The sequence below is a fragment of the Polypterus senegalus genome, chromosome 3 (genome assembly GCF_016835505.1).
Source record: "Polypterus senegalus isolate Bchr_013 chromosome 3, ASM1683550v1, whole genome shotgun sequence".
In the NCBI taxonomy this organism is placed as follows: Eukaryota; Metazoa; Chordata; class Cladistia; order Polypteriformes; family Polypteridae; genus Polypterus; species Polypterus senegalus.
The window spans coordinates 235,558,005-235,702,183 of NC_053156.1; the positions used below are offsets into that span (position 1 = coordinate 235,558,005).

General features: G+C 37.6%; 1 protein-coding gene and 2 long non-coding RNA genes across 3 annotated transcripts; 2 read left to right on the top strand and 1 right to left on the bottom strand.

Moving 5' to 3' along the window:
• The first annotated feature begins 897 nt into the window (after positions 1-897).
• On the top strand, positions 898-101,688 carry LOC120525999. The gene is made up of 3 exons (XR_005633057.1): positions 898-1,155; positions 1,336-1,428; positions 100,916-101,688. It is a non-coding gene; the product is annotated as an uncharacterized LOC120525999 (long non-coding RNA).
• Positions 20,791-32,773, bottom strand: hnrnpua (heterogeneous nuclear ribonucleoprotein Ua). Its single transcript, XM_039748796.1, has 14 exons — positions 31,995-32,773; positions 30,701-30,815; positions 30,167-30,240; positions 29,325-29,464; positions 29,111-29,210; positions 28,823-28,935; positions 26,459-26,722; positions 26,038-26,157; positions 25,745-25,873; positions 25,479-25,647; positions 24,604-24,879; positions 24,085-24,311; positions 22,734-22,826; positions 20,791-21,460 (listed from the first exon to the last, which is right to left on the bottom strand). The coding sequence occupies exons 1-14, from the start codon at positions 32,602-32,604 to the stop codon at positions 21,410-21,412; spliced, it is 2,481 nt and encodes an 826-aa protein (XP_039604730.1). The 5' UTR covers positions 32,605-32,773; the 3' UTR covers positions 20,791-21,409.
• Positions 101,689-124,814: 23,126 nt separating the features above from the next.
• On the top strand, positions 124,815-135,571 carry LOC120526882. Its single transcript, XR_005633212.1, has 3 exons — positions 124,815-124,930; positions 132,664-132,801; positions 135,349-135,571. It is a non-coding gene; the product is annotated as an uncharacterized LOC120526882 (long non-coding RNA).
• Positions 135,572-144,179: the final 8,608 nt, after the last annotated feature.

Below are 144,179 nucleotides of genomic sequence, written 5' to 3' on the forward strand. Positions count from 1 at the left end.
CCTGGGTCTATAAAGCTTCCTTAACAGATGGCTTAATTTCCCGTATTAATTCAATCAACTTGAAAATGTATGATTTTTCCTTTAACATCCCTACATATAGACCAATGGTTTTAAAAATATAAGCAATCTCTGTCATGAGTTGCAGTTAAATTACATACATTAGAATATTATTAAATATGATTAAAAAAATAAAAACGAAATTTGTAATTTTCTTACATTTCATCTGACTTTGGATTATACAATATCTTTTAGCTAACTACCAATTGGTAAATACTCTTATGAATATTTTAATGATATATACCTTTTTATCAAGAAATGAGTGAAATACAACACAGCTGTGGCACAATTCTTTTGTTTACAATCCAGAAGATATCCCCATTCAATTTTCTGATCATTGCTTCTCACCCTCGTTATGGTCGTGCTCAGAAATGTCACAAGGGTACTGGCACTCCAATTTATTAATAAAATGAACAGTGTTGCTTTTCATATGTGGTCCTGTTGTATGTTCTTAATGAAGACAGGCCTTGCTAACACTAGTCCGGCATACTGCCTATTGCAGGCTGGTGTATAGGCGTATTCTAGTTGTTTTCCCCTACGCATTACCCCCCTGCAAACACAACCACGGGAAGACACCACAATAACAAAAGTTACATAGGACATATGCTACCTGCTCTCAATCGCTTTTCACCTTAATTATTTGACATGCTCTCTCTGTCTCTTCTCTGTGTGTAAATCGCACACCTGCCAATCTTTTTAATTGCAACCACCATATCGGTGTCCAAATCCGAAACTACAGTGCGCTCTCAAAAGCCGGCTTTGTTTGTCCGCTTGCGTCCTTGGTAGAGACCCGGCTATAGCGCCTGCGCAGTTGTACATCTCCCCTGCGCTTAGTTAGTTGGCTCGCCTGGAAACGTCTACTCTTCAGAATTGAACCAAATATGCTGGGAGCCTTAAACGAGAGAAGCGCATCTTCTAGTATCTACTAGTATTATCGCTGTTAATATTATATGAAATGACGCATTTGGACATTTCCTTATCAGTGTTGCATTGCAACACTTACCTGCCCTGTAATTCTTGAATTTGAGGCTGGTGTACGTTCTGTGTGAAAATATACTGTACTTCCTTCCTACAGTACAGAAGCGTTAAACTGTACAGGTGGGTTACTTATGCGTGTGTGTACAAAACATGCATTTCATATTTTCCTCCAAGCTGCCATTTATACGTTACATCATTTTTGTTATGTAGATTACAAATATCCATTAAAAGAGGTTTTTGTTTTATCATTTGTATTATAGTTCTTAAGATTTTTCTAATGTGTATCATCCCCCTTTACAGTTTAGAGTTTCTCCTACTCTGCTTTCTGAAGACTCTGCCACATCAGCTGTTTTTGAAAGTGCAAGCAGCAGGAAGAATAGTATACCTTGAAAGGTTAGTAAAAGAAAGGGTGCTTGGCAGAAACATTGTTACTTATCCAAAATGTGGATTCAGTCATTTATACAATTCTTACAATAGTTTTTTTTTATGTCTCTTATCTGTCTGCTGTGATATAAATATTTGGCTGAGAATATGTCAAAACTTAAGCACTATAGTATAGTGTATGTTATACAGGGAAGAAAATCTTTGTTGGTTGTCCAATTTAAAATGCACACTGGATATAAACAGCTGTTAGAGACAGGCATTTAATAGCCCTGAGTTACAAAAATGTAGAAACACAATTGAATGCAAGGTTTAGCCCAACAACAATAATACATTTACATTTATGTAACACATTTCCCAAGCTCAGAGTGCTTCTAATTAAAACTGACAAATAAGAATACAATCAGACTCAATTAAATGATCAGTTTTGAAATAATCAAACAAACAGTTTACATATAAAAAAAACAGTTCTATTCAGAAAGCTATTTTTCGAGTACATTGTACAAATGAGCTTGAAGAGAAATTGAGAAGCATACATGGTTATGGGTTAATTTGCAGAATTACTCTCATATTGAACCCCTATCCAAGGCACTTTACAAGAACTGGTTAGTAGTAAAGTCTTGTATTTGTTTTGTTTTTTTTGTTTTTTTTTACAATACTTGTATATACAAAGTCTGGAAAAGTGACTTTCTACAGGACTCTGAACTGTGTATGGCTCAGATCTGCTCCTAGTAGTTTATTTATATGCAGTCAACTTGTTACTAATGTTGTTTTTATTATTAATTGTTATTATTGTGTTTTTATTACTATCTACTATCTATGTATGTATTACTATCTATTTCAGTTTATTATTAGATATTCATTTACCTATTAATTATCTGTTTATAGTATAGTATTGTTCTTTACTTGTCCTGTGATTATGTATATGTTGCACTGTGGTCCTGGGAAACATTATTTTGTGCCATTGTATGCTACAATACTGTGTAAGGATGGTATGACACCAAAACCACTTGATTTGGCATGAGGTCAGTGGTAATAAGTTGCATCCATGAGCTTTGAAGCCCAAGGCTTCACAGCCTCTGTACAGTTCAATTAAATTCTAGTAGTAGTTGTAGTGGTGGTGGTAGTAGTAGTAGTAGTATAGAAATTCTTACTTACATGTCCAAATAACATGCAATGCATCAGCTTTCTCCAGCACCATAATAAACAATGTCATACAGATAGACATTATATACTGGTCACAATTTATGTAACACCATTCACGACAGACATACTCATATCACTTTATAATTTTAGAAATATACTACGGTTAAAATACAAAATGGCAAGTAATATATACAAGAACAACATTTATTTACATAGCACATTTTTATAGAAAGAGTATTGTTCAAAGCCCTCCTACAGATTAATCTGTATCGAAGAATGGTAAACAACAATGCGTTTTAAAACTTCTAGTAGTCTTTCCAGTTTGTTTGCCAGTTTGTAAGGCTAAACAAACAAAACCTTAGGTTTTACAAAATATATTTGTATGTACTATCTCATAAACTGAACTAATTTAGCCCTTTTGCTCACTTCAGCAATAAAATAACATTTCCCCTCCTTCCAAACACTTTCTTATTGCCTTTAAAAACTATTACACTAGGAAGCACGGTGGCTACACTGCCTGAGAGGTTAGTGGTACAGTTTCATGCCCCAGTCAAATTACAATCTGTGTAGGGTTTGTAGATTCTTCATTTTTCTCCTAGATTTTCTCTAGGTACTTTGGTCTCCTTCGACATTGAAAAATAGGGTTGATACTAAACTGGTCTGGTATGATAACATAAATCCTATGATTAACTAGCATGATTTTCACAAAATAAAATGAAACATTGACTTGGCAAATAACAGTCACAATCAAATATGTTTTAATCTACAAAAACAGGCCACATTTTTAAATATGGTTTAACCATAACTTATTCGGTTAATTTGTTTTATATCAAGATTTTTTCTTAAGCAGTTAGCACTCTTTAGCTTTTTAGTTTTTTAGTCTACTTTGGTTTTCTCTACCATCCTAAATAAAGTATGTGTATGTAATTAGTATGGAAATGGACATGTGTTTGGCCTTGTATGTGTGTCCCATGATAAACTGCTGTTCTCTTTGGGACTAGTTCCTGCCTTGTTCCCGATTTTACTGGTATATACTATAGCCTCTTTTTTTACAGAGATTTAACAGGGATTGTGTAGTAATATTTAAGGATCAGACATGTCCTAAGAGGTGCTGAGCAAAACACCTAATTCTGTTAAAATAAACAGGTGCTCCCAAAAAGAAGAGTGCAGGATGGGTTAGTGCTGCTTACAGCTCCAGGAAGCCATATTAAAGTGCTGACCTAGTCACTGATGCGGTCTAGAATACACATATTGGGAAGTTTCTCCTTGTACTTTGCATGTTCATATAATCTGTGACTTGAAAGCAGTCTGGTTTGGATGATTGGGTATGTGTGTATGTATGTGCCAGTGGCTTGTTTTTACACTGCCTGGATAGGCACTAGCTCATGACTTCTGGAAACAAAGACAAAAAAAAAAAAAGAAAATATAAAAGAGTTGGTGGTCCCAGTTAAAAAAAATCCTATAAATTGTAGAAGAGTTGTTGAAGTTTGCAAGGATGCTGCCAGCAGTGACTGCTTCATAAGTTATAGACTGGAGTAGAGTTACTTCCCTGTGGTGAACAAACAAATTCTTGGCCCTACTTAAAGAAATAGCAGGTGGGCAGAGTCTGGTCAGTAACTTCTTGAGTATGGAGGAAAAAGACAAAGTTGTCATATCCCTGATGCCAGCAGCAATCGTTTCCTGTGAAACACTTGAATAGTCACATTCCTGAAGCTGTGTTTTGAAATAGTAAGGCGCAGAAAATAGATAAATAAAAGAATTATTAAATTGTTACATAAAATAAATTTACTTTGAATAAGTTCAATAAGTTGACATTGATAAACGCTAGGTTCATAGATCCTTAGAAAAGTGTTTTTTTTTTCATGAAATTAAAAGAATATCCTTATGGGCAAGATAAAGATCAGAAGGAATACTGCAAGAGCGTAGAAAAATATCTGTAAACATGGAAATTAATACATATGATGGTGTTTTACATATATGGTAATCAATCACATGTGCTTACAGGATAAAAAAAATATAGACAATGTAAAGTGGCACCATCATTATCACCATATTTAGTTCAATGATGATTTTCTATATTTACGCATTTCTGTACGTATTTCTGTTTTTACTGTATTTTGACAGATGGCCCAAAATATCTTTCCTTCACTCTCTGTGGTCTATTTTTTCATATCATCTAACACCACCTCCAACTACATCTTCAGTTTCACTCTGACTCTCATCTCCTCCGCCTCCATCTTGGTGCACCACTTCACCAAGTCATCCTCTGCCTTACATGCCGTATACCCAAACCACTTTCATCAGTTTCTCCTCAGCTTAATAAGTAGAACCTCTACTCCAGTGGCATCATCTAAATGAGATATTATAGAATCCAACTCATTGCTTTCATTAAACATATATTTTTTTCTTTTAAAAAATACCTTCCACAAATGTGATAGTGGATGGAGTAGATTCCCCAGAGGCATTAAACTGAGTCTGAACAGCACAATTAGTTTTAAATCTTCTGCTTTAAATTCTCCAAGAGGAATCTTTTATGTGTATGACAACACCTAATCCATGGGCTTAGATGAGGCATCTACCAAAAAAAAACAAAAGATTGATGGTGCACCAGAGTGATTTAGCTGAAGAGCAGACTAATCTCTCTTGTTTGTGTATCTTACTGCAGAGCTCTGGCTGTAGCCACTGTATCTGATAAGAGGACCATAAAGCAGATCAGAAACATTGAAAAAAGAAACATTAGACATCCATACATGTTCACAAATTGTAAATTTAGGTTCACATAAAACATATTGCAAGGTATCTATAGGGTGGTCCAGACCTAATTATGCAATTTTCATTATGCTATAACTTATTACGTTTATTACATAGAAAATCACCCAAAAAATCCTGGACCATTGAGAAGTGTGCGAACTGACGACATGAAGAATCGTCTTCGCACTGAACTGGAATCGTCCCCGCATAAATCAAAGTCATCCAGACGATCTGGATCTGGACCACCCTGTACTATGAAAGGTGCTATATTAAAGATTGATTTATTATTTGTAAAGTTGTAAAGTAAACTACAAATTTATCTTTGCCACTTCACAGGATTTGATCACAGGGTACTTTGTGAAGTCAACACATTTTTACCCTGTTGTTGGCTCAGTTGTGATCTCTGACTTTTTTTTATCTAAATCCAAAGATATTTTGCCAGATCAGTTCTTATTCCAAATTTCTTGTTATGGGGTGATACCACGGTCAGTCTCCCATCTACAAAATGGCTTATGATTTATGTCAAGCTTTATTTCTGATACTGTAGGAAACTGCATTGGTGTCCTTTAACCCCTAATTTTAAATGAGGAAAACTAGCTGATTGAAAAGACAACATAGTAAGTGGGGAGGTGTGAATGACATACACATTCAAAAAGACTACTGATATTGAAAGAGGTACAGGCTGCACTTCGAATATGGCACTGTAGCACCTCCTGTAGACAAGCTGTTGCTGTTAGCTGGCATTTTATTGAATAAAGCAGAAGGGCTTCATTACCCACTCTTTATGAAGAACGCAGATAAATAAAATTTGTTATATTAGGATTTGCAAATGAAATTGCAAGAAATGAAAACATACTAGAATCAAACAGCTAGCCCAGCTTTGACTGCTGACACCCATATTTTGGACTGAATTAGCTGGCAGAAGCAGAACACAGTTCTCTGTTGTGCCCACTTGAAAAATGAGTAGGTAAGATAGAATGTCAGTCCTGTGGTTATTGTATACATAGAAAGTGGTGTACCAAAGAAACTTGAGCTGCAACAAATGAGTATAGTGTAGCCAGAGCTAAACACATGATCCTGCTTCTTTATGGTATATTCTGTTTGAATTCTGTGGCAGCCACCATAAATATGATCATCAACAGCACAGTTTTGTCTAGATAATTTATAAGCGTTTCAGATATTTAATATTTTTATTAATAAAATAACTTGAGTTCATCTCAAGACATAATGCTTTATTTTTGACCTTCTGTGTATAGTCCACCTGCTATAACACCCCAAATCATGCTGCCTTACCTCAGAAAGGAAAAAGTTAACCTACTAGTTTAAGTGATTATCTGTATATTTGCAGAGTTTCGCCTTTCTCTCTTTTAAATACAAGGTCAGTAGAGATCACTACATCTTTTATGGCAAGCTCTTGCTTACAATGAGTTTAAGAAAGGCATTTCAAGATTCACTCCCTGCTTATTCTAATACATTCCAAACTGAAACAGTGGCCAACACTACAGAATCAGAGGCTTATAATTGTCTTTCCCTTCAGTTACTTACTTGTCCCACACATTGAGGTATAGCGTCCAGTTTGCTCTGCAACATCTGCAACAGGTAATCTTCCCTCACACGTACAAATGATCTAACTTTCATGAAAATGTGATGACTGTTGGATGTTCTATTCCATCTGTTTGACATGTTCTGTTTAGGAAAATGGGGTACCACATTCATTCCTTCCTTCCTTTCTTCTTTACTTACTTAAATCAGCCAATTTCACAGTCTCCAGTGAGTAATAGTCAGTCCCTTTGTCAGCAATGGAGGCCAAAGATTGTGGAGTGTAGTATTTTGTCTGCCATATCTATCCATGTTTTTATTTGTCCTCCCTATCTGCCCCTCCGCTACTTACAAGGATCTGCCACCATTACATACTTTGTGAACTCATTGTTGCCTTCTGTATGGTATGCCGTTGTCCAGCACGCCTTTCTTTATTTGATCACTTCTCAGATTAAATGAGGTATATCAAGGCAATGTCCTATCTTGAAGTTCTACACTGTTAAAGTAACAAACCTGGAGAATAACTTTCTGACATCAACTGTTAAACTCCACTATCTCAGCGAAACTGAAATCTTTTTGCATCACCCATGTTTTAAATTCGTAAAGGAGGATGGATCTTATTGAAGCTTCAAAGATTTACATTATTAGATGGTTCACCTGCCAGAAAGAGTGGAGGGACTGGATTTCCATTTTAGATTGTACTATTGGTATAATATGATTCCAAGGTTTTTGAAGTAGTCTGAGACTGATCTTCCTCCAGGAATCCTGCTGACATTATTTTTGTTTTTGATACAATGATTGCCTATCCCACTGTTTGGGATTTTTTTCTTAAAGCAGATTCTTACTTTTTTTGTTTTTATTGCCATTTATGATTTCCACTAGTAATGGATGATGCAAGTCAGCTTCAGTAGTGAAGTTAGGTTGTTTTGTGGATTTTCGACACAACAAGAGAGTGATTGCATTATGCTTTTAGAGAACAACAGAGTACTCTAGCCATGTCTTTTATTTTTTATTTTTTGCATTAGTATCATATGTAGGATTGTTGTTTTTATCCAAGACTAGCTGTCCCCCTGGCTTCGCCCAAGTAGTAGTGAAACAGGACAAACTTAAAAAATCAATGAAAAAAAAATGTAAGAATTTGTATTTAGAAGAATTTATATTGATAGCTTTCATATCAGCGGGCCTCTTCATATACAGTATTTTTGGTTTTGCTATCAGGGGCGAGAATGTAGCTATGATTTCTTTGCCAAAAATGTAAAAATTTGGCAAGTTATCTTTGGCCAAGCGGAAGGCTGGTACGCTCCAACATCAAACGTTGCCACTATATCTGATCGTGGTCAGCTCTGATGGGAGAGCGAAGCCCCCCGTGTGGGGAGAAGAGCATGTGGCCGTGATATCTTTGCCAATGAGCAGGTACCCTCTAAACACACGTAGCTGTGATCTCTCTCTCAAAAATGTCAGATGTTACTCTTTAACAATCTCTAGATGATAATGTCTGCTGAACAAACAGGTATGGTTAGCTAAGTGGAGGCAAGGTACGCTCCAACACATGGCGAGAGGTAGACTGACTCGAACGAAGGTTGGCGCGTCAGGGAGAACGGCTCCGCCCTCCTCCCCCTCCCTCAGCCACTCTCTTGGATTTGCACAAATAAATTGTGCTGCAACTGAACTATGGCACTTAGCGTGATGAGTTGCAAAATCAACCGGAATGTTCAAGCAAATTATAGAAAAAAACCCGATCTCTCATGAAAAGTGGACAGACATACAGACAGACAGACCGACAGATTTTATACATATAGAGATGATGTTATCATTTACAGTGGATTCAGAATGTATTCAGACCTTTTCATTTCTTTCACATTTTGCTACATTGCAGCATTTTGCTAAAATCATTTAAATTAACTTTTTTCTCACATCAAGCAACACTCAATACCCCAGAATGACAATTATTTATAAATACATTTTTCAAATTTATTATAGATAAAAACGTGAATATCACATTGACAAAAGTTTTCTGGCCCTTTACTTAGAAACTTGGTTGAAGCCCCTTTGGCAGCGTTTACAGCCTGGAGTTTTCTTGGTTATGACACGACAAACATCACACACTTGATTTTGGGAATTTTCTGCCGTTCTTCTCTGCAGATTCTCTTGAGCCTCTTCAGGTTGAATGGAGACCATTGGTGGATAGCGATGTTCAGGTCTCACCAGAGATGTTTGATTGGGTTTAATTCCAGAATCAGGCTGCATTACTCAATGACAGTCACAGAGTTGTCACCAGAGATGTTTGATTGGGGTTAATTCCAGAATCTGGCTGCGTCACTCAATGACAGTCACAGAGTTGTCCCTAAGCCACTCCTATGTTGTCTTTGCTTTGTGTTTAGGGTCACCGTCCTGTTGGAAGGTGAACTTTTGACCCAGTGTGACACCCAGAGCACTCTGGAACAGGCTTTCATTTAGGTTATCTCTGTACTTTGCTCCATTCAGTTTTTCTTCTACACTGTCTAGTCTCCCAATACCTGCTGCTGAAAAACAACCAGATAGCCTGATGCTGCCACCATTATGCTTCAACACTGGAATAGTATTCTTCCAGTCATGATGCTAATCTTGGTTTCCTCAGTCCAAAGAATCTTGTTTCTCACAGACTGAATGTCGTTTAGGTGCCTTTTTGCAAGCTCCAAGCAGGCCTCCATGTGTCTTTTAGTGTCTGGTAACTCTGTCATAAAGGGGGGAATGCACCAGTGCTAGTTATCCTTCTGGATGTTTCGCCTATCTGTACACGGGTTTTCGGGGGCTCAGCCTGAGTGACCATTACGTGAATGAACAAATATGAGGACGGAGTAAATGCTGCAGTGTAGTCGTTGCCTAGTTTTTGCTGCTGGAATGAGCAGTACTGGTGATGCAGCAACATTTATAGATAGAGCACTTCAATTGCTGTGGCTCTGGAGTGAAGACTGAGAACTCTGGACATATGGCTTTATTGGATTGTTTTTAAGTATTTAACAATGACCTCACAACATTGATGCTGGTTTTTAATTTATGTATGTATTCAAGATGGCACTCAGAAATTATGGTTGGTCTCCTCAGTTTCCGCTCGTCCATCTCGGTTATGAACTACTGTCTGTTCTAGGTTACATCCGAGTGTCAGTTACAACCCAACACAGTGATTCCTAACGTTAAAATCCTGTTTTCACTTTTTCATTCTGGGGTACTGAGTGTTGTTTTTAATTCTGCAAAGTTGCACTGCAGCAATCTGGAATTCGTTCAGAGATCCTGGAGAAAACACCTTAATATTTCACAATTCAAGTGTCTAGCTTGAGTGAGTGAACTTAAATGTGATATAATCTGAAGCAGTGAAGCCAGTTGCACAAGTTTAAAAACCAAAGTACAAATGATTTTACGTGAAAGAAAATATCACAGCCTCATGCAGTTACCATCTTGGATTTGTTTCTACAAAAGGGAAAGACTTGTCAGTACAAAACAATGTTCAATAACCTAAGATTAAAATTTAGAAGAAGGAATACTTCACCCAAAACGATATTTGTTTACGTTACTTATCCCATTATAAGCATACAACTAGATGACTTGATGTATGAATTATGCAACATGGCATGGGATACTTGTTAAATATATTATTATACAGGTATATATTATAGAAGTTATATATTTTTTTCTGCGGTCCACCATTAGTCCCCATAGATCTCCATTGCATCAGAATGATTGTTATCTCTGTTCTTCATAGAAACATTAAAAAATGTTCTCAACCAACTCTACAAACCACAATAAAATAGCATATAAAAAATTATTTTTTTAGTGGAGTATTCTTTCAATGATTTCTTTCTCACATGAACCAAGGAAGCATAATTATTCTTTTTGAAATGACTTGACCAGGGCTTCTTTACAAATATTTTGCCAATTAAACTGTACCTATAAGTATAATAGCTTGCAACATATCATTTTTCCTGATGTTGCTGTTTCCATTTTTCCCCAACATATATTACACTACTAAAAGTGGTTCAGTAGTGAGGCCAATTCAAAAATTAACCCGGCCACATTATTTTCCAGTGTGTACAGAATTCCATGTTAAATACATTGTCTGAAAGAAATGAGCCAATGTTTAATTTGACGAGATCCCATTCATTTAATCTAGAATGACCCAAATGGAAATGAAACCTGAAGCACACCATGCTCAATCACTACACACTGCAAACTGAAACTTTCTGAATTCTGTTGCAGTTTTATAAATGCTAAATATATACTATTTCTTATGGGAAAAGTAATTTTACTAAAATGTATTATATCATTAACAACAATAAGGATTTCTTTATTTTTTTCTTTAGCTATACTGAATACTATGCATATACAAGTTAGAGTCATAACATGTTCAGACCTGTTCATTTATCTGCACACTTTATTGTGTTGTAGATTTAATAGTAAAATTGATAAATGTTCCTTCTCAAGCTCCATCAGATTGGATGGGAAGTGTATGTAAACTGCCATTATCAAGTTTCTCCACATGTTTGATGGGGTTTAAGTCTGGGCTTAGTCAGAGAACCGCCCCCAATCCACTCCAGCATTGTATCAGCTGTACTGTATGCTTTGTCCCACTGTTCTGGTGAAAGACGAACCATCACAGCAGTCTAAGATTGCATTCATTCTGGAGCAGGTTTTCTTCAGGGATCTCTCTGTACTTTGCTGCATTCATCCATTTTCTCAATTCTGACCAGTCTAACTGTCCATGCATACCACTTAGAAGCAACCCCACAGCATGATGCTGCCTCCACCATGCCTCACTAGGCCTAAATATGGCTTAGAGTTCTGCCCAAACAGTTAACATTTTTTTCTCACCAAACCAGACCCATCTTTTACATCATGCTCTGTTAAACTGTTAATGCCTATTATTCAACAGTGGCTTCCGTCTACCCACTTTACCAAAAAAAGATTGTCCTTCTGAATTGTTCTTCCATATCAGCAGCAGACTTCTGAACTTCTGTTAAGAGTGACCATTGGGTTCATGGTCATCTTCCTGACCAAGGCTGTTTTTACTCTGTTACATCTTACAGACTAACTCTAAGAAAAGTCCTGGGGCCTCATGCCGATCGAGTGACATAGCGTGTCAGAGAAACTCGAAAGCTCCAGTTCACAAAGTCGCACAGTGACCGAAATAAAAAAGAAGTTGTCAGATATCAAAATCGCCGTGAAAAGGCGAGTCGTAGCCCACTGTCTGAGTGTCATATGAAAGCTTATTAGGGTACAGAGTAAAAAAAAAGGCACACAGTGGGGAAAAAGCACGAAATGTCAACTTCAGTCTGGAAATTTCTACTTTAATCACGTAGTTTATTTTGTCATTAAAGTAGAACATCATAAACTTCATCTTAAAATCGTTTAATTAACTAGTTTCTCAAATCACATCGTAAGTAGCACGTTAAATGCTTTGTTTTGTATGTGTTCTTCTATGTGTGTGAATCACTAGTGCTTCTTAAACCATATTTTTCTACCTCCGACAGGACACATAATCCATTACATTCGTGATATTACAGCTCTCTGAATAACTAACATACTGAGATGTATACGTGATATCATCTTCATGATGATGGGAGTTAAAGCACGTTATTAAACATGGAAACACGGTGGCCCAGTGATTGTACGCGACCTTCGATGAAATAATTTATTGCAGCAGTACTCAGGGGCGGCTCTAGGCTCGTGGCGGCCCTGGACAGAGGAAGAATCGGTGGCTCCTTCGCCCGCCAATATCAATATGGTATCTTATATACGGCAGATGGCCACATCCGTTGCAGACACTGCATAGCCGCCTTGTGCTCATGATACAAGCGTTTAACTTTTGCCAAAATTTGCCGCTGCGTTTTAGCTGTGTCGTTATTTTCTCTTTCTGTTTTATATTCAATATATATTGGTGTGGCGGCCTCTGGGATTTGGCGGCCCTGTGCAGGTGCACAGTTTGCACATGCCTAAGGCCGCCCCTGCAGTACTGTCTGTTTCAAACATACTAACCTCCAATTCCTGTCCTTCCTTTTCTTTCTCCAAGTAACCGATTGCCACACAATCAGCTCTGTAATGGACGTTAAGCCATCTGTAAGCTTGTAACACCGATTCTTCAAAACTTTTAAGGAACATTGAAATATCTTCGTAGTACATGTTTAATTATTCTATCCTTCACGCCAGTCCCAGTGAAGCATACAGTGTGAGCGGAGATTATTAACAATACAGACTATTTAAATGAAGTTAAAAGTTTTATCTGTATAATAAACATATTTTGCTGCATTTCATCTTAAAAATGATATTGTCATCATATGTAAATACACTCTTTATAAAGGGGCTTAGGTTGTGCAATATTATAACTGTATTGCAAGTTTACAGTGAGGTAACTGTACTAATAAGTACTAACAGTTCTACAAGGAGCAGTTGATTGAGTGCGTTTAGAGTTCTTGGGATGAAACTGTTTCTGAGCCGTGAGGTCCGTACAGGAAAGGTTTGAACCGTTTGTCATATGAGAAGCAGTTCAAACAGGAAGCATGGCTGAGGCAGTGTGTGCTTGATGCTGTATACCGATAATTCTCTTTCCGATCAGCAGCTCCGAGTGGTGCAGTGAGAGTAATATGGAAAAAGATGATCTGCTGTGGCAAACCCTAATAAGAGCAGATGAAAGAAGAAAAAGAAAGTGCAGTGAGAGTAACAACGCTAAAGCAGTTATGGTATTTAAAATAGTTTGACTATTCCGTGGACCATTATATTGTTACTGGTTAATTACAATCAGATGCATTAAACTAATAAACAATATGTGGTTAATTTCAGTGTATTTATAAAGCCGCATCAGGAAAAGAAAGGATAACCACACAGCAACAGTAGCACTGCTTTGACGCTGGGTGCCGCCAGTCTGAAAAACCGAGTGAAGAACTTGCATATGACAGGGTATGAGGTACCATGGAAATGTGTGTGGCTTTACGCCAAGTTTAGGTTTTATACATCGCGATTTGAACATGGAAACATTCTTATGCAAACATTTCTGTGCGTACGCGCCCTTTATACACGAGGCTCCGGGTGGTTCCAGACTTCTTCTATTTCAAAAATTATTGCGGCGAATTAATGCTTTAGAAGTGTTTTTAAACCCTTGTTCTGATTAATGCCTCACCAGAATTTGATTGTGAAGGTCTTCAGTGAGCTCCTTGGATAGCATAGATTGGGTTTTCTCCCGACATGAAATGTGAATTATGTGACCTTCTATACAAAGGCGTGTGCTTTTCTAAACTACAGTATGTCCAATCAATTCAGTTTTCCATAAATTAACTCCAATCTTGTTCACAACACATCTCAAGGATAATTAAAGCAAACAGGATGCACCCGACCACAATTTGGAGGGCCACAGCAATGGGTCTGAAAACATTTATTTATAAACGAAAGATTTTGTTTTTGATTTTTAATAAATTTGCAAACCTTTCTGAAAAAACATTTGCATTTTGTAATTATGGGTTACTGATAGTAAGATGGCACAAATGTATGCATTTAAAATGAAATCTGTAACACAAAACCTGTGCAGAAAGTAAATGGTTTCTTATACTCCCCAACACTACTGTATATAATATACCATTGTGGTTTTAATTATGCAGTATATCTACATGAATAAGTGTTCCAGAACTAGAGTTATATGCATCACTACACCACTCCAATTGAAAAATTTTGCCCATTTCCCACACATTCCAGAGACGTGCATCTTTGGCTCGCTGGTAAGCTTAAAGTGACCCTGCTATGAGTTACTATTAACAAATACAGCTGGAATGGGCACCAGACCTGTGCAACACTAAATGGAAATAAGCAAGTCCAGAACATGGATATCCAATTCGATATGGAAAATACATTTGAAAATTTTCATAGGCATGTACATGCAACATACAGTATTCTTTACATGAACACAATTCAGAGGCATTAAAGGATACCTAAAATGGTTACAAAAGGAAATGTGGAACTATGGTGTTTTTGAGTTCTGTTCTCCCAATCCTATACCTCACTTATTCTTCTTTCAGCTGTTCCCGTTAGGGGTTGCCACAGTAGATCATTATCTTCCATATCTTGCTGTCCTCTGCATGTTGTTCTGTTACACCCATCACCTGCATGTCCTCTCTCACGCCATCCATAAACCTCCTCTTAGGCCTTCCTCTTTTCTGGCAGCTCTATCTTTAACATCCTTCTCCCAATATACTCCGCCTCTCTCCTCTGCACATGTCCAAACCAATGCAATCTCACCTCTCCGTCTCCCAACCGTCCAACTTGAGCTGACCCTCTACTATACTCATTTCTAATCCTATCCATCCTCGTCACACCCAATGCACATCTTAGCATATTTAACTCTGGTACCTCCAGCTCTGTCTCCTGCTTTCTGCTCAGAGCCACCTTCTCCAACCCATATAACATAGCTGGTCCTACACCTCACTGCAATCATAAAATACTTTTCAGTAGGCCAAGGAAGGAAATAAACAAATACTATACAGGAAAAAAAAAATTGACAGGGTGCATTTGTTGCTATGGTAACCGATCTGAAGCGTGGAAATTACAAGCTTGAAAAAGTATTCAAGAATTCAACACTGCCCGTCCCACCAATGTTTAACAAAAAGAGCAAAGGAAACACATATGAGGGGACTTGCTGCAGTTGGCTCTTAGGAGACTACAATATCTACTGCTGGGAAGGTCATCCAAATTTATTTTGACAGGACATTATACACATTCAAATGTATGTATTTGGCTAAACACTTTTATCCAAGATGACTTTTAACATTTGAGATGCAACTGGTTACTTCCTTTGTTTTTCCAGTTGGATCACAGGCAGATGAAAGAATTTACTCATTGTCACACAGTGTCAGTAGCAGGATTGGAACCAGCAACCCCTGGGTTTGAAGACCAAAGCCTTAACCACTACACTGTCTGCTAAATGTTGAGGAAGAGGCTATAAGTATTGAACAAACTATACCTGATATGTGAAATTATGAGTGTGAAAAAATCAGTGAGTGTAGTGCAGGATTTGTAACTAAACCTATTCAAAGTAATGCTAGAATACATTACTACAAAATTTTAGAACTATATTACAGTTAACTATCACAATTAAATTGAATGGTGTCCTGCCATAAGCCCATGATTATGCATTAGATCAGTGTTTCCCAAACTCGGTCCTGGAGACCCACTGTGGCTGCAGGTTTTTGTTCCAACCAGCTTCATCATCGCTGACAATACCCGATAACACAGATCATATTTCATTAGCTGCCGTTTTTTTTCTCTTTTACTCTACATTCAGAAAAGCACAGCAGGCTGATTTTTACATTTAAGACATTTAGAAATATTTCTGCTTTTGCTATATATTTAAATGCTTAACTCTTCTTAATTTCATTATATGTTGCCTTTTCTCTGTGCAATTTTCCTCCTTTGTTGCATCTTAATGACAATTGAAAACACGCAAAACGGACACCCTGCCAAACACTGAATAATCAAAGACTGCAACTTACTTTAATCCTTTATTTACTAAGTAGTGGGTCACCTGGAAAAGTAGAATGAAAATCAAGATGAAAATATTGTTCTTCCAGCTGCTCCTGTTAGGGGTTGCCGCAGTGAATCACCTGTCTCCATATCTTTGTCCTCGGCATCTTGTTCTGCTACACCCACCAACTGCATGTCCTCTCTCACCACATCCATAAACCTCCTCTTAGGCCTTCCTCTTTCCTGGCAGCTCTACCTTTAACACCCTTTTCCCAATATACTCCGTATCTCTCCTCTGCACATATCCAAACCAATGCAATCTCGCCTGTCTCCCAACCATCCAACTTGAGCTTACCCTCTAATGTACTCGTTTCTAATCCATCCATCCTCATCACACCCAATGCAAATCTTAGCATCTTAAAAGGAAAAAAAAAAAATGTATCCCCATAACACTGCTTGGTACATTTTTATATACATATACACACACACATCACACTTTGTTCTCATTTTATATTGTTCCCAAAACAGAGTTTGGGAAATAAACAGTTCATTTAATTAGCCTAGGAGTCCAATTAAAAACAAATGCTGGTTGGAACAAAAACCTGCAGTCACAGAGGATCCCCAGGACTGTTGGACTGATGTACAAGTTGGTCATCAACTGGGGATGAGTCAGTGTAGGTCAGAAATACAAACCAAAATCATGGACACTTGGACTGTCACTGGATGACCAGAGGACCTGAATTCAGATGCATGATTTAGAATGCTAACCATTGTCACACTGCAGCCCCCCTTTAATTCAGATATTATTTAGCTAAAATGCACAAGCACATTAGCATGTCTGTTCTCATATATGCACATTTCTTGTCTAACACTGAGCTTCTAGGCTACATTGAGAAGGAAATTACCATAATACACTGCATAATATAAACTACTACTCTTCTATAATATTTAGAAAACCATCTCCCCTTTCAAAGTGTATATATGGTATTAACAATTCTACTTAACAGTTTAGACAACACAGATGTGTACTGTAAAAAGACAACACTTGACAATGACAAGAAAAACAAATAAACCACAACAAAGCAGATAAAATACACCATTCAAACACATATTCTCTAATAAAATGGGAGGACGGGGAAGCATGATTTACACACAAGTAAAAGGATGCCTTGTGGTGCTAATTAAGCTTTCAGATTGGTGAAGCCATATACATTTTTTTTATATAAAATACCAGAAACATAGTAACTCAGTAAGGCCCTTCCTTGCTCACTTTTGCATCGTCTTTCTTTACTATCACATAAAATAGTTTACGAAGCACAGAGAACATAATTTGCTTGATGCCACAGTTAAGAGAACTCTGCGTAGGCATATAAAGCAATAGTGATATTAGAATGCACTTGCTAAAAAATGATTGTCACCCCCAACCATCCACTTCAGGCTGGATCAATCTTGTGCTCTCAAAATGTGTTTAACCAAACCCCAGAAGACATTGTTGGGCACCAACAATAGCAATACAATGCAGGTTTTATTGACTTGTATGTCATAATCTGGAGTCTAGCTGCTTGGGATGGCTCATTTGTTAACTAATCATGAATGCATAAAGTTTTACACTTCAGCTCTAATCCTTAATCATAGGAACTGAGCTGACATTGAGTATGTTCCTTTTCACATTTTTTTTTTTTTTTTTAAATGCAACTTTTACTTAGGTGTGGAGCTTTTGTCCCCTTATAGCAATTGAATGCTCCAATAATGCAATGAACAGCAAAAGAAATACATTTACCAAGAAACACTTGAAATGTGTTAAAATATTTTTTCATACAAAATGGCATTTCCTTAGATTTGGTACGGTGTAATTTCTTTTGAATTCAATGTTCACTTGAAACTACACACCACTGCAGGTCTCAAGAGTGTTGTATGAATCTTTCAAGCTTATTGGAAGTGGTTGTTAACAAGCAAAAAAGGACAACGGAACAAAACCATACTTCAGAAACAGGCTTTATATTTAGAAATTGTGGTGTAGTTATCAAATTAGAAATTAAAATTTCCGAAAATGAATTGTGGTCAGGAAAGCACAAAATGTAAATCTATAAAATGTCAATTCCAAAATAAATATGCTGAATTGACAATAATTATAAAACCACAACTTTAACTAAGGTATAAGTCAGAATAATGGAGAAAAGGCAAGTTTACAGGTGATTCACTTGGGCAGTGTAGACAGAATAAAAAAAAAAAATCTGAAATAGGTTTCCCACTTATTCATACAATGTCTGTCTACCGAGCAGATATACTATAAAATATCTTAATCTCTGTGGAAAACATGGAATTCCACAGAATAATCTTGCATATCTTTAAAACTTCACTATACACATTAACAGTATGAAAAGGTTAGAACATCTAAATGAAAACACACAAAAAAGCCAAGCATCATTTCTGATCATACTCTATCAAAATATCTGTTTTTCAGTGGAAATACAGCATAAATAGGGCAGTCAACCAAGTCATTTTGCCCATCACTGTTAGTAGCCATTACAACTACCCAAGAAACTAGAATGACCACCATTCTTTACATGCATTAGTCACCTAGATCTTTATTACACTAGTATTTAAAACCCATAGGCACAACACACTCTGAAACACTGGAAGAAATTTTAGTGATTAAAGCCTGAGACACCCAGAAAGTTAATTCTGAAATCCTATAAACATTTATTTTAGGTCAACATCAAAAAGTTACTTCAATTCACATTAATTTTCAGCACCATTTCTTTTTTTTTTCTTTAAAACTTGGCCTATTTAGTTTTTAGGCAATGTGGGGAATTTGATCAATTAACACTGCCTATACCACTGCACCAAACAGAATGCAAAACCATTGTATCTAAAAGGGCCTTTTCATTGGTTGTAAAAAGGTGGGAAGCAAACAGTAAAATACAATAACAGTCATAAAATGCATAATATACAACCATGATTGGACAAAGACAAAGAAAAAACATTGAACAAATTGGTGCTTCTCCGCAAAACATATATACAAAGAATTTGCACATATAAATATTGTGCTCAACAGTTTCAGCATATGCTTTATCATCAAGGTTGAAACTGACTTAATAAACTAAACTACTCTCAACGCTCCAAACTTGTATTAACATAAAAAAGTTTATATATGTTCCCTACATTCTCGTAATTATGGCATTATTTACATTTAAACCAATCACGTACCAACCTTGTGGTACTACTCAGATGAAGATTATGCAATGACACACATGCTAAAAAAAAAATTGAAAATGATGCTCAATGCTGAAGTGCATAAATCATAAAAAAAATCCATATTCCCAACCTCCCTATGACCTGGGGAATAATATTAGCCAAAGCTCCTCAACTGATAGAAATTTTTAGTGTCGAGAACACAGAATACCCATGAAAGACATTTAATACATAGCACCTTTCTCATTAAAAAAAAGCAATAACCTTTAAATGATATTGGTTATGTGGGCCAGTGGTTATAATAAATAGATGCAGGTGGCTCTTTAAGGTGCAGGAAAGTTAGAGGTCATTGAAAGCCTGGCAAGCTGCTGTATGCGTACAACATGAAATTTTAACAAAGATGAAACATTACCCAAGGACTCAAAAAGCACCTAATTGTGGTGCAGTACAGTGTAAAAAGGAACACGAGGCATTTAAAAAAAAAAAAAAGGGTATTACGATAACCTCTTAATTATGCCAACCAGTGTAGCAATTACTTAATCAATACCTACCTACCAATCCATTCCTTATAACATAGTAGATAATCACACTAACGGATTTGCATATAAAATTTAAAAATTTCCCAGAAGACAAAGTGTGTCCCATTACTTTCAAAGGAAATGTAAAAAGTTCCTAAATCAGCAACATTTAAAATTCTGCAAAACAGTATAGAATTTATAAATATTCCACTATTAGGCAATGAATTTAAATATGCAGGTATGGTTTATATAAATTACTTAATAATCTATGCCCCACTGAAAAAGATTAGATTAGCCTAAGTCTCCACTGCTTAATGAATGCTCTATATGAAAAGTACAAATTAGTCCAGTAATATTGTCAACAAATAGAACATTATTTTACCTTTTGCTAAATCACATTACTGTTGCCTCTTTGCTTTAAGGAGGCAGTATCCCTAAATAGCTGTAAAAGATTCAACTGTTTGTAGTCAGAATATTATGATCTAAAGGCATATTTAGTAGAGGCCAAAATGGATAAATCAAATGCCAACAAGCTGCTCATACAGTTAGTCTAATTTATTATACAACTATTGGGAGAGGTAAAGGCAAGGATCAAAACTCAATGTAAAATATAATGTATAGCGTAGTAGTATTACACTTGCCTTGAAACAAACATCAGGAGTATCACAAAATTGGAGGTTCTTTCCAAAAACATTCAAAATAGTAGACTTTTGAATGCATTTCTGAAAAACACACATAAGCAAATAAGTAAAAAGGAAAAGAACCCTTTTATTGTAAACCTAGGTTTAAAAGTTTACAAGTGGAAGTGTCACCTTTCGTCATAATAATGAAGCTTTAGATATTCTACAAACATTTTCAGCTTCAGTTGTCTCTAGAAACTTAATGCTGCTGCGGGACAATTATGCAATAAAACACAAAAAAAAACAAAAAAAAAACATTTCTACATGCTTCTAAAAAGGACTTCTTTAAATCTGGATTGTCTACGTGTGGATTAAAACTAGAATAAAGACACAACTGATACTACACAAAATCTTTTGTCATTTTACTTTAGTAAAAATCACATTTTACAGATAAAATGCATAACCCTGAAAATACTAAAACATCCCATCCTGCACAATGCTGAGGTTCCTCACATTACACATTAAAGCATTGTAATAAAAAAAAAAAAAAACAATGTACAAAAATAAAAGTCAAATTAACCCATAAAGCTTCTAAGAGAACCCGCAGGCACTTCCTCCATCATGGAATGTTTTCCTCTTTTCCGTTTTTTTTTTTCCTTTAAAAGTGAGACTAAAAATAAAAAAACGTCGATCTGTGAAGATTTGAGGAGCAAGACCATCTGCACCATCAGTTCATTATTACAGCTCTCAGTAATATCCTGGGTGATACTGCTGGCTCCAAGGTTTCTGATTCCAGAACTAAAAATTAAATGGAGGGAAAAAAAAAAATTTGAATGCATACTATCTATATACACACACACACACACACACATTCCACTAAGCATACATAGCTAGTGTGGCTACATTTTTACGAAAAAAAAAAGAATGAAGTTTAATACAATATTTTGAGAATAATGGCCAGTACAAGTTTCAGGAATTTTTTATACCTCTCATCCATTCATAGTGATGATGCCTATTTATGTATTTGATTTTGGGGCAATTTAGGTGAACTGGACCAGAATAGCAACAAAATATCACTGTGTCCCTTAAATAGGGTCTGAATGCATAAGCCCACAACAATGCAATAAAGTCCACCCCCACATGTGCCAATACCTTCAGTAATAATCCTAAACCCATGTCGTGACACACACACAAAAAAAAAAAAAGTGTACCTAAAACTAAAGCCTGTCCAAAACTCATTAAAAATCAAAATCAACTCATTTTTCAAGCACCAGAAAACAACTTTTCCTAAGGAAAATGCCCGATGCATATAAAAATTATACTTTGTAAATTATGGATATCCAAACTTCATTAAAAAGTTACGCAGTTGTAATTGGTAAGGGTAGTTTAACAAGCTGCTACTGAATGTAACCCTAACAATTTGCTCAAAACAAAGAAGCTACGCCAGAAACATTATACGGAGGTTACATTAATGGATGTTTGACAATCCCTCTCAACTGTAAATGGAACAGGTAAATAGACATAACCCTGAAACAACTGCCAAGTCAAGAACAATCTAAAAAGGTACAGTATGCAATGTATAACTACCAACTAGTCTAGCCCCCATATCTTTGGAATCTGGGAAGAAACCAGACTTCGCCTTCCACAAAAATGGTGACTGCGAATGTTACATAGCAATTAAACAGAATTTGTCCAAATAGAAAAAAAACAACAATATCGAAGCAATAAAATATAACCATAGTCCTTAAGAAATGAAAGACTAGTGTACCTACCATTTAATGCCTGCTGCCACACTTGTTTCTTAATATTGTTTAATTTTAAATTAGTTTACCACAATTTTAAACTGAGGAATATTTAATAGTATAAATGCCAACTCTACTTTGCCTTCATTATGGACAGATTCTCCCCCCCCCAAAACCTGGGACAGGTAGTGTTGGTGAAACCTTCAATTATGTTGTGATACATGTTCTACATTCCTGTATTAGGCCTAATTCAGAAAATTACGAGTAGAAATACAAAATTCCAATAAATTGTGAAGAACAAGAAAAACATCCATAACTTTAATACATACCCCTTGTTGCCAGCTCTGGTTAAAGGCTTGAGCCTTGTTCATGCTGTAGTTTCCATTTTTGAAGCCACGGTTGTTTCCACCTCTTCCTCGGAACTAAAACAAACATTGAACAGCAATTATAATCTTTTAAGGTGGGGAATGATTATTTTTATATATAACATTGATCATATGTTTAGGCTGCAAAATATTACATTTTCAGTGCTGCTTCAGTTGAAGTAATTTTCTGAAGTTGACATATTGGATCAAAAGCAAGAATAAAAAAATTCTGCTAAGACCTGGTAAGTGAAATTCTCATTTGTGCTGCCAGAATATATTAGTTGTTATATTATATAATTAATACAAAACCAGGCTTGAATAGGCTACAACAGTTACTAGAACCAGAGTGTGTGCTTGATCAAGTCATTAATACAAGCTTTTAACATTTTTTGCAAGTTGCATAAATGGGAAGGTATCAAACATTGTCCATATAATATAATATAATGTGATTGGACCAATCATTAACTAGACATCAGATTGTCAAATGTGCGTGGCAGAAAAATTTACTGGAATCAGTTATGGCAGAACAAACAATACACATAAACAAGTGCATTAGCAAACAGTCATGGGACAGATGGTCCATCAGCATTTGTTAATTCTGGGAGACAGCAACAAAAAGATTTTGCTCACACTGGAGCACTTACTATTCATCTTACATTGTTAACAAAATAGAAGCTACTACCTGAAGGACCAATGAGTAAAAACTAAGTAATCGGAGTTTAAAGCAAACTGGCCAGATGGGTGTAAAACCTGTTGGAACACAGCCACCAATCATGTTTGTTTCTGAATGATATGAATTATCAAGTGTATAACAATATGCATTAATCTTTAGATGGATCAATCAAGTGGACTGGAGGATTTTCAGGAATTAGCTAAATTAGTCACTTGAACAAAAACACATGGACTGATGCGTGGTAGAAGTTTTATTGAAAACAAAGGTTCTGGTATTACATGCAAGCACAAAACTATATTTGTATGTATCAAATGAAAAATTTTTCCTTCAACAAAATGGTTAATGATAAACTGCACCTTTAACATACACCAGGTAGAATCAAACTAGAAATGCATCAAGATAACTACTGCCATAAGAGTAAACTGGAAAACCAAATGTGAAAGATTACATTTTATCATAATTTTAACAGCTACAACCTACAAATCTCCATATTGTTAACTGCTGCGCTCTATCATGTATACCTTCACTACACACCATAGTAAACTTTAAGTGAGTCTGATGTAACAACTACATTCATCTAAGTTTCTATTGGCAAATGAAGGAAAAGGGGGGAGAGAAAAAAAAAAAAAAGTGATCTCATACCTGGTTGAAGTTGCCTCTATTTGCACCTCCTCGGTTAGCACTTCCACGGTTCATGGCACCCCCTCTTGGCATGTTGCCCCTTCCTGGAGCACCCCGAGGAGCACTTCCCCTGTTTGGCATGCCTCCACCTCTGCTGAAGTTACCACGATTAGAGAAGCCACCCCTGAAACCAGGAGGTGGGAGATACCCTCTTGGGGGTCTGTTAAATGCTGCTCTATTCCCAGGTACTACAAAGAATAAAAGTATATGAACAATTGTAATAAAGTACACAGCATTGTAAAAGGTAATTTAAGTAAACTTTACACAACCTGTCCTCTTTTTATATCAATCATTATGTGCTAACCAGCCATTGCTTGTTCACTTATAACACATTTTGATCAGGTACCAGCAATATCTTGATTGTAAAGAACATGTACAGTACATTAAATATGCTCAATTACAAGTGCTTTAAAAATTAAAAAATGAGATATGATCCAAATGTCAACAGAAAAAGAAAATGCCTCAGGCAATGGATATTACCTCCTCTGAAGTTGCCACGATTCTGAAATCCTCCACGACCTCCCCTCTGTCCTTGGCCACCACTGCCACCACCTCTGTTGTACTGGTTCTTGTTTCCTCTTGCTCGATTACCTCCTTTCTTGGTTGCCCCTCCCTGGTTCTGTTTCTTTTCAGCAGGCAGTGCAGACTTGCTCTCTTCTTTATACTGTTCTACAAGCTTCTGTGCCTCCTCCTTTTGCAGTTCTACATAGGTGACTTCATCAAAACATTCACCATCCTCTGGCAGTGTAAAAATACCTTGGGGGCAAAAAAAAAAAAAAAAAGTAAATTAAACAAATTGCCATAGGACACACTCCCATAACATAATTCAGGTCTCATTGAATGGTGCTGTGTCAAAAAAATTCTTTAGAATTGATACAAATTCAATTAATTCCAACTACAGCTTTTCATTCTACCAAATTCATTAAAAATATCTTGGCAATCAAGACTTTTTTCCCCCAGCATAAAACACCACACACTTAACTTCAGAGGCTTTCACACAAAGTGTATGCTTTTAATTTTAAAAAGGTATAACGACCCTTTGATTAACCTGCATTATATAAGGAGCTGGTAGAACAAAAATTAAACTGGCACCAGAGGATTGTATCACAGTGATGGAATTATATTTTTTCACTTTGTGATCAACAGGACTGTTAAACTAGGTAGGTATAGCACACATTCATCTCCACAAAAATTTCCCTGGGACCACCAAAGCTGACATTAGTCTATTTTGAAAAAGATGGGGAAAAATTATAAAATTGTCAATTGCTGCCCCCATCAAGTTATCAAGCACACAGATATGGCAATAACGTAACCAGATCCATGGTACTGCAAAATGAATAATGTTCATCTAGTACCTTTCATTTTAAGAACAGCCTGCTCAGGAAGATCTTTGCCATCTGCTTCTGCCTTCTTTTGAGTTCGTTGCTTATAGTCTTCATCAGTTGGGCATACTACCACTGCTTTTCGCTGAAAACCGGCGAACAAACACATCTTCCGCCGCTGAGCTGGTGCTGACACATTAGTCTACATATAAAAATAAATCATGCTTAGGGATAACCCTCAAGGGCAACCACAATGCCCATAATATGAAACAAGCCAATAAGGGATGTTTCTGCCCTACCTGGTCCAGAATATAATTGCGCTTTTTACGAGCAGCAATTTCAATAAACTTCCCCAAGAACAGTGGAGCACGCTGAGAAATGGCAGTCAGCTTTGCCGTATCTATCATCTGACGTTTAAAACTTGAAATCTGAGGAAGAGATTAAAGAAAATACAAACACAATAAAAGAAAGAAATAAGCCTTAATGTATTTTCATATAAGAGTATAATTTAACTTTACATGAAACTATCACAAAAACTACTCAGGGCACAGCCTTTATCCATTTACCAAATTTGTACTGAAAACAAAATTACCATCATCTTTTCCAGGATTGTGTTTGTTCCAAGAACATTGTATTTACCAGGGTTTGCTTCAACATGCTTCATAACCCAAGTAGTCTTGCCTGCTCCAGGCAATCCCACCATGACAATAACCTAAACACAGAGGATAGAAGAAAAATTATTATTATTTTTTATATATATATATATATTATATTATTTTATTTATATATACATATATATATATATATATATATATATACACACACATATATATATATATATATATATATATATATATATATATACATATATATATATATATACATATACATATATATATATATATATATATATATATATATATACATATATATACATATACACAACACACACACATACATATTATATACACAAACTGTTTAATTAATAAGATATTACTGTTAAGAAATTGTACCTCACACTCTTTTTTGGTCTCAGGACCCTTTGGGCCCCTGACCCTGTTATCCACTGGAACCTGCTGAAGAAATGTGTAGCCCTCAGGCACGGGGAAGTAAGGCTCTTCCTTCTGTCCAAAGTTGAACTCTACTGCACAGTTATGGCATAGAACATGCGGAAAGAGAGGCCTCTCAGCAAGAGATTCTTTGCTGACTTTAAAAGCAATGCCAAGATCCTTGCCGTTTTTACAAAAGGAAAGTTCCACTTCTTCACCATCAAAATTCTAAAAGATAAAAATTTGAAAAATAATTAAATCTTTTAAACTTGATAATGTGATGTATAGAGGAGCTTTACTTGTATAAGGAGTTTTAACAAAGACATTTGACCATAAACAAATTCATTACATTAGCCAGATTTATACAAAAAACACCCTACACACAAGCATTACATCATACAAAATAAAAGTTACACAAACAAGGTAGATACTGAAATCGATGTTATTGATGAATACACCAAACTTTTATGCACTGCTTGGCTCCTAGTACTATCCTATCAGTCATGAGCATTTCTACCAGGCTCAAATCTTTTACTGAAAATGCTGCCCCACTTCAGTTTAGTCTTTCATAAGGTTTCTCCATTAGTAGCCAAGGTATCATTCATGTGATGCTGATAAGAGGTGTTCACCAAAGCAGACTACTGCATTTAGTCAACAAATGCAATATTTGTATTTTCACTATGCAGCCATTTCTGTCAATGCGATTTTTTGCTAGCAGCATTGACGAAACCCATTTTTTAGATCATTCTTAGCAAGTTTTTTCCACATCACTCACTACCACATACTGAGCAGATCAGAAACATTAAACTGCAGTACTAGCCTAATGCCACCTTGCCAGTTATGCATTTTACAATTGTTGCAGTGGCTAGCTCACAAGGGTTTCTTTTACTGTGGAAGACTCGGCCTTGGCAATAATTTTAGCAGATGTGTTAGTCATACTTGTCAAATTCTAAGTAATCAAAAGGCTTTACATAATATACTATCCAGAAATTTTAATGAATACAACAGTGCATCCAGACATTTTCAAGAATTTGAAACTAAGCATGGAAAGCGTGATTTTTCACATATAAAATCCTTTCATAAGAGGTAGGTCGACTTAAAGTGTGGTACACTTTCATTGTGTAAATTAATCTGAGATTTAGTACTTGGCATACAAGATTACTGTATGTAGTTAACCAACCTTAAATGCCAATATGCTTTATGTAGGCATTCTGGACTGATTAATGAAAAAGGCTGTATTCAGGTTTAAAAACAAGTTATAAACTGTGTCCAGCCAACAATTTTACATTAGTTTATACAAGATAAACATTTCTTCTATAAATCTTAAATCTCCATTGTACAGAGTACTAAGCTCACAGATCAAGTCTTGGATTTAAATGGACAAGAGGGTTAAAAAATGGGCAAAATAAATTGAGTAAAGCTAGATTCTAGGTGTGGGGATTTTCATAATTTAAAAACACTAGTGAAGCAGTCTGAATTTCATACACATCTAGATGTGATCTTAATATTCTAATAGCCGAAATAGGAATTAAACAGTTAAATACAATACTACACATTAACATCACTCTACCACCTACCAATAAAGCACCCTATTCATAATCAGAACACTCGGCGTATTTTCTGGTACTTCGATGCAAATTCATATAACTAGACCACACTGCATTCAAAATTCATGCTCCGTGTTAAAATAAGGCTCGGATATAATTTGTAGAATTTAAAAATTCTTGAATATAGGTCCAAAAATGAGACATGCTAACCATACACAAAGAAAACAGATTTTTTACAACACATACGACTTTGCTTCCTAAATAAATCTCTGGTACTACGTAGTGTAATTCTGAACAAACACCTTTCTATTCAAGTCTTGTGTCTGCCCTTCCTGGCAATTGTTTAAATCTGGAAAGTAATCATGTGGCCAAGATAAAGGTATACATCTCCTTTAATTAAAATAAAAAGAGAATTCCACTTGTATACAAAAAAAATGCACATTATCTAGTGTAATATTCATATAGATCTTTGATCACTATAAAAAACCTTGTAGATGCTTTGTAAATAACAGAAAGGAAATTTGGTCATTATGCAACACTATCACGTAACAGAAAAATGTAGCAAAAAACAAATTAGCTACTCTGGAATCTCAGACTCTCATCACATTAGGACCTGCCATCCAGTCTTTCATTAACAAACAAGAAGCAAAGGTACTCAAAACCATATGAGCCCTCCATCCCATGACAACCCGATATCTTTATTAACTGGTATGTCACAGATCTAAGAAACATTTCTTCTAAGCCAAAAGGGGTCTAAACAACGCTGTGCAAGTTAACTTACAATCAAGCAACCTATCACATCATTTTCATCATATCCCTCTCCAAAATCTTCAGTCACACAATTAGTGGTCTTCTTTCCCTTCATTGAGTAGGCATAAGAGAATTCTTCTTCCCCTAATGAGAGAAAAAAATGTAAACTTCAAAAAATTAAACCTCAAAATATTTTCCCACAACTAAAATACTTTAAGCATTGCCTATTTGATGTTAACAGTATCATGCATGCACATAATTCACTGGACTCTGGTATATACGACACATTTACAGTAGCAGAAAATACACAACAACTCACCAAGAAGCAAGCCGCCTTCTTCCAATGACCAGCCAATCTGTACATCATGTACTTCAATACCTTTACTTGAGATATGCTTTACTGGAATTTTCTCAATTACCTAAATGAAAAGATAAAAAAAAAAAAAAACAGCTTAAAAAGAAAGTTTAACTTAAAACATGTGTCTACCTTAAACAATTAACCTGGTAAAGTAACACAAATTCACACATTTTACCTTCATCTCAAAGCAGGCCTTTCCACTTGCAATGCCATAGGTAGCTCTACCTCCAGCCCAGAGATAAGCAAAACTTTCCATAGTCAAAGATGAAGCGCTGTAACGGTCTCTTGAAATTTTGAAGTGTAGGTCACTGTTGTCTGTATCAGTGTGACAGTCAAAATAAATGTACAGAACAAAAAAAGATAGCTCTATTAACATTTTCATAAAAGGGAATAACAAATCCAGAAAGTTTTACCCCTTCAGTACACTACACCAATTACCAGAAAGTAACAAAAAATTGAGTTGTGTAAAGCAACGAGTGTGAAAAGGTGAATGGTAGATATTTATAAAAAATAAAATAAAAGATACACTGGAAAATTAGACATATTCTAAAAGGTTTAAACAAACATTTACAATAAATGCTAACTGTGTTCAATAACATTACAATAAATATTTTACAGGTGTAAAACATCCTTGTTGTCTATGTGCAAGTGTGACTCCCACAGCTTGAAAACTAAATTCACCCCAACCTAACAGTGCACGCAAGTGTACTACTACTAGAGCTTATAGGCCTAATTTATCCCCTATTGTTTCAATCATATTGCAGAAAAGCCAAGATATGTTGTGTTGACAATTACAGTTCACATTCACTACACTATTTGCCAACAGTGTTTAACTAGGTATATACAGACTTTGCTTGCAAATATGCAGTATGTCTTTGTATTAGCACGTGCAAAAATGATTTTTTTTTAGGCATCAAATGTCAAGTTTTCACCACATAACAATGAAAGCATGAAGGAAAATGACCATTAAACTATAACCTGACTAGCTTTTCTAAATACTTAGTACACAACACTTACATGTGTCCAAACAAACAGTTGTATCATCAAACTCTTCATCTTCTTCTTCAAGAGGTGGTTGGGGAGATTTTGCCCTGAAAAAAAAGTATTCACCCACATTACTTGAAATATGTGCAAATAATCCCTTGACATCTAATTCTAAATGAATGCATTTAAAATGCAAGTCATTATCCCTGTAGTAGTAGCAGTCAACACATATTAACAATGTCTGCAAAATATTGAAAGAGAAATTATACACCTAACAGTAAGAAGAGAAATCATTCAATGGTTTAAAACACAACTATGTAAGTACAAATTACGATCCACTACATAACGTAAGAATTCGTATTTGCCAAAACTAAAAGAAACACTGCTTAAGCTATATATATAAGACAGTGTTTTGTGTGTGTGTTTTTTTTTTTTTTTTAACACTAATGAAAATCAAAAACAAATGTATGTGAAACAAAGATCATTCAAGGCTACCATCTCTTCTACTTTGCTGTTACGATGTAAAGCTATATATCTCGTCAGACTCAACCATACATAGTCTCTTACCGGCTGTATTTGTTTTCTTCAATAAACTCAAAGTAGCCTCTTCCGTGTTCTTCTCGGCGCCTTTTAACGCCTTTCTTGTTTTTCTGGTCTGCCTTTTTATCTTTTGCAGCATCGCCTATAAATCGAAAAATGAAAAACTCCACAATATTACTATTTCCAAGTCGTAAATCAAGTGGCGAGAGTGCGTATGATTGAATACGACGTCAGTAAACACACACACAATAGACCGATTAACTCAAGGTGGCTATCACGACAAAGATTTCACATCATTCAAATCGTAGCTACCACCATCATGGCAATCTGGCAACACAAGTACATTAGCATGCTATCGAGACAATGTAGCTAACAAAGCACGCCCGCCGATTATAAGAAAAATTATCATCCAACCTATTTTCTCACCACTTCTCGATACAAAAGCCCAGAACTACAGGCATACACAAGCAAGCTTGCGAACACAAGAAATAGCGATATATGCTCACATATATATATATATAAAAATTACAACTGAATTTCTATTTCTTTTTCTATCACACAACGCACACACCCCCTCCTCCTCCTCTCCTTCCCACCCGCCATCCCCTCCAGCAGGAAGTGACGTGTGGGAAGCTCGCTCGCTTTTTTCTTTTTTTTTTTTTTAAGATTCAGGGCCAAAATTAAAAAAACACATTTAAGATACAAGTGTGCGGTACAAACACGGTGCAGTAAAAATCAATAGTTCCCGTAACTAAAAAAAAAAAATCACAAATATAAACTGACTGCTTCATAATGAGTAAGCGGTGATAAGGAACAATCAAACATTAAAACGACACACATTTTGGCCGGCAACAATGGCTTTTTTCTTCCGCTGCTGGTAAACGATAGCTTGAACAAAAGCTTTTCGCGCATCTGGTACTCTCTTTCATACAGATTCTCTCCCATCCACTGTAACCCATCTCGTTCCCTCCATTACAAGACCATTTCTGCACACAGGGGAAACACAGCCGCTACGCGCCATTCAGCGCCACCATTTCATTATTTTCACTAAGCAGCAGCAACCATGTGCATCTTTGTCTTGGGTGCAGCCGGAGCCACAAATAGCAGATCACGTCATACGGGGCAGCCTGACCTCCAGTGCAGCCCCCACGATATTACACAGTCGAAAACTAAATGACCAGAACGAGCAGTCTCCATCGGCTCCGTCAATCCGTGCAGCTTACTACACGTTACAAACGACCGGAGGCCATCGTACGTCTTACTCCATTGCTACCATTAATGTGAGTGGAACACGTGATTCGCTAGCGGTCCGATTGCTCACCTTCGGCGGACTGGGAACCAGGAGCCCCGTCCTCCTCATCAAACTTGTCCATTTCAATTCCTGCGTCTTCATCCTCGTCAAATTTATCCATTTCGACCCCGGCGTCTTCCTCTTCGTCTTCGCCCATTGCATCGTCTTGATACTCCTGGCTCTCGCCATCGGCTGCTTCAGCTCCCTCTTCCCCGGTCACTTCGCCGCTTGCACTCGCTTGATCGCCCTTTCCGGACGTCCCTTGCAGATTTACAGCTGCTTGACGAGCACCAGTCCCACCACTCGAATCTCCCGTCGTCGCAGTGGCACCCGCTTTACCCCCACCGGTTCTCCCTTCCTCCTCCTCCTCTTCGTCCGCCTCCATGTTCTCCCCGGCCATTTCTTCTTCGAGATCCTCGGCCATCTCGTCGTAACCACCTGCACCTTCTGAGCCTCCCTCTGCTCCATTTTCCTCTCCGCCCGGACCGGTAAAACCGCCGCCAGCTTTGGCCTCTTCATCAAGCGCGGCCTGCAGCCGGTCCATCAGCTCGGCCTTCAGACCCTTGTCTGAAAGCCTACGCTTCTTCAGCTCGTCCTTCAACTCGTTCACTTTCAATTTCTTCACGTTAATTGAACTCATTTTCCGACTTGCTTCTCGCTGCCCGGAATATAGAGAATCTTCGACTTATATTATAAACAATTTTCGCAAACGAGAAAGTATTTAGTAAGCAGAGCTGCCAATAATTTCTACTGCGCCAAACACTTCTCTCGCTCTAAGTCTCTCCCACTGGCAACAGCACGGCCGACAACCGCCACTCGTACGTAATATAGCTTTACCGTATTAAAGGGAGTGGAGAATGAGAGGCGGGTTCTACCGTAATACTCAGAGTGCGGCGCACACCCATTTCAGACTTGACTTTTTCAGCGGTAACCAGTGAACAATGAGCTTCACCTAATGTTTTAGAAAGTAAGCATTGCCAGATTGTATATGACAAGAATTGTGTCACAAAAATTTTTGGTTCCATAACTGTGAGACAAAACCATATCATATAAAAAAATGAAAGACATGGAATTAATTAATTCTTTTGCACAAATTTAGCAAAGTAACCAAAGACTGAAATTCTTAGGCAAAAATATAAACTATTTTTTAGAAAATAGATTATAATTTTTTACATATTTTTTGGGTTTTGGTTGAATTTTGTTTTTCTTTTTTCTCCTTATTATTCGTTTCAAAGTAAATGGTTCTCTGTTTGTATTATTTGTTTGAGTACCATGCTATTGTAATATTCTGTTTTTGAAAGTAAAAAAGGAGATACATTATATCTAACACTTCATTTATTTTTACATTATTTATTTTTCATGTTTTTCTCACCATCACATATTTTTTATTTTTGTGACAGTTATTTGTGCATTTAATTATGAGATCTTGAAGTTAAATTAATAATTATTGTTACCTTAGTATTAAAAGTAAAATTTTGTTCACATTTTACTTAAGCTGAAAAGAAGATGCAGTGGTTAGCAATGATACTACACGGAATGTTTAAACCCCAGGTCTGGTCGGTATAGTTTGCACATTAACCTTGTGGAGCTAGGTGTAGGTCTGTGTCAGCGTGCGTTTACACATTGATCTTGTTTCCAAGTGTCTATTTGCCACATATTGTCATTTGTCTTCCCACATGCCAAAGGCATTATTTTGCATGATCATTCTTAACTACCAACCGAATTGTGAATGAGTTTGTCCTATGGTAGACTGGCATCCTATTCAGTATGGACTCCTGTTCTGCTCTTTTTCTTTCCTCGGTGGACTCTCATTCCATTCTACTCTGAATTTAAGCAGTGTCAGAAAATGGATCAATGAATGAAATAAATTTGTATTTTAAGGATGGTTGAGCAGTGCAGTGTCGTGATAAAGTGCTTTATGGATCCAGTCTCCCAAGTTCAAATCCTGCACCTGGCTGTGAACTGCGTGTAGTATTCATGTTCTTCCTGTGATTGTGTGGGGCTTAACTGGGTTTCATGGCTTTTATCCCACATCCCAAAGTATGTGTAGGGTAGGTTAACTGGTGACTCTTAAACTGGCCCTGGGAGTATGCATGGTTTGAACGTGTTATTTTCTTTGAACTTGTTTCAGTCATCAGTTTTGGTTATTTTAGACATACCTTTATGTTCCTAGAGGGAAAGTTGTTTGCAGCAGGAAAGTACAGGACATAAGGCATTGTTGATCAGATACAAGAAAGTAAGCAAAGATACATTAGTACAAAAAAGAATAATTACCTTAAACAGTACACAAAATAATATATCAGAATTTGGTAGCACCCCCACAAGTAACAGAACTCAAAATGCTTATAGCACTACGAACAAAACAGTTCTTGAATCTTTCGCTCTTAACACTCAGGAACCTACAACTGCGGCCATTATGGCAACAGCTGAAATGTAGGAAAAAAAGGATGGCTACTATCTGACAGAACTGAGATGGCCTTTGTTTTAATCTGTTTATAATGCAAATTAGTGCAAAAGGTCTGCTGCAAACCAATAACTTTATTGCTAACTTTTACAATGTTGTTAATGCTGTGTTTGCAAACCAACAAACAAAAACAAATGTAACAAGATTCAATAAAAGACATAAAAAATTATCATTATGGTTTTGTCAACTTTAAAACAACTGAGTTTCAACTTGTTTTATTTATAATTTGTTTCATTTTTTATCAGAAATACTTTATACTGCATCCAAAAAAATATGAATTGACACCTAACAGAATTAAAATCTTTCAATTCACATTGTTAAATGTTATCTGTCTTTCTATCTATAGTAAGCAACACAAAATGTTCATACTTTGCCATATCTGGAAAATCAAAAGTTAGTATAAAAGTGCATTGATGAACTAGTGAGTCTTTAGCTTAGATTCGGCAACCGGAATGCAAAAAACACTATTGGATACCATTGGATTAAGAAAGTTTAGGAAATGACTAGATGGATGGCTATAAATGTTTAAATGCCATCCACCCTACTCCTGCAATCCAAAGACATGCTTAATGAAAGTGAAATATTGCAGTTTATTGTAAGTGGAGGATGAATGCAAATAAGCAGCATTATGTTCAGGACTGATTCAGTACATACCTTCATTGCTACCAGCAGAGCTGCTAGCTCCAAGTGACACCAATTGAAAAAAGTTGATAATGAAAATAGATGGTTTGAGGTCTGGATAGGTATGGAAGGAGTCCCAGTTTTGTTGTTTATATATTTATAACAATGAATTGTTGAGGATTTACCGCTGGAGACACAAGAAGTTCTACAATATCCTTATTTGCTTCTGATCTATAGTGAATAAATGTGTTTCTCAGACTAGGGGTTGGTACTGTGCTCTGACTCTTTCTCCTCTTTCCCTCTGTAGACCATCAGAAGAACCCACCTCTTAAAAACATCACTTTTTTTCTGGTTCCTCAGAACCTGCCTCCTAAAAGACATCATTTCCACATTCGGTCCCTCCTGTTCCTGTCAGTCAGCTATATAATGGCCATGTTTGTCATTCTACGTCAGTTCTGTTTTAGACTCATGTATAATACTGTTTGTTTTGCCTTGACCTGCCAAAATTCTTCAAGCATATGGGGTAGCTGCCCCAAACCTTTTCTTGTATCCTCTGTTTATTTTACAGTTATTTCCAGTGTTTTGTGGTTTTCTTTTCATATTTATACAGAGAACAATGACTTTCACTGTTCATTTCTAGTACAGTGCTAAACGATACTTGATTTTATGTACAGTACATAAGCACAATAATAATATATTTTATTTATACAGCTCATTTCCCATGCTCAAGTTAAACACACAGGAAAACAAATCCAAATACAAAGAAACTTAATTTAAAAGAATGGATTAATAGCGGCCTGAGAGGTGGGATAACCCTACATAAACAAGACGAGTTGCTTGCCACTGTGGACCTCCACATTTAGTGAAGTGGATGATGTTACAAGATAAAAGCAGACAAAACCTGTCTCTCAGACATGCTAAGGTCATCTCAGCTCATTGTATGAATGAAATTTCCTTGCTAATAGTCACTTATTTTCCAGATTGTTAACAAGCAACAAGGAGCATTAAAACCAAGCCAGGCATTTTCATCAATGGGCAAAATTTTAAAGGATTTAGCAGCACAAAGACTACCTAGAATTTTAACCTGCCCTATACTGTATCTTGATGATTCACATTCCCATCAGACTGTAAGAAACTTAAATACTTTTAATACTGGAAATTTTATTTTCTTGAAAGACTTTCTTTCTCAGTCCTTTGTTGCTAATAGGACCAAGTTTCTATTATCCTAGTCCTTTATTAGTATGATTCATACTACATGTTACCTAAAGCTTATGGATCTCTTCGTTTAGACTGACATCATTTATTGGGTTAATGTATATATTGTCTCTTGTAGGGTTTGTTCACATTAAGACATTAGGAAAGGTTATTATTTTGTTTATTTTTCTATAAAGCAAAATGTGATGTTCCTTAGTATAAAAAAAGCTGTATAAAATAAAAACTTTTCAACAGACAAAACAATTAATTACTTAATTTAATTTAATGCCTTATGTAATAAGATATAAACTATTTTGGTATAGTGCTGTTCAGACACCATAAAGAACAGAGCCTCCTCACTACTTTATAAACACCAACAGCAGCAGACAGGCTAAGAAGGCAGTTTGATGCCCTTGAACCAGACTTTCCATTTCTGATAGCTAAAAGTTTTAATATAAACCATACTCCACCAAGCTATTATTGCAGGATTTAACAATGAAAAAATGGCACTTTATTGGTTAAGTCCCAGATGAAGATCTCTCATCACACTACTTGTTTAAAGAAGTCCAAAAAGGTCTCTTTGTTGGGGGATAGGCAGGGATAAGCTATCTTGAGAATTAGGTGTAAATGGAGTGATAATATGTTTCACAGAAGCAGAGGAAGACTCGGTAACACTCTACTTTCAGGCAGTTCATACTGTTTTCTTCTTTCTTTCTTCGTCTTTATAGTCAATCTGAAACAAATTAGCAAGGCCTTTAACATAGACTTGGAAATGTGATCACATTTCTTCAGTTCTAAAATCTTGCATTCTCTTCTGACTAAGTTTAGAACCAATTTTTCGCCCATCTCTTTTACCTGTAAAACTCTAAAAGTGGTGGCTCCACAAGTTATCTCAATAAGTATTCTATTTTATAATTCCTAGCATGAACAAAGAAAATGTAATAAACAATTTCTTAATACAGAGCACATTAACTATGAAACAGTCTTCCAAATAGTTTCAGAGGTGGCCCATTTCTTCTTGCATTTAAAGTTACATGAATGATCACTTATTTTGATTTTAGCCCACCTTTGTTAGCAAGGTGGAAAGATCTACTCATGTTGCATTATTATCTGTCAGCATGTTTGCTGCATCTGCAGACTCTTACCTGGCAACCATTTAATTTTACTTTTGGTATTGTGAACACATTGGTGTCACTCTAACCCTGGACCAAGTGACCCCCAAAACCTATTGGAAACAGCTTCACAGTGTAATGGAGAAAACACCATGAACTACTCCAAGACCATTTTCTTTGCAGATCTTTGAACCCCAGAGTTTTAATTTCACCAAATGATGTTAAGTATTAAATAAAAACTAAAAATATAAAACAACAGTCCAACTAACAAAGACAGGGAGCTAAACTCCACAAGGATAGTGTAAATAAAATCTCAAGAAAGATGTAATCAGAGCTGACTCTTTGACTATCGATACACCACGGGAGGACTACCCCTACGTAGCCCTAGCAGCACTACAGGCTGGTGGCCTCAGTAAACTTAAAATTGCTGTTTTACAAGGCAACTCTCTTGTTTGCTGTTCTCTTAAATGAGTAACATAGTTGCATCTGTTTCACTATGAAAATAAATCCTGCAATTTTTTGGACAGACAAGTTTTTGCCATGACTCCTTGTCTTCCTATTCCCTTTGATGTCCTACCAGAGCTACATGGCTTACTGGAAGCTGGAAGTGCCCTTCTTCCAACAAAATCATGTACATTTACATTCTCATCAAAAAATGAGTGGAAGGCTTTTCTCTTCCTATTTGTGGTATGAAGTGTCTTTTCAATTTTCTGTGCTACACTGATGCCATATACAACATGCCAACACTTTGTGAATCTAAAATTAATTGTTTATTTGAATCATCCTTCCATCCATTTCCTAATCTGCTTATACAGTTTAAGGTAGAGGGAAGCTGGTTGCCTGTCCTGGCAATAATAGGCACAAGATGGGAATCAAACTTAAACAGAATGCCAGTCCACAATTTAGACCAATGTTTTAAGAAAATTTTTTATATCAGTATATATAATTTTTAGTAAATTATGTTGTTGTGTACAGGATGCACAGCCAGGTATTTCTGTCTCTAAAGTGTGAGCACAAATCTGCTTTGTACTTCAGGAATTCATGTATAGGCTGGCATTGATCTGGAATTATTAAACAGGTAGGGAACAAAAACCATCAGTTACAGGGCTGACAGAATCTGAAGAGGTGTGAGACAAAAATAATTTAAATGTGGAAAAATCTGGATATGAGGGAGTATTGAATAGATGTGTTTATTTACTCAAAAATGTATATGTCTTAGGATATTTTACATTACATTTGAATTAATAGTTTTAAAAATAGTTGGAAAAGCAAACCACAGTGCCATCTATAAGAACTGAAAAACATGGTAATTTTGCTGTGTATGAAATGAGTAAAAGCTGAATATAAGGCAAAAATAAGGAATATCAAGTTTTATGTCTTTGCATAACGAGTATGGATTAACACTTAAGAATAATACATGCAGTAAAAGTTCAGTGAATGCAAGTCATTATAAAACAAAATAAATAATAAATATATACCCCATATTTTTTAACCTGATTAATTCAGTATAAATTCATGGCTCCAGACACTATATCTGTAGCACTAGCCATAGGGCATGAACCAACCTACGACAGTCAGGCAGTCATGACAAGGCCCAGTCCATTATCAGTCTGCCCAAAACACACATCTCTGGGGAGCAAAGCTCATGCAAGTATTGAGAGACCGGGCATGGGAGCTGAACCAAGAATGCTGGATCTGTGAGGTGGCATGGCTACCCACTATGCAACTCAGAAATATATATTTATATATTTAAAAATATTCAAAACATTTTTTCTATTATGTAATATGCAATTTGTATTTGTGGTATCTAATATATAAAATTTGAAGCCAGTCATACAGAAAAAACATGCTATTAAGAATATTGTGCTTGAACTATCACCACTACCACTAGAGTGCAGCTTTAACAAATCTATGTTCAACTTGGTGATGATGTGAGCTTTCCCGATTTTGAAAGGTACTTGTTGATGCTTAATTTTGTAATGTTTTAAAGTACTGCCAAAAGTTTATCAGAGATAACTGTGTTTTACATATGCAAGAATTATGTTTGAGTTGATTTAAAAAGTTTGGGATATGCTTTTAATTGTTATGATTGTTTGATTTTCATTACCATAAGCACAAACAGAGCCATAACAGATACAATAAGTGCAGTCTTCACAAAGACAAATGTTTTGGTCTATCTATTCCACTGCATTTTGGCGATCAGACGAGGACTGGAGTGGAGGATGCAAGTATCAAGGCTTATTCTCACCTGGGAGACTCTGGAAACACTGTGAGGATTGTGTTTTTTGATTTCTCCAGCGCCTTCAATACCATCCAGCCATCCCTGTTAAGGAGTAAGTTCAGAGATATGCAGGTGGATGAGTGTATGGTGTCCTGGATAATGGCAGAACATGGTTTGTGAGACTCAAGAACTGATGTAAGCAACACTGGAACATCACAAAGAACAGTCCTGTCTCTTTTTCCTTTCACTCTGTATGTCTCAGACTATAAATTAATACCAGGTCATGTCACATGTAGAAATTGTTGGGTGATTCTTCACTTATGGGCTGTATCGATAAGGGGGATGAGTATAGGAGTGAGTAGGAGAACTTTGTTTCTTGGTGCAGAAAGAGTTGTCTGCAACTTAACATCAGCAAAACCAAGGAACTGGTTATTGACTTTTGCCTCACCAAAGAGCCTCCATGTTCAGTCACTTTTTAGGGAGTCAAAGCAGATGAGGTGCACTCCAAGAAGTACTTGGGCGTTCACATTATTGGCAGGATGGACTGGTCTCATAACACAGAGGAACTATATAAGAAAGGGAAGAACAGGCTCTTTTACATTAGGAGACTGTGTTCCTTTAATGTGCGTAGTGACATATTTAGCATCTTTTACAAATCTGTGATGGCCAAGAAAATTTTATAGTCTGTGGTGTGCTGGGCTGGTAACATCACTTCAAGAGAGGCCCACCGAATTAACAAGCATATTAAAAGGGCAGGCTCAGTTATGAGACACAATCTATATACCCTTGATGGTATCAAGAGGAGGAGAGAATTAAAACAAAATTGAGTGCCATTATGAACAATACTGCACATTCTCTCTCTAACACACTAATACGGAGGACTTTCATCCAAAAAATCATTTAAAAGAAGAGAGTCAAGAAATGTTACTTGAGCTCTTTTATATGAATAGCAATACGTCTGCATAATGCCTTACTGCGACTGGGAATGGGACTGCCAAGTCAGAATTTTTTTTCTTTTTAATCTTTTTCCTTTTTAGTCATTCTAGTGTGCTCAGACCATTGTGTGTGTATATATATTTACCACTGTGTGTATATATTTACCATTTGTGTGTGTGTATACTGTATTTATTTATTTAATTACAGCATCTACTGTATTTATTTATTTAAAATATTTCTGTAAAAGCCAAATGTCTCTCTTGGGACAAACATAATGTTCTATCTATCTATCTATCTATCTATCTATCTATCTATCTATCTATCTATCTATCTATCTATCTATCTATCTATCTATCTATCTATCTATCTATCTGAAAAGTATGTACCCCTTGGAGGTTTTCACATTTTATTCTCATGCAATATTGAATCACAGATGTTTTAAAAAGACTCTTCAATGTCAAAATGAAAACTGATGAAGCACATGGGATATAGTTGTTGTTATCACAGTCTCTCAGGTCTCAGCTACTGTAGCCTTTAACTCCTTCATTGCTTTCATAGGTGTCTTGGAAGCCTCCCTCACTAGTCTTCTTCTTGTATGACCAATCAGTTTTTCTGGAAGACCTGTTTTAGGCAGATGTACAGCTGTGCCCAACTTTTTCCATCTTTTAATATTAGTATAACAGTACACCAAGTGATATTCTATGACATGGATATATTTTCTTGTATCCATCTCCTCACTTATTCTTTTCAATCCCCTTTTCATGAAGTCTCCTGGAGTGTTCCTTTTCTTTCATTGTGTTGGTTAGGTTCCTGTATTAACTGACCACAGCCTGGGTCTTCCAGAGAAGGTGTATTTATACTACAATCAACTGAAACCTTTTGACTTCAGATGGGAGATCTCTATTGAATTAATTATGTTACTTTTAAAACCAAATGGCTGCACCAATGGTGATTTTGATGCATCATATTAAGGGGTAAATACTTATGCAATCAATTATTTCATGGTTTATATTTGTAATTAGACTACTTTGCAGAGATCTGTTTTCACTTAAACACTGAAGAGCCTTTTTCTGTTGATTAGTATCTAAAAAAACAAATTAAATCCACTGTGATTCAATGTTGTATAACAGTAAAATGTGAAAGGGGGTGAATACTTTTTATAGGCACTGTATATATACAATATATAAAAAGGTACTTGTCTCTGATTGGCCCACTGACTGATGAGATATATACAACGTAATGAAAAAGTTTTTTCATTAATGGATCAATCTCATGGCCTTGAGGCCCATAAACATCTTTCCTCCCTAAAAAAGTTCATAATAAAATTTCAGAGAAAACTGTAATGATGTTTCACATGTAATTTTTTGAAAGTGTGATCTTAGTTCTGAAAATATATGCAAAATGATTATTATCAACATTAGGTACATGAATCCAAAACTGAAAAATTAATTGTAAATTACTATAAAATTGTCTAAAAAAATTTTGTTCCACATTGGTAAAAAGTAAGATTTTTACATTGTTCTGTGTTTACATCTTGTTCTCACATATCAGGACGTGCATTTATTTTAAATTATTTTATTGTCTACAAGCATGATTTTTTGGTTTCCTGTGAAATTTTTTCTGCTCTATTTCATATACATATTACATTATCAAAATCCTTTAAAAATCATAACAGTTGCCATCTCAGTCTCTACTACGTAATTCATTTAATGTCTGACTGGCTTATACAAAATTATTTAGCTTGAAATTTAAAAACCACTCCAATTAATAAGCATGTCATTAATATACTACAAATACCATTGTTCCTATCATACTGTAATATGTTATACATTCCATGAAAAAATTAATTAATTCTTAATTACTACTAGCATATACAGTATAGGTAACATTTATTACAAGATGAGGATACAGTACAAACATTGTACAGATGACACACACACAGTTAAATGACTTGGTCAGGGTCATACATTAAATCACACACGGCAACTGAATCACCAGCGACTTAACCAATATACTAAAATATCAGCATAGTTACAGCTATGCCTAGTGTGTGAAATTGACTATATACTTTTAATATGATGTGATTTCAAACAGTTTAGTAGTTTGGCATAGTCATTTCCGCTAAAGAATTAGTGTAAGTAAATCTGTTTATCTACATTTACTGTCCTCTAGAGTTGTTTAAAATTTTAAACTACAAAACTGAACAATTCTCAGCATAAATATTGTTTGTAATATTATTCTGTCATTCAAGCTCAACACACACAATGGAGTACTTTTCTAAGGGTTCTGCATCACATAGTTCATTTGGAAAATGTAAAAATGTGTAATACAGATTAAACATGAAATTATATAGTATAGTTTAAGGCATAAATGGTTTAAATTGGTGTCATGTTTATATTTGGGAAAAAATGTACACTTAGCTAATTTGTTTAGATCTTTTAGTAAAATACTATATAATGATATGAAGAGGGTCAGTATTGTCATATGTACAGAGTACAGTGAAATTCGTTTTTGAATGCACTAATCAATAATGCAGCATGTCACCAGTCCAGTCACCAGTGCCACGATCAGTGAGTATTATTACCTTACATTCAAACTTGTCTTATATACCCCAAGACACAATGGTAATCAGGAATTGTTTTCATGCTTCACAATTATTTCCATTACTTCAGATACTCTCTGATCTTGTACAAGCAAATTAATGCAGTGAATTCCTATTGTGAAATTCCTAATCTATATTATTTCTTTACGGATATGTGTCATCTACCAATGACTTTTAAGCAATGTAAAAAACGGTATCTGTTAAGGAGCAGTATCCTTGGTCTGGCTGTTGACATTCTACCACAATAACAGAGGATTTCTTTTGTAACTCACTCATTAAGTACATGATTAGTGATATACTGTACTATATACTGTAAGCTTTCAAAAAACAGTTAAAGATATCCATTCGATATCCATAGCAGTACAAGATGGCAAATGCCACACAGAATGTTTTAATTAATTGCTAAATATTATACTTTTTTAGAACATGGTGGCGTGATGGTACACTGGTTAAGGATTCTGCCTAACAGCTCACAAACAATGGTGGTATGAATCTCAGCCATGTCCCTGTCTAGGAAAGTGTTGTTTACATATTCGTCTTGTGTTCACGTGGTGTTCTTCTGGGTACTCTGGTTTTCTATCTATATTCCAAAGAAGTGAAGGTCACGTTATTTGGTGAAAGGGAAGAGGGGCTAGAGATTATACTGTATATTCTTAATGCCTATGAGGAGATAGCTTAGAATATCCATTAACTTTAGCAAGACAGTTCGTAAATCCCAAAGAGAACAGGTTGTGCTGCTCCATTACTTTCTTTTCATACATTTTTCATTTCAATATCCAGGCAACAGTTGAGTAAAGTTTTTGAATCCTAAGGCCTAAGAGTTGACTATTTTTGTCTAAGCAGATAAACAATGTAAATATTCCTCACATATAACTTATAATCTTTTGTATTTTTAGATACAACAGCAATTCTGATTTAAAAATTCTTGAAATTGTACTAGAAAAATATAAAAATACTTTTTATTTTTTGTAATTTTATTATGTTTTTTATATACTTTTTTGAGATTTTTTATTGTTGGATATCTGTACTCATCTGCTTTTTGCAAAGGACTGAATTATGATTATTGAATATTTTGATTATTATTTGATTGAATTGAGCTGAGCTGATGTGTCTGCTCAAGGATTTAATCTGTGGTGTCACTGGTTAAGTGCTATCCATAGGACATGAACCTAGGGATTTTGGATTCCTAAACAACCATCTCAACTAGCTCAGAAAAAGCGCAATGCCCATTCAATCAGTGGTGGGATAACACCTAACTTACGAGGCTGGGCTTCTATATGTACAATGGCACGCTTTCTCTCTCAAGACTCTTTCCATGTGTGTTCCTCAGCTTTTACAGCTGACTTAGTGTTTCAACTAAGCATTGTTTATGCATGTTTACCACATAAATTGTCCCTCACGATAGTAGGTGCTTTTTAAATTTTGTATAATCTTCAAAATTAACCAAACTGTGATCAGCTTGCTATCTTGAGTTGTCTTAGGTTCAGAAACAGCAGTAGCTCTTAACACGCCATGCTACAAACTGCATCTGTCGATGTTGCATGTCTATGGTAGAGATGTCGTGCATTTTTAGAGGCAGCAAGTCCTCTAGTGAATACTACAGTTATAACAGAGTCACACTTACCTCAGTTGTACAATATTTTTCATGATTCTTGAAACAGGGACCATATCGTTGTTTGACCAGAAGAGCTGCCTAGCTTTTACCATGGCTTGTAATTCAACTTACCCTTCAGCACCCTTCAGCACCTCTGCTGCCATGAAGATTTGACATTTTGTTGTCATATCAATGTTTTGAGCATCTATTACAGTATGTGGGATGCATTCTTTATTAAAGCGAAAGTAAGTCCTGTTCTTGCCATTCTTCCTAGGGCTTGTGCTTGTTGTGTGTTCTGCCTGTCCTGCAAATGTTACAGGCAGCTTTACATGCAGGGAGAGTTTTAAATTAGAGACAATGGAAAAGCTACGCAAAATGCAGGGCCAGATTAAAACATGGATAGTTTTAATACAAACAAAAATTGGGCTGGCTCAGTTTTTTAGATCATTCAGCCCCTTCTGCTTAAACTTTAGACATACCAGTTATCCCGTTAATCAGTGACTGAGCAAATACAGCAGTAAGAACAATTAACCACAAAGTAACTGGGTTATTTTCAGATCCAGTCCCAAGTCTCAACTAATTAAACATTGTGATTCCATGTGTCCAGTTCCGAAAATTAGGTGCTTATAGTTGATTTTAAATATTAATTCCTGACCATGAAAATCCAAGGATGCAACTTGCAGTGCCCTGAAAAAGAGTTTCCTCTATTCTGGAGTCCCTTTATGATTGTAAATTGTTGTGCCAATTAACTTAAATCTATACTAATAAAAGGCAAAGCCCTCACTGACTCACTCATTCACTCACTCATTACTAATTCTCCAACTTCCCGTGTAGATAGAAGGCTGAAATTTGGCAGGCTTATTCCTTACAGCTTACTTACAAAAGTTAAGCAGGTTCCATTTCGAAATTCTACATGTAACAGTCATAACGGTCGATAACGGTCGACAACATCTGCCATGTTGAACTTTCTTATTTACGGCCCCATCTTCACAAAATTTGGTAGGCGGCTTTCCTGCGCTAACCGAGACCGATGTACGTACTTATTTCGATGGTATGACGCCACTGTCGGCCACCATATTGAAATTTCCAACGTCACTAATTCTCCAACTTCCCGTGTAGGTAGAAGGCTGAAATTTGGCATGCTCATTCCTTACAGCTTACTTACAAATGTTAAGCAGGTTTCATTTCGAAATTCTACGCCTAACGGTCAACAATGTCCGTCATGTTGAACTTTCTTATTTATGGCCCCATCTTCACGAAATTTGGTAGGCGGCTTCCCTGCACTAACCAAAACCAATGTACATACTTATTTCGGTGGTATGATGCCACTAAAAGCCGCCATATTGAACTTTCCAACGTAACTAATTCTCCAACTTCCCGTGTAGGTAGAAGGCTGAAATTTGGCAGGCTCATTCCTTACAGCTTACTTACAAAAGTTAAGCAGGTTTCATTTCGAAATTCTACGCGTAACGGTCATAACGGTCGACATGTCCGCCATGTTGAACTTTCTTATTTATGGTCCCATCTTCACGAAATTTGGTAGGCAGCTTCCCTGCGCTAACCGAAACAAATGTATGTACTTATTTCGGTGGTATGATGCCACTTTAGGCCGCCATATTGAACTTTTCAACGGTCTTTGTTACTTATGGGCCCATCTTCAAGAAATTTGGTACGCGGGTTCCCAGCACTAACTGAATCCTACTTATGTACATATATACGTCCATAGCCTGCAGCTCGGTCACCGTGTGAGGCGGCGTTGGGTCCCCCATCCCAACGCCTCCCACGTTGTTGGCTGCCTGCCTATATAAGGCTCTGGTCTCTACATTCCCTTCCTTGCTTCGCCATGGGATTCACGTTTCCCTGCTGATAACTACAGCATTTTTATTTAATCCACGGCTTCTCCGCTGTTTTATTGTTCATTTATTATGATTATAGTTATTGTTTAGTATTTTAGACTTACTTTACATTGTTCAGGTACCCATTTCCATTATCATTCCAACCGTACCCCCATTAACCTGTCTATCGAGGTGATTACCATCGATCAAAGAACTGTCACTTACTGAGTGGTTTCCATGCCCGGAGATGGCACCTACCTTTTCCATTCTCTGTGTTACATATTGCACGGCCATATCAGGCTCACTCTTGATATCTGGAGGAACATTGTGTCTTATGTATTGAATGACTGGGACTGGTTCAAGGTGTGGACTGATGACGGTACAGGAGATAATTATACTACACAGGAGCACTATAAGAGTGAAATGCTTAAGCCCTTCACCTATGCATCTGCATGTGAATTGATGGCTGCCGCTGAATTGTTTGGTTGTCTCTTTCAAGTGTACCGAAATGGACAAATATTTTACACCTTTCGACAACTGCCAGTGCCTCTTAAACATCTTAGACTCACAGGTGACGATTTCAGTAGTGGGCACTTTCATGTTTATGAATGTTTAAACTGTCAAAAGCTGGATGTGAAGTTATCGATGAAGCTGGTTGTATGCTTACAACACTTGACAGATGCCGAATGTCACTTCAACACCAGTCCTGCAAATACTGTCGTAATTGAAACAAACCATGAAACTCAAATCTATTATGACAGCAGCAATCCAAGCTGTGAGATTTGAAACAAGATTACTGTTCACATGGCCAACTGTACGTTGCATGCTCAAGAGTAAGCTCAGCGCACAGCTTGGTCATATTACAACCGGAGGGCCGGACTCACAATGTGGTATACAAAGAGATCCTTAACAAATAATTATTGGTATATTTTCCCTCAGTTTAAAAAGGTTTAATTTTCTTCTTAATAAAAATTTTAAGGCAGTACTTCGCCGCTGCGAAGCGCGGGTATTTTGCTAGTAAATCATATAAGTAAAATAATGTGTTATTTGTTCGCAACTTACCTTTCACCTAATATAAAATTTCTGTGTGAACTTTAAATACTAAAAGTGCCAGAAAACTCACTAAAAACTGGCTACCCAAAGAAAGTGCCATTAACAGACATTTGGACATAAACCCAGCACACGCAGGCTTGAAAAGAACATGCAAATAATAAATAAGAATTTATGGCCAACAACTTCCGAACCCCACCTCATCAATTTTACACCACACCACCACATCCACCTATCCACCCCTACTTTTTTGCTATATATTATCTTGGGTTCCTTTAAGTCTAATCATCTTCCTCTGATGATAATTCCAGTTAGAAATCGAAAGCTGAGGGACAAAAAACTACTTTAAGATACATAATTCATTTGCTCCCTTTGTGGATATATATACAGGTATATATATATATATATATATATATATAGTAACAAAGGCGCTATATAGGCACCTGACCCGACACAGAGGCACATGTTAAATCAACAACTATTTATTTTTCTTCACCTGTGGGTGCGCATCTTCCCCTTGTCCTATAGGCAGTACAGAGTCCCAAATGCACAAATAAAACACCAACACAAAATAAAGCCCACTCTTCTTCTTCATCCACTCCTCCCAGGCAACCTCGTCCTCTTCCTCCCGACTCTGGCTCTCGGGGTGGTGGCTGATGGCACTTTTTATAGTTCACCTGGAAGTGCTCCAGGTGCTTGATTGCCAAGTTCTGGTTGCACTTCCGGGTATGGCGAATACACTGCCCATAAGGGCTCAGGAGTCCCAGCTGCAGCACGCCCTGGTGGCACTTGCGGGACCCAACAGGACTGCACCCAACTCCAGTTCCCATGGATGCTCCAACCCAGGGGGGCACCATCTAGCATCCAGAGGAAGGTATTGCACAGTCCATGGCTGCTCCCCCGAGCATATAACGAAGGGGTGTCCCAGCCGGTCATGGACCCTGGCCATCCGCCACAATATATACATATACACAGCGCCCTCCATTTTTATTGGAACCACTTGTAAAAATTGTTTTTCTTTGAATGAACTTGTTTCAATTAAAAGTTACATGTCTCTTTTTCAGTGCAAAATGATGGTTCATCAGCAAACAGTGATTCCACCAGTTTGCCGTGCGAAATATCATCACTTTGAAAAAACGTTTGGCTTCGCTGTGTTGTGAATTACCTGAAATACCTACTAAATTCCGTGAAATACCCATTAAATTCCAAGGAAACCTTGCTGCAATATCCCTGAAAAGGATGTTTAATGATTAAATCCATCAATCCAGGGATGCGCCCATTCCTGCAAGCATCAGGCGCGAGACAGAAACGAACCATCCCTGCAAGCATCAGGCGCGAGACAGAAACGAACCCCAGACGGGGCATCAGCTCATCGCAAGGTGAACACTAGCACACACATACAATTGGCATCATTTTAGCGTCACCAAATCCCTAAACATTCATGTCTTTGGAAGGAAACCAGAGCACACTGTGGAAACCCACCAGGAAAACATGCAAATTCCAAGAAGGGAACACAAGAAACGTGACTCTCGGGAAGGCATACCGTGCCGCCACAACATGTGTGTTTATTATCAGTATTCAATATTTAAATGAAGTTAACTTACTTTAATGCATTTCATCATGAAAGTGATATCAAGTATAAATCTAAGGATTCTAAATCTGCAGAGAGCTGGAATATTATAAATGTAATGTGTTCTGTGTGTGGCGAATGCTGCTTCAGTTCAGGAGGAAGCCCCAGAAGCACGTAGCGATTAACAACTGGTTTGGCTTTAAGAAGACGTTAATGATGGTCTGCTTTAATGCCAAAATAAACTACAGGATTAAAGTGGACATTTTGAGATTAAGGCTGAGGTTTCCACTTTAATCACAAAATACACCTTTTCACCATGTCCTTATTTTTTTTTTCTATGGCTCAAATAAACTTCTGTACTTTCTGATGCTGTTTTGCAGGTGCAAAAAAAAAAAAAGATGGTATGTGAGACTTTTAAAATGTATCATGTCATTATGTTGGGGAATATGTGGCGCTTGAATATAAAAGCACCACAAATGCACTTGTATGTAAACATTTTCCTTCAACACGTCGAACCATACATCAGACATCGAAGCACACACATCAATCCCAGAGGATCCTCAAAGCAGCTTTCTGTCACATGTACATAGTAAACAGAGACTCTGACATCACATTCCAACTTTTATCATACTGTGCCCCCCAACTTTTTGCTGGTACTGCAACTCACGCGTCGTGTTAATTTCTGAGGATCTGCTCAGAAGACGCATCAAATGAACGCAGGGAACATGTGGCAACCATGATGCATGCACGTGCATGTTCTGAGCGTGAAGTATAAATGATCCCTAATGGAGGAGCGCCCCGACGCCCTTCGAGTGGCTCAGCTACAAGATAACGGTGGTTCAGTGCCCGTCCCCGGGGGTTGGTGAGCGAAGATAGCAGGAGGAAGAGCCCCCTTGTAATTAGTAAAAATGCAATGCTAAAATGGTGCAAAAGGCATACAGTAAACTTCTAGAGGTTTAAATTTAAAGTTTAGGTTAGCAAAAATGTAAAGAAAAGAAAAATTCAGAATATTACAAATGGACCATTCTTCAGGGAACAACTTATAGGTTACAAACTACAGATGTCCAGCAGCAATTAAGGTAAATTAAGCCTTGCAAGTTGAAGCAAACAATTTGTACAGGTGTCTTCTGTTGATTACTTTAAACCCTCTGTTTGTCTTAAAGAATTATAAAATTGTCTTAAAAAATTGAATGTTAATTTATTAAAAATGTCTTTAAAATGTCCCAAATCTGAATTAAAAAAGTCCTAAAAATGTTCCAACTCTGGTTTAACACAGACAGAGGGGTTTTGACCAGTACTGTACTGTATATATAGATGTCGTAAAGTGGGGTCCGTAGGTGAGAAAGGTGGCCATTTTAAATAAATGGTTCTAATTGCTGCATTGACATCTTGGTATCAGGGGCGTGGTATTGTGGTGAGAGCGGTTCCTGTGCATAATAAGGCCCTGCAGTTAGTGCACAGGTGCAGGATCACCAGCAAACCTAATTGATGCCGGGTGCAGTTGATTGCTGCAGCCGTTCCATGTCCCTGTTTTAAAAGACAAGCACAAGTGGAAGAGAGGGGGGGAAAAACTCACCCAGTTACGTTATCAACAGTGTTGGGTTCAAGAGGCTCCCAGACAAGAGTGGGAGCACGGAGCCAACCTATACCATCACAACAAATGATTAAACTTTTAACTTAAGTCATAAATTCTGGTTGAGGTGCCTGTGTAACTAATCTGTCACATGTTAAATACTCAAAAAAAAACCTAGGCCTTCAAATCAAAGCCTTGCAATGTATGTTCTTTAAACTTTTCTTCATTAGAAAATAGTTTTACTTCATGACTGTTGTGGGTACATAAGAATGCTGAAGGCTTTTTTTATGAGCAATTACAAACACCAAGAAATGAAAAAGCAAAGAGGCTAAACAAGAGAATGGCATGCTTACAAAGCTGTGGGTAACCTAAAATAACTTTAGGATCTGAAGATGTCAGTTGTGGACTATGGCCGAGAAGTCATCCCGGCCATTACCCCCAGGCTGCCATGTGGAGCTCTCCCTGCAGCATGGAGGTGCCCCGAATGCCAGCAGGGAATTATGGACAATGGAGTTTTTATCCACAGACCTGCTGGATACCACAGGGGGCCCTACAGGACGCTGCAGGGAGGCCCCAGGACTGTTACATGCCCTATAACCCGGACGTACGTCTTAGTCACAGTGACAGGAGGGATGACGTACTTCCGGGATGAAAAGAAGACTTTTGATCTGACCCGGGAAGTGCTAGGAAGTCACATGGACTGTGGGTTCACAAGCACTTCCGGGTCATGGACTATAAAAGGACTGTGGGAGATCCCAGACGTCGAGCTGAGCTGGGTGGTAGGGTGGCAACGCGTCTGGGAAAGTGGAGGTTATTGTATTGTTAGTATTATTGGTGATTTATATGAGTATTGTGGAGAGGAGGGTGCTTTGTGCACTTTATTATTATAATAAATTCAACTTTTGGACTTTTATTTGATGTCTGACGTATTGTCTGAGGGTTCAAGGGGATGACAGCACCCCCTATCTGTCACACAGTATATAAAAGGTAATTGCTTTATAATGCAAACAATCCATCTTTAAACTAACAGGTTGCATTACAAATTTGAATAAGCCCTTTCCGATCAGAGTAACCGCCATCAATAAAGTGCATCCGGAAAGTATTCACAGCGCATCACTTTTTCCACATTTTGTTATGTTACAGCCTTATTCCAAAATGGATTAAATTAATTTTTTTCCGCAGAATTCTATACACAACACCCCATAATGACAACGTGAAAAAAGTTTACTTGAGGTTTTTGCAAATTTATTAAAAATAAAAAAACTGAGAAATCACATGTACATAAGTATTCACAGCCTTTGCTCAATACTTTGTTGATGCACCTTTGGCAGCAATTACAGCCTCAAATCTTTTTGAATATGATGCCACAAGCACACCCATCCTTGGCCAGTTTCGCCCATTCCTCTTTACAACACCTCTCAAGCTCCATCAGGTTGGATGGGAAGCGTCGGTGCACAGCCATTTTAGGATCTCTCCAGAGATGTTCAATCGGGTTCAAGTCTGGGCTCTGGCTGGGCCACTCAAGAACATTCATAGAGTTGTCCTGAAGCCCCTCCTTTGATATCTTGGCTGTGTGCTTAGGGTCGTTGTCCTGCTGAAAGATGAACCGTCGCCCCAGTCTGACGTCAAGAGTGCTGTGGAGCAGGTTTTCATCCAGGATGTCTCTGTACATTGCTGCAGTCATCTTTCCCTTTATCCTGACTAGTCTCCCAGTTCTTGCCGCTGAAAAACATCTCCACAGCATGATGCTGCCACCACCATGCTTCACTGTAGGGATGGTATTGGCCTGGTGATGAGCGGTGCCTGGTTTCCTCCAAACGTGACGCCTGGCATTCACACCAAAGAGTTCAATCTTTGTCTCATCAGACCAAAGAATTTTGTTTCTCATGGTATGAGAGTCCTTCAGGTGCCTTCTGGCAAACTCCAGGTGGGCTGCCATGTGCCTTTTACTAAGGATTGGCTTCCGTCTGGCCACTCTACCATACAGGCCTTATTGGTTATTACTGCAGAGATGGCTGTCCTTCTGGAAGGTTCTCCTCTCTCCACAGAGGACCTTTGGAGCTTTGACAGAGTGACCACCCCCGATCGCTCAGTTTGGATGACCAGCCAGCTCTAGGAAAAGTCCTGGTGGTTTTGAACTTCTTCAGCTTACGGATGATGGAGGCCACTGTGCTCATTGGGACCTTCAAAGCAGAAGAAATTTTTCTGTAACCTTCTCCAGATTTGTGCCTCGAGACAATCCTGTCTCGGAGGTCTACAGACAATTCCTTTGACTTCATGCTTGGTTTGTGCTCTGACATGAACTGTCAACTGTGGGACCTTATATAGACAGGTGTGTGCCTTTCCAAATCATTTCCAATAAACAGAATTTACCACAGGTGGACTCCAATTAAGCTGCAGAAACATCTCAAGGTTGATCAGGGGAAACAGGATGCACCTGGGCTCAGTTCTGAGCTTCATGGCATAGGCTGTGAATACTTATGTACATGTGCTTTCTCAATTTTGTTTATTTTGAATAAATTTGCAAAAATCTCAAGTAAAACTTTTTCACGTTGTCATTATGGGGTGTTGTTTTTTAGAATTCTGAGGAAAAAATGAATTTTATCCATTTTGGAAAAGGGCTGTAACATAACAAAATGTGGAAAAAGTGATGCGTTGTGAATACTTTCCGGATGTACTGTACATGATATGCATAAAGATAACTTTGAAGACGTAGCCTTGATATCATATTGTTCGTCAAGTTTAGAGCCAGAATCTCTAAATGCATTGATTTAATTCTGCATTACATATGCTGTTAAAAATAACCAACAGGTTTAATCTCAAACAATACATTCACCACCCCTTTTATGAGATGGGCACTTCAGTTTCCTTCAAGCTGAAAGGGTTCCACAACAAATGAGACAGAGTTGCAGCTTTGTCTGAAATGTTCCATGCTCCCTATGACACTAATGGGCAAGTGGGTCTGCTGTCTCTCTAAAGGAGAGGCATCGATGATCAATTTCTTTGCCTCGTTACGAGACACAGGAAGGTCAGGAATGCTAAAAAAACTGGGGCTCTGGGCTGGAGGGATACCTGGGGCCACCAGTAGGTGCTCTGGGGAAATGCACTCAGATCTTGCCAAAGACATCTCTCACACTGAAAGTCATCCCCTGGATTTCCATGGCAGTAGCCCTTAGCTGGGTTATAAAGCTTCCTCAAGCACTAATGGCGCATTCAGTATGAATTTTGAAGAAAAATAAATGGTAGACATTTAACTGGAAGTACAAAGAGAGAGGTGTGAAATCAAATTTTTGACCAATGTAAATGGTAAAAGGGAGGGCTGTTCAAGTTCTTGTGCTATAAGATGAGACACTCCACTACACTGAAATACTTTCAAATTTAACTTAGTATATAAATTAAAGCTGTTTGTTATTTTGGTTCTTCATGGACAATGCTTTGCTTACCCTCCCTTGTGTTTATTCTGTATAATAAGCACCATAATTGTTTTATTAGTTTGGTCTTGCTAGCTCGTTTTACCTTTGTGGGATTCTATAGGAGTGCCCACTTATTGTTACAGTAGATGCAATAATCATTTTAATTAAGGCAGCCACTGGATCAGAGAACTGATAGGGGAATACAAAGAACAGAGAGAATGACTGAAACACAAAAAGAGACTGAAACATTTTCTACACATGCATGTATTGGAGCTCCCCCTAACAAGCTGGTGCTTTCCTAATGCCTGTGAGGTCATCACAGTGATAAAAAGCTTCTTTTTGTCTGTTTGTAATAAATAAAAAGAGACTCATGAAAAATGTTTAGCTAGGAAGAACATGTACTGTACTGTATATTCCGTTTCTGAAAAAACAAATATTCCTTGCTGACAGCCTGACAGGACAGACTTCTGAATACAAAGACCTGTACAAAAAACATAAAACAGTTATGGCTCTCCATAAAGCCAGAAGCGCTCAAGTACAGAAAATGGCCAGTCCAAAGCTGGGCAGAATGTTTAAGCAACTGACACATTAATAAAAAATGACATCTTAAAAACTTAAAAATCAGATTGATGTCTGACTCAAAATGTTCATTTAGAATTAGAAAACAAAATCCAAAATGTAAGACAAAATATGCAGGTCAAAAATACAGAAGCTGAGGTCTTTAACTAACTAGAAATCCTTTTACTAACTAAATAAACTAAACACACTGCTGTATATTTGCTTGGAATGTCCAAAGACTTGGATGCTGAATGCTGTGCAACACCATATTTTATAAAGGAGGCATGCTGAGTGTCACGTGTGATGCCGATATGTGATCAACAGTACGAATCATAACCATAATGGGTGCTGCCATGAGAAACAACCACTAAATGGTGGCAAAATGAGGTCAGAGAATTACAAGAAAACATTCATGACAGAGTCCTTCTCCTAATGAACATTCTCCAGAAAATGTTATCAATGCTTCTGAGTAAAATGGCAATACAATTCTAAGAGTAAGCGAGGATCATGAACATTTTTAGAATTTTAGCAATATACAAAACATAATAATAAGTACATGCACTGAAATCATGTTTCTAATGGCCAGAATATGTTCATTACAAAAGCAAAGAAAATAAAAAAGTCTACCTGGTGAGTGGGGCAAGATATTTCTGTGGCTGTGCAGCTGCATTCAGCTTTTTGGGATTATAAGTCAGTTTTAAGATAATAAGCCAGGAAGAGGGACGTTTCGAGGTAAGGTACTTATACTCACTCATCATGGGGCTGAAGAGTGGCTACATGCTTCATGCAAATCAGCACATGCAAGTCAGAATTTGACTTTGCTCTGTGCAAGTGAAAATAATGGCCTTATGAATACACTATTTTCTTCCTCTAGTGCTTTATTACTTTCTTCATTTATGAGTTCTCAGAAATAATTTAGCAAAACAGCGGTTTTAAAGACATTTCTTTAGAAAGTATGCACTCCCTGCTGGATCACTGTAGTTATTTACAAGCCAATCTATTTTATCAGAGGCTGAGGTTTTTGACTTGCCAACCTAACATTAAGAGTTATCTCAAAATGCACTACTGTATAGACATCTTGAAATTAATTTTAAGATATATTTAAAGTAATTATACTTATTTGATATATGACTATTTAAATATATCTAAAATACATTTTTATATGTTTTAAATGTATTTCAAAGAATCTTAAAATGGTGTTGTCAATTTGGGATATCTATTAAGAAGGATCAGATATCTGATATACATTGAAAACTGCCTTTAAAACTTTAGAATATGGATGGAATGCTTGGCTACCCAGAAAAAAAATGAATGTAGTCACAGAAAAAATGTTCAAACTTCAAACTTGAAAAACTCTGCAACTGGGCCCAGATTTAAAACCAGTACTCTGTAGCAGATAGGAAACAGCACTAATGCAATATTGTGAAATTAATAAAAAAACATATTTTTTAAATTATGCATTTAATATTAAACTAGAAACCAATAAGAATGCAATAACATAACATACATATAATCAGAAAAACTTTAAATATTCACAGTGTAAGCACTATGACCTTGACCATGTGTTTGATATTTATAATTTCAAGAACTCAAGACTAAATTTTAATCACCTAGATTTCTGTCATCATATTTGGTCTTCATAATAGAAAAACACCTCCAGGTCAGACTAGAATTGAGTGATAGTTAACAGGTCAGGTCAGGTTAGAGAGCATGCACTGGTACACCAACCACACGACAAAACAGCTCGGGATCCTGGTCCGACCCCCTAGGCAGACACATAGTCCAGTCCCACCCTCCGGAAATGACCCTCTATCTGCCATAGTCAGGTGTTACGTGGGTATGTATCCCCTTGGCCTGGTCCAACTACTCAGGTCCTCAACAATGAGGATCCTGCAAGCTGGATCACCGTCGGGGAATCGCGGCACTTGGCCATAGTGGCGTAACTGACACTCCCTCACAATGCAGGTAATGTGCCTCATTCGGGACTCCATGAGCAACTGCTCATTCAACACAAAGTCAAACCAGTGGTACCCAAGGATTCTCTGAAGGGACACAGTACCAAAGGAGTCCAGACTTTGTCTCAAGTCACTGAATAGCATCCATGTCTCGCAACCATATTGCAAGACAGGCAGCACCAGGACTCTAAAGACTTGGACCTTCGTACTTTTGCATAGATATCGGGAGTGCCACATGCCCCTTTCCAGTGACCTCATGATCCCCCATGCTCTCCCAATCCATTTACTGACTTCAGTCTCCTGGCTCAGTCTCTTGAAAGCCTCCATTGACACTGCGAAGATCACAGCATCATCAGCAGAGTCAAGATCAGTGAATCTCTCTTCGCCAACAGATGCTCTACTGCCACTGGACCCCACGACGTTGACCAATACCCAGTCCATACAACCACTGAACAGAATAGGATCAAGAACACACCCCTGATGAACCCCAGAATCAACTGGGAAAAAAGCAGATTTTCTTCCTCTACTCTGCATGGCTCTCACAGTACCAGTGTACAGGCAATGATATTCATCAACCTTTAGGGGATCCTGTGATGTCTCAGGATGTCCCTCAGGGCAGCTCAATCAAATGAGTCTAACGCTTTACAAATATTGACAATGGCTGCAAAGAAACTCTACTGATATTCATCTTTGCGCTCCATGAGAACTCTCAATGCAAGAATGCGGTCAATGGTACACTTCTTAGGCGTAAAACCAGACTGCTTCACGGATTATTTTGAGGACGACCCTATGAAGGACCTTACCCGGCACTGAGCACAGTGTTATTCCCCTGTAGCTGCTGCAATTAAGGCCATCACCCTTTCCTTTCCAGAGAGGAACGACAAGTCCTGTTTTCCATTCAGTTGGGATGACGCCATTCTCCCAAATGAAAGCAAACATTGCTTGCAATGTCAGGAGGATAGCCTTACCCCCAGCCTGGAGATGTTAAACCCGGATACCACAGATCCTTGCAACCTTTCGTAACCTCAGCAGGTTCACCACATGTGCAATCTTAGTAGGACTGGTTGGTTCACAGCTAATTGGAGGATCAGACTCAAGAACAGTGGACCCAGATATATCCAACGTCCTAGCCGTAGGATCAGCTTTAAACAGCTGCTCAAAGTATCCAGGACAGTCTGTCAGCTGGGTTAACTGGACATAATTTAATGTGAAAAAACCAAGCCTTTATGTGAACAAATTAGGGTTGAAACGATTCCTCGAATAAATCGAGTAGTTCGATTACTATAATTCATTGAAGCAAATTCTTTGCATGAAAGCTTAGTTTAATCCGTATAAGCTCCACTTCAGTGAGCTCAGTGTGTTTCACACGGATGAATATTAGTGTTGCACAATGTGTTTGTGCTATGGAAACCTAAAGTGAAGATGTTATTTGACAGTGCGGATTGCAAAATGGAGAAAGAGAGAGAAAATAGTGAGGGGCGAAGCAAAGAGACGGGCCAGAGAAAATGACAAAAAATGTCAAAAGTTTGGGATCATTTCAAGCTGAAAAAAAAAGAAAATTCCATACAGTGTATCTATTGTAAAACTGAAATAGCCTACCACAATAGCACAACGTCAGTGCTTCAGCATCTCATCGGGAAGCATCCAGTCTACGCTTCCAGTCCACAGAGTGGACCTGACACAAAGTAATGTTAACATTGGTATTTTACGTAAAACAATATGATTGCTTGTTAAGATGAAGGCTAGTTTAAAAAAAAAACAAACAAAAAAAAAGGCTAGTAAAGATATTTTAACTATAGCTATATGTAATGGCTAGTTAAGAACATAAATCAATATGATGGCCAGTTATTTAAGTTTTGTTGAAGAAAATAACCACAGAAAATAAAATGCAGTCAGTCTGAAAAAGCCTGAGCTTCTTTCATGTTACTATGTTAGTCACACACAACCCTGCCTCACAGTGATTCATTAAAAAATTTACTACAGAAAGCAAAATATCAGGTGGTATAAACAGCAATTGGAGCATAAAATGCAGCAATCCAATACATTCTGTTTGTTTGCAGTGAGTGGAGTCGGCGGTTGTAGGGCAACCCTTCAACATAATAAATAAATGTACATTAGCCAGTATTATGTACTTACAGTGTGATATTTAGGGCTAGCAATAAACATCAATATTTATTTCACCTCTTTATTTTTGGAAAATTACAGTGTTGTATGGAGAGTTTTGTGCAGATACCTGCACCATGTTCAGTTAAGCAAGCAGCTCAGTTCACAGAACGCATTTTGAACATGATTATCATAGACATGCGCCCTCTGTCCATGTTGGAGGATGAAGGCTTTCAGAAGATGATTTCTACTTTCAATACCAGGTACATCCAGCCTTCAAGAACCTACTTCATGAAAATGATGGAAAAAAGTACAGTATGAAGAAATCAAAGGCAAGTTGAAGAACACCCTTAAGGAGACTGACAGTATTGCACTCACAACTGACATTTGGACGAGTGTTGTTACAGAGGTGTATCTGGGGGTGACGTGTCACTTTTTTGGAGATGATTGAGTAAATGGAGTCCCACAGCCTGACAACAATGCTCCTTGAAGAGAGACACACGGCTGCAAATACTGCAGAATGGCTTGAAGATGTTATTGCCAAATTTGACATTCCACCAGAGAAAATCAAAGCTGTTGTCCATAACAACGGTGTTTTTGTTGTAGCAGCCATGAAGATTTTGTCAGAAAAGCGTGAAAGTGCATCAGTGTGATGTGTAGGTCACATCTTGAACTTGGTTATGCAAAGTGCTATGAAGAGCTACCAAGCTATCTCCAAGTGTGTGGCTGCTGCAAGATGCCTTGTTGAACATTTTAAGTAAAGTGAACTGGCATGTACCCATTTAAAGGAAAAGCAGTGGCAAATGGGTGCACCACAACATGTACTAGTGCAAGACATAAGTACTCGCTGGAACATGTTATCCAGGCTGCTGGAACAAAGAAAAGAAGGCCAGTGACTACTGCACTCTGTGATACAGCAGTGACTCCGAGAGGAAAACATGACTGCCTTGATCTCAAACCTGAACAGTGGAACCTGATTGAGGAGCTGAGTCAGGTCCTTGAGCCATTTGAAGAAGCTACAGTGTTTCTGAGTGGGCAACAATATGTTACCCTTTCTTTACTTCCACAGCTAATACAAAGCATTAAGAAGTCCATTCTGAGTTTAGCTTTTGAGAATGCACCAGTAAGGTCATACCAAGCTCATGTGGCAGAACAGATCACAGCAAGATGGCAAGGACTATCTGCATTTCAACCTGACTCTCCAAACACAATTCTGATTGCTGCTGCTCTGGATTCAAGGTTTACAAAACTTCAAATTACAAAGTTCTTGACTGCTGACAGAACATTCAAGGTCCAAAGCACAGTACAAACCATGGCACTTGCTGTCAAAAAGGAAGCAAGGCAGCCCAACATAAATGAAAATGCTGCCTGCAGCACAGCACAAGATAAACCTGTAACGCATCCAAAGCAGCAGTTAAACCAAGCTGTGCAGAAAAAGGGCTTGATGTATTTCGGAGAACATCCCCTGTCCAAGAAGGAAAATCCACTGTCATGGTGGAAAACAAGTGCATTACGCTATCCAACGCTGGCAAAGTCCTTGTTGTGTATTCCATTGACATCCACACCATCAGAGTGTCTCTTTTCTGCAGCAGGAAACACTGCATCAAAGCACAGAGCAAGCTTCAGTTCTGAGCATGTTGATATGCTCACTTTTAAGGCTAATGCACACAAGCACACACACTCTATGTACCTCATCTAGGGGACACAATCCTGCCAGAACTTTTTTTTTGCCTCCTGCAAATGCCACAAAGCCTTCCAAGAAGACATTAAAGGCTTACATTATGCCTGAGCTGTTGTTAGGTTTGAAACGTTTAGTTCTGAAAATTAGTTGTACAACTTAAAGGCAATTTTTATGTGTTGGTTGTTATTATTATAGATTTATACCTTAGTTTTAGGCTGTATGTATACCTTTTTTAAAGTATTTTGCAGCTGGTATATTATTTTTGTATTTATTTGTTTTTGTGTTTTAGACAATGTTTTCTTTAAAACCCAGAACGTAATATGGCACTTAAATGCACTAATTTGGTTTAGTTTTTGGCAAATACTTTTATTATATGCAATTTAAGCAATACAATTGTTGTTTTTTCTAAAAAGGAAATATATTAGGTGTTACGTATCAGAGAGATGTCTTTTTTTTGTATATTTGCTATTGCTCTCAAATAAAGCAAAAGTATTTCTTATCTGATTACTCGATGAATCGATGGAATAATTGGCAGAATACTCGATCATTTAAATAACCAATAGCTACAGCCCTAGAATAAATAATTTAATTAGTTGTGCCAACTGGAAGATTTGATGTCGGTTTGAATTATGTTCTGTATGTGATGGTAGTAGTTAATTTTGAATCAGTAGCCAAAAGTACATTTTCAAATTGTACTGCCATGGATTAGAGGAAGACCACAAGGGCAATTACTGATGGGCAAACATCAAATGAGAATACACATCTGGGCAAAACCTGTTAAAATGTCTGGAGTGCACAATGGAAAAATCTGATGTTGCAAAGGCTACATCCATAGGGCTTCTTCCTAAAGCACCTGACCCCAGTTTCACCAGTCAGTGCATTTTAAACCACTTGGGATTCTGGGAGAGAACAAAAAGAAACTGAACAAAAAAAGACTTGACAGTGAGAGAAAATAAAAAGCTAAAACGTTTGCTATCTAGTCACAAGCTCAGTAGCACAAGGAAACTGAGGCTTAAGACACTCATTGGGAATAACCAACAGGATGCTGATGAAATCTTTTGAGATGTTTTTGGAAAGTTCTAGATAAGTTCTAGCATGGGTTCAAAGCAATTTTTGATGTTGCTGAAAGTAAAAATCTCAACACCACGGTGAATTTTAGCAGGTTTCACTCTCTCTTCCCAAAGAAACCTCACTATGGCACGTTATTCAACAATGGTGCAATCCTGTAGCGTAGCATCAATGTTTGACCTTGGCTTCCGCTAGACTTATGGCACAGTCGCCAATTAGCCATTGTGATCATGTTGTATTGCATCAGCTCCTATTCATTGGAGTTACTGCTTAATTTCAATTCTTTTGCCTTCTTTTCAATTTACATTTGTATAATCTTTTTTTTCTTTTCTTTTTTTATAACTGAGTGTTTGATACCAGAAGTAATTTTAGGTTTCCCCTGGTTGCTGTGGTATCATTCATAGTTTAACAGGAAACTAAAGATTAGTTCACTGCATTTCTAGGGTTATGCCTTCTTCACCCATTGCCTGGTAGTATTACCTGAGTACCAAGAGTACTCTGATGTATATAAGGAGCACAGATTCCTTGATTTACCATCCACAGGCTGTATGACTAGGACCTTTTACCCAGTTCTTCTCTCCCAAAGAGTAGAATATTTATCTTCTCTAAACCTGAAGCAAATACTAAGGAAGATAATAATCAGGAAAATTTAGAAAGTAGCTCATCCATCTGTCCAAGAACCCAAGTGGCAAAAACAAAAATGTAAATGCCAGAAAAGGTGTGACTTGATATGCAGGACATTTGTCAAAGGGTATCAAGCTAACCCCAAGGTAGATAGGTCAGCACCCCGTGGGTAAAAAAATTAGCCCGGTTTTGTATAAACATGCACTCTGATACCATAGGAGACTGTGCATCATCATACTGGTATGATAGAGTACCTGCTTTAATGTTTTGTTCACAGGCTGGTAAAAAGTTACATAGATATAGAAATAGCTGAAAAAGAGGCCATTTTGATGCTTTTATGTGACCAGCAGCCCATCTGAAAATATAAAAGGCCGTTATTATCTATGATCTGAAAGGTTTCCAGCCCCTTCTAGCCAATGCTAATTTCCTTGCTCATAGTTCCCAGTTTCCAACATGATAATAAGATCATTAGAACAGTTTTGACAAGAGCATTCCATTCAATCCAACAAAGCGCTACAATCCTATTTGCCTTCTTTTTCCAAAATAGCATTAGGCTGAGTTTTGAAAGTTCCCAAAGTACCATTCTTTACCACACTACTTGGTAACTTATTCCATGTATCTATACTTCTATTTGTGAAACAAATATTTGTTATGGTTGTTTAAAATCTACCCTCTACAAGGTTCCATCTGTGTCCTCTTAAATTAAAGTAACAACTGCAACACAATGTACTAATTCCTTTCATAATTTAAAAAACTTCAATCATATCTTGTCTTAACCTCACTTTCAGACTGTAAAGGTTCATCATCTTCAATCTTGTTCCATAACTCATACCTCACAACACTAAAATCAGCCTTTTCACTCTTCTCTGGACTTTTATGTTTTTTTTTTTTGTAATATGGAGACCAAAACTGCACACAGAACTCCAGATGAGGGCTCACTACTGCATTACACAGTTTAAGTATAACTTGCCTTTACTTGTACTCTACGCATTATGTTATATAACCTAGGATACCACTACTTGTGACAGATAGGGAAGCCCCAAACCCTGGAGACAACCAGCACAAATACAGTGACAGGTTCAAAACAGAGGTTTTTATTGTCAAAATACCTCACAAAGATTTCTTCGAAGGTTCCACAAGCGCAATTATGATCAATTTCTTCTTCCTTTCTACCTTCACTACTCTCTCCATCCACCACACTCCAGTGAATGTTTTCTTCCTCCCGATTATAACTCGACTGGAGGAGGGTTGTCAACTTTCTTTTATGTCGGACCCGGGAGTACTGGTGCCAGGGCTTAGCCCAATGGAAGCCAAGAAAAATAGGGATCATGAAACTGGGCTGGCTCATGGCATTACAACGCCCATCATCCTCTGCAGGTGTCCACATGGTACCAAGGTCTTGGGATGCTGCCATTTAGGGGATGGGGGATAAACATGTTTCAAAATAGGTGCCTTTTCCCACTGCTTCTTTGTTTTGTCCTCCCATCCAAATAAGGGTTCCATGGGATGGGATGCTCTCCTTCCATTCCAGTTTACCTTCTCTCAAGGGTCCGGTGGAATGACGGATAATCCTGCCTGGCACTTACATACTCTTGCTTACATACTCTTACTCTGACTTCTGTACACCGTGTGGATGTAGATACCAACAAGTCCACTATGACTCCAAGATCCTTCTAACAAGTTATACTTTTAAATTTCAAACTTCCCATCATGTATTCAAATATAACAATTTTATTTTCCTTTATTTAATGTACATTATAATTTTATCAATCTCCCCTTTGCCTGAATTCTGCCCAGGTCAATCTGTAATCTTTCAACTGATTCTAGGTCTGCCATTCCATATAGTGTAGCTTGTTTTTATTTTCTTATTATTACTATTATATGTACCTTCAACATTTCATAGTAGACTATTAATTTACTTTTACTCCAATTACACTCAGTTTTGTGGCATTTTGTCTTAGATCAGACACTCTTTAATTCTTCCAAGGTATTTTATTGTTGGAGGATTTCTTAACAATTTTTTCAGGGGCTACTATATCAGCTGCAGCTCTTGCCTTAGCTTTCAGATATTCATATACAGTATACATATTGAAAATAGCAGTGGCCCCAGCACTGATCCTTGAAGGGAACTATTTTTAACATTAGATCATTTTGGAAAAGTTTCTCTCACCATAAACTTTCTTTTCACTGAGTTTAAGCCAATTTTGCACCCTTTTACAGTCCTACATGTTGTGCTCTTTATTTTTACTTCTTTTAATTTCATGATTAACCTTTCATATAGGACCTAACCAAAGATTTCTGAAAATTTATATATATAATAATAGATGCACCTATTTGGTTGTATGCTTTTGTTGCTTTCTCAGAAAAACCCAGCATATTAGTAAAACATTAATCCATGCTGACTGTTTACCCACACACCTCTCTCTTGCCATGTGATGCTCAATTTTTCCCTTATTAATCACTTCACTAATTTAACCATCATGCATGTTAAGCTTACAATTATAAAAAAAAACTAAACTATTTTTATTTTCTAGGTCTTAGGATTTTCTTTCACTGAAGTGCTTTTTGGAAATTATGCCTGAATTGTTTATATATGTACTCGCTAACCTTCTTAAGCACTCAAGGGTAAATGTTATCTGTTCCTGGTGATTTGTTATATTTCAGCCTGTTTAATCTAGGCAACATTTCTCTCTCAACAATTTCCAAATCATCAAGTACGTCCTGAATAGTAGCTGTTATTATTGGGAAGTAATTGCCTTCTACACATGTACAAACATCAGAGAAATGCAACGTTAGCACACTTGCTATTTCAGCATCTGTACAATTTACATCACATTTACTGTCCCTGATGCAGTTTTCCTCTTCCCTGGCCTGTGTTCAGGCAATGTTAATTTCTCTGAGAATATGCAAAGCAATGCACTTTACCAATATATAAAAAGTTTTAAGAAACAACTGCCCTGCCCCAACCCAAAATGTTTTGAATAATGGGGATGTCAAAAACCGGTGCATTTTTAAGCAACCTTTCTCAAATTTGGAAATAACTATTAAGCCTCTGATGTCCAAGAAATTTTTCATGAGGGTTTCTTCTTAAAGGTGATTATGAACTAAAACTTTTAATAAATGTTTCATAACAATTAATTAAGTTAAAAATTGTTGCATCTGTTTTATTGAGTGAGGTCCTTAACATTACTCAGGCTGTTGGAACATGCTTAGACCTTTCTGAACCTCTGAAGATGTGTTAAATTTATCATTCTTAATATATAGTTCATTTCTCTAAGCCAAGTCAGTATCACGCATATGTGCTGGAAATGACTGCAAAAATATTTGGAAAAAGTGAGTATTTTGTGTCATTAATTTAAACCAACAAGAATGTTCAGGCTATATCCTTGACTATTCTCTTAACAAAGGCCTGGAAAACAGGGCATTAGTCTGTCTATACAGATTTACCGGTTCACCGACAAAAGCACGATAGACATATGAGCGCCGACAAAACCGCGACGGACAAATGAGCACCGACAAACTCGCTAACTGGTTTTCAATAAATGTGCGCTGACAAAATTGCCACGACAAAATCGCGAGAGAGGCCAAGGGAGAGGAACGCGTACGTGCGCATTATGTACACATCAAGACGTCTTGCTGCAATTCTTCCTACATATGCAGGGCATGATCTTAAGGACTATCTGCGTGCCATGCTGATGGCATGCCGCGAACAAATAACTCAGTCGAAGGTTGGCATAACGCGTCGTATACAAAGCGGAATTACCAGCAGTCAGGCAGCCAGCAAGTCTAAATACGCTCAACTATCAAGACGTCTTGATGCAATTCTTCCTATATATGCTGGGCGTGATCTTAAGGACTATCTGCGTGCCGTGTCTCATAATATTGACTTCTAAAATAAACATTATTATATATGCTTTAAACTAGTAATTCATATTTAATGAAACTTTTGCGATTTTGTCTGTGCGATTTTGACTCTGCGTTTTAATGGGCGCTATTTTGTCGGCGCTCATTTGTCTATCGCGCAAATGTCGGGTCACTGATTTACCAAATACCCTTAAACTAAATAAAATTGTATGTGCTATTCAAGTCTAATTTAGAAAAAAAGCTTTAAATATAGTTAATTTATCAAGAAATAAGGATGCCAGAGGAAGATGATAGTTAATTCTTCATAGTAACTTTATTTTGCTCTGTGTAATTGATATTAGGTTATTATGTTCTTCTCGATAAAAAAGTAGCCAGTTCTACTGGGGTTCTTGTACAGATGGATGAGCTCCTTTCTTAATTTTCCTGATTATTATCTTCCTTAGCGTTTGCTTCAGGTTTAGAGAAGATAAAAATTCTACTCTTTGGGAAAAGGTCTCACTGCTGAAGCAAGGTTATTCTGCTCCTTCTTCTAGACCAAAACCCTCTATTCTCCCTGTGCATTTAAATACTGAACACAAATATGTGATTCAAAATACCTTCAATTCACAAAGTAAGTTTTGTGTATTACCTGTCACACTGGATTGGATATAATTCTATGAACCATTCATCATCATTTTTTATATAAGTAGTTTTAGTACATTTGGAGGCCGAGGAGAGGTGGAAATACTTGGGGTTGTGGGGGCTCTTTTAGGAATATGTGTACTGACATGGGTCCTCATGTATAAATGATGCATATGTACAAATGTGTCACAATGTAGCATGTTGCATAATGTGGCACATAATTGTGGCTTGTGCATACCTGAGGAGATGCAGTATGATGAACCTGACACACCAAATGAATGGATAGCATTACAACTTAGCTTGAATATAATTAGCAGAATGTAAAAACAGGTCATCAGATTCAACATTTATTTTTTAATCAGCACATTTAATTTGTGGTCGATATCACATAGTACAGCCTTTATATTCCTTACTTTACTGGCCATATCTCTTACAGCATCCACTAATGCAGTGTAACAACATCCATCAGCACAAAGCCAGATGGTCGTCCAGTGGTGTCCGTGGCAGAGGTGTGTGTGCAGCCAGCACCCAAAGATGTGCTGGGCATAGCCGCACCATCACAGAATAAATAGATGGTGGGCTGTGACTCACCTTTTCATAGTGACTTTGATATCTGGCCATGTTTTTTTTATTTTGGGCACTGTGTGACTTTCTGAACTTGAACTTTCAAGTGTCTCCTCCACACTGTATCACTCAATCAATTTCCTTTTGTTACTTATACCACTGCTTAAGCCAACAAATAGTACATTTTTCCTTGCCTCCACTTTGCATTCACTGAAATTCTTCTTTTTTCCACATGCTTTTACCATTGTTTTTTTAACAAAATACTGAATGGAAGGGGCTATTTATATTGATTTGCAAATTCAAATATGTGAAATTCTGGCAGGAGTCAGGGTGGGTCTGTAGGTGTGTCCTTATGCATTAAAATTCACGTTCATTGTGACTTATAATGGGGAAATGCATGAAACTTGGCATACATGCATGCTTATGTATGTGGATTATTTTATGTGAACACACATTTCCAGTTTCGCCCATATGCCGCCATTACACATGAGGCCCATGAATTCTCTGTACTGTCCTTGCATTTGTATGTATTATTTATATTTTTATAGTCATTTTAGGCGGCACAGTGGCGCAGTGTGTGCTGTTTGTGTGTGTCCTGCAGTGGGTTGGAACCCTGCCCAGGACTGGTTTCTGCCTTGTGCCCTGTGTTGGCTGAGATTGGCTCCAGCAGACTCCCGTGACCCATTGTTCGGATTCAGCGGGTTGGAAAATGGATGGATAGTCATTTTTAACTAATCATTATGCTTTGTTATAGTTTTGTATGTTTTCTGCATTTAATTTTATTTTTACTTTTATTTAAAATATTTAACATCCTCTTTGGTCAGCATGTCTTAAAGAGATTGCAATGTTTCACCAACCACTGGACTTGCTACTATATTGCAGCCCACTTGCCAAAACGCATAATTTTTTCAAGGCATTGCGAGTCATCCTATCATGTGTCAAAATCTGTAGTGCTGGTCAGGAAAGAAGAATAAAATCTGCTAATATTGTTTTTTTTGTTTTTGTCTTTTATTTTGCCTTCAGACCCAAAACCTTTGGCAATTTGGTTTTGGACATTTCTGGTTGGGATCTTTTTATGGGAGTGACCACATTTCTTCAATTGTGATGGCCTACAATTGAACAAATTCAGCATGAGCCCCAGTATCTCTAAGATAAATTGTTGTTTGTGACTATGTAGCTTTAGGCCTAATGTTTACTATAAACTTGTGCAAGGACAGAATATGTTTGCAGTGGGTTCATCTGTAGATGTGCATTATATTATCACAGATGATACATCAACTAAAAAGTGTGTACAAAATAGTATAAATGTGAATAACCTAATTGCCATTTCAAGCTTCCCACACTCTTGTAAAGATGTGCTCTACCAAAACCATAAACATGGCTTTAGTGAATATTACAGTATTAACCACTTTGGCATTTTAAATTAATGCTCTTATCAGTAATAGGAGAATAGACTTTTGACCACTGAGTGAAATATGGTTCAGCAGTGATGGAGCTGCAGTGTTAAATGAAGCATCGCCTCCAAATAATAATTTTGTTCATTCTGTTTGCAAAGTTAAGAAAGGCAAAGCACTTTCTCAAGCCAATAAAATTTTAAAAATACCAGTTTTGATGCTTTCATTTCTTTCAAGTATCTTGCTGTAGTTAATCAAGGAGTGCAGTGGTCTCTGTCACTGTTTATAGATCTCCAAAACACACAGCATCTTTTATCTAGATTTAGTATCTACAATAATAACAAATTAAGACAGGTACATAATTGTAAGCGATTTTAAATTTTCTCATTGATAACAAGTGTGACACTAAAGCAACATCAGTCAGCACATCAGCCAGCCTATACATAAGGGAGAATACATATTGGATTTAGTTATTTCAGAAAGATTAAAAATTAACTTGAGGCAGGCCATGGATATCAGTCAGTATGAGCATTTCTGCATTTTATTTGATGTAGACATGCTGGTAACAAGAACTAAGTACATGTTTATTGATAAAAAAACTATTTTAATGTCAAAGCAACTTTTAGGGTTACTAATATTCTGTATATTCTGTCTGAATTTAGTGCTTGTCCTAACACAGCTAGCAATGTTACCAGTAAGGTAGAATATCTGAATGCTAAGGCAAGAGCTGCAGCTGAAATAGTAGCCCTTGAAAAAATTGTTAAGAAATCCTCTAGCAATAAAATACCTTGGAAGAATTAAAGAGTGTCTGATCTAAGACAAAATGCCACAAAGCTGAGTGTAATTGGAGTAAAAGTAAATTAATAGTCTACTACGAAATGTTGAAGGCACATATAATAGTTATAATAATAATAAATATAATAATAACTTTATTTACGTAGCACCATATCATACATTTACATGCAACTCAAGGTGCTTTCCACAGATTAATCAACAAAGATATACTACATTTACTTGGATTATTATCATTAATTAATACTATAATAATTTCTAACAAATGTTAAGTATACTAAGTACAAAATCAACCAGGTATTGTTAAGCAAAATTTAACCACTAAAGTGCAACACAAACCTTCACTCTTATCAAAAAAAGTTTTCTAATTAAAATGTTTATACATTTATACAACAGAACAACCAGATCTAATTAATATATATCAGAATAAATACATATAGTATATATGTACATTTTTACCTAGGCATATATATACATGGCAACACATTGAGTAGAGACAGTTTGATATTACTAAAGTTAATGAAAACATACAAAAGTAAATAAAACAGTCCATAGCAGGTTTGGTTGATTTAGGAAGTAGATGGAGTTGATTTGATGGAGTTGGATTTGATTAGGTGACCTGCTGACACAGAGGAGAGGAAAACAAAAAACTCCTACGATGCGCTATAGGAAAAAAAATAAACATCTGGAGGGCCAGAGTTACAAGACAGAAGTGAGCAAATCAAATACTTAGATTTGATTGTAATCAGTTTCTGCATCATGAAAATCAAAATGACCTAGGCCAGCTGGTTGCCCACATTCCACTGGGCACGGATGATACCCTATCAAAGAGTTAAACTTATAATCAGATCACATTATATTTTTAGAAGTTTTTTTAAATGTTCCACAGATTTAGACTGCCGTATTTCTGTTGGTAAATTATTCCAAATTTTAGCGTTCTTTTATGCTTAGATCTAGCAATAAGGAGCAAATCAGGATTTGCAGATCTGAATATAACAAAGTAGTCTGTCTTAAGAAGCAGCCCAATTTTTCTAAAAATATAAATGATAATACTGGAAATTATAGAATTTTTATTTTTAACTCTTTCAACAGAATACCTCCTAAAAAATTCTCATGAAACCAGCGAGGCTTTCACAGTATTTTTTAAACATTAGATGTAATATAATACACCCCTCCAAAATTAATGGTATTGAACATCGGCATGCTCTTTTAGCTAATTAAATTCCTCACTCAAATAAATTTGCCTGAACTTTGTGGAATAAATACTCAACTGTAACCCTCCACTTGTGTCATTGATCTAGTCCCATTAAGATTTTTCTTGTGCTAATTGATAGTGTACCTGTCATAGTTAACTCAACTTTAGGATTCTCTAAAGCTGGGGTCCCCAACCCCCGGTCCGCCGCCCAGCCGTCAACACTCACTCAGTGAAGGGCAACAGCGAAAAGGCTGCCCCCTTCACTGAGGACACTTTTCAGAATGCTAAGTGGGCGGGGCTTTGCAGCGGCACAGAGAGAGGAGAGAGGCCCAGGTGAGAGATTACAATGAAATATTTTTATGTTTCTGACAGTTTCCCCATATGACACGAATCTATAGAAATCTCGTTACTACAAAGTACATTCAGCAGATACTTTCATTACAACAAAGTGACCTTGAAATGCTTGAATGAATCATCCACAGAGCAGTTAGTTCTGTGGTCGCAGCTCAGTTGTACACATTTGTAGAACGATCCCCAAACAGAAACACTGCAAAAAAAAATGTTCTTTCTTCAAACTTTCCTCTTACTGTTTTTTTGCTGTTTTTGTTTTCTGTGGTTTTCAGTGATACCTTTTTGCTTATTGCTTGTCAACATTTGAAAAAACATTGTCACCCTTCTATAGGAACGGCAGACACGAAAAAACGATAACAGTGTTAATGTCTGTGATGTGCAATCTGTTGGAATGACAAATGCAATGCATATGTCTTTGTTATATGCAAAAAAGAAGAAAATCTCAGGTTGCAAACATATGCGAACTGCTACATTTGAAAATGGTTGTGGTTCAGTGATGTTCCAAGAAACATTCCTATTAATGCGGCACTCATTCAAGAAAATGTGTGGTTTTTAAACTCTCTTGGGACCTCTGTCAACGGAACAACACGATGTGTTGTTTCCCTGCCCTGGCAATGGACAAACAATCTTACACAGATGCTGCAATCACGCTTCGGGATGCACTTCAGTGAGACGTCCCTGTTGGGTGGGGGGGATCCCATAATAGTTCAGAAACCTCATAAATTTGAAGAAGAAGAAAAATAGGATTATTTGGCTTCCGAATCATAACTGTGCTGCCCACAACATACTTCCACATTCAGATAATGTTCGCATTGAATTCATCCCGCCCAATTGCACAGCAGTGCTTCAGCCATTGGGTTTGGGCATCATTTGTGTATTATCGCAAGGAAATGCTGAGAAAAATTCTCGTCAGCATAATTTGTAGGCAGGAGGAGATTAAAATTAACATGAAAGAAACTATTGAAGCTGCTTCCATTTCCAACATCCTATCTTTGTGAGGCAGCGTTTTCTGCAGTGACAGCAACCAAAACGAGATTACGGAGTAGACTGAACATAAGCAACACACTTCGCGTGTCACTGTCTTCCATCGTCCCCAGATGGGATCTTCTGGTTGCAGGAAAACAAGTTCAGGGCTCCCACTGATTCTGTATTATGGTAAGCTGTATAATTTCTATTACGATATTATAACTTAAAAATAATAGAAATATAATGTAAATTGTGTATAAAACTGCCCTACGAACCCTCCCCTAAAAATCCTCCCCCCTGCCCCAGCCCCACCGGTCCCTGGAAATTTGCTTTTAGTAAAGTGGTCCTTGGTGTCAAAAAGGTTGGGGACCATTGCTCTAAAGATCCTCTAAAAACTGCACATGTTAAGCCCCTACTCAAGAAAAATAATCTAGACTCCATCTGTCTTTCACAACATTAGACTTATTTCTAACTTGCCTTATTTAAGTTCAAGAAAAAACAGTTTTTCAGCAGTTAAATAACTTCAGATAAACATTCTATTCTTGTTTCAATCAGGTTTTGGAACAAATCATAGTATGAAAGCATGCTTTCTAACACAATTGATTGTGTAAAACAAAAAAAAATAAATAAATAAAACATGCATCTTACTGCATTAATCACTGGTTCTGTCTGATTATTATTATTATTATTATTATTGTCTGATTATTATCAGCTTTAGTATTATTATCAGAATGATTATTATTATTATCAGCATTAGTATTATCATCAGCATTATTATTATTATTTATTTTCAGCATTCATATTATTATTATCATCAGCATTAATAATATTATTATTGTTATTAGCATTATTATGCATATATTTTTTTATTTACTTATTTATTGCTTTATTTATATATATATATATTTATTTTTTATTTTTTTTTATTTTTTTTTTTCTTCAGATTAAATTATACATTTATTTACTTAACTAACTCACCTGAAGGCACCATACATTAGCTAATCACACACACAACTATGGGTACACTAAGGTTTGTCAGTTGGAATGTTCATGGAACTGGCTCTAGAGAGAAGAGATTAAAGATTTTTGATCAGCTTAAAAGACTGCAGGCAGATGTTGTCTTATTACAAGAGACTCATAGGTCTGCCACAGTTGCAGATGAACTTAAAACATCTGAGTTTCCCACACTGTTCTCTGCCGCCTATAACTCTAGACAAAGAGGTGTAGCTATTTTAATACACAAAAATACAAATTTCAAAGTATTGGACACAGTCTCAGATCCAGATGGTAGATTTATAATACTAAAACTATCTATACAAAATCAAAGCTTATGTATTGTTAGCATATACTGTCCAAACATAGATGACCCCGCATTCTTTCATAATTTTTCTCTGTACTCTCCGAACACTTGGACTGTCCACTTATACTTGCGGGAGATTTTAATTTTTGGATGGATCATTCTTCAGACAGGCTCAGTACAGCTGGGACTCAGCGCAGTTGGCATTCCACTAATATAGTCAAACAGTATATGAGTGATTATGGGCTTTGTGATGCATGGCGATCTTTTTATCCCAGCCGTAGAGAGTATACTTTTTTCTCACATGTTCATCACTCTCACTCACGTTTGGACTATTTTCTAGTCAGCAGCTCATTATTGGCTGACATTTCAGACACTGAGATACACCCTATAGTTGTCAGCGATCATGCTCCAGTTTCTTTAACTCTGTTAAATAAGAAAACAATCCCATCAGGTAAAACTGGAGGTTTAATACGTCACTGCTTAAAGATGAAGGTTTTGTGGAATATTATAAAAAAGAGTGGGCTTTATATTTAGAACACAATGACATTCCTGGAACATCAGCATCTGTTCTCTGGGAGGCAGGAAAGCAGTGATGAGAGGTAAAATAATTTCCTTCTCATCACATAAGAAAAAATAGAAAACAAACATATTCAGGAATTAGAAGAAATCATTAAGTCTCTAGAGGCATCCCCAGAAGAAGAATTACAAAACAAATTGCGTAAAAGTAAACTAGAACTTAAAGGAATTATTGACAAAAACACAATTTTAGCACAAAGACTACGAATAGAAAACTTTGAACACGGTAATAAATCAGGCAAGTTTTAGCCAACCAGTTAAAAATAAACAAAGAGAAAACTGCCATATCTGCTGTTAAAGACTCAACTGGGAATATAGTATATGACCCTGAAAGAATAAACAACACTTTCAGAGATTTTTACAAAACCTTGTACTCACCACAGATTAACCCATCAGATAATGAGATCAATGAGTTTCTAGACAGGATAATACTTCCTAAATTATCAGATAGCCAAGCTACAGTCCTGGACTCGCCATTAACATCAGATGAGCTTCAGGAAGCTCTTAACTCCATGCCTAATAGGAAGGCTCCAGGTCCAGATGGGTTTCCAGCAGAGTTCTACAAAGAATTCTGGATCATTCTGGCGCCAACATTCTTCAGAATGATGTGTGAAATACAAGAAAATGGTAGACTACAGCCAAACATGAATTCAGCCAACATTAGTCTCCTGTTAAAACCAGGCAAAGATCCTATATTTCCTACCAGCTATCGCCCAATTTCTCTTATTAATGTTGACCTGAAAATAATTTGTAAAGCCCTTGCAAAAAGATTAGAGAAGGTAACCCCTTTCATAATACATCCAGACCAAACTGGTTTCATTAAGGGGAGACATTCATCCACAAATTCACGTAGATTACTCAACTTAATAGACTTTTCTTATAGCAGAAACATGGAAACCAGTATATTATCTCTCGATGCAGAAAAGGCTTTTGATAGAGTTAACTGGAAGTTCTTATTTGCAACTTTACATAAATTTGGTTTTGGAAACTTCTTCATAAACTGGTTAAAAATTTTATACAGTTCACCAACAGCATGCGTCAGGACAAATGACCAAACATCAGATAGCTTCTGTCTTCAGAGGGGGACCAGGCAGGGATGCCCTCTCTCCCCCTCGCTATTTGCTATCTTTATTGAACCACTAGCAGCAGCAATCAGGCAAACTACAGTTATTAAAGGCATAAAGTGTAAGAACATAGAACATAAAATCAGTCTTTATGCAGATGACGTGTTACTTTATCTTCAGAATTCTCAATCCTCTCTCTCCCAGGCAATTGAACTAATAAACTCCTTTTCAAGAGTTTCAGATTATTCAATAAACTGGTTAAAATCCACAGTTCTTCCAATTAATTTCTCTTTTGTCAATTCCCTTAATACACAATTGGAATCAGGGAATATTACATACCTGGGCATTCATGTGTCTCCCAGGCTGGCAGATCTAACTAAACTAAACTACATCCCACTATTAAAGAAAGTGGAAGATGATCTTGCTAGATGGAAATCCTTACCGATATCACTTATGGGGAGGGTTGCCACAATTAAAATGATGGTTTTACCAAGAATCAATTACTTATTTTCTATGATCCCAAACAAGCCATCATCTGATTGGTTTAGATCCCTGGACTCCTCCATCACTAAATTCCTTTGGAAGGATAAACCTCCACGAATTAGCTTAAAAACACTACAGAAGACCAAAGATAGAGGAGGGTTGGATCTACCCAACTTCTATCATTATTTCTTAGCCAACAGGCTCCAATATATACCAAGATGGTTGCAACATAACCCGCTGGATGAGTCCTGGTTAGATGTAGAACAGACACTTTGCAATACTATAGAGCTTTCGGACCTACCGTTTATTAGCTCAAAAATAAGAAAGCATGAAAGCTTTAAAAGTATTAATATCAGTACCTCACTGACAGCATGGTGGGAATATCTAAAAATGACGGAGTCTTCACTAATTCCATGCAGACACACACCCATCTGGAATAATCCTGACATATTGCAAAACAATAAAATGATGAACCTCCCATACTGGAAAAGTAAAGGAATTCTATACATGGAACACATAGTTGAAGGATTGGATTTCATTCCATTTAACAGAATAGTCTCCCAATTTGGGATAGACAAGAATAGATTTTTAGAATATCTCCAAATTAAATCAGTAGTTAAAGAAAAATTTAATCTTAAAGTAGAATTACAAACACCATCAAGGGTATTAGACTTCTGTAATCTCAAACACCCCAAATTACTGTCTAAAGTATATAAAACATTGACCAAAATAGATGATACAATAGCAATTCCTATAGGCAAATGGGAGGAGGATCTATTAGTTAGCTTTGATCAGACTTTCTGGTCCCAAACCTGTTTAAAAACTTTTAAAACGATCAGAAACCCCAATTTACAACTAATTCAATACAAAATTCTACACAGAGTACACTATACAGGTCATCGGATGTTCAGGATGGGATTTGTGCCATCTGACACCTGCACACACTGCACAGACAACATTCCTGACAGTTATATCCACGCACTGTGGTCATGTCCACCTGTTCAGGATTCTGGTATAGAGTATGTGAAGACCTGTCAAAGTGTCTGAAATGTGATATCCCAACTTCCCCCTCATTTTGCTTGCTGGGGAACCTAGAGGATGTCCCGATTGAAACAAATTTGGTTCACGTGGTTCTCACTGCCATATGCATCGCTAAGAAAACTATCCTCATAAACTGGAAAAACAAAGATAATCTTTGCATTAACCAGTATAGAAATCTTTTATTGGATCATATTACACTTGAGACAGCCTCTGCCTCCACTTCAAATCAATCTCTCTGGGCTCCTTTGATCGGTTCCATCACATAGCGATGATGGAGGGTCATTGATATGGTCCTGCGGGATGCTGTGGTTGATGTGGTGGAGAGTCTGAGCTTGGAGTATCTGGAGGATCCCTGGGGTGGGTTCACTGGGGGGGTCTTGGGCTGGGGGGCTGCTGCCCGACTCTGGTGGTGCTTGGGTTACCTCCGGGGGTGGGCTTCTGGTGGTTGTGTGTAGGGCCTTAGGGGGGTCTTGACGGTGGCTGCGGGTGCTGCCTAGTGGCCGCAATGCCCCTGGGTTGGTCTGGGTGTGGGCCTGGTGGCTTAGGGTTTGGGGGCGGCCGTCCCCGGATGGGGATATGGGTGGGGCCTTGGGGATTGGGTCCTGGCATGTACGCTGCCGGGAAGAGGGCGGAACGCGGCAGTTCCACCATGGGGAGGGATGTCCGGGAGGGAGGATCAGCTTGATCCTGGGTGTCTTATGTCTTACTTAATCTGAATGTTGAGTAAATGTGGGGATGGGAGTAAATATTCTGCTGGGGTGGTGTGGGTTGGTGGCCTCAGACTCCGTGGGGCTCTGTGATGCTGCTGCTTCGGGCCATGGCTAGATAGGCTGGGGCCTCCGTGCCCGGGTGGATTTTGGGAACGGAGGTGCCTATTGGGGCCAGTAGGGGAGCTGGCTCCCTGGAGGGCTCAGGCCCCTCAGCCGTTCCTCCCCATCCTCAGACATTTCCCTCCTCCTGCTCCTTCACATCATCACACAAACATGCACATAGGGCCTTGGGGTGTGGGTAAGTCAGGGGTGCGGTATGGATCCCGTTTCCGCAGTCCTGTGGCAGCCTACACCCCAATTTTATTTGCACATTAAACACTTCCACAAAAAACATTCCACACAAATGCACACTTAGGGCCTTGGGAGTGGGCACACTCAACGGCATCCGGTGGGGAAATTTCAGCCTCACTCCGAGTGCGGTGTCCACTTCCAATTTTAAACTGCACCTAGTCACGGAGAGTTTTGGGGGGGAGGTGGGGCTGTGTGTTGGCATCAGCTGGTGTAGGCCACATGGTGCCGGCACTGCCTGCGCCCCCCCAACCACAAAATGCACCTTATCAGCACACACCAACACTACATTAGAGCAGGCGGAGGGAGACTAGAGGTCTTATTACACCTCTGTTCTCAGTTAGCTGACCGGGGCTGGAGGCTAGGAGTGGGAGCTGGCCGTCTGCCTGTGGTCTGGAGTGGTGGGTTGCTTTGCTCTACGTTGGATGGGGTGCCTGCTCACTATTACCCCTGCGGAACGGGGCTAACTCTGACGTCCAGGAATGGCTGTACCTCAGGTACGGCAGCACCGGGACCAGAGTTAGGTAGGGTGTGTGGGGAGTGTGAATGGGTGTCTGGCGTACATCCTTGTAAGTCTTGGGTTGTATGTGTATGTGAGAGCATGAGGGAGGGAGTGTATGACTGTGTTTGTGTGTGACTGTATATGTCAGGTGGGGTTTTGGACTCCTCCCCTCTCCTGGGACATCTGGCAATACTACAACATCTTTGCCTACCCTCCCCTGCCTTAAGCATCTGTCTGGTCGCTCCCGGTGGCTGCCTGGTGGGATCTGGTTCCCTGGGCTCTGTTGGATCCTCGGCGGGTGGGTCGCCCTCGGGTCCCGGGCTGCTGGGTTCCGGGCCCGGCCGACTCGGGAGAGCGGCTGCGGCGGGCCTGAGGGCTTGCCGTTGATATCTCCGGGACTCTGCCGGCTGCTGGTTGTGACCCCCGGGGTGATCCTCTGCGCCTCTCGGGTGGGGGTTGGGGCTTCTCTGGTGACGGCCTCCCTGGGGTCTCCGCGCTCTGGGGTGACCTCTGGATCTCTGGGCTTGGAACTTCCTCCATCTTCCGCACGTTTTTGGGGGCAGGTCTGTGGCCCTTCACACTCACTATTGGATGCTCCTATAGAGAAACCTTAAACATACAAGCGCGTACACACACAGGTGCTCACATGGTGATTTCATAAGTATGACTTGGACATCTTCAGCACATGATCTAAGGTTGTGGTGGCCTTAAATGCCTCAGTAATAATTACTGTATGATTGTCAGCAAACATTTTTATATATCTTCATGTAGCTGATGCAGCAATGTTTTTGTCTTGTGGTTTGTTTGTTTCCCCCTCTCTTTCTGCAGGTCTAGAAGCGGATTCTGGTTCATTTATTGTTTATTCTATACGAAACCCCCCCTCCCCCTTTACCTCCATCTCTGCCTTCTCTCTCTTCTTTTTCTTTCACTTTTGTCTCCGTGTCCGGTTCGAATCTTAAAAACATCTAAAAATATTTTTTAATAAAGTTTTGGTATCAGGCGTGACGTCAGCAGAAGCTGTAACGCTCCACCTGAGAGAAAAACTGTAAGGCTAGTCGCCAGCATTCAGACATCAATTCTGATTGCTTCACAGCCGAACAGGACACGGTAAAAAAAAAAACAAAAAGGTTGGGGACCATTGCTCTAAAGATCCTCTAAAAACTGCACATGTTAAGCCCCTACTCAAGAAAAATAATCTAGACTCCATCTGTCTTTCACAACATTAGACTTATTTCTAACTTGCCTTATTTAAGTAAAGTTCAAGAAAAAACAGTTTTTCAGCAGTTAAATAACTTCAGATAAACATTCTATTCTTGTTTCAATCAGGTTTTGGAACAAATCATAGTATGAAAGCATGCTTTCTAACACAATTGATTGTGTAAAACAAAAATAAATAAATAAATAAAACATGCATCTTACTGCATTAATCACTGATAAACTATTTTACTGTCTTTGTACTTTTGACAATATAGTGGGAAGAATCAAATCTTTGATGAGCTTCAACTACTGCACTGAGGCCAGGTGTGATTCCTGATGTTGCTATTTGCAGGGCAGCAGAAAGATGGTCATCACTTAGAGAAGATCTGTACCTGGATTTGTTGAATTTCATTACCGAGAATGTCCCTTCACATATTTATGTAGATCCAAACAGGAGATGATGAACATTTCAGTTTCCACTGCTTTGAATCTTTCAACTCGCCTAGAAAACTCACTAAGCAGTGCCAGGAACATGTCTGCATATCTGTTAAGCTGATCAGCAGAACGATTCCTCCCTCTCAGTGTGGGAAGGTGTGTTAATATGTTCCTATCTACTTGTTGAGACAGAAGCAGCAGCTTTCTCGTGAAGGTCTTCACTAGGGTGTGCATATCATGTGCAAGAAGATCTTTGCCTTTGCAACTTTTTATTCACTTCACTCATAACTGGTCACATCAACAGCAAATGCTAAATATGATAGCCACTCAGTGTGGCTTAGTTCTGGAAGGGTTTTCCTTTCATTTGATAAAACTCCTGAATCTCTGATTTCAGATCTCATACCTGTTTGAACACTTTTCCCAAACTTAGCCACATGAGAGCTATAGCCCAGATCAGTGTGATCAATCTCATGCTCCTCCAGAAGTGTAACAAATTGTCTGTGATTTAATGCCCTAGCCCTGATGACATTTACAATATTTATTATAACATATATGTAAATAGGCGGCACGGTGGTGCAGTGGTAGCGCTGCTGCCTCGCAGTTAGGAGACCCGGGTTCGCTTCCCGGGTCCTCCCTGCGTGGAGTTTGCATGTTCTCCCCGTGTCTGTGTGGGTTTCCTCCGGGCGCTCCGGTTTCCTCCCACAGTCCAAAAACATGCAGGTTAGGTGGATTGGTGATTCTAAATTGGCCCTAGTGTGTGCATGGTGTGTTTGTGTGTGTCCTGCAGTGGGCTGGCACCCTGCCCAGGATTGGTTCCTGCCTTGTGCCCTGTGTTGGCTGGGATTGGCTCCCGTGACCCTGTGTTCGGATTCAGCGGGTTGGAAGATGGATGGATGGATGGATATATGTAAATAAGTGGAACGACTCAGGGAAAAAGTATTGAACACATGAAGAAAAAGAGGTATACAAAGACAAAGAAAGCCATGGAACCAGCAGAAATCTATCAGTATTTAGAAAGCAATCATGCCCCCTATCAAAGCAAATTAATATCAGCTGGTTTAGGCCTAATTAATGGCCTATAAAAATGTTTTTCATTACCAAGGTGTTTCAAACAAAAACAATTAAATAATCCACACAACCTCCATGGCATTTATGCATTCTCACCGCACAAAGCTCCACTGCTGAAGAAAAAGGACGTTGAAGCTTGTTTAAAGTTTACTGCACAACATTTGGACAAGCCAATGAAATACTGGGAGAATATAGTCTGGTCAGATGACACCAAAATTTTACTCTTTGGATGTTATTGCACACATGTTTGGAGGAGAAATGTCACTGCACACCACCCCAAAAACACCATACCAACAGTAAAGTTTGGAGGTGGGAACATCATGGTGTGGGGCATATGGTACTGGCAGACTTCATATAATTAAAGTAAGGATGAATGAAGAAATGTACTGGGACATTCTTGATAAGAATCTGCTGCCATCTGCCAGGATGCTGAAGATGAAACAAGGGTGGACATTTCACCAGTGATCCCAAACACATAGCCAAGAAAACTCTCAATTGGTTTCAGAGAAAGAAAATAAAGTTTCTCAAATGGCCCAGTCAATCACCCGACTTGAATCCAATTGAAAATCTATGGAGAGAACAGAAGATCAGAGTTAATAGAAGAGGCCCCCAGACCCTTCAAGATTTGAAGACAGTTTGTGTGAAAGAATGGGCCAAAATCACACCTGAGCAATGCAAACAACTAGTTTCTCCATACAGGAGGTGTCTTGAAGCTGTCATTACCAACAAAGGCTTTTCTTCCAAGAATTAAGTTTCAGTAAGCATGTTCAATACTTATTCCCTGTGTAATTCCACTTTATTACACATAATTTATGGACATATTTGTTTTGATTTCTTTGTATGTGTGGATTACTTGGGTTGTTTCCTGATATCTGGTGAAAATTTCATGTCAATAGCTCCATCAGAAATATATTTACTGAGAAAAATGTTGACACGTTTAATATTTATTTTCCCCGCTGTATCAATTTTGATCTGCGCCTGCATGGTCACATCTTGCTGTGATGAAGACCAACACACCCAGGCAAGTACTTGCCATCCGTACCTTCCACAGAACAGACAGAACCAGACCACAGGCTGCATACAGCACGAGGGCTATACCATGCCCAGGTCTGTCCTAGACCTAAGTGTAGCATTTGGCACCATAGACTACAGTATTCTTAAAAATCACCTTAGATAATGGGTGAAACTCTCAGGCAGTGTCTTAAATTGGGTTCAGTGTTTTTGAACTGGTAGAAAATATTTTGTTAGTTGTGTTGATTGTAGTTTGGAGATCCATGATATTGTATACAGTGTAACAAAGTGATCTATTCTTATTTTCAATCTAATTGGTTCCATTAGGCCAGATTATCTCAAAACACCAGATGAACTATCACAGCTATGCAGGCAACACACATCTTTACTAATCTGTAACACCTGATGACTCTGACATTCTGGGCTCCCTGATCCAGTGCCTTTTAAATTGTATTTATGAATAGATGAATAGTAATTACATCATGCTAAATAAGGATAAAACATAAATTGCTAGTTGTTGGTAAAATGGATATGGTGAAAGTGTTAGAAATAAACTTGTTCTCTTACCATTAAAAGTCAAGGTGGAAGTAAAGGATTTATGTATAATCATGGACTCTGATCTAAACTTTAAATCACAAATTAACCATAATAGAATTGCACTTATGCAATTTAAGGGTTATAACATTACAAAAGGTTGAAAAATTAATTCAGTCTTTTGTTTATGGTCAACTAGATTACTGTAATGCGGTCCTAACAGGATTACCAAAGAAAGACATTAATCGGTTGCAGCTAGTTCAGAATCCTTAATTGATTGCAGCAGCAAGAATCTTAACCAGGTAAAGAGCATTTCAGCACATCTCACAAGATTCAGCATCATTACAATAGTAACCTGTGACCTCTAGAAACTAATAATGGAATATAAAGAATTAAATAATCTTGTTCTGCCTTATATTTTGGAGTCCCTGTTCCCCTACATTTCCAGTTGTAAACTTACATTTTCTAATAGTTTACTTATATTCCAAGAGCTACTTTAAGTATAAAAGAAGTGGTGAGGCAGCCATTTTCTGTTATGCTCCAAGAATCTGGAATGTCTTACAGATAGAGATACACCGGCTAAAACAATAGATTATGGATTAAAACCCACTTTTTTAATTTGGCTTTTTTGTAGCTGCATTTTAGTTCTAATCCTAATAGACATATCATATTCTTCATGGATCTGCAATAATTATTAATTTCTGCTTTTCTCTGCCTTCTCTCCAATTGTAGACGAAACCCACTGCATTCAATGCTCTACAACGAAGCCTAAGAACGAGAAAAGCTATATAAGCACATTTACATTAGGTAGCATGCCCAGTGGGGGGAATGTGGTCATTTGGGCTTGGAAACCTTACAGATTTCATTTTTTTTTCCTTCTGCATCGTCTCTGGAGTTTTTTTTTTAATATTTTTTCCATCCAACCTGGCCATCTGACCTTATCATCGGAGTCATCTTTAGATACCTATAAAACAAATACATAAGGGCACTACTTTTCTATTAATTATATAATTATTTTATGTAAGTGCACATTGATTTATTTTTTTTGCATGTTATTTATTCAATATTATTCTTGTATCTTTTTTTTTGTTTTTCTTTTTTTGTAACTATTGCTTTGGCATCTTTTAAAGCACATTTTTGCATTTTTTTATCAATCCATCCATTATTCAACCCACGGTATCCTAACTACATGGTCATGGGGGTCTGCTGGAGTCAATCCCAGCCAACACAGGGCGCAAGGCAGAAAACAAGCCCCGGGCAGGGCGCCAGCCCACCGCAGGCATTTTTGTTATTTTTTGCAAATTATGTTCTTAATGGGTAGTGTAATTTTATGTGCTGTTTTCATGTTCTTTGATATTATTGTCAATTATGATGTCAGCTGTTTGGTCACGTAATAACCATTAAGTGTTGCTTTGTCCTTGAGCTTCACAGAACTTTCTCTTTCCATTTTACATCAGTGAGTGAATGAGTCAGTCAACTTTGCATTATATTTACAGTTGATCTTAAACATTTGAGTGTTTAACATTTTCAAGTTCTAGCACTGACGTTAACATTTTATTTATAACCACACTTTTGCATTGGCAACCATGCATATTCGCAGGCTTCGTGGCTATGTGCAGCAGAGAGAAACATAAGAGGAGCAATACACACAAGCTTGGGGAGTGGCTAGTATCCTACTGGGCATTTCAACAATCTTGTTCACATTACTGCTGTAAAGTGCTCAGCTTGCATTTGTTGCATATTTTTATAGTTTTTCTAAAACATTCACATTTTGTGTTGCAATTATGACCCCAAAGCATAATGCAAGTCATTTAGGCTCAAAGCCCAAGCATGCAAATTCAGTGGTGCAGCTTAGTGAGAAAATAAAGGAGTTAGATAAACTTTGTATTGGAATTTTGGCAAATACTGTCAGGTGTGGCCCACTGGCTAGAAACACTGAGGCTACCAATCCCATCATTAATCACAGCCTCAAAGTTAAATGTCAGCTCGCCTCTGTTATGCTTCCATACCTTGAGATCCTTAAGAATCTCACGTGGCGCATGAAGCAGGAATTGCTGACAACAATAACATTTATTTCTATACAATCATATAAAGAATATAGCTCAAAGAGCTTTAAAAAATGTCAAAGCAAAGTTTACAAGAAAAGAAAAAACAAGATTAGGTAAGAATATTAATAAATAAGCAACAAAGAAAAAACATACTGTAGATATACTGTATAATTGGTAGAAGGGTAGCATCCTTATATACAATATCATAATGTAAGTCTCTAAGGATGAGTCCAGTGTTAAGGCCAAATAACTTGGAGGACAGAAAAAAAACTCCAGTTAACCTGGAGAAAAAAGCAAAATCTGCAGGGGTTCCAACGCCAAAAGTCCCCAGTGGGCATTCTACGTAATATAAATATGCTTAAATCATTCTTCATTATTTTCAGGGTTCATCTGAGAGGATTGTGATGGATTATTTCAAGTGCATCATTCACTATCTCCATTGCCATTCACTAGCCATGAAGAACAGTGTCAGAGGTGACACTAAGACCTTGCCAGTCTTTTTATTGAGAGGCTACCACAAAAGGTCACAGAATTCTAGGGAATTACTAGCAAGAAAAACTGTTTTTCATGTTACCAATTTTATTTTGTGTATTGTATGTTATAGGTTATTCCATGGATACTATGTTATGAAAAGTGCATATTATCATAGATAGATAGATAGATGTTGTTATAAAGAATTCTGTGCAGAAAAGTGTATTTTGAGCAGTCTCTAGTGAAAAATTATAGTTTTTGGTGGTCGTGAGAACCTAACGTTCTATTTCCCATAATGTGAATGAATATATTTTATTTATTTTAATTAGAAACAGACAAAATTCCATACAGTCAAGTCAAATCTAACAAATCAAAGCAAAATTCAACCACAAATCAAAGCAAAATTCGACCCCCACCCAAGACGTCAATGTATTAACATTTTTAGTTTTTGATTTTTGCACTCTTCTCTATAAACCCTGCGAAAGTTTACTGCATATAATTTTCCGACACTGACATTCTAAATTGCTTCATTATTATTTTATTTAAATTGCATTGTTTCACATTGGACCCCTGGTTTAAAGTGCAACTTTCATTAAAGGTTTATGTGTCAATATCTCTAAAGGGGAAGGTTTTTTTGAGTTGTGGTTTAGTTTCATCGATGAGAGATTCTCCATTCTCACTAGTCTTCTCGTAAGCCCTTCGAGAAATGGATTGAAGAACCTGATGAGAGACTAGACAGAAGAGTAACAGCGAGCTTCTCACAGCTCACTATCAAGAAACTGGTACAGAGTTAGTGTTACAGTTGAATGAAGAAATTAAAATAGTGCTGAACTCTGAACATAGTTTTAAAGAGTCACTTACAGTGATGCTGACAACAAAGTCATAATCTTACCAAAGTGGTTCCATAAACATACATTTTAATTTAGGTGCCTGAATAAAACTTACAGGCCCAATATATTCACATAATATATTTAATTTAAAGTATAATAATCATCCTAACCCATGATTCCTGGTTACTGTATAAGTTTTAATGTGAATCTATCTGGAGAGTCTTATACTTTGAATTAAATCAGTCTTTAGTAATGCATTCAAAGCCTAGTGTTACAGTTACTTAGCTGTGCTGACTATTTAGTTTTATTTTGCTGTGCCTATGTCGCCTAGGCTACTCCATTTTGTTGTGGTTGTTGTTTTATTAAAAAAAAACTAAAGTAGCTTAAAATGTGTCTAATAAAGTATTCAAAACCTATGCTCAATTGCATATCAGAGACCAGGCTTTTCAATTGCATTGGGAGTTTTAATATTTTGTTTAAATAAAAGTACTACTATAGTTCTCTGCTGTTTAATTGTTTTATGCCAATGACCAATCCCTAAACTCAAACAATAAATGATATCAATGATATGTTATTAAATTGCAGGCAATAAAAACAATTAATAATGTTGTAGTATATTGTAGTCTACAATGTATTGTCCTCCCATCTTTATAACAAGTCAAAATCCCTGGTACCTTAATTTAATGACAGGATGGTACATCTGGGGCAGTAAGTATCCTCTAAGAAAAGACATTTTAATATATCAATACTTAGGTGTAAAGCCCCCACAACAGAAAAACTACATACCCCAAAATCTCAAAAACATTTGACTGATTAACTGAAGCTTGGTGATGTTATTGAAAAAAGAAAATTGGCCAACACATTTTTTGTTTGTTGATATTTGTTGGTAATAAAGTTGTAGCAAGTGGGGTATTCTTGTCCAGCGTGTCTTTTTTTGCCTCAGCTATGATGAAGTGGAGAAATGAAGCATGCAGTTCATGCAAATGAACGGTGCAAGCATAACAACACAACTGTACAAGCTGAGACTATAATTGTGCAGAGAAATGGGGCTGGCAGCGAGTGGAGAAGGGCAGCTGCCCTGCACAAGAAAAAACAAGAAGGTGACAAGCTGCATGGAAAATAAGACGTGGAGTGGATGAAGAACAGTTAGGCAGAACTCAGATAAGATGTAGTTAACAACAAGCTTATTTGGATACGTTATACTTCCTATTCTGTCACCATATGCCGACACAGGGACTACAATTCCCTTCAGCCAGTGTACTGCTCCAGATGATTTAATCAGCGCTCACAAAGTTTAAATCAATCAACAAAAGTGGCATATAATCAAAGATAGCTATTTCTAAGTTTTTTTTTCTCATCCACTTTGGGATAACAATTTCATTATCTTGCTGGATTACAGTGTCTATTTTAAGGGTTTGTCTTTTTGTCTCATTTGAGATTGTGTTTAGATATAATGCACTTACAAAAGACCTTTCCCTCAGTTAATTTTAATTTACAGCCCTTTTCTGAGAAATATGCTGCCAACACCAGTGTATTTAGTGTTTCCAAATATTTAAGGAGCAATTTTCCTTTCTTTCTTTCTATACCGCCAATTTCAAGAAAAAATGTAAAAAACTCCCTAATCCAAATACCTGTTTTTAGTAGGTTTCGTAATTGCAAATGTGGCTGTTGTCCATCTGCATGTAGTCATTAAATTTACAACACCAATCAATGATCAAGTTCAAGTTAAAAAAAACAAGAGTAAATTAAAAAAAAAAAAATACTGCAAATTAACTGATAGCCCCAGGCCACAATTATACAGAATGAAGCACATTTTTTTTCTATAGCTGATGGAGATGTTGTTTCTCAGAATGTGATAAAGAGTGAACAGTACGGTGCTTTAATTACTTTTGTTTTTTTATTGGTAGATATTTACTCAAACCAACTGTATAAAGAGGCACTACTAATTTTAGCCTTTGATGCTAATCGAGAGTGGAGGCTTTTATCATTTTTAGCTTTGAACAAATGATCTTTAAATCACCTTTATAACATTACCAAAAATAGTTATTGGTGATATTCTTTAATACGAAGTATCACGCATGAGCGCCTGAAGATCACTTTCCAGGCTCAGACAAGGTATGCAATAACCCACCAGGACAAGAGGGGGCACCAAAGCTAACTGTATTTTCTTTTTTCTCTTCCCTAGCTCATAGAAACCACCCATGGAGAGAGATGATTGCTTAGAAAGTCAATTGTGGCTTAGAGGGCAGATATTATGCCTGTATTCATTTCAGCCAAGTGTGCTCATTTCTGTTCCATTTTTTGAATGATTGTACTAAATAAGGTGGCCCACTTGGCACACCACATTTTCTTTGGCTATCCTGTGGCCTCATGTATAAACAGTGTGTATGCACAAAAATGTTGTGTAAGCCCTTTTCCACTCTCACTTCAAGATGTATATTTTTTCCAGAGAGAAGTCGCTAGTGGATCTACTGCATGACTGTTTCACCAATCAGATGTAGTAACAATAATCACATGACTACGTTTCACCAGACTTAGCAACAATAACAACATGACTCTGTTTTACCAATCGGACGTAGCCATGCAGTCACATGACCATACACAAACATCCTTCGTCTGCAGCCTGCAAGAGACTTTTTAGTCATTCGGGGCTCCTGTTCACTGCTAAATGGTCACAGCTTCACTACAAGAACCTTGCGAAGCTTAACCATCACTTCACTGAGTGAAGAATAAGCATGTTTTAACCAAACATGCACAGACAGTCATGGTAAAGTGAGACTTCTTGTACGTGCACAAGCTGCTATGTTCTAATGTTATTTTCTATCCGCTGTGCTATTTGGAGGGCAAGTGTGTGACAGTGCCGGTCCCTACAGACTCCCTCTTCCCACATGGGAGTCTGCTGAACCCACACCATCGATAGTTATGACCGAGATGAGCTGACATATGAGGATAATTCACTGATGAGGCCAGAGAATGGTGGAAAAAGTGCTCAAGTGCTTTTATTAAAAACCAGTCAAAACAAAAGTAAAATCAACAAAAGTGTCAATGGTGCAGTGTTCTAAAAACAGTACATATATAAATCCATAAAAATCATTGTGAAAAGGATAAAAAAATCGATAAATAAATCTGTTAACGTTAAAATGCAGATTAACTCCTCCTGATCTCAGCCCACCTCCTTCTCATTCTCCTGGCTCACCCATTGCGGAGACTCAGCAGCCACGAGCTCCTTTCGGCCGATCTCCACCTTGGCTCTTTTATCCTTTTCTTTGATTTTCCCTTATTTTTTTTTTGTGCTGACCCGTATATATACACTCACATCTTCGGAAGCTTTAATCACACGCCACAGGAAGCCAATGAAGCAATTGAGAACGATCGCACCTTCCAACAACCTCATTATCTTCCAGCTGTCGTGCAATTTGCCCACGGAGTGACATGGCTTTATGGAATTTAAAAAGTCGCGAACCCGCTACACCACAAAGTGAATATACAGTATTATACTGTCAGTTGTGACAGATTGGGTCCTCTATCGCTCCCTTGAACCCTTGTGCAAGACGCCAGACGCCATATAAAAGTCCAAAAGTTGACTTTATTAATTAACAGCAGTGCACAAAGCACCCTCCTCTCCACAATACTCATTAAATTCACCAATATAATAACAATAATTCAATCCACCACTCCCAGACGCGTTGCCACCCTTCCACCCAGCTTAGCTCATCGTCTGGAGTTCCCAGAGTCCTTTTATATATTCCCTGACCCGGAAGTGTTCTAATCCCCAGTTCATGTGATCCTTATCACTTCCGGGTAAGATAAAAAGTCCTTTTCTTCATCCCGGAAGTACGTCATTTCTGCTGTCGCTCTGCCTATGACGCACTTCCGGGTTATAGGGCACATATGGCTCTCTATTCCTCCCTGCAGTGTCCTCTGTTGGCCCCTGGGGTATCCAGTAGGTTTGTAAGGGAAAATTCAATGGTCCATGATTCCCTACTGGCATCCGGGGCACCTCCATGCTGCAAGAAGAGCTCCACCTGGCGGCCTGGGGGTATCGGCCGTGGTGACACGCCGGCCATAGACCACAACAGATACATTTTTAGTTAGTCAGTCATTGTCCAACCCGCTATATCCTAACACAGGGTCATGGGGGTCTGCTGGAACCAATCTTAGCCAACATAGGGCGCAAGGCAGGAACAAATCCCGGTCAGGGCACCACCACACCTCAGGGCACACACACACCCACACGCCAAGCACACACTAGGGACAATTTAGGATCGCCAATGCACCTAACCTGCATGTCTTTGGACTGTGGGAGGAAACCGGAATACCCAGAGGAAACCCATGAAGACATGGGGAGAACATGCAAACACCACGCAGGGAGGACCCAGGAAGCGAACCCAGGTCTCCTTACTGAGAGGCAGCAGCTTTATTACTGCCCCACCGTGCCACCCGATACATTTTAACTTCATTTATCCATCCATCCATCCATCCATTATCCACCCATCCATCATCCAACCCGCTATATCCTAACTACAGGGTCACAGGGGTCTGCCGGAGCCAATCCCAGCCAACACAGGGCGCAAGACAGGAAACAAACCCCAGGCAGGGCACCAGCCCACCGCAGTATTATTATTATTATTATTATTGTGGATAACATTTCTGAGTGTGTGTTGTTGTAATAGATATTATTACTAAATCTACTTGTACTAGAAGATTTAGAGTTTGGATTGGCATTAAAACTTAAAGGCTTACATACACAACAATTTGACTTCCTGGTTTCAATTTTTTAATTTATTTAACTACTACAATTTTTGCCTTTCACATTTTTTGGGCCCTTTTCAATTCAAGAAAAAATTTTGCTATGTCAGTTGTGGCAAAGCATAAAATTAGCCTTGGAAAAGTGGCATCATTGGATTGATGAAGCAGAACATCTGTTTTTGATATTTACAGATCATTAGAATTTGATGTATCTTTCAATGACTTCATGCTTATTGTTTGAAACCTATTTACTACCCCGTTGGCTGATCCATCTTGATTACCCTTACCTGTATGTGTAGACAGGGAGCAAGAATATGAAGTGCAGTGTATATTGAATTCTAGACACCCTCATGCCATTTTGCATTATTTTGCACACTGGACCTGAATATTTCTCATGTGTTCCTGATGTTGAGTCATACCCAATATCTTTTGACATCTATTTCTTAGAAACAACCAAGAAAAATGTGATGGATGCATGCGCAATACATGTTTGTTTTGTTTTTGCATTTACACTGCCAGAAAAAAGTTTTAGAACACCTCAATTTTTCCAAGTTTTTTATTTAAATTTAAGCATATAAAGTCTAGTGAACCACATGAAATGGAGGTTAAAAAAAGTTTTAGGCTACCAAAAACTGAAATGTAATTTAATTTTCTGTGTTATACAAACAGGCACCTTTGAAGGAATCAGCAATAGGGTTAATAAATTACAGGTTTTCTGCAGTAACTGAAGTAGTTGAAAATTCCTAGCGGTGTCCCAACTTATGTTGATTACTAACAAAACCTGTGTGTATAAAAGCAGTGTTAGAAATAACTGTGTTGCTACATCTTCTGAAGCATTATTTGGACAGTATATGAAACATTATTTGGACAGCACTGTATGCCACATTACGAGAAAAGCGAGAAAAATTATGTTTACTAAGGTTAACAGATAGACCATTAAACCCTTAAAAGTGTAGGCCATTCCTTAAAAGAAATTACAAAAAAGGTCAAAGTTTCAGTGATTACAGTTTCCTACATCATCAAAAGGAACTTGGAAAGTCTGAGAGGAACAGGTCAGGCAGAAGCAAAGCCAAAACAGAATAAGAAGACAACTTCCTGAGAGTCAACGGCTTGTGTGATATGTTTGTCAAAGTACAACAGCTTCCATATCTCCAATTGTTTAATTATTCTATGTTGCTGAGGGTGCACCCTGTCATAGGCCAATACAGTATGTCTGTGCAATATTTCAACCTGAATACAAGGAAATTGATGATTATAGCAGTGAAAATCTTGCAAATATGTCTACCTCTCTCTTAGTAGCTTAGTAGTTTTCTTTTTTGTGGAGAAAAAAGAAACTTCATTGCACTTAGATGGCACTTTGGCTAGGCAGTATTTTTCTGCAACACTATTTTTACAAAATAATAATACAAAACAATGACAGTTAAATATGAAACTTAAGAATTACATACACATTCAGTGCATTACTTATATTCTGGTTTAAACATTGTGAGAAGTATTTTCATTTTAAAAATTTAAATTTAAAAATAACATTTTTAGAGTGAGCATCCAATTATTAAAAGCTTTAAATTTTGCATTAGCATTTGAAAGCTACATGTCAACGCCTATGTTCCTTCCCTCTTAGTGACCCAGCTGCTCTTAAAGAGATCCACAGTTGTTATCGTGCCACTCACTGTCTCTTCCGCAAAACAGTTTTGAAGTGTCACGCAAATGTTATCGCACCCTTCACACCTTTGTAAATCACAGCACTATTTATTTGGACACTGTTTTTATACATTTGTTTATGATGAAATACATTAAAGTATGTACGTATATTACATTATACAGATAAACTGTTAACTTCATTTAAATAATGTATACTGTTAATAATTAAAACACAGAGAATCCATACTGCAACACGAGCGTGCAGGCAGTGATTGCCACACAGAATACACTGCATTCATGATATTACAGCTCTAGGAACATTTTATAATACTAAGATGCATACTTGATATCATTTTCATGATGAAATGCATTAAATCATGTATTAAACATGTAGGGGCACAGTGGAAGCAAATACGAAGACATTTATTATGTGGCGATTGGTTACATGGAGAAAGAAAATGAAAGGATAGGAATTGGGGGTTGGTACATTTGACAGACAGTACTGCTAAAATAAAGAATAAAGCAAGCTCATCCAAAAGAACACCCATTAATTCCCAGGGCACCTTGCCACAATATCTCCAAAAAATGATTGCAAAAGCAGCTGTATATTCAATGCAGAGAACATTTATGGTGGTTGTGAAGAGGCTCCAAGAGGCTAGATGTGTGAGTGAGTATCCCACTGGTTTAATTGAAATAATTTGTACATTTTTGGTTCATGAGCTGGTGGTCAGGGACACAAACACAGAATTCAATGGATGTTCTGTGTGTATTCTGTGCAGTGATCACTGCCTGCATGCTCCTGTCGGCGTAAGAGAAAGCCTGCTTAAGAAGCACGTACTGATTAATGACTAGGTCGGGGAACACTTAGAATACGAAGCATTTAACATGCTAGTTTAGTTACAATGGGGTTTGAGAAACACTAGTAAACATCAATTTTAAGATGAAGTTTACAATGTTCTACTTTAATGACAAAATAAACTTCAAGACTAAAGTGGAAACTTTGAGATTAAAGCCACCAAATAGTATGTTTTTCCTTGCCTACACTTCACTGAGCAGGACCTAAATTTCACATTTGCTTAAATTTGTCTTTTTTCCACATGCCTTTTGCCATTGTCTTTTAGCAAAATACTGAACAGATGTGGCTATTTATATTGATTTGCATATCGAAATATGTGAAATTCTGGGAGGAGTCGGGGTGGGGCTGTAGGCTCGTGCATATACATTAAAATTCATGTTCAATGGGATTTATAAAGGGGAATGCATCTGAATTGTTTTATGTATATGCACATTTCCAGTTTTGTGTGTATGCCATGTTTTAGTGTAAATTCTACACATGGCGTTATACATGAGGCCCCTTGATTCCCAAATCTTACTTATGTAAGAAGGATTTATAAGTTGAATTAGAAAAAAGTGAACTCCACTGTTAATCTGTTTCATTGACGTAATATTACCCAACAAGAGTAAGTATGGATCAATCAAAGGCACATGCAGTGTTGTACTGGCTAACACCTAGGAGTTTGCAAAATTTCCTTAATAGTGCCCTTTACCTTCTAGTAAAACACACCCTCAAAAAATTCTTTTGAAACTTTGGGACTCGAAAAGCCCTCGATGATTTAAAGAAAATGCCAGTGTCAGAAATACGATACAACAAAATGGCAATAACAGAAATGATTCAAAATATTGCCAAGATAATTCAAAACAAATAATAAACATAATATTACAATACACAAATAATCTGAAAATAATCCAAAATAAACTGGAGAATTACAACAGAGCTTCCCTTCTCTTATGGATTAACATGTGTTCATATGTTTTATCTTTACTTTGTAAATATATTGTTTCATATTTTCTTGTATTTGTTGTGTTGTGTATATTTATGTCATACCCCTTTAGATTGGTTTATGTTCCTTGTTCTTTGTAAATGGAACCCCAGGAGACAGGGCTACACTGACATGATAACTCCTGAACCTTCCTTCTGGCTAAATAAATATACTGAGAAGACTTCAGACCTTTGTTTTTGGTGGAGGTTTGTAAGTACAGTAGAATTTTGCTTATCCAACATTCTGTATTATCCGACGTCCCACTGCAAAAAAAAAAAAAACGCAACAAGAACTTCAAGTTGCGAGTGTGAGCTTTGTCTATTTTTTGTTGCTAAGTTCATTTTTTCAGTTAAATTTTTCAGTTGTTTTGTTGTAAAACATGATTAGAGTGTATTATGTGGCCAGCCATATCTGGCGCGCGTGTGTGCGTGTGCGTGTCTCTCGTGCACGTGTGTGTGTGTCTGTCTATCTTGCGCGTGCGTGTGTCTCTGTGTCTCTCACTCTCTCTCACTGCACAAGGAATGCACAGGGAGAGACTGAACATGTGCGGAAATCATCGGCTCGCACAAACCGAAAGGGAAACTGGCTTTTTCTTATACCAAGTGTATGGTCAATGGTCAAGCCCATTGCGGCACTTCCTGTGTGATTTTGGGCTATACAAAAATAAACTGTATTGTATTGTAAACTGTATGGTCCAGAACAGAGGGAAAAGTTTGGCGTACTTTTTGGTCATAACCCGATTTGTACGTGTTCAGAGACGATCGTGTACTGAGCCACTGTATTAGGTTCATAATGTGTAAAATTATAACATAGTTTGACGTTTAATAGGCTTTTTCTCAACACCTCCCATTATCCGACATTTTCGCTTATCCAACGGTCTGCCGGCCTCTTTATGTCAGATATGCGTGACTCTACTGTATTACTGATTTTATTGAATTTATTAAGGTTTTTTTTTACCTTCTTACTCTGTTGAGAGGATTCTGATTTTCTGGACTGTCTTGAGTCATGTTTGCTGTGGACTGTGTGATGCCCAGATTTCCCGCAACTGACACACTCCTCCTTCACCAACAGTCATGAACTGTGATGGAATAGTGCAATGAGGATACATAACAACAGAGGAACGTGCTTCAAAATTGCTTTGTGTGTTTTATTTATGAGCAAAAGTGTCCAAATCAAAGTGCAGTGCTTTATTATTAAATAATCCAAATAAGTAAGGCTATAAAATCCACTGCCTTCTGTGGGAGTAAAAATAAATCCATGAATAAATAAATAGCTTCAATGAAGGTAAAATCAAGGTTAAAATACAGTTAAAATTTCCCTGTGCACCCTTCAGGTCTCCATAGTTCGGCCAAGGTGCTGGCAGGCACTCTCCCCACTTCAGCTTTTGTCCCAGCCATGTCTCTCCGTCACTGCCGGGAGCCAGACCTCCATCATCCTGCCACCTTATACCTTTTGGTCAAACAGGACCCCTAGAGCACTCGATCACTCCTGCTCCTACCAATTGCTCAACAGGAGCAACGTGCGTCAGGAGCGCAATTCCCTTTACTCCATCGTGGGATCACCAACTGCCTTACCTCCTATTCACAACAGTGGCTCATGTTCCCAGTCCTTTCTCTTTTTTCCAAATCGTCTCTTCTGATTTTACTCATTTCCATCCTTCTTTCTTGGTTTTCTTTTTTCTAAATTACTCTGGCTCCTTTAAGGTGCCTTAAAGGTCCTTTTAATGACCCACGGAATGTCAAAGAGAAAACTGGCTAAACTAAACTGGAACAGGGCTCTTTTCCTAAATTTTATTCCTATTCTGTTTGATTATTTTGCATTTTTATTAATTCTTTTGTGTTTAATAGGTTAGTAAGTTTATATAGAGTTATATGTACGGAGAACAGAGAAATTCTTACCATAATTAGTTTCATAATTATTGAGTATAGCTGTAGTAACTTGAACCGCCTGTCTCAGACACAGAACAGAATCTCATAACATGTTTGTCATAGCGAGATATATATATCTACACACACACACACACACACACATACATATATAGAGTGATAACTGTAATGGAAGAGACAGGGTTTTTTTCTTTTTATTGAGTCTTTTTGTTATCTTTTAAGTATTATTTTCTTAAATATATGTTTGTCTTTTGTTTTGAGAATACTATTTTGTTTAATTATTTTATATTATGTATGAAATATATTATTGTTTTAATTATATATATGTTTTGTCCACATTATGATGAACTTAAGGGGGAGGGGCAGCTGCAGGACCACCCACAGGCCTACAAAAACTGATGGAAGCCTCAGTACTTATGTTGTGACATTGCTTGACTTGTCTTGCTCTTTTTTGTTCTTGTTAATTCATTTTAGTTAAATACATTTTTAAATATAAAGGAACTTTGTTTTTACCATTTTGGCCAGGTGTTTTGAATGGCTTCCCCTCTATCCGACTTACAGACAGTTGCACCGATGATGTTATGTGATGCAACTTCTGGGATGCACCTCCTAGAAACCAATCATCGTATCATAGCAATATGGTGGCAGCCACAAAAACAAATGGCAATGAATTGAAATTCATAACATAACGTTAAAGTAAATTAAATCTTTAAATGAAAATATAAAATAATTATAAATATAAATATAAATATAAAATTGTTAATCCCATAGTGCCATGAGATTCTCTGTTATTTGGAACCTCAGAAAAAGTTAAGCAGGATTCAGAAAAAAATATATTCAGCCCAGAAGGAAAAATTACAAATTAAGAAATCATAGAATTCTCCCTCTGTTGACCTTTGGAGGCTAAAAGTCTGGTTCTTGAGTTTGTGAAGGCTTACTTTGATTTCTAGGTCTCATTTTTAGGCCTTGAAGCCTGATTTTGAGTATCAGAGCACAGAATATTTTGTATTTTGAGAACTTGTTTTGTTGATCTGAATTCAAAAAAGAGTTAGTTCATTTGTTTATCAGTGGGTGGAGCAGGCTACATCAAAAAAAAATCTGTTCCAGGTGTAAGACACTAACTTATAGATTTATTGAAGAGAACTTGTGCTCAATGATACCTCTACCTATGGGAAAATCTTAGATTGTATTGATACTTTGGTAATTGCTGTGGTAATAAACCAGAACCACACTGCCATGGGCAACATAGATCAAAACCCTGGAATAATCCAAAGCAGTAAATAAACTGGGAGACGAAGGCGCAAGGGACAAGACAGTATGAATTATGAGGGCAGTTATCAAAACCAAAAAATAAGCGGAGCAAGACATCATATAGTGCTGGGAGGTACACCGGTTCATACCGAAAACCGTTTTATATTTTTGTTATGCTATGGATTTTTCTGATATCGCAAGACCGGTTTAAATAGCCTAAACAACGTTCGGAATGTGGAGCAGCAGTAAACTGTTTAAGGGGGGACCTTTTTCACTGCTACACTGCTAAGCACACATGCAAAGGAGTACATGCGTTAGTGTAATTATTGAGTGGTGAAAATGAACAGAGAACATTCCGAAGCTGAAGCTGTAGCAGACGATAAAGATGACACAGAAGAACTTTTGCCGAAAAAAAGAGGTGTGTCTGTTGTCTGGAGATACTTTGGTTGTAAAAGGTCAGATGTGGACCAAACAACTATTTACTACAAATGCTGTCGAGCTAAATTTATCGCCAGAGGCGTGTGGTATAGCGGGTCCACAGCTCAGATCAGAGGCCACTTTTTAAATAAATAATCGCCGTACTCACGGCTTAGAGAGGGAGCATGGTAGTGTGGAAGTGGTCCTTGAGTGATTTGTGATGCGGAGGGTTCTTGCTTAAGTGCACAGGTGAGAAGTCGTCCTCATCTGTAATTGTTGCCAGGAGCTGCTGATTGCCACACCTGATCCACATCCCCGTGATAAATAATAGAAGCGCAAGGCGGCTAGGGAAGAAAGAAAAAAAACTGGAGGTGAATGGAGAAGAAGGAAGCAGGACGGAGAAAGCCGGTGAGAGAGAGAAAGCGAGCGAGCGCAGACTCGCACTGTTTGCAAGCAGCTGGGAGAGGCAAGCCTGAGTGGGGTGTTTGGCCAGCACCAGAGGGCCAACGGTAGTGGTCACTCCTGCTGAGCGCTTGTTTGGAGCAGGAGTGACCGGCCTCGCCACAGCAAAGGTAGCGGGAGTCGGGGACTTGGGAAGTGGAAGCCCCAGCATGAGTGTCCTGGGGCCTCATGCCTAACGCCGTGCGTAGAATTCGCACTATAACATGACGTAAGCACAAAAGCCGAAATGTGCTTATGCACAGAAAAATCCAGATGCAGGAATCTATGCGTTCACCAACTTCTGTGTTCTTCCGCTACATAAATCCTGGTCAGTGTGAAAAGTAATACCCGTGCATGCGCGTGCTGTCCCACCCCAACTCCTCCCAGAATTAGGCCTCTTTGAATATGCAAATCAATATAAATAGCCCTTAAGCTCAGCCTTCTGTGAATAGACAATGACAAAAGCAAGAGGGAAAATGGAAGAATTTCAGCCAATACCAAGTGGAAGCAAGGAAAAAAAGTACTATTTTTTGGTTTAAACAGTGGTATAAATCAACAAAAGAAAGTTGATCGACTGACATAGCGTGTCGCAGAAACTCAAAAGCTAAAGTTTACAAAGTTGCACAGCGCCCTAAATAAAAAAGAAGTTGTCAGATATCAAAGTCGCAGTGAAAAGGCGAGTCATAGCGCACCATCTGAGTTTAATATGAAAGCTTATTAGGGCACAGAGAAAAAAAAAGGCACAAAGTGGGGAAAAAGCACGAAATGTCAACTTCAATCTTGAAATGTCCACTTTAATCACATAGTTTATTTTGTCAATAATGTAGAACATCACAAACTTCATCTTAAAATCATTTAATTTACTAGTTTCTCAAATCCCATCATAACTAAAGTAGCATGTTAATCGCTTTGTTTTGTATTTGATCTTCTATGTACTCAATGTGTGTGAATCACTACGTGCTTCCGTTCTTTCTCTTTTTCTGACAGGACACAGAATCCATTACATTCGTGATATTACAGCTCTCTGAATAATTAAAATACTGAGATGTATATGTGATATTATTTCCATGATGATTGAAATGAAAGCATGTTATTAAACATGGGAACACGATGGTGCAGTGATTGTTCATGTCTCACACAAGATGCTGCTGCGCCATGCACGACCTTCGATTAAATAATTTATTATAGCAGTACTGTCTCTTTCAAACGTACTAACCTCCAATTCCTGTCCTTACTTTTCTTTCCCCAAATACCCAATCGCCACACAATCAGCTCTGTAATAAACGTTACGCCATCTGTCAGCTTACAACGACGATTCTTCAAAAGTTTTAAGGAACATTGCAATATCTTCATAGTACATGTTTAATTATTCTATCCTTCTATCCTTCCAGTGTCGCGCCAGCCTCAGTAAATACACAGTGCGAGGCAGGAACAATAAGTGAACTTGCTAGCGCTGCGGCACCATGTCCTCACATGTTTAATTATAACAATACAGATTATTTAAATGTAGTTAAAGTTTTATCTGTATAATATAATCAACATATTTTGCTGCATTTCATCTTAAAAATGATATTGTCATTATATGTAAATACGCGCTTTATAAAGTGGCGCTCCCAGCAGGTTGTGCAGTATTATAACTGTAGTGCAAGTTTACAGTGGGGTAATTGTATTTATAAGTACAAATAGTTCTACAAGGAGCAATTGATTGAGTGCGTTTATAGTTCTTGGGATGAAACTGTTTCTGAACTACGAGGTCCGTACAGGAAAGGCTTTGAAACATTTTGCCGTGGCTAAGGCAGCGTGTGCTTGATGATGTATACCAATAATTCTCTTTCCAATCCACTGCTGCTGCGATTCCCCACTCAGATACAGTGATAAAAATACTCCGAGTGGTGCAGTGTGTGCTTTGCTTGCCCACCCCCGTGTTTGGTTTACCGGATATACAATACAATTTATTTTTTGTATAGCCCAAAATCACACAAGAAGTGCCACAATGGGCTTTAACAGGCCCTGCTTCCTGACAGACCCCCAGCCTTGACCCTCTAAGAAGACCAGAAAAAATCAAAGAAATCTTGGGAAAGGCAGTTCAAAGAGAGACTCCTTTTCAAGTAGGTTGGGAGTGCACTGGGTGTCAAAAAGAAGGGGGACAATGCAATACAGTACAATACATAGAACAGAATACATCTTCAATACAGTAAAAAAATTCTAGAAGTACGGATTAGAATTTCACATTAGATGATATCACATAATATGATTTGGATTTGTTTTAAGTCCTGGAGACCTCATTCATCAAGCTGCCTCCTCCATTTGGCCATTCCACAGCTGAAATAGCACTAATCCGATGAAAGGACACCTCTTTCCCACGATTCCTGCGATACTCCATCAGGGATGACTTTACCTTAGATAGGCAATATACAATTTAAAGAGATTGTTATTTTCTTGGGAATTGTTAAATATGCATTATTTTCACTTTTACCTTAAAAATTTTTGTAAAAACAATACTTGTCCTTTATTTTCGGCCCCGTGCGTGGTTACATCTCTTCCTCGCCAGACGTATAACGCTGCTTGCGTTGTGAAAGCAGGGGTGGCTGAACGTTCGCTAAGGATATGCCGTTGCATCATCTGCTGTCTTCCTTTTGTTGTCGAGCTGCACGTTTTGCTTGTCTCTTGTCGTTGTTTTAAGACCTGGGAGCACATGATACTTGTCTGACAGATACAATCCAACAACTGCTAGTGTTAGATGTCTGCGGACTTGTTTTAAATGATGGCTCACTGGCTGGTCTAGCGTGACATTCTTAAAACAGTACTTGTCCCTTTATTTACGGACCCGGGCGTGGTTAAATTCTTTCTTGCAGGACGTACAGTATAACGCTGCTCGCTCGTGCAGGGGGTGGGGGAGTTGGGTTGCTGTCTCACTGCACTTCAATCTTTTTAAAGCCTTTACAGCTGCTGTCCTTTTTCCTACTTTGTGTCTCTGTTGCTCGCGTAGTCTCTTTCGTCTTGCGGGTCTTTTATATGTCTTCCGAGAAGATCACATAACGTAGCCTTGCTTTTGCTTTCCAGTACAGGATTTCTTTTTATAATAGAGAGATATATGTTGTCACACACATGTGAGTTGGAGGCAGTCAAAGAGCCTAAAGGTGAGTGAAATATCGCAAGACAAAGGGTTATCACATGATACTTACCTTAATCTCTTTTCACCTACAGAAAATTCGAAGAAAAATAAGAAGTCCCACTTCCAGGTTCAAAATGACCACCATGACATCACTTCCGGTTCACCCTGATGACGTCATTTCAGGTTACATCAATCCATCAGCGAAATTTGCCAAAGCATTTTTGCAGTAAATATGATGTGTTTGCTGGTGTAGCAATTTTGACGAACATTTTTTTCCCAGTGCTCCATTATGCTTTGTGAGGCCAGCATGATAGCACAGAGCTGTAGTAGCCATGTCCACAACTTTCTCGATGAATGCTGTAAGAGTACTCTGATTTACATTCAAGTTACTCTAGACAGATTTATACCCCACATGCAATAAAAAAAAATTCAAGAGTATTTTCATTTGAGAGATACAATAGCAGACAGAATATTATAAAAATGCTTTGTTGTTCATTGTACATTGTAACTTCACTGACAGATTAGGCATTTTATGCCCCTCACTATGCACCGCAGATCAAGTGCTGGCAGGTACAGCAAACTAATTAAATAATGCTGATCCTTCATATCATATGGTCTCAGGGTGTGCCAGAACACACCGGTACACAAACAATATCTGCAGATATTCCAAAGCTCAAATAGGGAAGTATCAGTATATGGTACCACCAATCAATATTTGAGTCTCAGCGGCTGTAGCCACAGGCAACTCATTCTGAAAGGGGTGTGGGCCAAATGCATGCGCAATTAGCTATGCTGCGCTGCACCTTATCAAAGAACCTTAAAGAAGCATGACCTCCAGAGTCAGAAAACACAAGAGACCCTCTGAAATAATAACAACAAGATGTACTACTATTTACAAGGCATTTCTATCTTTCTGATGTACGAAAATGTGGAAATCATCTGCAAAGATATATCAGAAACAAAAAAAAGACATGCCAACTGTGTCAAATCTACAGTATCTGTGCAGATGATCTGCTTTAAATGCCTTGTAAATAGTAATAAATGCTTCATTTGTATTATTATTTCACAGGGTTTAAGGTTTGTTTTGACTTGGCACAATTCCAAAAGCATTCACACCTTCCCTTATATAGACCAGGCCACTGAGACTCAAAGATCAGTTTGCGCAACCTGCTACATGGTACAGACACTCAGTGCCCCGAAGACTGGAACTCTGTGAGCACAATGATATATATCTTTGCTTACTGCTAGGTTGTGGACATTTGTTGTGTTTTGTTTGTGGTTATCATTCCATTGGCATTTTTTAATGTTTGAACTAAGGTTCTGCCTCACAGCTAGGTCACATTTTTGGCAATAGTAACTGGTCCAACACATTTGGCAGATACTTCTCTAACCCTTAGGGACACTTGAAATACCATTGAACCATTATATTCCACTCAAAACTAGTTCAGTTTTTCCATCTCAGTTAACTTTAAAGTATTTCACTGATTGCAGCAAAGTTCCCAAACATTTCTGTGATTTTGCCAAGCTCACCATGAAGCAAACACCATGGTGTTCACTCATCACCATTCCTCACTTAACTGCAGTTAAAGGTAAACCTGGAGTCAGATCTAGAACCTAACCATTGTTCAATGCCTCCTATTTCACAGGATAACTGCTATACAGTGTCAGTCTAGATTACTGTTTTTTTTTCTGTACTACAGGGCTCTGCCCCCTGCTCGCTTCGCTTGCTGACCCCTGGGCGGACGCTATGTACCAGCCACTTCACTAATAACAGAATAAGGAGTCTTAAACATTTTCCTAGTCAAAATCAAAGTAAACCCTAAATAATAGAACAGCTTTGTTAAGAAATAAAAGTGAGTCTTTGTTTTTGGGTGTTTTGTGAAGTAGATGTAAAGGGACCAAGAAATAAACGTGTGTCAATAAACTGAGTTTGTAACTGTGCATTCTACCCAATATGAATCCCAATTTAAAAAACAAAACCCTAAATCATAGTCTAAGTTCATACAATATAGTCTTTATGCCTGAAAATCAAGAAGAATGAAATGTACAGAAAAGGTGTCATGTCTTTATCCAAATCCTGGTTAATCCAGAATATCTAAGGTTGACCTTTTATGCCATTACAACAATGCTGCTAAACATTGCATATTAACATATTAATTCTATAGTAATGTGATGGCAACCACACCACAAAATGGCAGCGACAAAAAAAAAGAGAAAAGACATAAATAATTTTAAAGTACTTGAAAACAAACCCAGATCAAAAACGGAATACTGGGAATTAATTCTGCAACCCCAAAAACCACAATAAATTTGATTTAAAAAGCAGAAATCTGTCTATAAAACAAGATACAAATTAAAAAACAAAATGTAATCATAACATTAAGCAAAATTCAGATATAAGTGAATGTGTACCTTCAGCTTTAATACTGGCAGAGCAATGACAAAAGTCTGATTTCATAATCAATGTGGAATCTGAAACCTACTTAATTAGAGTAGTAATAAGGGGAAGCAGGCAGTGATTCTTCACTGTTATTTTATTAAGTTCAGAAGTACTCAAGGCAGCTTGGCTGGAAAGCAGCACAAGACACTCTCTGCCTGCCTTTTAATTTTAACCTCCCTTGTTTGAATAGCCTACTAATGAAATGACAGAGAACAACTGTTACATATTACTATCATCAGATCAGAAGATGTACAGTAGATGTCTTTTGAGAAAGAAAACAGAACAAACAGGTTATGTGCAGACTATGGTTGCTATCAGAGAACAGAGGCCTTATCAGTTATTATAGTCAAGTAAGAATTGCCAGGGGTTGTTAACATGAGCACACTAACTCATTAAGAGCCAAAACAATAAGAAATGGAAAGCCATGTATTGTTACCAGAAAATCGCCACCTAAGACACTACAGCAGTGGATCTCAACGTTCAGTCCTAAAGGTTCCTTGTAGCGCAAGTTTTTTCTTCTAACCAGTTTATCAGTCTGTCAATCATTGTTACCTTTGACTTTATTATTTAAAGAGCTGACCCATTTTGTCCTTTCATTTTGCATTCAGTTAATTTCTGGATCTTCTGTGAAGATGCTCATGTAACCTGTATGTGTGTGCTAGACCATCAATTATGTTTTCTGTTAGGCTTTTCTCTGAATTTACTGTCTTAATCTTCTTTATTTATTTATTTGGTTTGTACAATACTATATACTGTATACCCTGCCATTCTTTCTTATATTCTGTAAGTGCCTTGAGCATGGGAAAGGCGCTATATAAATAAAATGTATTATTGTTATTATTATTAGTGTCAAACTTACACTTAGAGGACAATTAAGACATACTGTATGTGTATGTTATTTGTATTTCTAAGTACTTAATTTGTTTTGGTATTTTAAGTCACATTTTATGTGGATTTTGCTTTCTTAATTGTACCTAAATACAGACAATTCATGTTGAACAGAGCTGGTACCTGCACAAATCACTCCAAAATGAACTGCTATTTCAATGTTACCCATTGTTGTGCTTATTAGGTTGTCTTAATAATTGTCTAAATAACTCGAACATTAAGATAAAAAAGAATATTTAAAACAAATGGAATCACTTATGACTTGTCCAACACATATAAATTCCTGCTTCATTCAGTGAAAAATGTATGGTAGCATAACCAGTCTGTCATTTCCAGACTGTTGTAAAAAACAATAAAAGTTTGTAATTTCTTTCTCTTTGATTTATCTGTATTTTTTATATTGTATACTGTTTTTAACATTGCCATGTATCATATCTTACGCTCAATAAACAACTAATCACAAAAAAAGAGATTGAATTAAGTTAGAAATCTACGTAAGATAGGTTGAAATAAAAACTTGTGATCAATGGGCCCTGAGGACTAAACATTAAGAACCACTGCAACACCTGTTCACATTTCAAATCCATAATCTTGGACAAAGAACTAATGGTGATGCACTGGAATTTATAAACAAGTCTGCTGTGAATTGTGGTGCCCTTTAAGAGGTCGTTCCTAGCAACCATGCAATGCTTTCTAGTAACCTATTAAATACCTAATCTATCTGAGGCTTTCAAAATATCTGTTTATTTATGTCAAAGTTTCCTGGGTTGGTAAGTAAGCATGTGTTGCATCTTTTTATAAAACTGATACTGCATACTCCAGTTGTGGTTCCCATGTGTGCTATTATACCAAACTGAAATGTTGCCTATAAGGCAAAAATAAGCAAAAGGAAAAATCTTTTTCATTATTTTAGAGTTTTACTAGGTTGGTAAGTTACATACTGTCTGGAGCCTATGAATCTATCATATAATACAAATGTACTACATGTTAACTTAGTACTGTTTGGTAGGTATTATTCATGTTACATCTTGTATCATGTGTCAAAGTATGTAGTCATGAACCAGGATAGTAAGATACAGAAAAGTTTGGATTGTAACTAGTTTTGGAACATAAGGGATACATATATTTCATATGCAGATAATGTTATCCTTGTGACCTTTTCAGATGTGGTTTTCAGAGTACAATGGAAAAGTTCAGAGCTAACGTACAGCTGAGACTTTTTGGACACTCTATCTTTTTATCAAGAAATATGCAGTCCAGAAAGAGCCCACACATGTGAAGACTGGCCAAGGGATTCTGCCTGTTGATTTTGTGCCTAAATTAGTCAATACACGTGTTGAAAACCCAATGAACAATAAAATTAGAAGACTGTGCAAAATTTTTATTTCTCCTTGGGAAATTAATCATATCTATCTATCTATCTATCTATCTATCTATCTATATAATCTATCTATCTATCTATCTATCTATCTATCTATCTATCTATCTATCTATCTATCTATCTATCTATATAATCTATCTATCTATCTATCTATCTATCTATCTATCTATCTACAGTCATATGGAAAAGTTTGGGAACCCCATCTCAGCCTGCATTATAATTTACTTTACTTTCAACAAAAAAGATAACAATGGTATGTCTTTCATTTCCTAGGAACATCTGAGTACTGGGGTGTTTTTCGAAAAAAAGATTTTTAGTGAAGCAGTATTTAGTTGTATGAAATTAAATCAAATGTGAAAAACTGGCTGTGCAAAAATTTGGGTACCCTTGTAATTTTGCTGATTTGAATGCATGTAACTGCTCAATACTGATTAGTTGCAACACCAAATTGGTTGGATTAGCTTGTGTGTCCAATCATGAGAAAATGTATTTAAGGTGGTCAATTGCAAGCTGTGCTTTCCTTTGACTCTCCTCTGAAGAGTGACAGGATGGGATCCTCAAAGCAACTCTCAAAACTCTGAAAGCAAAGATTGTTCAGTATCATGGTTTAGGGGAAGTCTACAAAAAGCTATCTCAGAGGTTTAAACTGTCAATTTCAACTGTAGGAATGTAATCAGGAAATGGAAGGCCACAGGCACAGTTGCTGTTAAATCCAGGTCTGGCAGGCCAAGAAAAATATAGGAGCGGCATATGCGCAGGATTGTGAGAATGTTTACAGACAACCCATAGATCAACTCCAAGACCTGCAAGAACATCTTCCTGCAGATGGTGTATCTGTACATCGTTCTACAATTCAGTGCAATTTGCACAAAGAACATCTGTATGGCGGGGTGATGAGAAAGAAGCCCTTTCTGCTCTCACGCCACAGAGTCGGTTGCTGTATGCAAATGCTCATTTAGACAAGCCAGATTCATTTTGGAACAAAGTGCTTTGGACTGATGAGACAAAAATTGACTTACTTGGTCAAAACAAAAAGCACTTTGCATGGCGGGTAGGAAGAACACCGCATTCCAAGAAAAACACATGCTACCTACTGTCAAATTTGGTGGAGGTTCCATCATGTTGTGGGGCCGTGTGGCTAGTTCAAGGACTGTGGCCCTTGTTAAAGTTGAGGGTCAGATGAATTCAACCCAATACCAACAAATTCTTCAGGATAATGTTCAAGCATCAGTCACAAAGTTGAAGTTACGCAGGGGTAGGATATTCCAACAAGACAATGACCCAAAACACAGTTCAAAATCTACTAAGACATTCATGGAGAGGGAGAAGTACAATGTTCTGAAATTGGCCGTCAAAGTCCCCTGATTGGATATCATTGAAAATCTATGGGATGATTGGAAGTAGGGTGTCCATGCTCGGCAGCCATCAAATTTAACTGAACTGGAGAGATTTTGTATGGAAGAATGGTCAAAAATACCTCCATCCAGAATCCAGACACTCATCAAATGCTATAGGAGGTGTCTAGAGGCTGTTATATTTGCAAAAGGAGGCTCGACTAAGTATTACTGTAATATATCTGTTGGGGTGCCCAAATTCATGCACCTATCTAATTTTGTTATGATGCATATTGCATATTTTCTGTTAATCTAATAAACTTAATGTCACTGCTGAAATACTACTATTTCCATAAGGCATGTCATATATTAAAAGGATGTTGCTGCTTTGAAAGCTCAGCCAATGATAAACAAAAATCCAAAGAAGTAAGAGGGGTTCCCAAACTTTTTCATATGACTCTATCTATCTATCTATCTATCTATCTATCTATCTATCTATCTATCTATCTGTCTGTCTGTCTGTCTGTCTGTCCAGAGATCCAAATGTATTTTTTTTCAAAATTAAATAAAAATTTCATATCAAGAATGTCTATTCAGAAGAAACAAGGAGCGGAATGATTGGAAATACACACACCTTGCAAAATTTAAGGGAAATGTCTTGCCATTAGGTGGTAGCAAAGACCTAAAAACTCACTAACTTTATAAGGGAAGGAAATAAATTTAAAAACAATATCCTGCATCTACTATTAAACCTTAGAGTGTGACTGACTTCATAATGTGTCCTAAGAGACAATGTAACAAAGACTCTTCTGCATAGTCCTCTGGATCTTCTGGATTTTCAGGCCTAATTTCAAGTTGCACAGGCCATTCTTATCACCTTTTGCTTAACACCTGACATAGTAAATGTATTTTTAAATAAAATGTATGTGCTTTGTACATAAACTGCATTAACTAATGATATGCAGAAAGTCAGTCTTATAGCTTTCACCTCATTTTATAACACAAATATATATATATATATATATACACACACACACACACAAAACACACACACATATATGAAACCTACACCTACAATCCTGTCAAAGGAACGTCAATAAGGGGAAGGGGAATCAGAGGAGCACGGTCCTTCCTAGGAATTTGCCGCAGTTGACACTCCGGCAGGAAATGCAAAAGCGGCGAACCTCCTCATTAATCCCGGCCAAAAAAGCTTAATGCGCTCTAATGTTTTATCGGGCCGAGATGGCCTCCAAGAAGGTGAGAGTGGGCTAACTCGCAAACCTGCCGCCGGTAGGTCAGCGGGACTAGCAACAACTTCGGACCTTCCCCTCATGTTCAGCAACCCGATACAATAATTCATTATCCATGACAAAGTGAGGTCCCTGTGGCATGGGCAAATCGCGTTGGCGTTAGCGAGAACCACTGCATTCTTTATGTGCTTCAGAGAGTCGTCATTCCACTGTTCTCTCTTACCACACCTAAACTTTATATATTTTTTTTTTTTTTACAAGCAACCCTTGGCAATTCACTTTGCTTTTGCTACTATATATATGAAATCCTTTTGTTTAAAGCCATTAAAATATTAATGTCTTGTTATTAAGATTAACTTGTTAAAAAGATTTGTGATAATGGGTGCTTTGAAAACTGCTGCATAAAATAAATATGAAATATCCAGTTACACAAACTCTTTGAACAAAGGGTTTTTGGTAGCCATAACAGGACACCTCAGATCTGCAACCTGGTGCAATTAAGAATTTCAAATTACTTATAATACATAATCTGAAAAATATTTTATATATTCTTTGTATATCTGCTTGAAATATATTTACCATTCCAGTTGAATCCTGCTTGAACTGCTACATTGTTCTTTATTCAGTGAAGTGATTCATAACATAAAAGATACATACTGTACCTGTCTAGTTGTTTTTGTGACTGTATCATTTAGAATTCAATTGCTGAGTTAAGACCAATAAGATTTTAAAACATGTCAATATTTTTCATGTTTGATGCATTGCATAAAGCAATTAGCCAAGATCCTTCAACATAAAGATACCCTTTAGATCTTATCACCAATCTGCCAAAAACTTTTACTGTAAATTGTCACAGAGAATTTGTGATGAAGTTATTATTCATGCAGTCTCTTTAAAATAATTCATATTAATTACATAAATCCATATCTAGAAAACTTCACAACAGGTGGCACAAACAGGACTTGAGCCTGAACAACATTCTTATTGGATGCATTGGATGTATAACAGGATGGAAAAAGCTCATAGATCAAGGTGCTTTAGTATAAGGCATTATGGACAGGGATGGACGACATTTTTTCATAACAGTCTATAATTTTCACATAATGCTCTTTTCCACACCCTGTGTGTTTAGTGAGTCTAGCCAGTCTTATAATGAAGTTGGTCTTGCTAATTAGTTTATTTAGATACCTGGCAACCCTATTATTTACTACTTGAAAAATGTCAGGAAATATTTTTGTATCTTGCTTGCAAATGATTTACACTGCAACAATTATCCATCATTACTGATTATTGTAAAATGATACTGCTAAGAAAGTGACGGTTTTCCTAATTAATCAAGTGTGCACAACATTTTTTTATTGGTTTCCCTTATTGAACATCCGTTTTCGGCCAAGATATGTTCTGACACACTTTCAGAATGTGCATCATAGGCACAGAAAGTGTCTCTTAATGTTTTTGATTTTGCTCCTTAACAAAGATAACATTTAACTTAAACACATGGTACTGTTTTATGGATTCCTTAACTGTAGCTATTGCACTAGATTAAGTATCTAGAAAGAGAATAGACCAAGAAATAAACTTGAGTTTAGAATCAAATTTTAGAAAGCAACACTGCATTGCAGCACTCTGAAGGCAGGATGGCATCCTTCCTGCATTCAATTTCTCACCCCACCTCTGTAGAGGGTTCCCCACTCTCACTGTCTCCCACCACATCATCACTTCCCATAACTCTTTCAGCAAATTGCAACACATAACCTAAGAATGTTTTTTGTGAATGTTTGGATGTTTGTAATACCTTTTGTGGCACAGCACGTTAACACATTTTAGATATATTTCCATTTATGTCTTGATGAAACTGAGAGAATTTCTTACTTTGTTTTCCGTACGTATTGCAGAGTCTCTGGAAAACAGCTGATTTCTGCATCCTTATACCATTCATTTTACAGATATCCAATTTTTAATTTTGTACTCTAGAAGTGATAATACAAGTAGATAATGCATAAAATATTTTGGTTGTAAATTGAACAAAGGAGCTGTAATAATCTGGTAGCACTACCAGAGTCTATTCCTACCATGTGGCCAAGACTGTAAGGCTTCTGCTCCTCATAGCCATAATTCCAAAAATAAGTTCAGAAAACTGATGATTACTTGAAACGGGTGGTAAAATATGTGACAGTATGACACATGTATGTGGTACATTCTGCACACGTGAAGATATCAGTTTTGCCAAACTGAAAGTCCACAACACAAACCTTTTGCTAGCTATTATGTGTGTGATATCCATAAGGTGCATGGTTTTAGAGCATTTGAACAACCTAGACGAGAATAGGCAATTCAGCCCAACAAAGCTCACCAGTCCTATCCACCTAATTCTTCTAAAACAACATCAAGTCTAGTTTTGAAAGTCCTTAAGGTCTTACTGTCTATTATGCTACTTGGTCTATAGTTCTCTGTGTGAAGAAAAACTTCCTACTGTTTGTGTGAAATTTACCCTTAACAAATTTCCAACTGTGTCCCATTGCTTTTGATTAACTCAATTCAAAGTAACAGTCTTGATCCACTGTACTAATTCCCTTCATAATTTTAAACACGTCAATCATGTCCCCACTTAATCTTCTTTTGTTTATACTGAAAAGACTCACCTCTTTTAACCTTTCATCCCCTGAATGCCTGGAATGAACCTAGTTGCTCTTCTCTGGACCTTTTCCAGCGCTACTATGACCTTTTTGTAGCCTGTAGACCAAAACTGAACACAGTACTCCAGATGAGGCCTCACCAGCATGTAATAAATATATTTGTAGGCTTTGCTAGTAAGTGTATTAAAACAGGGTGGCAGCTGCGGGGCAACATTGTAGCCCCTTTCTGCAGGCTTCAATCCTTCTATCATCTCCCTCCTGTTTTGACTGCATGATTTTTCAAAATTTCTTAAATATGTCAGTGCATGCTTTGCTTTTCATTTTTCCACCCCAAGGCCAACTTCTAACAAGGATGTATCTCTTTCATTCATTGCACTGTGCCTGGCTCAAACATCCACGTAATGCTGGGCATTAAAAATGTTGCCATAGTCATGCTTTGGGCTATCACTATCCGATCTATGCTGCCTGACCGATTCGCTTCGCGGATGTAAAATTCAGTCGATGGGTTTGTAGTACGTAGTGCCAACCAAACTCAACAAAACACTGGGTTAAGTATGTCCCTGCGTTTCAGGGAAAATTCCCTTTTTACACATTCTTTAGTCACACTTCCCGAGAACACCGAGATAGTCATGTTAGCTGTAAAATGGGTGAGAATTATGGGGAGATGTGATACCTTTTGTCCTGCCAAACGTCCAGTTCGTCGCGAAGCCGGTGGAGCAACTGCGCGAGCCGTCAGCATCAGACAGACCCGACAGCGTAGTGCATTATCTCGTATTTTCAGAGAGACACGCTAAAAATGAATTCACCGAGAGAAACTCGCGATATTACAAAAGGCATAGTTCAGAACGTCGCTTTTTCCAAGGTTCTCGTACAAGAACTTTAAGTTGGAGGCTTGCAGTCACTTGCCATCCAGCCATCGACAGGCAGAGGTTGGGCACGGGCTTTGAAACCGGAGGGACGCAGCGATGGAAGCCCGAAACGCAAGGGGCTACAGAGTCGCTGAAATGCTCGGCATTGCGTATTTGTTTAGGTGTTGCTGTCGTCCCTTCAAAAGATGGGTAATTGAACCTTGTTTGTAATTAAATATAAAAAGTAATGGTTAATTTTGATTATCAATAAAAAGTGGGTTGTATTGTTTTAAGTTTCTGACTGTAATGTTGTGTGACACAACCCTGTTTGACGGAAGCTACTTAACCTTTTTAAAATCGCTTGCGACGTTTTATTTTACATCGTGTCAGACTCTGATTTAGAAAAGTACTCAGTCAGTGCTGTTGTTAAGAGTAACTCAGACAAGAATGGTATCAGTAAATAATTTCCTTCTTTCCATTAAGGACGAGTGCGGCCTCTCTTTCTTGTGTATCCCCTTGCGACAATCATGTTTGGACTTTCGGGTCTGCTATTCGGCTAAATCCGGGACTGGGCCAAAGGTTCAAAACCATCCAGGTTTTGCCTTTGTCCATTCTTTGTCTACAAAATTTTTCAATTTTGTTTTAGAAGACCACAAAATGAACTTTATAAGACTTCTGAGTTGCTATAGTACAAGAAAAACACTTCTTTCCAGAGTCTCTTATGCTTTTAATGCTATTCTTTATGACCAGGAATTACAAGCTGCCACTTAGAAAACATCTAACACCCTATTCTACACTCCTTGTGCAAAACCACACAACCACAATCCATGTTCATTCGATTCTGTTTTTATTAATGTTTCTTTAGGGCACACTGCTGTCCTACGAATGCCATGCCTATAAATCTGCTGTCTAACACGCAACCTGACATTGCAGAGAAGTCAAGTGTGGTGCAGCAAAATAAAGTATAAGATTGACCTGCTGTAGGTTCTTTTATTGTCTTGCGCTTATGCCAGTCTAGCTGAATCCACATCATATGGTTCTGAATGTGCTGCAGTCCCTTTAATGTAGTTTTGGACCATGTCATTTTAATATTTGGTTGTTTTCAGCTTCTTTCCATTTGTATATGTTAACTTCTCAAATCCAATATAGTGAAACATGGGACTTGCTGCCTTTCCCAGTAACAATGGAAACAAGGCAGTAAACAACCTTGGGCAGGGTGCCAGTGTACAGTATATAGTAAGGCTGTCATTCCCTCATAACTGAGAATATTTAGCATAGACCAACCTAACCCTGCACCTAAGTTGGGGATATCGGAGGAAAATCCACACAGACAATGGGAGCATGTGTGAACTCCACTCAGATAATGGCTGGGAGCAGGATTTGAAGCCAGGACACTGGACCCTCAGGGACTAGTACCATTCTCTCTCTCTCTCTCTCTGAATGAAACTTGTATTATTCACAACTAGATCATAGCTTATTTTAGAACAGATAATTCTACAGTGCATACTGTGTACATTGAACTGCATTTGTCTTGGTCAGAGTTATTATCTATCATATCCTCAAAAATGTTTGATCCAAAATATCATAAAATAAATGGAGACAGTTTGAGAAATTACTTGAAAACTACAGGTACTGCTTGCTGTGTGGAGATTGCTAGTGACCGCTGTACATTCAGAAACATTAAGTCATTTTAATACTTTCTCACATGATTATAATCATTTATGGTTAGTAAAACATGTTTGAAATTATCTAATTCCATTTAAGATTAATGAGGGGATTAAAACTGCAGTATCAGGTGGGGAAAATGGGTATTTTATTACAAGGCATACTCACATCATTACTCTATTAAACAGTCATGCTGAAACCTTGACACTCATGTTTGGCTTTCAGTTTTTCTGCAAAATCAAGTCATAGTTGTACTAAAGTATTAAACTTGACTTAGAAACCTAGATCTTTAATGAAAAATGTACAGATTAATATAAAAAACTGGACAAAGTTAGCAAAGAGTGCATAGGAAAAAAGTCTAAAATGATGGTTTAAAACCTCGGTAGAAAGAGCAATTAATATATCATAGTGATTTTTCCATACATTGTATGTGAATGAGTACTCAATATCTATTGGTAATATGTGATGTAATCGGTGCACAAGTATCACTTATGTTAGTGTTCTTTCATTTGATGAAAAAATACCTGGAACTAGGTCTATTGGTGATAGATGAGAGATCCCTGTGCTGATGGCATCTGCGATAACCATTATGGTGCCACTGATAGCTCCCCTCTCCCAGGGCTTTTGGGCAACAGCTTAGAATATGTACCAGGGATCTTCTTCCCAGGCACAGTGGGTATGCATGGGTTTCTGTCAGTCCCCAGGGAAAGAGATTTGTTGGGCTGGGGAGGACATTGTAGACTGACTGGATAAGGAATTTAATCCTGTGTGGCTCAGCTTTCCACAACTCGACTATGAGATTTTCCAGTCCATTACCTGCTTCTGTTGAGTTCATGCCCGATGCTGGCAATCCCAACCATCCTGCAGTTGTGGGTTTCCTCCACCCCTGCACGGACGTCTTCCTTGACCAGCTGGCTTCTTTCCTTCCCTAGTCCTACCCATCCTAAAGCAAATGTCCCCACCAGTACACTGTTCCCAAGCAGATTTGAGAGTAATACTTTTATGTTGCTGATAGCACTAATATTTCACTAGATATTTTAATTAGACAAAAGTTTTTGAAAGTTGTTACAAACTAGAAAGAGTGCTACCCATCACTGAGGTTAGTGTGACTCTTTTGCAAGTTCATGATCTTATTCTAAGTCATTGCGGCCAGATTAGAAAATAAACATGCATATTAAGGAACTTTCTGACCAGAAGTTGTTTCCTCCCAACACCATCTTTAGCATTAAGGGTCTCAGTGACTGGATATTGTCCAGCCTGAGGAGGTTTACACTGCCTAACATGAAATTAGAATCTGTACAGAGCATTAGATGTAGTCCCTATCTTATCATATTCAAGTGTTGTTTACAAATCTTAGTTCAATAAATAATACAATTACAAATGCTCCTCTTTCTCACTCAGAAATATTCAACCAACATTTTGGCTACATGGAAGAGTTTGTATCTAGCTTCAGTTCTACTCTTGTTGTCTAGTTTCTATTTGGTTGCTTTTATTTCAAATGGGCCTAAATACTTTTATGTTTGTATGTATTCAAACTAAGTCTTGTGCTGTATGTAAATATAGTAACAAATCATTTATACAGTATTTATAGTATATAATAATCCTGAAAAGCATACATTACTGTGAATTACTAATTATTAATTATATTTGCTGCTCGCTACATGGTGTTATGAAACCTCTTGTCAGTTTGTCATTAAATTTACACAAAGGTATTATAAAAGAGTGTAAACTTTTCCATCCTTTTTCCATCCCAGCTCATTGTCCCATCTAATGTAGTCCTTGTTTTTCCATTGATCCAGCGCTAGATTCCTTGATGAGCAAAACAAGTACATTTAAAGATCTCATAGTGTTTCAGACCCTGAACATTATAAATCAAGAATTATGCAAGGGGATTTATCGATTCACATTGCAGCAAGTGTCAAAATGAACGAAGAGTTTAATAACCAATTATTGTGAGAACTAAAGTCTGACATTCCCATCTCATCTCATCTAGACTAATAAAGAAGTTCTTTTCTTAGAAGAAGCAAGGGAAAAAGGGAGAGCCCTCACCAAAGACAAATGTTTATACTTAAAGCCGTATAGAACAAATTGGTAGGGAACTCTTAAGGTGGCCTTGTGGTGGTGTGTGACCTTTTTGAAAAAACTGAGTTTGAAAAATTAATAACCAAATGAGAGAAATGTGCCAAAACAGACTATTGGAAGCAGTGGACATATTTTTAAATGGAGAAGTTTGTTTTTCACTGATAAGTTAGAATTCCACATGAAATCAAGTCATTTTATTAGAGGTATAGCATCTCCGTAACAGAGCCCTAAGGTGTTGAATTAGTCAATGCATACTTGAGTACTACTTGTTTCTTTCGAAAAATAGGTAGTGAAACATTTCACTGGAAATGGGCATGCCATAGCATTTTGGCATAATGGACTTTACTGCTGTCACACAGTTCACAAATTTATTCTATTGGTTGGGTGGAATCCCAAGTTATTCCTGTTTTCACAAGTGTTTCCTTTGTGAACACGATTTCCTCCCAGCTTACTACAAAATAAAAGTCTATGTACTGCCATTTTGTTTTAAGGTGATTTTATCAGGGATTGTGCTTGAAAGGATTATGAAGATGAATGGCAAAATGTTTGAACAAACATAGTAAAATCTTTAATGGTGTTGTAATGATACACATAAATTGACAGAAATTTAGGAACTGTTTAAAGTCCAAGATGGTGTTCAGTCATTTGAAACCTTGTATTTGTTATTTATACTTTAATAGTAACTCCAATGCAAATCATACAACAACGATATTATTTTTGTGGCACATTTTCATACAAAAATTGTAGCTAAAAATGCTTTGATTTTGGAACAGTGAAAATATCCATCCATCCATTTTCAAACCCGCTGAATCCGAATACAGGGTCACGGGGGTCTGCTGGAGCCAATCCCAGCCAACACAGGAACCAATCCTGGGCAGGGTGCCAACCCACCGCAAGACACACACAAACACACCCACAGGCCAATTTAGAATCACCAATCCACCTAACCTGCATGTCTTTGGATTGTGGGAGGAAACCCACGCAGACACGGGGAGAACATGCAAACTCCACGCAGGGAGGACCCGGGAAGCGAACCTGGGTCTCCTAACTGCGAGGCAGCAGCGCTACCACTGCGCCACCGCGCCGCCCCACAGTGAAAATATGATCACGCTATTTACAAGGAGTAAAAGAGAGAAGTACAATAACAAAAGAAAAATACAAAAATGAAATAAATCAGTACAAGCTTACACAATGCAAACAAACTAATAAGTAATAAAAATAGGTAAGTCACTAGGAATGGCTTAAATTACTATTAAATAATCTCAATTTTTAAGTTTCTGATGAATGTTGTGGTAAATGGCAGAGCCTAATGCTATAGTCAAACGGCCAGGGAAGAGAGGGAAAACAAAATCTCCAGATGGTGATATACTGGAGAATAAAAACTTGCATGGGTTCCAAGGACAAAAGACCATCAACACTCAACTGGGCATTCTAGAAAACATGTCACAAAATAATTAACCTGAAGATTAGATGCAGTGGGTCGTTGGGAGGCTTTGGAGTACTTTGAGCAGGGAGCAGTGGTGCAAAATGCAATCTCAGAACACCAGAAAAGAAATCAGAATAGTAGAGGTTAGCAAGAGTATAAATCCTTTAAGTTTATTATATTGCAATACTAGGTGGCTCTTCCCCCTGCTCACTTTGCTCGCCAACCCCCATGCGGGCCCTACACATTAGTCATTTCCCGGATCTGCTGCTTGCAACGAATCGTCCTCTGCTTTTGAATAAACATAAATATCAACTCTTTGATATCTCCGTCTTTCAAAACTCTTATCTCTGGCAATTCGTCATATGTTGATTTATTATAAATACAAGCGTGATCTTTTGGATGCATATAGAAATCCAAGAAAACTTCTTTGTCCGTGTTTTTCAAATCAATTTAGTGTAAAGTGTGGTACTTTTGGAAATATGGATTTGTATCCATTATTGGCTATAGAATTTCTGTTTCTTTCGATTCTATGTTGCATTGCTTCTCCATGATCATAAATATAAACCTGACCGAATTGTGGTTTCTTTGAAATTAAACTTGTAGTAGCTTTAATTGTTGGACCACAGATTCTCATAGTGTTTGGTCCTGAATCGTGTAAATCTAGGTTTTGAGCATTGAATGATGCAAATGTGAACAGATTATTGTAGATTTGGATATTTTGCCTGTAGTGTGTGTGGATTTCACTTTCACCAAATAACAAATCTTTTATTTCTCGCGGATCTCTTTTCACTGTTCCGTTATTTCACAGAGTAATAATTTCCATTTGTTAGTGCTAATGTGATCTTTACTATAATTTTTTTGAGACTTTGGAATTTTAGTACTTTCATAATCATTAACCTGCTCTGCATGTGTATTGCGCCAATGTTTTTGAACCTCTACTTTGTCTTCTTCTCTTTGTCTTTTCTTCTTCTACTGTTTGACTTTTATTTCCGACCCCGCTTGGACCTGTTACGTTTTCAATTCTTCTCTTGGCACAAAGTCTCGTCTTGAGGGACTTGAAATTATCTCTCTGAAAATGTCTCATCTTTTCCCAAGATGTTTTTATGTAATACAGAGACATCACTCTATTATAAAAAAAAAATCCTGGAACGGAAAAGCAGGGTGACAAGATGTGATCTTCTCGGAAGACACTTAAAAGACTCGCAAGATGCAAACAGTGTCAAATAAGAGAAAACACCCAGTAAACACTGGCACGTAGCACACACAGATCCTGTGCTCTCAGCACATATAAAGCGTATAAGGACAATATGTTCTAGATGAAACGTCAATGACTAAGCAAAGAAGAAAGAGCAGCGTGGAGAAAAGAGACCCAAAAGCGTTAGAGAGAAAAAAATGGCAGATAAGAGATTATGAAAGCAATGGAATTCGAAAGGCTCAAACAAACGATGGTGCGATACACATGCAGAGAAAGGTAGAGAATATGAAAGCAGTAAGATTTGAAAGTATTGTATCGTCCCAGCCAGGCTGAAGCCTTTTTTGTTTTAAGTGACTGTTAGGTCTGATTGAGGGAGGGCGGAGTACAGCATGGAAGACTGATAGTGAGGTACTGATTGATGCAGTAAATTGGGCGAGACCTGGGGGATGAGGATTTGGAGAGGGTGCTAGAAAGTTGTGTTTGGGGTTACGAAGTCAACGATTCTTCAAGTAAAACTTTTGTGACACTTTATTATGTCAGCCGCTACAGTATCAAAAAAAAAAGATAGTAAAGATCGCATTAGCGCAAACAAAAGGAAATTAATCATCAGGACCAGGTGTAATTGAAAAAATAGCAAGACAAACAAGGTCAGAAATAAAAGGCAAAGAGCAGAAAGCAAAGTCTTTTCACCTTCACATCATTCAAGGCACAAAATGTAGATTTACACAATAATGGATCATACGCAATGAGAATCTGTGGTCCCGCAACAGTTAAAGAAACGACAAGTTTCATTTCAAAGAAAACACAAATCGGTCAGGTGTATATTTATGATCATGGAAAAGCGATCACAATGCAAGCAGCAGAGACACAAAATGGCAAAAAGGACAGTGGCTGTGCAGGCTTTAAAATGATCGACGCTGACCCCCCTTCACAACACGAGCAGCGTTATATGTCCAGTGAGAAAGACATTTAACCACACCCGGGGCCGGAAATAAAGATCAAGTATTGTTTTTACAACGTCATGCGAAACAAGGCAGCGAGCCATCATTTAAAACAAGTCCACTGACATCTAACCTAGCAGTTGTTGGATTGCTTTTGGCAGACACGCATCATGTGCTCACAGCTCTTAAAACAACAACATGCGACAAGCAGAACAGGCAGCTCACCAGCAGCAGAAAGACAGCAGATTATCCAACGGCACATCCTTAGCGTGTGTTCACTCGCCCCCCACTTCACAACGCGAGCAGCGTTATATGTCCTGCAAGAAACAGATGTAACCACACCCGGGGCCAGAAATAAAGGACAAGTATTGTTTTTACAAAAGTTTTTAAAGTAAAAGTGAAAATAATGCATATGTAACAATCTCTTTAAATTGTATATTCGATAAACGAAACACAGGGGTGTGCTGGCGAAGCGAGCAGGGGGCAGAGCCCCCTAGTTTAATAATATAACATTCAAGAAAAGGATTTGTGAAAAAAACAAGCTAAAGTTAAGGGTTTTTTAATATTTTCTATGTATATTAAGCTGATGCATCTCTATTGAAAGTATTCCAGATTTTTGGTGCATAAGTACAAAAGGATTTGATCCCTACTGTAAACTGTATACAATGCCATGAATCTCTGATGAAAGACCACCACAACTTATGAACACCTTACAGTTAACTCCGTTTTTATGTTGTTTTTCATGACATTTAATATTAATCTCACCAAAAGATTATATATAAAAAAGTGGCATTTATTTTGTGACAAGAATTTTGAAATTTATGCAAGAAATGTGTGAACAGTTGCCACTTGAGTGTTCTAGATCGTGGATATTTGGAACAAAGATCTGGCCAATGTGTAATGCATCTTTTTGGAAATTTTATTTTATAGAGTAGTTTATTTAGTTTAACACTTGAAGAAAAAAGTTTAAATTAATGGATCTCTGAATGTGACATTGTACATTTATAGGACAAAAAAGAGGACTTGGAAGTAGGTGTCCATTTGCCTATTGGACGTAGGTACAGAAGAGATCTGCAAAGAAATATTAAGGTAAATGGTATAATTATTTTTACCATGGAAAAAAAGAAAAGAAAAAATATAAATCTTAACTAATAATTACGAGATGATTATTTGGAAATGAATCATTATACCATTGTTTTTGCTATAGACAACACATTTTTATAAACCTTGTTTGATATAATCAGTTTATCTCTTCAGAGTTATGGAAGTCCGGGCACATTTTGGGAGAAAGAATTAGAAAGCTTGATCACTATTGCTGAAATCAAGAATAAGGATGTCTGTGAGCTGGGCTATAAACTCAAGGACATGGAAATGATGGTACTGGTGCTGTTTGTCAATCCAAAGACACTTTCAGAATGGATAAAGTCATGTATCTACAGTGGGCTGGCAAAGACAAGGTAATGTCTAATTTTTCTGAATTTATTATCAGGAGGAGAAGAATCAGATCCTTGAAAGGAGATTAAGCACTGTCTTACAGCAGAATGAGGAGCTCACTGCCCGTGTGGAGCAATTGAAGACACTAGTTCAGTAGGTCTCGTATCACCAAGTATGTTTGTTTGTGCGTGCGTAACTCTAACAGGGATGGAAAATGGAGTGATGGACATGGTAGTACAATTATAAGTGTTACCCCAGAAGTAATTTCTCCAACCTTTTTTATTCTCTGAAATTATGTCTAATAGATTTTAGTACACTGTTTTGTTTTGTTTTTTATGGGTAAATTCGTAGTGGGGCATTCCATATCAAATTATTCAATCACAGTTATGTCTAAAAATATCAAGCCTAATATTATATTACTTTTGGGCTTTACTTTATGTATGTGAGTTTATGTACTGAATACATGCATTCCATCCATCCAATTTCTTTCCCACTTATCCATTTAATAGTTACAGGTATACATGTATAGTATAAACACATACAAAATAACTGAGAACTGTTTTTGAGTATTCCAACTCTTTTTTTTTTCTTGCAAAGGTCTTCATCCTCAGCGGAAATGAAGTCCATTATTACTGGAATGAGCCTCCCAAGTTTAAAAGTCCATTTGCTCTCTGTTCTTGTTTCTCTTTTCTTCTCTCTGTTTCTCTCTTTCTTTCTATTTTTATCTTTCTTTTCCTCCTCTACCATTCTTTAAGATAGAAGAGAGGTCTGTCTCAAAATTCCCTGTTATCCATTTCTTGAATTTTTTTGGTGTGGCAGATTCTTACGTTTTCTTATGGAAAGAAGGCAGAATTTTAGTATGTCATAATAGGTGACCCCTTGGGAACAAGACCAGTCTTCCAGCTGAGGGAGCTGACACTTTCTTGTCTGAGGTTAACAAAAGAAGACTTCTCGTCTTTTTTGATATTGTCTTAAATTCCTTCAACGCTACTACAGAAACTAGGCTGCATTTCTGGCATGCTAACTTTGAGAGTGGAGCGATAATGCTGAGAGGTTTTAGGCTAAAAAAAGTGTGCCTGGATTTACATGGCATAGTTACTGTAAAATCTGGAAATTCAATAATTACAATGCAAAAAAATGAAATTTCACTATAGACATTGTCAGAGATGGCTGGGGTGGCACCCGGCCGGGACACCCAGGAGGACTGGAGGAGGGCTTGCGCCTTCCCCAGACCATGTGGGGGCAACCACCCTGGTACCTTTGGGGGCCACTGGTACAGAGCTTAGAAGCTCAACCTTGTAGGGGCCCGTGGTCACTGCCAGAGGGCGCCCCGTGCCTTTGGAGCCCTGGACCTCAGCACTTCTGACACACCCGGAAGGGCCAGTGGGAAGAATAACGGGGACACCCGGAGTGCTTCCGGGAATACAGCCGGCACTTCCACCACACTGAGGCGTGTTAGTGGAAGATTGCCGGAACCAACCTGGAGCACATCCCGGTGCTATGAAAGGGGGGGCCTCCCTTCAGACAATGGCTGGAGTCGGGAGAGTAGTGGACAGAGCTTGGTGGAGGAGGCAGGAGGAGGCCTGAAGAAGTGAAGGCATTGTGCTTAGTGGCCAGGACTTTGGGGATTTGTGGGGTTTGTGGTGCACTTTATTCTGTAAATATGGTTCTTAATAAACGTGTGTTGGGTGACATGAACATGTCTGCCTGTCTGTGTCCGGGCCAGTCTCCACAACATCCACTGTAGAACAATATACTTCGAGATAACAGTACATTTCCTGCAAAGTATTTTAATTGTTCCATGACAAATTTAACTTCTTGAATTATAATTATATTATATTTTTCCTTAAGTATTACCTGTGGTCATGTCACAGAAACATCTATCTGTAGAATACAATGAAGACAGAAGTTAGATAAAGCCAATAATGAAGTTCAACATAGGCCAGTATTTAGTCACTGAAGACGTTATTAACATAGGTAATCCCAATCACATTTGGAAAATGTTTTGTTTTTTTTTGTGACTTTCCTAGAAGATGAAGAGATGACAGTCTTAACAACATGCATCACACTATAGAAGTTTAAAGACATTATCATATTCTCCTCCACATTGTATAATATCTCTTGACATCGCATGCATTCATAATGTCAGGTCATTGCACAGCCAGTATTTAATTATGGTGTGAAAAGACATTTGCTATTTTGCTTATATCACTAAATGGATTTAGCAGATTTCTTTTATGTCTGTAGTTGTTAGTAAATAAGAATATCCATGTTTATTAATTCCATTAGCTAATAGAATTGGTTAGGCATTGAATTTAAATACTACATTAAAATATATTTCCAGCCTCAGCTTATTTTGCCTCAAGGGAATTATATTTAAAGAGGCACCTTACAGTTTTGTGTGATAGCATTAAAGTGCTGAAACATTTAACAGTACATCTGTTGAAATTAAGGGCACATACACAACTAAGCACAATGCTTATAATTTACTCTTGCATTTAATACAGTCACCAGTGCAAGAAAAGAGTGGAAAAGGTATACAGTCCTTTTGGTGTACTAAGTGTGACAAAAGAGGAATAAAGCTTTAGCAACAGTATGAGAAAGTGAGCTTTGATTCATGAGGAGTCAAAGAGCACAGATGACTCCGATCCTCCTTGAAGAGAGAGAGAAGGAGATAGGAACATTCCACCAAAGGTTATGATAAAGTGAACACTTCCTGATTGATAGAAGGCAGTACATGATTCCAACATAGAAGTAGGACCATGTTGCCTTTTTAATGGTGAGATCAGAGAAGACTGGCCTGAAGCCACTTTTTAACCCACCAGTCTTTTTGTGGCAGCATGTGGACTCTTTGTGCAAAAAAAAACAACTGCGTTTCTCTTTTATATGAGGCAGCCTGGGTGCTGCCTTAGAAATTCAGCACTTTAAATGATATAGAAGACTCATGAGTAATGTTTTCTCAGACCCTGCCAGTGAGCAATGTGCTTTGTATCCTCAAGACTTTAAAGACCCATCCCCTTTCATGAAACTAATCCTGGGCTTAGCTGGAAGTGACCCATGTGTGATGTTTTGGCTGGGGCTCTGTCCCTAATCCTACCACTGTGCTTCAATGTTTATGACTGGCTAGGCCTATAGAGCAAAAAAACAACCTTTTCTTTCTCCTTTTTATTCTTTGGTTTTCTCATTTCTAAAGTTAAACACTGAACATGCTTGAATATGCTAGCCATAAAAGTTCATTTTCAGTATCAGCATGGTACAGCTTATCACCTAGTTATTTTGTCACATGATGCTGTGTTTTCATATATGTAATAATGATATATCAACACCTTATTTTGCTGGCTTCATCAAATGTTAGACATTTAGCAGTATGTGGTGATTGCATGTTTTTTGTGTCTGTGTTTGGGCTACTATGTTAAGTTTGCCACTGATATAAACTATCTAAGAACCTGACATGTGAAACATGGGGTGGTGACAGCAGCAGATGAAATGTGTATATGTCTTCATTAAATGTTGCTGTTAATCCACCATGTCTTGTTAGCATGTTGATGTTACCTTGATATACTCTTATGTTCATCACATGCAGTATACAAATAATTGCTCAATATGTCAGGTGAGTTTAAGTACAGTTTCAGTTTTCTGATAGGAAACCAAAATCCTATAGATTATTGACATCAGTTTACTCATAATAGAGAGATTGCTGTGAATCCTAAAAAAAGCCAGAACATTATTTAGTACTCAGTTAGTTGCATCCTTTCATCTTTATACAATTTATTAGCAACTTCTCTGGGTCTTGAGGATAAAAGAATTTTATTAAGTTTGGTATGTTTTCCTTGATTTGGTTTGGTTCACCACTTTTATCCTCTGGTCTAAGCTTTTCTTGCAATCATGTTTCATAACTCTCTTCCTGATGATTTTATGTTATTAAAGAATGTTCTGGTGCTGCGTTTTATAAGAAATAGGTATGGGTCATCATTTAGATCATCTGAAAGCAATCAGTTTCCCCAGTGGCATTCAATTTTTTGAGGTTGTGTGGAGGAATGTATTGAAAGAATTTGTAAATCTTTTCATTACGTAATATATTTTAGAGGACAGTTTTCACTATTTATCCTGGTAGTATCTTTTTGTTGGTTGTATTGGCAAGTAGGGAGTTTTTTGGGTCTGTAGAACAGTTGGTACTTCTAGCCTTACTAGGACATCCTTTTTGAGATGCCTAAAATTACTAGCCATTACAATTTTAACTTTTACAAAAGCATAAATGTTTTAGCTATAACACTTCCAGCTTTTTTTCTTTTGCAATGGCCTTTTTGACAAGTTTAGTAGATTGCAAGATTCTTTGTTTGCTCTCTCTTCTTCTATTACTTTCTTCCTCTTCCCCTCTCTCCTACTCTGTATCTTTTTCTCTTCTCTATGTGTTCTCCAGGTCTCATAATGAGTCAGTTCCAAGTAATTCCTGGGCCATCAAATTGCCAAACTCTGGTGATGTGCAGGTTTTGGTCCTGTGTGGAATTCTCCTGTAAGACATCCTCCAGGAGAGGTGGCTAGTCTTCGGATGCTGAGGAGTAACAATATTCTAACTATTTAAATAAAGTAATTAAATGATTTTATTAATTTAAACTTTAGTATTTTTTAATTTTCTTGATTGTGAAAATCCTGAGAGTGATTTTCATAAATTTTGGCAACAGAGTAATAAGTGTAAACAGCTAAGAAAATTGAAAAAGGTGTTAAGCAAAAAATCACATTGTTTTGGTTTATGATGGTGTTATAAGAGAGAGGTAAACAGGTGTATCATTTTCATGCAGAGATTTCAGTTGGCAGGACAATGTTATATAAATCATTTGCCAACAATTACTAGCCATTGCAAGGATCTTTTATGAAATTTTGATGAGTATAACACTGATACCTCTCTCTTGAAGGAGTCTGTTTTTACATGTTAACACTTTATTAGATTATTGTTTAAGTAAGAGCTGTAGCAGTGACTAAATGAGACCCGTAATGCAAATGTACAACACCCAGAAGCATATCAGTGATGATGTTGTAGGCATTTGTGACAGAAATTTCATTCAGAGCAGTTTTTAAGCCAATAATTTTCCTCCTATGGCTATAATACTGTCCCTGCCTGATTTGAGATGTCTGAGATAAAATTACACACTTTGTTTCCATGTATTATTAGATCACAATCTCTTTTCTTGTCTCCATATTCATAGACCATAGACAATCATAACCATATACTATAGGTTAAGCACTAACACATGAATAAAGGTACCTGAATAAAGAATAAAGACTGAGAAGGCAAAATATAATTCTGTTTAATGAAATGGAGCTGGATTTTCAAAAATGCTTAAATTACTTTTCCAAGACCGAGGTGTTTTTCACGTTATCCCTGCAAACTTATCTCAGTGGCAATACTACTATACAGTTGTCTTGGATAAAGGCTCATAGCAGCAAATGTTATGTTACATATTTACTTTTTGTTTTCCTGTTGGTGCAGGGAAATTTTAACAAGATGTAACACAAGTTGAGGACCACATTCAGAAACAAAATTCTCAAGATGTCTATACTGTATACACATCATATACAAGGCAAATGGTTTAATGAAAGAATATATATAGGAACATAAGAAAATTGACATACCAGAAGAGATCATTCAGTGCTTGTTAGTTTATTTAATCGCAAATCTGTTTGAATATCTCATCCTGATATGTCTTAAAAGGTTGTCAATATTTCTGCTTCAATTACATGACTTGTAGCTTGTTTCAGATTTCTGCATTTCTTCCTAGCTTCAGTCTTGATGTCTTCACATATGTATTTGCCCTTTAGTCAAAAGAATTCAGCTGGATATACTTCATCAGTGTCTTTGTGAATTTTGAAGACCTGGATTAGGTTCCACATAACCTCCTCTGCTCAAAACTAAACGGGTTAAATCCTAAGAGCCTGACAGTTTAGGACATGACCTTAAATCGTGCACTTGGTTGCGGTAAATAACAAGAATAAATGGTACAACCACTGAAATACTATGCAATGCTTTCAGATCTAGGCAGACAACAAAATAACATTGTTATATTTTGAAGAATATTTTAACCCAGTGTGATGAGCAACCAAAGGCTGATATACCAAAAGATTACTGAGGCTCTTACAGTGTTTGGCACAGGTAGAACATTCGATTCCTCACATCTAAAGCATAAAATACCATCTGGCAGTTGCTTATAGATCAACATGAGATAGATGATCAGAGCCATACATTTATATTTGTAAAGTATGTTGTTATAAATTCTGATTTAATAAACTGCATTTTAGCCAGAAAACCTTGATATTTCTATGTTTTATTTAAATTTAATATTTTCTTGTGTTTTCTTATTCTTCCAGTCTGTTTGGTTTTAGTAGATTCCTTCTGTCTTTGTCTCCCTGTTTTGAAAATTATACTTTTAATTTTGGGTGAGGTTTCTCATTTCTCCCACCGAATCAATGTGCTGTTGCAAAAAATGTTTTGTAAGTTCCACAGCTGATTGAAGTTCATTTTAGGCAAATGCAGTTTTTGGCCATCTTCATAGATAGCTTCCTCAAGTCTAAGGGGATGTTTTTTTAGGATAATAAAAAACAAAATTAGAATCTGGTATATTAGTGCTACAATACACTACTTTTTAATTATCTTCAAGATATCTATATAATTATCTTCACCTTTTTTTGTTAAGTACATAACTCCACATGTGTTCATTCATAGTTTTGATGCCTTCAGTGAGAATCTACCAATGTAAATGGTCATGAAAATGAAGAAAACACATTGAATGAGGAGGTGTGTCCAAACTTTTGGCCCGTACTGTACACCTATCCACTGCAATATTAATATAAGTGTAAAGGATATTGTATAAATAATTTAAACTAGTGCAATTTCTTGTCCTCTTTTTTCACAATGTTTAAACATTTATTCAGAAATATATTGAAAAAGATTTACTATTTTTTATGTAACTATCATACCTATAATTATTGGATACATACAGGTATGACAATTTGAAAAATTAGACAATATACAGGTATGGTATTAAAATAGAAACTACATAGTGAAGTGCTTCACTTATACAATTGGCCTTAGTTTTTTATTGTGGTTATGTTTGTGTTGATAATGTGGCAATTCCTAATTTTTCTGAAACTATAATAAGTTGCAAGGTCACACCTTTCATAATAAGTTGCAGGAGAAAGTAGGGTGAAATGACACCTTTTATTGGCTAACTAAATAGATTACAAATGCAAGCTTTTGAGGCAGCTAAGTCTCCTTCATCAGGCAAGGTGTTAGCTGCCTTGAAAGCTTGAATTTGTAATCTATTTAGTTAGCCAATAAAGGGTGTCATTTCACCCTACTTTCTCCTGTATCAATCTATGGCTAACACGGTACAACACTCTACTGCTATAAGTTGCAATGACACACTTGTGTAGATGTTGGGATTCTTTTCAGAGTAATGGTTTTACTTCTGGTTCAACATGCATTTACATTTTGACAGTAAATTTCTATATTAAGTTCTTATTGTTTACCTCTCATAACATGCTGATACCACTTTAACCTTATTTCTTAAAGATTTTCCTAATATTAACAGTACCTTTGATTCTTTCATTCCTTATCTTACCAAGCTTTGTTACTCCACACATCCATCTCAACATCCTCATTTCTGTAGCATCCAGTTTCCTTGCATCTTTTTAACCACCTGGGTTTCTAATCCCTATAATGGTACTGGTCTGACCATTGTTTTATATAAGGGGGAGATCCAAAAAATCCTGGAGTTGTTAAAAAAAGGAAAACCTATCCATCTTGTTCTTGTCCTTTAAATCTTAGATTGTCTATCTTTTTCCTACTAATCTTAAGACTTCTATCCTCCATAGCTCTTCTCCACTGCTTCAGATTCCTTTCCATAATATTTGTAGTGGTGCACCATGAGGCCTGATCTACTGTTCCACCAGCAATAACATTCATATCTAGATTAAAAAGATATGGGCTTAATGTTGATCCTTCATCTAACCCAAACTTAATTGCAAATCTATCTGTTATTCCTACACTATTTCTCACTTTTGTGTAGTTATACAGTACTCATACATATCCTAAACTATCTTTACATACTGCTTTAGTACTCCTTTTCTCTCTCCATCTCCACATTTATTTCCAAAGAACTCTTATCATATGCAATTTCTAAATATATAAATACCATGTGCAGTCCTTTCTGCTTCTCTTTCTATTTTTCCATGATCTGTCTCAAAATGAAAATTGCATCTGTTGCACCATTTCCTGGCATAACACATGACTGTTCTTCCCCTATCAATGTGTATCCTCTCAGCCTTGTATCATTATCCTTTGCCATATTTTAATTGTATGTGACATCAGCTTTATACCCCTATAATTTCCACAGTCCTGAATGTCTCCTGTCATATATAAAGACTCAAATTTCAGTATTTTTCCACTGAATCCAGTGGCCTATTCATTCTTCATATTCTTTAATGCCTGTTTGACCACTTTTGTATTTATGCATGTTGTTACACCCTCATTTGGTACTCCATCTTCGAATATTACCCTAGGATTTTCCCCCATTTAACAGTTTTTCAAAGTATGTTTTCTACCATCCCTTAATTTTATCTTTATTACTTAGCCCAATTCTCCATTTGCTTTTTATCTGTTTGTTGTAGGTAAGATCTTTTGTTGCTTTGTCTTAAGCCTTCTCTATTCCGAATATATTTTTTTTCTTCTGAAATGTCCTGTTCACTATACAGTGTACCCCATCTACAGTGGTGTGAAAAACTATTTGCCCCCTTCCTGATTTCTTATTCTTTTGCATGTTTGTCACACAAAATGTTTCTGATCATCAAACACATTTAACCATTAGTCAAATATAACACAAGTAAACATAAAATGCAGTTTTTAAATGATGGTTTTTATTATTTTGGGAGAAAAAAAAATCCAAACCTACATGGCCCTGTGTGAAAAAGTAATTGCCTCCTGAACCTAATAACTGGTTGGGCCACCCTTAGCAGCAATAACTGCAATCAAGCGCATGATAACTTGCAATGAGTCTTTTACAGCGCTCTGGAGGAATTTTGGCCCACTCATCTTTGCAGAATTGTTGTAAATCAGCTTTATTTGAGGGTTTTCTAGCATGAACCGCCTTTTTAAGGTCATGCCATAGCATCTCAATTGGATTCAGGTCAGGACTTTGACTAGGCCACTCCAAAGTCTTCATTTTGTTTTTCTTCAGCCATTCAGAGGTGGATTTGCTGGTGTGTTTTGGGTCATTGTCCTGTTGCAGCACCCAAGATCGCTTCAGCTTGAGTTAACGAACAGATGGCCGGACATTCTCCTTCAGGATTTTTTGGTAGACAGTAGAATTCATGGTTCCATCTATCACAGCAAGCCTTCCAGGTCCTGTAGCAGCAAATCAACCCCAGAACATCACACTACCACAACCATATTTTACTGTTGGTATGATGTTCTTTTTCTAAAATGCTGTGTTCCTTTTACGCCAGATGTAACGGGACATTTGCCTTCCAAAAAGTTCAACTTTTGTCTCATCAGTCCACAAGGTATTTTCCCAAAAGTCTTGGCAATTATTGAGATGTTTCTTAACAAAATTGAGACGAGCCCTAATTTTCTTTTTGCTTAAAAGTGGTTTGCGTCTTGGAAATCTGCCGTGCAGGCCATTTTTGCCCAGTCTCTTTCTTATGGTGGAGTCGTGAACACTGACCTTAATTGAGGCAAGTGAGGCCTGCAGTTCTTTAGATGTTGTCCTGGGGTCTTTTGTGACCTCTCGGATGAGTCGTCTCTGCACTCTTGTGGTAATTTTGGTCGGCCGGCCACTCCTGGGAAGGTTCACCACTGTTCCATGTTTTTGCCATTTGTGGATAATGGCTCTCACTGTGGTTCGCTGGAGTCCCAAAGCTTTAGAAATGGCTTTATAACCTTTACCAGACTGATAGAGCTCAATTACTTCTGTTCTCATTTGTTACTGAATTTCTTTGGATCTTGGCATGATGTCTAGCTTTTGAGGTGCTTTTGGTCTACTTCTCTGTGTCAGGCAGCCCCTATTTAAGTGATTTCTTGATTGAAACAGGTGTGGCAGTAATCAGGCCTGGGGGTGGCTACGGAAATTGAACTCAGGTGTGATACACCACAGTTAAGTTATTTTTTAACAAGGGGCAATTACTTTTTCACACAGGGCCATGTAGGTTTGGATTTTTTCTCCCTAAATAATAAAAACCATCATTTAAAAAATGCATTTTGTGTTTACTTGTGTTATATTTGACTAATGGTTAAATGTGTTTGATGATCAGAAACATTTTGTGTGACAAACATGCAAAAGAATAAGAAATCAGGAAGGGGGCAAATAGTTTTTCACACCACACTGTAGTTTCTATGCTTTTGCTCTCACCATTGCTGTCTTTGTATCCTTATTTATTCTCTTGTATTCCTCCTTGTCATTTTCCATTATTATTCTCTCCTACTTACTTTTTGACTTACTGTACAGTGCTTCTTGTACCTCTTTGTTCAGCTATCATGTTTCCCTGTTCATTTTCCTAACACTTCTCCCACTTTATGCAAAACTCTACTGTTACTGTTACCATTCATTTATGGACACCTTTGACATTTTCTTCTTCATAACCTTTTCCATAAATTACTTTGTAAGTTCTCTTTCTCTGATTCAACACCATTCTAATCCCCGGTGTTACCTGCTTTGGTCTTCCTTTTCTACTACATTTAACTCTGCAATCCTTTACCACTAACTAATGCTGTTCTACTATACTGTCTTCATTTTTAACTACAATTTCTGACATCCCTTAAATGTGGTCTCTTTCTCAAGAAAAAGTCAATTTGGTTCTCTTTCCCTCCACCATCTCACATACTTTCCTCCCATTCTCAAAAACGGTATTACTATTGTCATATCAAAAGCCATTTTTTAATCTACTGTCCCTACCCCCTCCTTATTTCTCTCCCCTAACTCCCAAACACCACATTCTATCAACTGCCTTTCTATTCCTTCCCATTTAAGTTGGTGATGATGATCACATTCTCCATGTCTATACTTCTCTACTGTTCCATCTGCCTCCAAAAACTCTCCTTCCTATTCATATCCCATCTGGGGGCATATGCACATATGTTTACTAGTGTTTATCCCACACTCTTAAGACTTATTATTCTGTCACTAGTCTTCCTTACACCTATCAAATTTTCCTTCACTTTCCTGGATACCACTAAATTTAATTAATCTGTTCTTTGTTCATTTGCTCCACTATGCAATATCTTATACTCTGCTCCTAGTTCTGTTGCCTTGTTGTCCTTCCACATTGTCTCTTTCACACACAACACTCCTATCTTCCTTGTCTCCATCATATCAGTCAACTCTCTTTCTCTGCCTGTCATGCTGCCTACATTAATATTCCCTAATCTAAAATTTAGGGCTTGCTTCTTCAGCTACACCCATCTCTGGTGCAGTAGCCCTTGTCCATTTTCCTCAGTGGGTATGCCATCTCTTATAAGTCAACTCGTTTTGAATTTTGGCAAGCTTTATATTGGCCAGATGCCCTACCTGATGCCAGCCTCTGTTTTCAGCAGTGGGCCTAGCCTTTGACTAAAAAGTCCAGCTGCAAGGCAGCAGCTTAGTGGTATGCCTAAGACACCCTCCACCACCCACACAGGTTTTTGACTAGGCGAAAATACCCATTTCCTCGCAGATCTGTATCAAGAGTTTTCCTTGTCCTAGATACAGGTGCTTGCCAAGACTAAATAACCTGGTCTACCTGCGATCTATTACAGTTGGGCCTGGGGCCACAAGAATCCCAGTTTACCATGGTGTGCCATGTGGAGGCACTACAATATGTTTGGTATTAGTAAAACGTATTTTCCAGCAAGAAGGGCTTATATACTTGGCTTTCTTTTCACTCTATGGAGCTACTCATTTATAAATAAATAATTATTTTCCTTATTTACCTCAAAAATAAAATGCAATATTACTTTTTCAGACTGCATAGACTGGCAGTAGAAGCAAGAATTATAAGGATAATTTATTACATGCAGAAACTTGAATAAATTGTTATAGCATATTCACATGTTCAGGCATTCTTACTCAGATCTAAAGGGTTAAAACCTTAAGACCTGGGCTTTAAAAATGACATGAAATAGAAAATATACATTTTAGGTATGTTTTTATTCATAGTGATGATGGAGTAAATGGTTAAAAACATTACAAATATTTTGTCTTCTATTTTGTATTTTAAAATATATCCAGCTATCAAAGTTAGCTATCAGTGTGACCTAAACTGATATTATTACATTGTCTCTTTCATGGTTTCAGGCAGATGACAGAAGGGAAATGCATGCAGCAGCAACTTTCAAAAACATGTCCCTCTCCATCCAAGAGCTGCATTGAGAAAACATGTGCCTGCTGTACTGTCTGATCAATGGAAACTCCATTTAAGGCTTCCATTTACAGGTAATCCTGTTATTTATACTCTGACTAGCAAAATACCCGCGCTTCGCAGCGGCGAAGTACTGCCTTAAAATTTTTATTAAGAAGAAAATTAAACCTTTTTAAACTGAGGGAAAATATACCAATAATTATTTGTTAAGGATCTCTTTGTATACCACATTGTGAGTCCGGCCCTCCGGTTGTAATATGACCAAGCTGTTCGCTGAGCTTACTCTTGAGCATGCAACGTACAGTTGGCCATGTGAACAGTAATCTTGTTTCAAATCTCACAGCTTGGATTGCTGCTGTCATAATAGATTTGAGTTTCATGGTTTGTTTCAATTACGACAGTATTTGTAGGACTTGTGTTGAAGAGACATTCGGCATCTGTCAAGCGTTGTAAGTATACAACCGGTTTCATCGATAACTTTACATCCAGCTTTTGAGAGTTTAAACATTCATAAACATCAAAGTGTCCACTACTGAAATCATCACCTGTCAATCTAAGATTTTTAAGAGGCATTGGCAGTTGTCAAAAGGCATAAAATATTTGGCCATTTCGGTACACTTGAAAGCGACAACCGAACAATTCACCGGCAGCCATCAACTCACATGCAGATGCATACTGTAGGTGAAGGTCTTAAGCATTTCACTCTTCTAGTGCTCCTGTGTAGAATAATTATCTCCTGTACCATCATCAGTCCACACCTTGAACCTGTCCCAGTCATTCAATACATAAGACACAATGTTCCTCCGGATATCAAGAGTGAGCCTGATATGGCCGTGCAATATGTAACAAAGAGAATGGAAAAGGTAGGTGCCATCTCCGGGCATGGAAACCACTCAGTAAGTAATAGTTCTTTGATCGATGGTGATCACCTCAATAGACATGTTAATGGGGGTACGGTTGGAATGATAAAGGAAATGGGTACCTGAACAATGTAAAGTAAGTCTAAAATACCTAAACAATAACTATAATCGTAATAAATGAACAATAAAACAGCAGAGAAGCCGTGGATTAAATAAAAAGGCTGTAGTTATCAGCAGGGAGACATGAATCCCGTGGCAAAGCAAGGAAGGGAATGTAGAGACTGGAGCGACGGACAGCCTTATATAGGCAGGCAGCCAACAACGTGGGAGGCGTTGGGATGGGGGACCCAACCCGCCTCACACGGTGACCGAGCTGCAAGCTATGGACGTATATATGTACGTAAGTAGGATTCAGTTAGCGTTGGGAACCCACGTACCAAATTTCTTGAAGATGGGCCCATAAGTAACAAAGACCGTTGAAAAGTTCAATATGGTGGCCGACAGTGGCATCATACCACCGAAATAAGTACCAAATTTCAGCCTTCTACCTACACGGGAAGTTGGAGAATTAGTGACATTGGAAACTTCAATATGGTGGCCGACAGTGGCATCATACCACTGAAATAAGTACGTACATCGGTTTTGGTTAGCGCAGGGAAGCCACCTACCAAATTTCGTGAAGATGGGGCCATAAATAAGAAAGTTCAACATGGCGAATGTTGTCAACCGTTATGACCGTTACGCGTAGAATTTTGAAATGAAACCTGCTTAACGTTTGTAAGTAAGCTGTAAGGAATGAGCCTGCCAAATTTCAGCCTTCTACCTACACGGGAAGTTGGAGAATTAGTGACGTTGGAAAGTTCAATATGGCGGCCGACAGTGGCGTCATACCACCGAAATAAGTACGTACATTGGTTTCGGTTATTGCAGGGAAGCCGCTTACCAAATTTCGTGAAGATGGAGCCATGAATAAGAAAGTTCAACATGGCGGACGTTGTTGACCGTTATGACCGGTACACATAGAATTTCGAAAATGAAACCTGCTTAACTTTTGTAAGTAAGCTGTAAGGAATGAGCCTGCCAAATTTCAGCCTTCTACCTACACGGGAAGTTTGAGAATTAGTGACGTTGGAAAGTTCAATATGGCGGCTGACAGTGGCGTCATACCACCGAAATAAGTACGTACATTGGTTTTGGTTAGCACAGGGAAGCCGCCTACCAAGTTTCGTGAAGATGGGGCCATAAATAAGAAAGTTCAACATGGCGGACGTTGTCGACCGTTATCGACTGTTATGACCGTTACGTGTAGAATTTCGAAATGAAACCTGCTTAACTTTTGTAAGTAAGCTGTAAGGAATGAGCCTGCCAAATTTCAGCCTTCTACCTACACAGGAAGTTGGAGAATTAGTGAGGAGGCATGGGAGAGTAGGGTGGTTAAGCTATTTTGAATTGAGAGCATTGTGGTAAATCAGTTGTGTCCTTATTAAACAAATCCGCTAGCTTAACCTCACTTTCCACATGGTTGCTGTGATGCCATTAACTCAGACAAAGCGCAAATGTTACCAGTGTAAATAAATATACTTTGAATTTTTGGAGTAAACTTTTTGCAGTTCTTTCCAATAAATGCAATAATTCCATTGAGATTATTTAAAAGTAGGAGGTACATTGCAATTATCTGTGTATTTTGTGGAGTCATAGGCATTTGGATAAAGATTTCAGCTACATTTTTATAACATTATTGAAACTGAATTTTATTTCCAGAAAATCATCAGGAACTTCAGGAAACTTTTAGATTTCTTCTGGAATTTCATTTGCACACTGCAATGTTGAGAGGAACAGGATCCACAAACTGAAGAATGACTGAGGATCCTAACATCCAAGGCAGAAATTGTCAGACAGGAGTCCTCAGAGGCAGTAACAAGGCTGTCTGGCCAGGAGACCTTGGGGACAGAGAAGTTTATATTTCATCCAGAACTTCCTTTAGGGGCAATAATATTTTTGTGAGCTAGTTAAGTGGAACACATGAGAAACTATACTTTCAAAGTACAAAGATGTTATTGCCTTTCTGCAGTTTTTGATAATGCAGACTAATTTGTTATACTTTATTCCTTGCACATACCAAATGCCAGAGTTCAGGTTTCTTTAATGAACTTGTCCAATACAAAAAGGAATCATTATATTTTTTAACAATAAAACTCATGTAAAGAACTTGTACAATTATTTTGTGCTAATAACTTGAAGAGTAAGCACCACCTATCTTCTTATGTCCTTTCTGTCTAGGGAGATGACAAAAGAGGGAAGAGGAAACCAATGTTCAACAGATAGACCTTCTTGGGGAAACAGATCTTAACAGATCCCTCCTAACATGCTAACAATTCCAAAATATACCCAATGAATTCAAATATGTGGTGTTCTTGAAAACTAAAAACTAAAATTATGAAATATAACAGGAACAATTGAATGTATTTCTTGTGTGTAACCCCTCTGGTGTCTTAGATAGTGCCCTAAACCAAAGACAACGAGAATTGAATATCTCAGTCTCATATCTGAAACAACAATTATGTATCAAAGTATGAGGATGTTTACAATAGAGAAAAATTGAGCAAAATACGTTGAGTTTACACAAAGACACATTAGGCAACCAATTTCTATATGTAACTCGACCAGTTATTGATTAGATCTGTGTATCAAAGCCCTGATTTCCTAGAGAGAATTTGTATTCAGCGATTTTTGGCCAATTAATATACTTTCTGTTATATTTGAAGATCTACAGTAATTTGTTATTTTTGGATATTTCAGCTTTAAACGTTAATCGGTTTTAATTATCCAGAAATGCTAAACCTTAGCATTGCAAATTGCATTTTTGTAGTCATTGAAGATACAAAGAAACAGCATCTCACCACAAAAGAAAGACCAACAAACATTCTTTACTGCCAAATCATGAAAAATAAATAAAAAAAAAGTGTTAAAGTTGAAGCTGGGCTGGAAAAAATGTATATTGCTCTTTGGTGAGTTCATCTTCTGCCACACAGCCTGCTCTAAATGCAGCAGAGACTGATTCAGCAACAATGTGTTGCTTCCTATGGTCCAAAGTCTTGCACATCACACAATGACTGTATAAGGTACTGGTTTGGATAGATGAAGAGCCCCTGATACCAGTTGTTGTTTACTAGAAATATCAGAGAAGAGCAAGCAAAAACATGTGTGAACTAAAATGCATGCCCTATCATAACAGGACAAGAAAAGTAACCCTCTTGGGTCAACTGCAAAAAAAAAAATTATGGAGTCTCCAGCTGTGTGCTAAGTTGGAGTAGTAAGTATAGTACTTTCTGGAGCTGGAGGTCAGCTGAAGGTGGGGTTAGTCCAGGCCAATGGGCTCCTTTGTTTTTAACTAGGTACTCCAGGCAATCAAGTGAACATGTAATCATTACAAAAGATATGGCCAGTAAATGTATTTCTATCAGGACATTCAAATTTTTAAATAAAAGCAAATTTGTTCCTCTGAACTTCTATTTTATTAAAATAATTCATTTTTTCTTAACATTCTCTGCTATATATATACTTTGGAGGACTTTTATAAAGTTAACTTCTCTCTCCTTCCTGTGCTGGTTGGTGCTTTATATTTAATTTAATCTTATTTTGACAAGTTCCAGCATCTTTACTTCATACTGGTGAAGAGCGCTCTGTTGTGTTGCTCTGTGAAGTTGTGTTAACTGTGCTCCTACTTATCACTCTGTCTTGTTGTTGAGATCCTCTATACCGCTTGCCTCCACATAAGTAGCCTCTGCTACATTACACCATCTTAGATGTTTGTACAGGCCAGAGGAGCCCGCACCATCAGAGTTAGTCCATGTTTACTGTGTTGGATGAATGTGTGGTATGTTAATAAAACGTGCTGGAGGCAGAGTCTCCTGCAGAAGCCCAAGATCCTACTGCAGTGTGCTCCCCAAAACAAATACAAGAAAATTTAGATGGTGTAAATGCTGAAAGACAAAAACAATACTGTATATCTTATATTACTGGGATTCTTTGAAATTGGCTCCATTTTCAACTCAGTCTTATATAGCACCTGTTTATAATACTAAAAAAGGTATGATTTTTAATTTACATTAGTACGAACCTACAAAGATGGAAAACTATGGATACAAATCTCACAATTAGTATCCACCATGAACACAGGGTGGTGAAATTTTATTAACTAGGGCATTAACAACAAAACATCTTTCTTTTCCAAAGAAGCCAACTTAATGTTTAAAGGAATGTAATATATTACCTTGCATTTATATTCTACCAGTAAACCCCTGATTCTCTAAAGAATCGCAAATCCAAGAATGGCAATCACTTTCTGTTCCCTCCGATCCTTGGAGGGATGAAAAATGATGGAGAGTGTCCTGGGAAAGTTTTCATTTAATTAAATAAATATATTTGTACTAAAATTAACCAATTTATTAAAACTAATATTGAAATGTAATTGTTATATAACTTAATTCCAAAATGTCTTTGAGTTGCTGCACTTATAAGTAAAACAAATATCAGAGTGCAAAGGTTTAAATGAAGTAAATTGGAAACAAAAATTTCATAAAATGGTAAATTCAGAATAGTTAATAAAAAATTTCCTTATAAACAACATTTTTGGTAAAGATGGTTTCCTGTCCTTGAATTAGGTCTCCCTGGTATGGAGTAGTTAAAACATTCACTTTAACGTCCCACGAACGCCGGACTCTTGAAAAGGCAACAAAAAGTTGTCCATGTCCAAATACAGGCTCAGATAGATAAATCCCTACTTTGTCCATGGTTTGTCCTTAGGATTTGTTGATCATCATGGCAAATGCAGCCTTAATGGGAAATTGGCGTCATTTAAGTTTAAAAGGTAATTTTGTCCCAACTTCAAGGTTAAGATTGTGTTGTGTTAATCCGGCCGGGCTAATAGTGTTTAAATATTGTAATGGGAAATTAAGATGCTCAGTTTTGTGTTCAGAATCAGCACTGTCAGTACTTAGAGAGACGTGGCTTTCTCCAGGAAGCAATCCAATCACTTGTTTATTTAACTGGTCAACGTCAATAGGTTGTATATGCGTTGGTGTGCACGTTCGTGTTCAGGCGGCGGTTGTATTGGGCACGGCTTGCTTCTGGCCTCTGATCTTGGCTTGGAGATCTACATTACTAAATGAAGGTTGTATATGTGGTGGTGTGCGCGTTCGTGTTCGGGAGGTGGTTGGATTATGCATGACTTGGTTCTGGCCTCTGCCATCCGTGCATATATACAAACATTACTAAACGAAGGCTGTACAGTGGTGTGAAAAACTATTTGCCCCCTTCCTGATTTCTTATTCTTTTGCATGTTTGTCACACAAAATGTTTCTGATCATCAAACACATTTAACCATTAGTCAAATATAACACAAGTAAACACAAAATGCAGTTTTTAAATGATGGTTTTATTATTTAGGGAGAAAAAATCCAAACCTACATGGCCCTGTGTGAAAAGTAATTGCCCCTTGTTAAAAATAACCTAACTGTGGTGTATCACACCTGAGTTCAATTTCCGTAGCCACCCCCAGGCCTGATTACTGCCACACCTGTTTCAATCAAGAAATCACTTAAATAGGAGCTGCCTGACACAGAGAAGTAGACCAAAAGCACCTCAAAAGCTAGACATCATGCCAAGATCCAAAGAAATTCAGGAACAAATGAGAACAGAAGTACTTGAGATCTATCAGTCTGGTAAAGGTTATAAAGCCATTTCTAAAGCTTTGGGACTCCAGCAAACCACAGTGAAAGCCATTATCCACAAATGGCAAAAACATGGAACAGTGGTGAACCTTCCCAGGAGTGGCCGGCCGACCAAAATTACCCCAAGAGCGCAGAGACGACTCATCTGAGAGGTCACAAAAGACCCCAGGACAACGTCTAAAGAACTGCAGGCCTCACTTGCCTCAATTAAGGTCAGTGTTCAAGACTCCACCATAAGAAAGAGACTGGGCAAAAACGGCCTGCATGGCAGATTTCCAAGACGCAAACCACTGTTAAGCAAAAGAACATTAGGGCTCGTCTCAGTTTTGCTAAGAAACATCTCAATGATTGCCAAGACTTTTGGGAAAATACCTTGTGGACTGATGAGACAAAAGTTGAACTTTTTTGAAGGCAAATGTCCCGTTACATCTGGCGTAAAAGGAACACAGCATTTCAGAAAAAGAACATCATACCAACAGTAAAATATGGTTGTGGTAGTGTGATGGTCTGGGGTTGCTTTGCTGCTTCAGGACCTGGAAGGCTTGCTGTGATAGATGGAACCATGAATTCTACTGTCTACCAAAAAATCCTGAAGGAGAATGTCCGCCATCTGTTCGTCAACTCAAGCTGAAGCGATCTTGGGTGCTGCAACAGGACAATGACCCAAAACACACCAGCAAATCCACCTCTGAATGGCTGAAGAAAAACAAAATGAAGACTTTGGAGTGGCCTAGTCAAAGTCCTGACCTGAATCCAATTGAGATGCTATGGCATGACCTTAAAAAGGCGGTTCATGCTAGAAAACCCTCAAATAAAGCTGAATTACAACAATTCTGCAAAGATGAGTGGGCCAAAATTCCTCCAGAGCGCTGTAAAAGACTCATTGCAAGTTATCGCAAACGCTTGATTGCAGTTATTGCTGCTAAGGGTGGCCCAACCAGTTATTAGGTTCAGGGGGCAATTACTTTTTCACACAGGGCCATGTAGGTTTGGATTTTTTTTTCTCCCTAAATAATAAAAACCATCATTTAAAAACTGGATTTTGTGTTTACTTGTGTTATATTTGACTAATGGTTAAATGTGTTTGATGATCAGAAACATTTTATGTGACAAACATGCAAAAGAATAAGAAATCAGGAAGGGGGCAAATAGTTTTTCACACCACTGTATATGCGGTGGTGTTCGCGTTCGGACGGCGGTTGTATTGTGACCTGAAGTTTAGTCTACAGGTTGTGTTGTGTTGTTTGGGTGCCACCTACTGACTATGGGAAGTCACTGGGTTTTACTCTGGGGTGCTGAGGTGCTGCGCGCGTGCGCTTTCTGTGCTGCTAGCCTCTGGCATCCGTGCATATATACAACCTTCGTTTAGTAATATAGATTGCTGTCACATTCAATAAAACCTTCCACTTCCACGAGAATACATGGTATTGACTTTTTTGCTATGTACTTCTGGCTAGCTTACCAATTGAAGAGCTCATTGTTGTGTCTCAGTATTGCATGCATTAATTTCAGTTCTCTTCCTGAGGTTTAAATAGGCAACAGTGGACGGCTGTCTGAGTATCTGGCCAGTCGGTTATTTGATGACAGCCGTGAGACAGATAAGGCACAGTGTTTTGCAAAGCATGATCTGATCATAGTTACTTTAATGATACTAAAGTTTTCTTAAAACTTAATTTTACCCTAATTTTCTCATAACTGCTTTACCCAAATAACCAAAAATATGGCGACACATCAAAATATAACACTCAACAAATATATTGAGCTGACACTAAAACAGTGTAGGCTATATGGATCTCTAGGTGTCCCCCTCGGTGTCAGATGCACGCACTACTTGATTTTCATGAACGGTGCCCTGTGGCTGATGTTGCCTAATGGATTGACCAGCTGCACATACAAATGATATACAACATACTAGAAAAATTTTTTGTTCTGTTCTTTTCACTCCCTAGGACATGCTAAAATGTTGAGTTATTAATCATTATTAGGATAAGTTCAGTATTTTTCAAATCAAAGTTATTTCTTGATAATATGGTATATATTAATTTACCAAATAAAACTGTGTTCTAAAATGAAACTTTTATATATTTTAAAAATACTTTCTTTGTTCTTGTATCTTACAAATGTGTTCTATGGAACCTCACATTCATTTGTGATAGAAAAAGCCTTAAAACTTATCAAACATAATCCATTTTGAAGCGGTACAGATTTTGATTTAAGAAAACATGCCTTCTGTGTTTATCAGGCATCATTGTGGTAATGGAAGTAAACTAGAAATATTTTATGACAGATTCTTGGTCCTGTTTTGGCAAGGTAAGAGGTTTTCTTGTTCATTTGCTTGCCATAGTCACCAAGTTATCCAATACAAGGGTAAACACCTATTACAATCTGTTTAGTTATATTCCATAGCAGCATAGTGAAAAGAGCACTTACGATTTTCATTGTACAGTCATATGAAAAAGTTTGGGAACCCCTCTTAATTCTTTCGATTTTTGTTTATCATTGGCTGAGCTTTGAAAGTAGCAACTTCCTTTTAATATATGACATGCCTTATGGAAACAGTAGTATTTCAGTAGTGACATTAAGTTTATTGGATTAACAGAAAATATGCAATATGCATCATAACAAAATTAGGCGGGTGCATAAATTTGGGCACCCCAACAGAGATATTACGTCAATACTTAGTCGATTCTCCTTTTGCAAATATAACAGCCTTTAGACATGTCCTATAGCCTTTGATGAGTGTCTGGATTCTGGATGGAGGTATTTGTGATCATTCTTTCATACAAAATCTCTCCAGTTCAGTTAAATTTGATGGCTGCCGAGCATGGACACCCTACTTCCAATCATCCCATAGATTTTCAATGATATCCAATCAGGGGACTTTGACGGCCAATTTCAGAACATTGTACTTCTCCCTCTCCATGAATGTCTTAGTAGATTTTGAACTGTGTTTTGGGTGATTGTCTTGTTGGAATATCCTACCCCTGCGTAACTTCAATTTTGTGACTGATGCTTGAACATTATCCTGAAGAATTTGTTGGTACTGGGTTAAATTCATCTGACCCTCGACTTTAACAAGGGCCCCAGTCCCTGAACTAGCCACACAGCCCCACAGCATGATGGAACCTCCACCAAATCTGACAATAGGTAGCAGGTGTCTTTCTTGGAATGCGGTGTTGTTCTTCCGCAATGCAAAGCGCTTTTTGTTAGAACCAAATAACTACATTTTTGTCTCATCGGTCCAAAGCTGTTCCAAAATGAATCTGGTTTGTCTACATGAACATTTGCATACAACAAGCGACTCTGTTTGCGGTGTGAGTGCAGAAAGGGCTTCTTTCTCATCACCCTGCCATACAGATGTTCTTTGTGCAAATTGCGCTGAATTGTAGAATGATGTACAGATACACCATCTGCAGCAAGATGTTCTTGCAGGTCTTTGGAGGTGATATGTGGGTTGTCTGTAACCATTCTCACAATCCTGCGCATATGCTCCTGTATTTTTCTTGGCCTGTCAGACCTGGGTTTAACAGCAACTGTGCCTGTGGTCTTCCATTTCCTGATTACATTCCTTACAGTTGAAATTGACAGTTTAAACCTCTGAGACAGCCTTTTGTTGCCTTCCCCTAAACCATGATACTGAACAATCTTTGTTTTCAGATTTTTTGAGAGTTGCTTTGAGGATCCCATGCTGTCACTCTTCAGAGGAAAGTCAAAGGGAAGCACAACTTGCAACTGACCACCTTAAATACCTTTTCTCATGATTGAACACACCTATCTAATCCAACCAATTTGGTTTTGCAAGTAATCAGTATTGAGCAGTTACATGCATTCAAATCAGCAAAATTACAAGGGTACCCAAATTTTTGCACAGCCAGTTTTTCACATTTGATTTAATTTCATACAACTAAATACTGCTTCACTAAAAATCTTTGTTCGGAAAACACCTTAGTACTCATATGTTCCTAAGAAATGAAAGACTTTTTTTTGTTGAAAGTAGAGTTATTTATTATGCAGGCTGAGAGGGGTTCCCAAACGTTTTCATATGACTGTACTTTGCACACATAACAGTAAACATGAACTGATTACACTGCGTTATATTTTTTAATAAATACCTTTGATTTTTTTAAAACGCAAACCTTTACATCATATTTAAATCATTGTTAAAACCTCATGGATAAGTATTTTGAAAAAATTTGGTTAATTGGATATACAATTTTAAAAGTTTTTTTTTTCTTTGGCATTATTTGCACTTTTACTTTAAAGCTTCATTTAAAACAATATTTGGAATTACCTTTTCTTCAAGATCGCATTGAATTTTGATTCTGTTTTTGGAGACACATTGTGACAACGCAACATACACTCACCTAAAGGATTATTAGGAACACCATACTAATATGGTGTTTGACCCCCTTTCGCCTTCAGAACTGCCTTAATTCTACGTGGCATTGATTCAACAAGGTGCTGAAAGCATTCTTTAGAAATGTTGGCCCATATTGATAGGATAGCATCTTGCAGTTGATGGAGATTTGTGGGATGCACATCCAGGGCACAAAGCTCCCGTTCCACCACATCCCAAAGATGCTCTATTGGGTTGAGATCGGGTGACTGTGGGGGCCATTTTAGTACAGTGAACTCATTGTCATGTTCAAGAAACCAATTTGAAATGATTCGAGCTTTGTGACATGGTGCATTATCCTGCTGGAAGTAGCCATCAGAGGATGGGTACATGGTGGTCATGAAGGGATGGACATGGTCAGAAACAATGCTCAGGTAGCCCGTGGCATTGAAACGATGCCCAATTGGCACTAAGGGGCCTAAAGTGTGCCAAGAAAACATCCCCCACACCATTACACCACCACC

What these genes read in the sequence shown, in the direction of transcription:
- hnrnpua (XM_039748796.1), bottom strand. Translation starts at nt 32,604, where the DNA reads ATGAGTTCAATTAACGTGAAGAAATTGAAAGTGAACGAGTTGAAGGAC. An exon ending in CAATCCTGGAAAAGATGATG is followed by an intron (nt 25,874 to 26,037) that starts GTAATTTTGTTT and finishes TCTCTTCCTCAG; the next exon opens with ATTTCAAGTTTTAAACGTCA. An exon ending in GCAATTATATTCTGGACCAG is followed by an intron (nt 25,648 to 25,744) that starts GTAGGGCAGAAA and finishes TTTTATATGTAG; the next exon opens with ACTAATGTGTCAGCACCAGC.